General features: G+C 42.3%; 1 long non-coding RNA gene across 1 annotated transcript; it reads left to right on the top strand.

The window, feature by feature from the left end:
* Positions 1-30,210: 30,210 nt before the first annotated feature.
* Positions 30,211-89,412, top strand: LOC115647182. Its single transcript, XR_003999227.1, has 3 exons — positions 30,211-30,470; positions 88,111-88,229; positions 89,353-89,412. It is a non-coding gene; the product is annotated as an uncharacterized LOC115647182 (long non-coding RNA).
* Positions 89,413-144,179: the final 54,767 nt, after the last annotated feature.

Raw genomic sequence — 144,179 nt, 5'->3', positions numbered from 1 at the left:
TTCTCTGGATTTACACCAGAGCAGAATTTGGCCTTCTGTATTTTGCTGTATCATTGAATGACCATCTTAACCTGTTGAACAACTAATGATGGAAAATGTGCCTCATAAAAATATATATATATTGCAGCTGTGTAAATATATATAAAAAAATCTGTAAGCAAACATGTGAGTGCTTCAATAAGTTCTCTGGATTCCACCAGCTTTACTTTTATTTTCCACACACATAAAATTTTATAGCATTGGAAGAGTAGAAGGTCTCAGGAAAGCTATTTCTGACAAATCTGTTCACGAAATCAAGATGAACAGTATCCCCTTGACTGAGTGCATGTTACAGGACATGTTGAATATGAAACATTTTATAAGCTTTACTTGCTGCTTGCACTGTTGGTGCCAAATTGTCGCTGATTGTGAAATTCAAGAGTCAGTCTGAAAAAGAACCTTGGGACAGAAACGGCAGAGGGGAGAAAATATGCTCACTAACATAGGGGTAAATCAAGAGAAATGCCAATGAAGGCAATAGTTACACTAGTGTCAAACTGTGTGGGAAGAGAATCAGGCCTCAGGAGAGCCGGCTTGCTTTCTCTTGGGACTTGAGTGTGACTTGAACAGCATGCCTGCACAAAGAACAAATGCTGAGTAAGAACATGATTGGCCTAGCTTGTATGTAGTAAATAGGTGCTGTATGCCTGCTTATCCTTCCTCCAGAGCAGGTCAATGAGGAGTGCTCAGGGTGGAGGAGTGAATAGGCTTTGTCTCCATCCCCCAAGACATCAGCAAGAGCACCTGAACTTGGGCTGTAGTTGTCATTTCTTGAGTTTATAGGTCAGTGGCAAATTATTATCTACTTGGATCAAGGGGGGAGCTAGGAAGACATTGCTCAGGACCAATACCTCCTGTGGCCATGCTGCATATACACCACCCTTGCTCAAGGCTGTGCCTAAAAGTCACAGATCTACCTTTCAATTTTTATGAGTGGTGTTTAGTCAGCAAAGTAGCCCTTGACCTACAACCCGACCAACTGATAAGTTATCTGTCAACCTATATCAAGGGGGGAAACAAGGGTGGGGCAGGGTTTGACATGTCTGATATTTTTAAGAGCTAATAAACTGATTAATCTGTACAACAGAGGAGTGGTGTTTTTGTCAAAGCTGTTGAGGCCTATTTACAGCATGCAGTCAGAAAATAAAGTTGTTCAAAATAAGCTATTCTCAGTGACAAAGAGAATATTGGATGTGTGCAAAATGAAAGCATTAACCAATGGATGCATTTCCTGAGGATTTGAGCCTTAGAAAAAGCCAGACAAAATATGTCTAGTGGCATTCCAGCACTCTGTGTTGGAGAGCCATGTATAACAGAGCTCATTATGGGTTATTCCTCTCTGTAACAGGAAGTACCAAAAATAAATAGACAATCCTCCAAAAAAGACTAGAGAAACAGATGCTGGAACCAGGAGTACTGTGGGTGCAGCAGCTTGAAGTGGTTTCCATCATATATAGGATTTACAGTTGAGTTCAATGGCTTTCAGCCCCCCCATTATAAAAATTGTTCCAGCCCCCCCCCCCGTAAAGAAATATTTATCCCATGAGAAAGACTCTCAGTACCTGGTTTTATTTGACAGGGATCACATATGCAAAGACTCCAGGCAAATTTCTCTTCTTCAATCTGTCATATGGGCTGAAGAGAAGAATTTTGCTTTAATGTAATGTCTCCAAATCCTCAACCTCCCCTCCCCTCCTTAAGAGTGTTATACATCTTCAACCATTCTACACTCCAGTAGCTTGAAAAGTCTGCAGAGAGGCCTCTGCAGAACTACTGTAGGACACAGAGGATAGTAAACAGAAGGGCTGAACCCATGCGATTTAATTTCCTAATTTTCCCCTACGGGGCAATTGCTCTGAACCTTAGAGCACATACAACATATATTTCAACAATGAGCTACTGCATTGGGCAATAAATGAGCTTTTTAAATGTCTCATTCCACTGAAATCCCAGGTACAATTTCTAGAGCCCTGCTTAGCCACTTGTCAAACTGTACAGGCTATATCATAGTGGTTACAGCGTGTGTGTGCATCTGAGCAACAGTGGCTAAAATGCCTTCAGAGAGGCTAGGGGAAGTGTGCTCAGATGCAGCACTTTCTAGACTTTGAAGAGGTACAGTTGGCACCTTCTGTAATACTGGTCAGAAGTTAGGCATGGATTGCCCAACCTAGCCACTAATAGTTGAAGCAGGAGTCAGGCCCAGCAAGATTTAGTAGCCAGGAATCAGAGTCAGAGTTGGAGGCCAGATGCCAGAAATGAAGTCAGAAGTAAGGAAATGGAGCAGAGGGTCAAGACCAGGTTACCTGGCATAAGGGAAGGCTGAGGCCAAGGCAGGCAGCATGCCTGGGAACAAGCAGACACAGAAGCTACCACAGCTGTGGGAAAATACTTTGCATAGCTACTGAACTGCTGCTGCTGGTCCTAAGAACCAATTTTCTGATTCTTCCAACCAATCAGGTGGTGTAGCCTGTCAGACAGCCTACTACAGATCAGATGTGCTCATTAGGTTAACCACAGACTGGCTCTGCTGAAAACCCTGATTCCGGACACCAGTTATCCTTACTTGCAATGAATGCTGCCTTTGCTTATTGTAGCTGCCTTCTTTGCAGGTGCATTGCACCCTTTCCTTGTCATAATGCCCCTTTTCTGGCATATGGTGGTGATTATTTGGCTTTAAACACAGTCTATACAGGTTATATCATGCCACTGTCTAACAGCCTCCAAAGCAGAAATTAAAGATAGAAAAGACCTCTTGGATCAACTTGTTTATCCTCTGGATTATACAGCATTGCTACCTACAGTGCATTAAGTGCTTTGTCTAGTCCAATGTCAGGTATTGTAACTATTTTAACAGGACTACCATGTGTTCTCTGGTTCTACTGGATATGTGTTTTGCAGGCAACTGTTCATTGAGATCTTGATCCTGCTCACGTTAAAGAAATTATGGAAAAATCTCTCATTGACTTCAGTGGGACCTGGATCATGCTCTAAATTTGTAAAAGTGAGCAATAGCCCATAATTCTAAGTATATGCTCCAGTGAAAAAAAAATTACATATCAGGGCCAAATTCTCCTCATTTATGCCAGTGGAACCCCATTCTAGCTGAGAGAAATGTTGGTCCTAGTTCTTTAAGGCAGAAAGGGGAATAGCTATAATGGGTATAGGTGATTACTACAAGCTTGTTGGTTCCCTCTCTCCCCATTGCCTGGCACTGTAAATGTTTGCATAGCAGTTGCCTTGACCTAGGAAATTTTGTTAAATTTTTGAGTCACTGGAACAATCCCTTAATTATAAGTTACTTAGTTCCTTATGGACATTTCTGAATTATTTCCTCATTCCAAAGGTAACCTTAGAGGATCCATAACTTACTACAAGCAGGTATATTTGATAATGGTTGCATATTTTCCCTTAGAGTAAACATATTGTATTTTAACACAAAGACATTGATGTTAATTGCAGTATATTTTACATTAGAGATCGGAGGCTAAATTCTACTTTGTTACACAAGCATAAATCCAGAGTAGCTCCACTGGGCCAGATTCACCCATGGTAGCATAGGGTGTGATCCAACTCCCATCAGAAAAAAAAGGCAAAAAAACCAAACAAACCCCCATCACAAACAAACCAGCTGTTTTCTATAGAGAAATTTTCAGGCACAAACAGGCAGCTCAGTCCTGCACATCTCATTCATTCATTCCTTACTCAGGTATATCTCCCATAGGAGTCAACAAGTGGTATGCCCGAGAAAGGTGTGAGTACTGGAGCATTGGACTGGGCTCAGAGCACCAGCTGTTCAAAACAGAATGCATAATCAATAGTCTTATCCCCATGGGCCCCACCACCTTCTCATGTGTATTGCACTGCACTTATTACAAAGTGCTAGGGTACTTTTTGGAAATATAGGCATGGTGGCTCTCATGTCAAGCTCCCTATATTTTCATTCAGATAGCCGTAATCTAGCCCTATACTTAAACACTCGGCAATATTTGAATGAAAGCAGCTATTCCAGGACCTAATCACTTTTCCCACAGCTGTCACTATGACCATTGAAATGCCAACTGTTCATTGTGCTTAACTTTAAACATGAGTAGTCCCAATAAAGCCAACAGGAGTCATCACATGCTTAGAGGCTTTCAAAGGAACCCAGGACTTACCTGTACACTAGGTTCCAGCCTAAGGATCTTACAATTAGCAGCTAAGTTCCATATGGTTTCACCCTTGCTATTGTTTTCCCTAGGCTTCTTACTACTCCTTTCTCTCAACCCTAGGAGTGACTACTGATCCCTTCTCGGTCATACTGTACTGTACTGTACTCTGCTCCCTGACTTTATATTAGCCCTTTCCTGCCCAGCTGGGCTTCAGGTTCAATTAGGGTTGTACAGCCAGCCTGCATCTCAATCAGGTGCAGCCCATCCTGTCTAGTGGCCCCTTCTGATCCATTTTAACCCATTCAAGGACAGTGTTGGGGAGAACACCCCATCACACTAGAAAAAATAATATATTTTCACCATGAAAAAACCCATTAAGCATCATACTATGTCCTTATCCATATTAATCTGTCTCTAGAAAAACTTTGTTACATCTAATAAGTGAAGTTCAATATATTGTGCTATTTATAGTCTAAAAACTGTCAGTATCTTCCCACAGGATTAAAAATCTGAAACAGCTGTTAATGGAATAAAATCTAATAGAAGGAATCAAAGAAGCTTCTATTAAATTTGACTCCATATAACAGATGTTTTAGTTTATTTAACTCCATGGAAGGTTGTAATATGATCCAAAGTGAGTTTTTTTCCTGTAGTTGTTTGGTTATCCCAATAAATGTTAATTTGACTTAGTGCTGTACTGTGCTGTCATTTGTATAAATTATCTTCAGATTGCATAACTTTAAAACATGCCATTGCTCTTTACCTGACTCTGAGCTTGGCCTTTTCAAAGCACAGTACCATGTTGATTTCAGTTGGAGGAGGAAGAGATATTTCATTCTTCCTTCTTGAAACATATCAGTCCAAATTTTATGCTGCTTTACTCCCTGTGTTAATCCAGGTAAAGCTAATGGGACTATATGGGATGCAACACACCACAAAATTTGACCTGTAATTGTAGATAGCTTGAGGCAATTCAAATCTGAAGGGAAAGTCTAAGAAAATATTGTTTGCTTGTAATAGTTAATGCAGACAAGCTAAATAGCATTTCATTTAAAGCACTTATCTGGTAATCCTAAATAAAAAGTTATAAAAAGCAACAGAAATAATGACTCTTTCCTCCTTTTTACTTTGCATGAGTCTATAGTTTTGCACTAGCCTATAAACTAGATTCAGGGTCCCTTATGATTCTGGGTGATTGATTTAAGATGACAATTTGTGTGAAGGCCAGTTTAATAGAGTTTGCATTTTACTGGGTCTTAGTGTGACCATTAAATGTTGGGAAAAATTATTCAGGAATATTTTCACAAATTCTGAATCATTTTTTAATTCATCTATGTTTACACCCCTTTTGTTTGCTCTTCTCTGGAGACTAAGGTATTGTTTGCATGAATGACAGGGATGGTTAGTCTTCATGCAATTACTCATATTCCCATACAGCTTTACCCTACAGGTGGCAATATGGGTACGTATTATCAAAGGCAAATATGTGCAATTGTAATTCACCATTTGCTCCAAAACTTCTTGCCCTTGTTTATAGAGTTTCATTCATCCAATCAGGCAGCAGAAACAGTACTATAGTATTTAGATAACCAATGACACACTAAGAATAATGAATACTTAAAGACATCATTGAATAATTCACGAGAAACCTGTAGCCTGAAATATGTGCACATAAGACGTTGGTTGAACCATTGCGAATTATGCCTAAGACAATCAAGGCACAACTGGACTTTGACGTTAAGATATTCTAGATCTGGATGTTTTTTGTTTGGTGCTTCCCTGTAACCTATGTGTACAGGTTACTTTGTAGTGAGAGGAGGTTAGGATCTAAAAATGTAATTCATGTGTGGGTCTTCTGGAAATCACAATATGGTGCCTGCCTCAATACTGAACTATTCTTCTAGGAATTGCCATGATTTGCAATTGAAGGAATTTGAGAGAATATTGTCAAAAACATTGGGGGGGGAGGGGGCAAAAGAAGTCATCAGTGTCAGAACACCTGTCCTAGGTTACCCCAGGGTTTTTCAAATCCATATTTCCCTGAACATTTCTGGACCATAACTAGTTAGAAGCACTCACATTTATTGATTGACATCTGTATTTATAAAACATGTGCCCATCGCTCAAGCATCTGGCTGATTTACATCCACAAAAAGCAGGATAAATAATTCAGAGCATATTAGCCACAACTGGCGGTAAAGAGACAATCCCCAGACTGCTACCCCTGAGCACAACCCCTCCTATAAGTACCATGCCTAATAAGTTTCCCTATCAGTCCTTTAAGACAAGAGGCTCTACCCTTTTCCATCCAAAATCTGCTCAGGAAAAGGTCTAAGGTAAACATATAAACTTTGCACTGTGCTCTGAAGATCAAAGGTATTTGGCAGTCTAACAAGGGGAATGACCTCTAGAGCCAAGAACCCTCCAGGAAAATGTTGCTTTTTCAGCATCTGAAACCTGAAATGATAACAGAAGCGCCTTAAGTGAACTCAATGGCTGGGCGGGTACCTACAGCAAAAGAGAGTGCCCAAGCCAGTCAGGGCTTTGTACATCACAAAAAAACTCTTTTAATACTGTTTTTCCACAAACATAACTTTATATTGCACCTTCCTCCAAAACACACTGGGAACTAAGAGTAAAACGTCCAGGATGTTCATTTACGATGCAATAAAAGTAAATTAGTCATGGAACCATATGTGAAAGAAATACCAATCCAGATGTGTTTATCTGAACACTTTACAACCTGGAAAATAAAAGAATGATTTGGAAATTTTTTATATCTAGGCAATAAACCCTTGAAGTAGTCATTTATGCTATGTATCACTTAAGACATTTGCAAGCTCTTTGGAATATAGTAAACTTGGTGCACTCATTGACATACACAATATGTAGAGTATATGAATGAACCCTGAAGAGTTCACTTCACATAGGTTGGATGAACCTGACCTTGCAGAGTCAACTCACAGGAGCTGGCACTGGGCAAATTCCTGGAGGTTTGCATTTCCCAGTTGTTGAGGTTCCCTAGCTTAGGCTCCAAGTCCTATTGGTCACTACTGTCCCAGCAGCTGCTGTGCTCATTGACTGCAGTAGGAGGGGGAGTTTCTCCTTTTATAAGAGGTGCAGTCATACCCAATGTGTTCTCATTTCCTCCCCCAAGAGCATTATTGGTTGCAGGAGCAGTGGCATTACTTGATGGGAAATGGGTTAAGTAGCAATATCAGCTGGAGATGGGTGAGTTTAAGCCTTAGGCCTTCTCCCAAGAAACTTAAGGAAAAGTTAGAGGAGATCTCTGGAAAGGAGAATGGTGGGACCATTAGGGGAAGTGGGGACAGCACTGTGGCAGGTAGGGGGAAGAGAATGGCAGAGTGGGTGACTGTCTAAGTCTGAGAACAATCATGGAGCATTTACAAAATGAATCTGTATGCACAGTTCTACTTCTAAGCCACAAGGGACCCTTTAAATTTTACCTGCTTTACAGCTCATTTGATGAAATCTCCAGAACACTTGTTTTCTGATACAGCATGTAAGTGCCCACGAAACAGCTACACTTGAAGAAACCCTGAAAAAGTGATTTTCATCTTCAAACATTAACTACTCACTGTACTAAGTTAAGGGCAAATTCTGACCTTCACAGGTGTGTAGTGACCAAAAGTTAGCAACACTGATGCAGTTCCATAATGCAGGTTGTGGGGAACCTGCTGAGGGAGATCTGCACTGAAATCCAGCTTACCTCACTGTGTGTCTCTGACCCTATCTCTGATAGGCCTGGACTTAGAAAGCAATTGACTCCAAAGGGAATATTCAGGTGTTTAAAGCTAGCCATGTGCTGAACTAAATTGCTGAACCAGGGTCATAGCTTACAAATGGTAGAAGTGGTTTCTCTGAGGAATGGTGAAGTAAGTTCAGAGCCCCACTGAAATCACACACAGTAGTGAGCTGACACAAAATAACCTCAGCTAATGGGAAAGAACACCATCTATTTGATGTTGACATAGCTGGAAACAATGGTTACTATCACATAACCTTTGTTAGCTCTACCACATTAATTCCTGATTACAATGCAAATAAAGAGTATTACCACAGATGAATTTTGTTTTGCAGCCAAGTTATCATTCCCAAACACGTGACACTTCCTCCACTGTGCCCTTCTTGGTGTGAATAGGATGGCTTTCTCCCCGCACTTTATAACGAGGGTTAGCTACTAGATGTGGCAAAATGCTCATACCATGTCCAGAATGACAGCAGAGTGTCATCTGCTGAATTACTATTTGTGATGCCTGTAAATCCTGCAGGAGGAAGGTGTACATAAGAAGAGAGAGAATCTCTTAAGATCCTCCTTCAGAATTCCTCCCTGCTTGTTCCAGTGTGTCACCTCCTATGGAACAGGCCATGGAGCCAGCACACCCCAAACTCATCAGATCCAGATGGATCCAAGGGATTTAGCAAAAGCAGTCATTCCTCCATGTAGAGACTGTGACCCTGGTAGCCCTCCATCCCCTTTCACTTACTTTCCAGTGGAGCCAAGCTTCTGGAGACAACATCTGACTCAAGCAGCCCCATGGACCCTTCTTACAGGAGAATCCCCATCATGAAGCCAGCTCTGCAGCAGTGTCTTAGGCCTTAGGCTGATAAATTCAATAGGGCTGAAGACGGGATGATATGCATCTCAATGACCCCTGGCCCATCACACGCAGGGACACCTGCGCCTGGTCTCCAGTCTGCACATTCCGTGTTATTTCCCTTTGCATGGATCTGGTCAGGCACATACAACTTTGCTAGAACTCTTCCTATCTGGACACTAACCAGGCTGTTGAGTTTGGCCCTGAAACTAGTGCCAGCTCCTTCAGTTCCCCCAGTAGCTTAGGCACTCCATTTCCCAGAACTCCAACCATACAGGACATCTGGGTTTACCTCCTCAGGGGCACATGATAGTGAAGAAAACAGGAAAAAAGACTTTTGCTTAGGATTTAAACACATTTACTCGTTACTTAGACAGCATGAGAAATACAAGGATTCAGACCAAGTAAAAAACACATCTATATTTCCTACTTCAGTTTCCACAGTACTTTAGAGAGTTCTTTGGCCTTAGTGCAGAGTTACCTAGGGAGTCCAGGATCCTCACCCATGAACAGGGCTTCTTCTCTGAACCATGGAGTCTCTCCCTGACTTGGACTTCTGAAGTCAATGCCCTTCTGCTGTCCTGCCCCAAGCTTCCTCTGCTTCTAGTCTCTTCTCCAAGTGACTTGTCAGAGACCTTATCTTTTAAGCTCTCCCATCCCGTGTCAGGTGACCTTGTGTTCAGCCTCACCAGAAGAGCTGTTGCATAGTTACCAGCCCACCTTGGCAGCCTAGTCTCTGGACAGTAGCCAACTCTTTATCTAAGGGTGTTTCTATCTGAACAGAAGATCATGAAGGTTTAACGACCCTTTATTGTCAGCCCTGTGCCACTATCTTTTGGAATTTTGGACCAGCATGGAGATAAAAAGAGAACAGAGAAGACAACCAAGCCCCACATTCAAAATAGTTTTCGGTCTGACACAGACACCTGCAGAGTGCATAATCTTAAACAGAATTCATGAACTGTATGTCGATTTCCCAAATCATCACAGATCCAGACTCCGCAGGTCATCATCTGAGAGGTCTGGATTAAAGGTGGTGTTGCTGTCGTGGAGATGTCCTTCTCCTTTTTGCAGGACATACAGATTCCCTGATTCATTAGATCTTGGGGGTGCAATCTGGCCCTCAGTTCAGACCCTGTATAGCAGTGGTTCTCAAAGTTGGGCTGCCGCTTGTTCATGGAAAGCCGCTGGTGAGCCGGGCTGGTATGTTTACCTGCCATGTCTGTAGGTTCGGCCGATTGTGGCTCCCTGGAAGGGCAGCCAGCTTGTCCCTCGGCCTGCGCGATGTGGGAGCCGCGATGGGCCAAACCTGCCGACATAGCAGGTAAACCTGGGACCTCCATCTCTTTAAATCAGGGGTGGCCTACCTGAGCCTGAGAAGGAGCCAGAATTTACCAATGTACATTGCCAAAGAGCCACAGTAATACATCAGCAGCCCCCCTTCAGCTCCCCGCTCCTCTGCTCCCAGTGCCTTCCACCCACCAGCAGCCCCACCCATCAGCGCACCTCCCCCTCTCTCCCCGCACCTCTCAATCAGCTGTTTTGTGGCTTGCAGGAGATTCTGGGGGGTAGGGGGGCAGGAGCGAGGGCGTGACAGGCTCGAGGAGGGGGCGGGAAGGGGTGGAGTGGGGGCAGGGCCTGTGGCAGAGCCAGGGGTTGAGCAGTGAGCACCCCCCAGAACATTGAAAAGTTGGCGCCTGTAGCTCCAGCCCCAGAGTTGGTGCCTATACAAGGAGCCACATATTAACTTCTGAAGATCCACATGTGTTTCCGGAGCCACAGGTTGGCCACCCCTGCTTTAAATTGTAGCATAAATGTAAATGATTTGCTGAGTCTGGAGACTTCTAAAATAATGATCCAGAGATTTACTATGTTACAAATAGCTGCTACATAAATGGTGACCAATAGACAAATAACTCATATGCCTATAAAAACTGTGCATTGTCCTTTCATTTGTGACTTAGCAAGATGTTATGCGTCTGCTGTGATGATCACAGAACCTTCATGGGAAGCTTACAGAATCAAGCCTTCTGAATTTTTAGCTTCTCATGGGCTTAGCTCTTTATGATGTGGCTTGCAAACTTCTAGCAATAAAAATAGATATGTATTTTCTTCGTTAGTACTCTGGGACAAATTCAAGCCTGATGTAAATGTGCACAACTCAGGGAAGCTGTTACACTCATAAGTAAGTGCAATAAAGAATGCAATCCCCATCTAAAACTGTTAAAAATATCTCAGCTATTTTCTTTAACATCAGACCCACTACCTTTCAACAATATATTATGAGCAAAGCTGTGTAAATGAAAAGCTTAGCTGTTATCAAACATTCACTAAGGTTCATGAAACTTTGGTCCTGAATTTATGATGTTATTTTGAAAACCACGGAAATCTTACCATTTCCCTAGGTTTTGACCTAAAAACAGGCTTCAGCTGAGTTTTGCATGAGCTTTGGGGTTCATTCATTTGTCTAAACCCATATGAATAGATACTAAATTGAAACCATCGAATACCACTCAAATAAGCAGGGTAAGTCTTACTCTCATTTGAAGCCAAACTCAGCGGAAGCAGATCAGGCTGCAATTTATTCACTTATGAGTCTACAAAGATTTATAACTGGAGGGATTAAAGTAACTTTGTGACTAAGTATATGGGCCTGATCCTCAGTTACCGAGCACTCAAAATTCCAGTTGAAATTATGGGCTCTATGCGTTCTCAGCACTACTGGGAGGAGGAGTAGGGGGACAGGGAACAAACCTGAAGTGCATATGGAAAATGAAAGAACAACTGCATTTGAAGAATGCAGCTCATCAAGTATGAAAAAACAACCACAACAGTGCAAATGTCTTCAGCTGGTTTTGATTTTAGTGAGTTGTTTGCTGAGATCAAATAAAATGCAAAACTTTTACACAAAGAGTCTCTATTTGCAGTAGGCTGGTTTTCCCCCTGCCTCCCTTCCCAAACTTTATTTTGATGGATCCATCTATGTCACCTTGATTGCTTGGCCCATTGGCCACAGAGAGAGCGCCAATCACAACATATCGTTCATGTTGTTCTAGACATTTTTTCAGTCAGCCACTGGCCAGGCTGTCAGTGGCACCGGATGCCCAACTAGCATAGTGCACCACAGCTTAGAACTCGAGCGATCCGCCAACCTAAGCCTCTCAAGTAGCTGAGATTCCAGGTGCACACTACCGCATCCAGTTCAATCCATGTGCATCAGTGTAATATCTCATCCAATAAAGAAGGATTGGATGTTAGTAATTTAGTTCTTACCACAGTATTTCTTTAATCAGATTCTCTGCCATTGGAAACGGAGTCCAATGTTAACTCTCATGAGCCAATGCAAAAAAGGGTTATGGTTGTTGACCCAAATCCCCGACGACTTCTTTGTTAGTGAGGAATGTGGTTCAAAGCTTGTAAACAACCTACATATTTGTAAGATTAGGTAACGAGTTAGAAAAAAAACAGCTCATGAATATTTTATACTCTCTCGCATCATATGTCTGTACGGTTTCCTTTTGTTCCATTGTAGATTAGTGATATACTGTAGTTACAGAGTCAGATGGAACATCACAAATACATGTGCACAAATGCATATATTGTTACAAACCAATGCTGTGCAAGCCAGAATACTTGTTGTAAGTGAAAGCAACTAATCCAATGCATCATACAGATGACTTAAAATGTGTCTGCTTCTGTATTATGTAAAGTGGAGGGCTGGGACAAAGACTAAGTGACTGTTCAGTTTTTTGGCATAAAGACCTGCTGATGATCACTTTTCCTGCTCCAGCCCTTTGGCATCAGGGTGTATATCTCATATGAGAGGTGTTTTTATGTGTAGCAGGGTGAAAACTATTTTAGTTTGCCTCTCTGCATTGTAGCAGACAAAGCTGCATATGAAACTTCCAGCAGACTTCCTGAGAACTATGGTTCTATTTCAATAAAGCATGCTGTGTGTTTTGTCGTGTTCAGAAACAAGTACAAACTTAAGAGAAGCCCTTAGAATAAACAAAAGTTGCCATTTGAAGCTCTCCACATTTTCAGTGGCTACCATCGTAAAGTCAGCACTAGTTACGACACAGTATCCTCTGGACTAATGCAGTATTTCCCTATCTGCAGAATGGAAAATACTGTGGTATCTCAGATACCATGGAGTATACTGTACTGTACTGTGTAAAATGCATCTGCACTGTTGGTAAAACGTGAAGTTTCAATGGTGACAACTGTATGTAATTTATTGTCAGCTTTCTCCTGTTGTATATTCTATCTGTCTGCAGTAGCAGTTAGCCATTTACCTCCATTCATCACTGTTGGCACAGAGAAATAATCAAGGTACAACCTTAGGGATGTGGGCCTATATCCATTTGGAGTGCTATAAGAGTTTATATAAACTGGGGAATTGTCAACGCTGAATCCCCACTCTGGCACTTTGAGTGCAAAAGGTGGGGTCCTGCAAGGATTTTAAAAATGAATACTGGCCACTTCAGTAAACTCCCAAGGTTACAGCTTTTCTCTGACCTTGGCTTGGTAAATGATGCCACCACCCAAATGCAAAAAAAACCCCTTGGACCTAGAAAGAAACATTTGGGAATTCCTCCTTGTGGGATACCCTCAATCCCTTTCATCCCCCTCCACCCCCCCAGGGAAGTGTTGAGAAGAAAACAAAGGATATTAGCTGTTGCCACCAGCTACTCAAACAGCATAGGCACAAACCTCTTAGGACACAACAATCCAAATCCTGTTCTTAAAAAAAGTAAATTTTATTAAAAACAAAAAAAGAGAAAATACATCTGGAATTTAGACTTTTGCTAGTTTTCTAAGAGCAATTCCAAAAATTGAGCACCCAAAATAGCTTTCTTGGGGCTTCAACTTAAAGGTTACAAACAAACAAAAGCATCCGGGGCTAGCACAGAGGAGATCCACAAGCTAAAATAAAGAAATAAACCTTATCATGCTTATCTAAACATTCCCTATCCAAATGATTTCTTCTAGGTATGGAAGATAATTTTTCATACCGGTTCAAACCTTACACAGCATTCCTGCTTATAGCATTGCTGCTCCATGTCCCTGCAGCCCAGAGAAAACAATAGACAAAGGGAAACTTTCTTTCCCAATTTTAAAAAGTTCTAGCCTTCCTATTGGCTCTTTTGGTCAGGTGCCCACTTTTTTTCTTTACCTGGTAGATTTTTTAACCCTTTTCAGGTAAGGCAAGAAGAGAACAGCTATCCAGAGGGATTTTACAGCTAACTGGCTGGCTGGGTGTCCATAAAAAGGAGCTACTCCCCTTCATTTATCACAGGAATATATCTAGTTTTTTAGCTCAATGTGACTTGTGAATTTAAATAAAAATAACCTCTAGCAATATTTAGGAGTCAACAGCAAAGAGGAGTTTTTTTCATTGGTATTTTCATAGGATTGGTATTACCATAGTGCCTAGAAGCCCTACTCATAGACCAGGGCCCCATTGTGCTAGGTGCTGTACAAATACAGAGCAAAAGATGGTCTCTCCCCCAAAGAGCTTACAATCGAAATATAAGACAAGAGACAACAGAGAGATACAGACAGACGGGGGGGTACAAGTAATGAGACAACACTGGTCAGCATGAGAGGCAACGGTCTTAGCACACCAGCACATAATAGTTGTGAAGTTTTTTGCAGACATCATGGGAAAGGAGAGTTTTAAGGACTTTTCTGAAGAAAGATCATTCATTAGAATGGTGGATGTATACAGGGAGGTCCTCCCAGTGGGACATGAGGGGCGGGGGTATAGCATGGTACAAAGGGGCTTGTTGGAAAGTTTAACAAGCAAACAATGGAGGCTGACATCATGGTCTGATCAAGGGCAGGAGTCAATCTCCAGCTACTGATTGAGAGAAGTGCCAGGTAGGATAGGGACAGTGAAGTGAAAGTGAAGCTACATAGTTTATGTTTGATGTGATAGACAAGGGGTTCTAACAGAGAGATGAAAAGAGGGCAGTGGGGGTGGGAGGATAAACCCTGTCAAAAGCCAGGAAAATGATCTTCGCAGCAGCATTCTGTATGGATATGAGTGTGGCAGGATTACCGTTGTCAAGGCCAGAGAGAAGGATGTTGCAGTATCTGAGATACAAGGTGATGAGAGCATGGACAAGAGAGAGTTTTAGATGCATGGATGGGTAGGAAAGGCTACATCTTAAAGATGTCATGTAGGAAGAATCAGCAAGATTTTGACATAATCCTGGTTTGTGATATGAAAAAAGGGGTAAAATTTTCAGCGTCATTTTCAAAGGTAACTAGAGCACTTGGAAGCCTAAGTCTCATTAAAAGTCAATTGGATTTAGGCTCCTAAGTGTCTAAAGTTGAAACTGGAACTTAGGTTCCTACATAAATTACATGCTTTTGAAATGTTTTGTATTGTGCTCCGTTTGTGGAAATAGGGCAGATTTTCACAATGAAGACTTTAAATAGACGTCCCTTAGAATCCTTTATACTATTAAGATACTGCACACACTTGCACAAAAAAGTCAAGGAAATGTTCATAATACATCTCAGAGAACCAAAAACTTTAGAGAGGAAGGAAGCCTATGTCTCCCCTACAGACTGTGTCTTTGTGATTTACTGCAGAGGTTCAAAATATATTAAAATGGTTTCTTTATTGTCTTCTACTTTGCATGTCAAAGTTCCACAATCTGTCCCATTTCACCAGCTGAAGTTCCGAAAGCTTCCACTACCTTTCCACTTCCATCTATGCATGAAGCTTTCAGTCCTTAGGAAACTCCAACTAGTATGGAACACTGCAGTGCATCTTCCCAGGAACACAGGCCACTGCAAGCATATCAAACCTGTCCACTGTGCTCTATATTGGCTTCCTGTTGAATATTGAATTAAGTTCAAGGCCTTGGTCCTTTCTCAAAGTGCTCCATGGTGGGGGCCCAGTACATCTGAAAGATGGACTAAAGCTGCAGGATGAAAACCATGGTCAAAAACTTCAATTCTCTGGCCCAGTGGAACTCTCTACTTTAAGGGTGAAGCTAGTCTATGAGGGAGACAGAACTTTATCAGGGACTGGTCCAAGATTGTGGAATTAACTTCCCCAGGAACTAAGGACCTTCACTAACCTCACCACTTTCTGCTCCTAGTACAAGGCACATTTCTTTGGCCTTGCTTTCTGTAACATAAACAGCCACAGGCATATTAAAAAAAAACAGAAAACTACCAAAACAAGACTCCAGTGTACACTCTTCTCCCTCAAGGGACAGGATAAGAGAAGAAACAACACATGATAGATGTTTAATCACATAGCTTAATGCACTACTGGAAGGCCCTCAGATACTTTGGTGATCAGCATGGTATAAGAACGTAGATAGAATAGAATACAAAACATACATCATAGGGCTTGTCTACATCAGAAAGTTGCAGCGCTGGTGAGGTAGTTACAGCGCTGCAACTTTGAAGGTGTACACATCTGCAGGGCATCACCAGCGCTGCAACTCCCTGTTTGCAGCGCTGGCCGTACTCCTGTTTTGTCTCGGGTGTAGAGGATCCAGCGCTGGTGATCCAGTGCTGGTAATCCAATGTAGACACTTACCAGCGCTTTTCTTGACCTCCGTGGAAGGAGGAAGCCTCTGGTAATCAAGCTGGTCTCACTTTCCCGGTTTGCTCTCTCGTTCCCGGAACCCCGAGCAAGCAGGTCTCCTTCCCTGCGGTTTGCAGGGTGGCTCCGGGAACGCGAGAGCAAACCGCGGCGAAGCGGGTCTCCTTTGCCGGTTTGCTCTCTCGTTCCCGGAACCCCGAGCAAGCAGGTCTCCTTCCCTGCGGTTTGCAGGGTGGCTCCGGGAACGCGAGAGCAAACCGCGGCGAAGCTGGTCTCCTTCCCCGGCTTGCTCTCTCGTTCCCGGAACCCCGAGCAAGCAGGTCTCCTTCCCTGCGGTTTGCAGGGTGGCTCCGGGAACGCGAGAGCAAACCGCGGCGAAGCTGGTCTCCTTTCCCGGTTTGCTCTCGCGTTCCCGGAACCCCCCTTGAAGCCGCCCAACAGCGCTGCAGTGTGGCCACATCTAACACCACTTGCAGCGCTGGTTGCTGTAAGTGTGGCCACTCTGCAGCGCTGGCCCTATACAGCTGTACTAATACAGCTGTAACAACCAGCGCTGCCAAATTTTAGATGTAGACATGGCCATAGTTTGTTGTTGAGTAAATCCTTTTCTCCAGGTCTGACCATTTATGTTTTGTTTTCCTTTTAGCTGTGATATTATCCGCATCATTGTCCCCACCGGTCCTCATCTCTTCCTTCTCTAGCACTTTACATCTGGTAAGTAGTATATGTTTTGCATTCATTTTTGGAGCACATGTCACAGTTGACAAGTAGGGGCATTACATAGGCCTCTGTTTTTGGAGAACGGCCAGGTGAGCTGTTGACACAGTAGACTTCATTCTCCACAGCCTTACACATTGTGTGCTCATTTATACCTGTGTTAAGTGGATGTAAAATGCTACCATTCTCATTAGGTGGCATTTTACATCCTCTTTGTATCCTCTTTTAACAGGTGGAAATGGCTGTACAGTGTGCAAGGCAGTGGTGAATCAGGGCTGTTCACTATTTGTGTATGATCCGGAATCTAGGTATATGCTCATTCATATTAGGTCTCCCGATTTGCTTTCTATGGACTACATGACAGACTTTAAACAGTAGCTCCAATGCCCTACCACTGAGCCATGCCTATTAAGGATGATATCATTGCCTCTACAATGAGTATCTCCATTTATTGGTGAATGGAACATATTTTTCTTCATTCTACCATTAAGGGAGACTACCGGGAGGCCTAAAATTAGACCCATCAGCTGTGTTTTTTGTTTGCGAACGTGGAAGTGCTTGTCACACAGTCCCTTCTTTCTGCCTGTCTGCTCAGTTCTCTAAGCAGGCAGGTACTGAACTACACAGCATAAGAATCGTGCTCTCGGAGTGCTCCAGAGAGCAACATTCTTGCATATTTCAATACCTTGCCAGCTCACGAGAGCACAGTCAACAGCAGTGTGGCAGGATGGTGTGACCTGCATACAAGCACCCAGAGACATGAACCAATTTAGTGCTCTTGGTTTGTTGATGCAGTCATCAGCAGGAAGGCTGGTTTTAACAGTGCTGCTCTTTGTCACTCCAGGATCTTGATAGCTTGTTGTGGCTCTTTACAATTGATAAAAACAGCCTTTACAAAAGCACTCAAGGCTAAATTTGGGGCCTGACAATCTTAACAATGTCACTTAATTTAAACTTGAATGCACAGTTTCTTCCAAATATCCATAATTACGAAAGACACTCAGACTTACAGTTATCTGGTAACTGGGTTCTCCAAGCTCATACAATAAAGAGCACAACTACAGTTCACAATGCAGTGTGGATTTTAACAGTGCTGCTTCTTTTCATACCCATGTCACGATATAAATGAACTGCAAAAGATTCTACAAAACCAGATCTAACAAGGCGCTCATCTTACAGTTTTTGTGCAACATTTTAAGGCCAGAAGAACAAGAGTACTTGTGGCACCTTAGAGACTAACAAATTTATTTCAGTATGAGCTACAGCTCACTTCTTCAGATGCACAGAATGGAACACACAGACAGGAGATATTTATACATACAGAGAACATGAAAAGATGGAAGTATGCATACCAACAGCAAGAGTCTAACACGGCTGCTACTCTGAAACCTGTCATTTTAAGGCCAGTGTAACTTTAACTTTTTGCCAAACTGCTTCACAATGGTGCCTCTTGCTAACAAAACCACCAATCGTAAGCACATTTATCTTTTTCCTCCCTCCATTTTGTAACTATGTTGGACTGACTAAGATTCAGAGCCATCAACATTTTGCCCTCTCCCAAAGTTTAGGTGCCCAGACACAGAACCTTCCATCCATCTGCAGTCCCTGGTTTGTCCATCTAGTGTCACAGAACATTACTCTCATGGAATCTGGGCTTTTTTTTGATTTCACATCAGCAGTGCTCTTGCTGCTCTGTGAACTGTGTGGCCTCTGGTTCATGCTTCCTTAATACTTGTGTCCGTAGGCAATCTGGTAATATGATAAAGACAATTCTTATGAAACAGCTTGCAGAGCCTGACTGAGCACAGCAGGAAGTTATGAACCTCTTGTTCCTCCATCCTCGGTTGTCTGGAGCACGTCAAAATTTGATCTGATACAAATGGTAAGAAGGCACACATCTCCTCCCCCCATAATCTTCAGATTAGTTGTCTCTTTTAGCAGCAGTGATCAGTTATGAGATGCAATACCTGCTGGGGTTTTCTCCTGCACTGCTCTGCAGCCCAGTCCCAGATTCTGCCTCTTTATAGACTCATAGACTTCAAGGTCAGAAGGGACAATTATGATCTTCTAGTCTGACCTCCTGCACAATGCAGGCCACAGAATCTCACCCACCCACTCCTGTAACAAACCCTGACCTATGTCTGAGCTATTGAAGTCCTCAAATTGTGGTTTAAAGACTTCAAGATGCAGAGAATCCTCCAGCAAGTGACCCATGCCCCATGCTGCAGAGGAAGGCGAAAATCCCCCAGGGCCTCTTGTCATAGCGTAAATCCCCACTCTGAACCTTAGCGTCCAAAAGATGGGGTACCAGCATGAATCCCCCTAAGCTTAATTACCAGCTTAGATTTTGTAGTGCTGCCACCAACCAGGACTTGCAGTGCCTGATAAACTCTGGTCCCCCCAAAACCTTCTCAGAGGACCCCCAAGACCCAGACCTCCTGAATCTTACACAAGGAAAATAAACCCTTTCCCCCACCATTGCCTCTCCCAGGCTTTCCCTCCCTGGGTTACCCTGGAAGATCACTGTGATTCAAACTCCTTGAATCTTAAAACAGAGAGGAATGCATCTTTCCCCCTCCTCTTTTCCCCTCCACAAGAGGTAATACAGATTCAAGCTCCGTGAATCTAAAACAGAGGGATTCCACCTTCCCCCCTTCCCTTCTCTCTCCCTGTCTCCCACCAATTCGCTGGTGAGGACAGACTCAATTCCCTTGAGCCTCAACAAGGGGAAAAAATCAATCAGGTCTTAAAAAGAAAAACTTTTAATGAAAGAAAGAAAAAAAGTAAAAGTTGTCACTGTAATTTAGATGGTAAATGTTACAGGGTCTTTCAGCTTATAGACACTAGAGAGAAGCCTTCCCCCCAGCACAAATACACATTAAAATCATTCCAGCAAAATACACATTTGCAAATAAAGAAAACAATCAAAAAGACTAAACCGCCTTCTACTGGTACTTACTATTTTAATAGAAAATTAGAGAGCCTGTAGGTACGTCTGGTTACTCTCAAAATCCAGAGAGAACAACAGACAAACAAACACCACAAAACAAAGACTTCCCTCCACCGAGATTTAAAAGTATCTTGTCTTCTGATTGGTCCTCTGGTCAGGTGGTCCAGGTTCACTGCTTGTAACCCTTTACAGGTAAAAGAGACATTTTAACCTTAACTATCTGTTTATGACACCTTTGCCAATATGCCCTGGAGGAAAATTGCTTCCCGACCATAAATATGGTGATCAACTAGATCCTGAGCATTTGGGCAAGACTCACCAGCCAGACACCCAGGAAAGAATTCTCTGTAGTAACTCAGACCCCACCCCGTCTAACCCCACCCCATCACAGGCCACTGGGCATATTTACCGCTAAAAGTCAAAGATCAATTATTTGCCAGAATTAGGCTATTCTATCATACCATTCCCTCCATAAACTTACCGAGCTTAGTCTTGAAGCCAGTTATGTCTTTTTACTTCACTGCTCTCCTTGGAAGTCTGTTTCAGGACTTCACTCCTCCGATGGTTAGAAACCTTTGTCTAATTTCAAGTCTAAACTTCCTGGTGGCCAGTTTATATCCATTTGTTCTTGTGTCCACATTGGTACTGAGCTTAAATAATTCATCTCTCTCTCTGGTATTTATCCCTCTGATATATTTATAGAGAGCAATCATATCTCCTCTCAGCCTTCTTTGGTTAGGCTAAACAAGCCAAGCTCTTTGAGTCTCTTTTCATGATACAGGTTTTCCATTCCTCGAATCATCCTAGTAGCCCTTCTCTGTACCTGTTCCAGTTTGAATTTATCCTTCTTAAATTCGGGAGACCAGAACTACACACAATATTCCAGATGAGGTCTCATCAGTTCCTTGTATAATGGTACTAACACCTCCTTATCTCTACTGGAAATACCTTGCCTGATGCATCCCAAGACCGCATTAACTTTTTTCAAGGCCATATCACATTGGTGGCTCATAGTCATCCTGCGATCAACCAATACTCCAAAGTCCTTCTCCTCCTCTGTTACATCCAAGTGATGCGTCCCCAGTTTATAACAAAAATTCTTGTTATTAATCCCTAAATGCATGACCTTGCACTTTGCACTATTAAATTTCATCCTGTTACTATTACTCCAGTTTACAAGGTCATCCAGATCTTCCTGTATGATATCCCAGTCCTTCTCTGTATTAGCAATACCTCCCAGCTTTGTGTCATCCGCAAACTTTATTAGCACATTCCCACTTTTTGTGCAAGGACAGTAATAAAAAGATTAAACAAGATTGGTCCCAAAACCAATCCCTGAGGAACTCCACTAGTAACCTCCTTCCAGCCTGACAGTTCACCTTTCAGTATGACCTGTTGTAGTCTCCCCTTTAACTAGTTTTTTATCCACCTTTCAATTTTCATATCGATCCCAATCTTTTCCAGTTTAGCTAATAATTTCTCATGTAGAACCATATCAAATGCCTTACTGAAACTGAGGTAAATTAGATCCATTGCGTTTTCTTTGTCTAAAAAATCTGTTACTTTCTCAAAGAAGGAGATCAGGTTGGTTTGGCCTGATCTACCTTTTGTAAAACCATATTGTATTTTGTCCCAATTACCATTGACCTCAATGTCCTTAACTATTTTTGCCTTCAATTTTTTTTCCAAGACCTTGCACACTACAGATGTCAAACTAACAGGACTATAGTTACCTGGATCAATTTTTTTCTCTTTCTTAAAAATAAGAATTATGTTAGCAATTCTCCGGTCATACATGCAACCCCTGAGTTTACAGATTCATTAAAAATTCTTGCTAATGGGCTTTCAATTTCATGTGCCACTTCCTTTAATATTCTAGGATGAAGATTATCTGGGCCCCCGATTTAGCACCATTAAGCTGTTCGAGTTTGGCTTCTACCTCGGATGTGGTAATATCTACCTCCATATCCTCATTCCCATTTGTCATCCTACCATTATTGCTAAGCTCCTCATTAGCCTCGTTAAAGACTGAGGCAAAGTGTTTGTTTAGATATTGGGCCATGCCTAGATTATCCTTAACCTCCACTCCATCCTCAGTGTTTAGTGGTCCTACTTCTTTTTTCTTTGTTTTCTTCTTATTTATATGGCTATAGAACCTTTTACTATTGGTTTGAATTCCCTTTGCAAAGCTCTAGTATCTTTCTTCCTCAATAATAACAAGGAGTCCTGTGTCATCTTAAAGAGTAACAGATTTATTTGGGGATAAGCTTTTGTGGGTAAAAAACTTCACTGCTTCAGATGCATGGAAGTTACAGATGTAGGCATGATATAATGACACATGAAGAGAAGGGAGTTACCTCACAAGTGGACAACCAGTGTTGACAGGGCCAATTCGATCAAGGTGGATGTAGTCAATCCCAATAATAGATGAGGAGGTGTCAGTTTCAGAAGAGGCAAAGCTGCTTCTGTAATGAGCCAGCCACTCTCAGTCCCAGTGAAGTTTTTTTACCCACGAAAGCTTATGCCCAAATAAATCTGCTAATCTTTAAGATGCCACCGGACTTCTTGTTGTTTTTATGGTGTTGTTAACTCCATTGACTCTTCCCCTCTTCCTATAGGACTCACTGCTCTTCTCTTCTTCCTGGCCCTCTCACCTTCAGCAACCACTTGCCAGGGGCGGCTCCAGGCCCCAGCGTGCCAAGCGCATGCTTGGGGCGGCGTGCCATGGGGGGTGCTCTGCTGGTTGCTAGGAGGGCAGTAGGTGGCTCCGGTGGACCTCCCTCAGGTGTGCCTGTGGAGGATCCACTGGTCCCACGGGATGGGCGAGCGGCAGAGTGTCCCCTGAGGTGTGCCCCTGTGCTTGGGGCAGCAAAATGGGTAGAGTTGACCCTGGCACTTGCTGTGCCCCTTCTTCATTTTCCATTTCTGCAAACCTGTTCCTGAGCCCCATTTCTCGTTCACTAGCCCATCTTTTCCTCTGCCTGGTTCTCTTAGTCACATGCTTCCACTGTCCACTTTCCTTACCCAGCAGTCTCCTCTCAGAGTTCTTTGGTCCTGCTTCCATCTGTAAGTCTGAGCTTTTCCCTTCACCCTCCTCATGTCTTTGCTCCATCATCCGCTTGAAACCCCTTCTAAACTCAACCAGAGTTTCCACCTGCATCTCCAATCCTCAGATCTTTTCTTCCATCAGCTCTATCAGGCAGCACTTCATGCAGAAGAAACTCTTTTCAGGTACACCACCCAGGATCATGTACATGCCACAGCTTCCACATCCAGTCATCTTCATTGTGTCTTCCACTGCTTGATTCACTACGACTGTTGCCTCTGTATCTGTCATAGCCTGCTCACCTAAGTCCTGTTCGTCTGGGAAACACAAACCAAACCAAAACACCACCACCCACAGCAACACAAACCCCCAGTGAGCACCAAAACTTTGAGGTGGGCTCTTCTGAATGTTGGGCACAGATCCTAAATATCCAAGGATCCATATATAGGAAGAATACTTTAATGGGGGAGGAGGCTAGTCTTACAGTCTTCTGCCGCTTTTTTTCATGTTTATATATTTTAAAATACAGATTTCATGCCACCCACTAAAAGAATAGGCTGCAAAAACACTTATCCTTTTTTCAAAAGAGCATTTGAAATGCAAACATTTTCTTTAAACCATTGGTGACACACTAAAACAAACAAAATCTCTTGAGTGCCTGCTAAGCTATTATGTCCAGTAGAACCAACCTACAACAGGCCAGAGGGAAATGACATTTAATTACAGTTAGAAAGTTGATATGAGCTTAGCATCTGAGAATAAGAAAGACGGCAACATTCTGAAAGTGAGACTGTTTCAATGGGAAATAAAACTACTGAAAAAGGGAACCAGAAGGAAGAGCTTTCAAGCTTTGTGTTCTCAGTTGTGGGCAGGGGAACAAGGAGTGCTGGTGGGAACTAATGGCCCAAGAGAATCAGTCAGAAGAGCTACAACATTCGTTCAGTCTTAGCTAATGAAAAGCAAACTTGACATATACCAACTCATCAGGATCAGGGAAGTGAGTTAAAATGGGTCCACCCAGTCAAGATGTTTGCCTGATTACATTTCTTGATATTTTTCTTTATGAAAGTCTGGGCAAATTAGGTTCAAGTGGTGAAATGGTAGATGAGAAAAATATCTGTCTGAATACAGCATCTTATATGTATTTGTTTTGTGATTATGTACTGATTTTCAACGTCACAGATTGTACTTCATGGCACATTGCTTATTGATCATAAAATTGTTATGTTTGTTCACTCTGTAATGTGAGCGTATATGCCAGGTACTTCATAAGTAGTTAAACAAAATTAATTGCTGCCCCTGTTACCTTTCAATAAACAAAACACTCTGGAATACATCCTGCTTTTTTCTGTGCTGCAGAGAACGTTGTACACAGCCACAAAGCTAAGTATAAGCAGCTCGGTATGCAGTTTGGGATGCCAGCTGGAATTTCTACATAGCGTACAAATGTTCACTGGAAAATGTTAACATGCTGGGACATTCACCACAGCCAGATGTGGTATACTTTAAATTTGGACTCTAGCCTCCAAATTAGTGTGTTCATTTATTGTCCTGAGTAATAAACACAGGCCACCCCCATGAGTAATAGGCAACTGGCACCTGCTGAAAGCCACAGCAAAGAGCACACACAGTGCGTTGAGCTGCCCTGCACTGGAAAGATTCCTTGTGACATGCACATGGGCATATTGACAAATGTCTCTGTTCCCCCTTGCTGCATAGACTTTACAGAAGATAGGTAGGATTTGGCCTTGTATAGACATTAAATTGCATTAAAGAAACACTCAGAAAATGCTGTATCATTCCCCACGCTCAAGCATGACTTTCTAAAAGCACTCCACAAAAAGCTGTAAAGCCTTAGAAGAACTAGCACTGTGTTTCTGGCACTTAAAAAGCATTCTAAACCATGGGCATAATTTTAAAACAACAGATAAACACCTCCTTTGTAGGGGATGCTGTGGAGAATCAACCAAGACAGAGTGAAGGAGCAGCATGTCTACAACTCTGAAGATTTCTCTCCAAAGATCTGTTAAAAAACCACAGCTGTTATAGGGACAAAAGAAAATGAAAGAAATAAAAGAAAGTTGAGATGTAGGTCTTTTCAGCACTGGACAGCACAGTGACTGATTAAAGTTCTTTCATCAAACTAAAAGTGTTGGGCCTTAATGCAGAAATATTTTTCTTAAAACAGAACCTTTCTTATAGTAGAATGAGAATAGTTTATAACAACGTCCATACATTGTCAGTTACCCACTCTTTGGTAACACCATCAGGCAAAGCAGCATACAAGAATGGCCTCATCTTCATCATGAGACAGTCACAGTATGTGCCACAAGTGCAATGAATTTGTAACCAGGTGGTCATTGTGTGTTGTGTTTCCTGACATGGATCCCAAGTTCGGTCACTGATGTTGGCAAGATTGTAGCTGTGACAAATGTAGTCCTGCTCCATTTTTCTTAAAAGACCACTTCTGTGAAGCAGCTGATTATTGTCAGTGGTTTCTCAAGAAAGGTTCCATTCTAGGAGAACTAACTAGAGAGAATCAGTGAATCTTACAGTAACAATGACATTCATTTCAGCAGTGTCATTAGAGACAAAATCAAGCCTGGCATAAGCAGGTACAGCTTCCATTGACCTCACTGGGAATTGCACTCACTTTTATAGGGCTGAAATGGTCCAAAGGCTAAGGAAAAAATAAGTGTGAGGGCTGCTATCTTGGCCAGCACCAGACGACCCCCAGAGGTGAAATCATGAGTCTCTACAGCTTGAGCTACGGAGACAAATTCTGTAGCTGTGGTTGTAGTAGAGTAACTTCCTCTGTGGGTTGGGCCGCGGGGTGTGTGTGTGACATAACACACACTGGCCAGTGGATTATATGAGATTTTAAGAAAGGTGGCTATAAGCGTTAAAGATGGAAGAAGGGAGTACAGAATAAAGGCCCAGAGTAATCTTATGCAAAGAGTACTACTAGCTACTGAGAAAGAAATTCAGGTACCCTCCTGATTAGGTGGAAATAAACCATTTGTATATTTGAATGCCACGCAAACCAAGGCCTACAGTACAATGACTTTGACATTGCAGCAAGATGATGATAGTGGAAGCAACAGCCTGTATCTGCCACTTGAGCAGTGCAATCTTATGGAAAGCCTCTATTGCCGCCTGGCATAATTTCAGATGACACTATGCTGTTCTCAGCCAGATCATCTTTTCCATTTGCCTGGGGGAGGGAAACATATGCCTCACTTTGAAGTGAAAGCTGGTTTTGCTGTAGTGCAGCTAGGTGCTAACGTGTTATCCTCGATGAATGAGGACTCCCTATTAAGCACATTAAATTATCAGAGGAATGCACGTTCTGTACATTTGTAGATTCCCGATTCAGAGACGACATGCCCAGTGTCCTTCCACAGGGTGAAGCCAGCCTAGAGTTCTATAAGCAAACATTCACATGAAAGGTCGCTGGTTGCATATCAGGAGTGATCTGAGATAGACAACCCCCTGCGCCGTCACCACAACTCAGGTGGAGGTGAGCACAAAAATAGCAGACTGAATCTGAGAGTGAGTGAGCACTAATAGTTAGCTGGGAAGCTGAAGCTTGATGTTCATCATGATGTTATTATAAAATGTTTGCAAAAACACCAGCGGAAGGAGGATGCTTCTGCTGGGCAATTGACAAAAACATGGGGGGGGAAGGATAGCTCAGTGGTTTGAGCATTGGCCTGCTAAACCCACAGTTGTGAGCTCAATCCTTGAGAGAGCCACTTAGGGATCTGGGGCAAAAATCAGTACTTGGTCCTGCTAGTGGAGGCAGGGGGCTGGACTTGATGACCTTTCAAGGTCCCTTCCAGTTCTAGGAGATAGGATATCCCCATTCATTAAATTTTAAAAATATAATTCAGGTTTCTGGGTTGTCACCTCATCCTAGTCTCTCGGAGGTACCTCTGTGTATTAGTGGGAAGTCTTAAGAAGCTGCAGTGTGAGACTAGCTTCCCTTTGTCAAGACCCATTACAGGGAAGGATAAGGATAAGGAGAGGGACAAAGTCACTCCTGGTACCCCCTGTGGGAAAAGGTTTCCCAAATGGGAGTCACAGTGAGAGGTTACTGATGGGGAATGTGGGTAAAGAAGCTGCACAGTGCCTGGACCAGCATGACGGGGTCTCGCTTAATCCTGATCTGACTGCTGACACTGCCATGCCATGACACAATCCTGCTGGGCTGTAGGCACTCCACCAGCCAGTAGAAGGAGCATGACCCCACCACTCATCACATGGGCCATGGGCTTGGAGTGGTAATTTACACAGCACCTGTGAAACATTGTCCAACTCTCATCTCCATTGTCATTAGTGAATGATATCGCTCTGCAATCCTGACTAAATTCAAATGCTAAATAAGAGCTAGACTGAGCCTTTGTTCAGAGAGTTATAGTCCCTCCTCTGTTTCCACTGTGCCCCTGGAAGGTGGGGAGGGGAGTACTTTGCCATTCCTCCCTCATACTGGCTTGCCTCTGCTGGCAGGCATGTAGTGGGTGAAGCCAAGACTCTGGCCACGGCCCACCACTCTCTGCCTAGCTGCTTAGGGGTGGGAAGAATATTGGGTATGCAGCATCTGCTCTTCCATCCATATCTGGACTTAAAGTCCAAAAAGCCAAAAAGTGAACATATAGGCTGCATGGAGAAGGTTACTGCTTTGCATAGCCAGGTTAGAGCCGGTGATAATCTGGCCCAAAAGAGCACTTTATACTTAAACAAATAGAGAGTGTTAATATGCATGGCTGGGATTTTCAAAAGCGCTTAAGGGAGGTAAGCACCCAACTCCTATAGAGTGTGAATGGAAGTTGGGTACTTAAGTCCCTAGGTATCCTCTGAAAATCCAAGCCTACATGGTTAACCCTAGCAAAATCACAACCCATTGATCTCACATTTAACCCATGTCTACACTACCACTTATGTCAACAAAATTTATGTTGCTCAGGTGTGTGAATATTCCACCCCCTCCCCCCGAGCAACATAAATTACGCCGGCATAAGCATTAGTGTTCACTGCGCTGTCGGCAGGAGATCTTCTCCTGCCAACACAGCTAGTACCATGGCTTGTTGGGGGTGGATTAATTATATCAACAGGAGAGCCCTCTCCCATCTGCTTAGAGCAGCTACACAAGAGCTCTTACACTTGGTACAGTTATATGAGCATGGTGAAACCTACATTTTTTATGTCTTTCCTTCAAACACAGGCCTCTGAAAATGGTGGCAATCCTTTAAATTTTCTTTGAGGAACCACTTCAGGGCTTTCAGTCCTCTCTTACATAGTTGTTGTATTAATTAATGTTTTGGTTGGTTAAAGAGTTTGAAAAGGTAACGACTGTCTTTAATTCAGACCTTATTCAAAATCAACAGCAAGAACAAAGAAGCTGCAGTGTGTGGCACAGAATTAACTTCATTAACATTAATTGTGTGGCTCTGATGAGATCATCAAACAAGAGAGTGACTTCCTTGCATCTCATTGCTGTCTATCCATTACGCTTGCTCCATGGGATAAATCCTGCAGTCCTTACTCAGAACAAAACTCCCATTAAAAGCAGCGAGAGTGAGTTCTGAGCCCAAACTACAGAATTTGATGCTATTTTCCCTTCCACTGCTGCTCCCTTTTGTCTGCCTTAGTGACACTGCTTGATGAAAGGTATTAGCTCTGAGTCTGAGAAAGTAAAGGTCATGATACCCAGCCCAAATCACCATCTCTCCACTCTGCTGTTGGTACAATGGGATACCGTCATGCTCTGCCTTTACCTCTTCCTTTTAAAAGGATGGGGATGGGGGGAGAGGGGAGTTTTCTTGCCAGCAATATTGTACATTTTCTCCCTACCTTTGGATAATATCATCCCTTCTTAACAATGCTCCCTTTGTCATTTCTCATTTGATGGCATTTGCCTCCACCTAAGATGACACTTGAAGCCAGTTCCTCTCTGGCCTCTCTGATTCCCGCCTCAAAAAGTTTGTGCAGCAGAATAGCTCACTTTAACCTCTGACTTGATCCTCGACTGCTGTGACAGAGCCGGGCAATCTTTGTTGATGTTGAAATGTCAGAAACAGCACTCAGCAAAACATGATTCCCCCCCTCCCCCCGCCTCCTCCAAACTGATGACCAGGCAAAAATTGCCTGACATTGTGCAAATCTTTCCATACAGATCTACTTCTCCCTTTCTTCTGCAATGCTGCTTTGTCAGCACCTTGTTGCTCCCTGGCCTTACCAGTATCCTCCTGCCTTATCTTATCAATCCAGTCGGAGTTAAAACATTTCTTTTCTACTGGGGATCAGATTTCAGCTCAAAATGACCCTTTGTGTGTATGAGGAAAAAGTAAAAACCTAGCTCGCTCTGAGAGCTGTCAATGTTTCTCCACTCAGAGCCAGAAGTGCCAACAAACACAGAGCAGGTGGCCCTTCTGCTTTCTAGCTCACTGTGAGCTAAATGTTAGTGGGCTGATAAACTGCTTTTTGCTTGCACATGAGCAGCTCACGATAAGGGAAGTGATTCAATGTGCCCAAACATCCTACTATCACGAGCACACTATGTGTGAATTAAGTGCCTCTCCCTGGATGGAGATAGTTAAGCTGTCTTTAAAAAAAAAAATAGGAGGAGAGCATATTGCAATTCATGACATATAAGATAATGGAGCTCCTACTCATTCTTTGGTCTGTCAGTATTAGGGCAGAGGCTATCTTCCATTCTATTACATTATTTTATAAGTCACTTTTATCTGCTTAAAAATACCCATTAAGAAAAAGCTGCAAGAGAATGTTTTTTTGGATGGATGAGGGTCAAAACAAATACACTATGAAGTATGACCTTTCAAAAAGGGGATTACCTATAAATAGCTCTGGCTATCCCTCACAGCATTCTGGCATATGCCTGCCTGCCAGTCATCTGAAGAGGAGAAACTCTCCGTCAGTTCTTTCAGCATGATTTCAGAATGGCACATGTCACTCATTGGCCATGAATAGCAGAAAAGAATTTGCAAGGGATCATGCAAAAAGCTTTTGCAGCTGGCTCTATATCAATCCCCACCCCCAGTGTGAAAATTAGCACAGAGCTTCCTCCTCTCTCCAGTGAACAATGGCATATAGTGAACTAGCAAGGAATATTAAGTTTTCATGTCTGAAATATGTCACTGTGGGAGCTCATTTATTTAAAAAATTAATCAGAGCAATTTTTTAAATTAGCCAAGCACTGTCAGCACAGTTAGTTCAAATCCCAGATGGTTTGATATCAGGCTGCAGTTCTCAATTGCTATTTTGACTTATGTTCTGTGCCATGGATTTATCAAATCCTTTATTCTGAATCAAGAAGAATGGCTAATCCTGGTCATTTACTGCCATTAACGTGAAAGAGGTGAGTGAACCAGTGGGGTAACAGATAAGATCTGTTTTATTTGCCATGCATTTTCTTTGCCTACCTTATCCTGAGAGATTACCACAAAATATAACTGGAATTCATAGTCTAGTGGGCATAAGAACATAAATTCCCAGGTCAAATCAAAACAAATACATACACTTTTTTAATGTAAGTGAATGTTATGAATGATCTATGTATTAAATGTTTTGTAATATAATCCAAAATATACACAAGGGAGGTGATTTTCAAATATGTCTCATCTGCAAACACAAGTAATCATCACCACTTTGTAGAAGGCAAAGCTGTTACACGTCTGAGACTCCATGAGGTTTGGGGCCCTCTGTGTATTTAGAATAATACTTCTGAAGTAACAATAGTACTTAAAAAACAAAGAGGTTTGATCAATTTTGCTTTTATGAACTTAAATACACATTTATTATTACAGTAGCACTCAGAGGCCTGAACCAAGATTGGGGTTCACTGTGCAAGGCGCTGGACATATACAAAAGAAACAGTCCCTGCCGCAAGGAGCTTACGATCTAAATAGACAAGAAATATTACCATCTTTATTTAATAGATGGCAACTTGCCTTGGGTCACATGCATAGTTTATGGGGGAAGCTAGCCACTGAACTGAGATCTCCCCAGTGCCTTAACTGCAGACTATGTTTCCTCTTAATTCACCACATACCCTCAGAGTTGTCGAAAACTGACAACTAGATTTTTCTAAAAGCGAAGAACCCCTTAAAAAAGTCATCAAGGGCAACTTTCATTGTATACTAACCTTGCTGCCCCTGTTTTCATATTTACAGCTGATTTCTGTCAAATGTATGAAACAAATCCAAATTCCTGTTAACCCAGGAAGCATTTGTTACTAAACAAATCTTTGGAGAAGACTGCTACATTCTGTTTTGCAGATGTTGCTTTAATGCATAGTTGACAGTTGTCTCTCTGCTTTAATACCATGATTTGGAAGCTGTAAACTTTGGAAATTTACAGCTGCTGTTGGTTTAACAGTAGTGCTTCATTCAAGCCTTTCTGCAGTTCAGAATTACTCCTTGAGTTTACTGCTGGGAGTATTACTTTTTGTTAATAAAAGTCCATCAAGATGAAATAATGAAGCAGCCATTACAACAAAACTGATCACCAATTCATCTGCTAATTAATTTACTCTCATAAAAATCTCATCAATGGTGACATGCAATAGGTTTATTTATGATTATTTATTTATTAGTAACACCTAGGAACCCTAATAATGGACCAGGACCCCACCGTGCAAGGCATTTACAAACAAAACAAAAACTCAGTCCCTGCCCCAAACTAGCACATGTGAAGGGACAATAGAAAATGTCAACAGATCGTAATTTACAATTTAGGTACTCTGATTTTCTTTTCCTTAGAGAATGTTTTGTCATTCTGCACTAACTGCCAGATTATTTTATAAATGTGATTTCTAAGATGGATCTTGCTTCCCTATACAAGTGCTTCTGGATTACAGCTTGATATTTGTAGGTGTCTAAATAAAGGAAATACAGTGGTGGTGGTGTTTGGGCAGCGAGGATTATATTAAAGCTTTCAGGACCCTCCAAGCAATGCTACAGTAGCTAAGGGATTTTCATGGACACAGAGGCACTAAGTAACCCCTCTAATCTCTTTCTCACTGGCTTACAGCCTCCGAAGAGGCTTAATAATTAAAGAGGAATACAGTCAAAGTGTTTTTAAGGACATATGTACAGCATCTTATTTTAGTCATTTCCTAAGAGCAAATGCATTGAAGGATTCTCAAGGAGAAAAATAGAGGATGACTTTTCCCTTCCCTCCACCCTGGCAAAAGGACGATGTTTATTTTTTAACTAAAAAAATAAAAATGTTATCAAATAAAGTACCGGTGGCTATTTCCTGTCTGGTAGGAACCCGATTAACCAAAACTTCCGCTATTCAAACCTCCCTTTCTAATGAACTGCAGTGTGTTCCCTCAATCTATTGACTCCCTGTGTATTGACTTTTCCAAATGCACCCCATCTGCATAGCTGTGAATTTCATCATATCTGAAAATATTTGGTGTTGCCCAAGTGGTTCAGATAATTGGCATTCTATTGAATATGCATGTATAAACATAACTTCATGTGCTGTCTATGTATATGCAATGTGCTGGAAGGAATGCTTTTTCCTTGCTGAATTTTCAGTTTCAGAGTTAAGCCATTTTGGAATAATCTGGCCCTGGAAGGGAAAAAGAGTGGCAGTAAACGTTCTTCATGAGGAATTTTTTAAAAATCTTGAATAACTCAAACATTATGAAATGATTTTCCTTGATTCTTCCAAAAATTTTACCTTCCAGCCACGATGAATGATGGAACATTTCAGCAACCATGAAGGATTTTTCAGACTATTAACAGCAGATGAGAACAGGGGTTGTCATGGTATAATTCCCCACTCTGAACCTTAGTGTCCAAAAGATGGGGTACCAGCATGAATTCCTCTAAGCTCAATTACCAGCTTAGTACTTGTAGTGCTGCCAGCAACCAGCAATTCCAGTGCCTGGTACACTCTGGTCCCCCCAAAACCTTGCCCGGGGACCCCCAAGACCCAGTCCCTCTGGATCTTAACACAAGGAAAGTAAACCCTTTCCCTCACTGTTGCCTCTCCCAGGCTTCCCCTCCCTGGGTTACCCTGGAAGATCACTGTGATTCAAACTCCTTGAATCTTAAAACAGAGAGGAAAATTCACCTTCCCCCCTCCTTCTCTCTCCCCTCCCAGACTCTTCCTGAGAGAGAAAGTAACCCTAACACAGAGAGAAATTAACCTCTCTCTCCCCCTTCCCTCCTTTCTCCCCACCAATTCCCTGGTGAATCCAGACCCAGTCCCCTGGGGTCTCACACCAGAATAAAAAAACAATCAGGTTCTTAAACAAGAAACTTTTAATTAAAGAGAGAAAAACAGTAAAAATTATCTTTGTAAATTTAAAATGGAATAGGTACAGGGTCTTTCAGCTATAGACACTGGGAATACCCTCCCAGCCTAAGTATTCAAGTACAAATTAAAATCCTTTCAGCAAAATATAAATTTGAACTCCTTCCAGCCAAATACACATTTGAACTCCTTCCAACCAAATACACATTTGCAAATAAAGAAAACAACCATAAGCCTAACTCGTTTTATCTACCTAGTACTCACTATTCTGAACTTATAAGAGCCTGTATTGGAGAGATTGGAGAGAAACCTGGTTGCACGTCTGGTTCCTCTGAGCCCCCATAGTGAACAACAACCAAAAACTAACAGCACACACACAAACTTCCCTCTCTCAAGATTTGAAAGTATTCTGTCCCCTGATTGGTGTTCTGGTCAGGTGACAGCCAGGATCGCTGAGCTTAACCCTGTACAGGCAAAAGAGACATGAAGTACTTCTGTTCTATTAACTCCTACTATCTGTTTATGACAGGGGTTTTGAACTATAGTTGTTCTGAAACTTTACACAGAAGATGTGTTAGTAAAGTACCAGTGTATTCACTTTGTATTTGCTTCTGGATCATTGGCATAGAAGGTGTTATATTGCATTATTACTACGAAACTAAAAGTGGCCCAGGTTTCACATAACTGGTTTGATCAAGTTGGCAGTAGATGGATCTGAGAAAGAGAATTTAACTTTTAATTTATATATGATAAAATTCACCCTTTTCCAACTGCCACCTCCTGCTTTCCTGATCAAAAAAACCTAAGGGAGACCCAGACCACTTTCTACTTGGGAACAAATACTTCAGTAAAGATTGCAAAACCATTTTGAGTTAGAATCTCCTGTTTATATTCACTATGTCCCAGGCAGCTTGTTGTTTGTCTTTAAGATGAAATGTTGCAAACTGAGATCCTGTCTGCCGTGCCGGGATATTAAAGATTCCATGGCATTTTTTGCAAAAGTAAAGATTTGCACCCAGTTTTTTAGACCTACATTTCCCTTCCTATTACCCCAATCTGTTGTTCAGTAGGCTGACTCTCCCTCTAGCTGCCATTTTCCCACCAAAGAGGTGGCTGCATGATTCCCGCCTTTCCTATGCACAGGTTCTCTGTGATTGAAGTACAGGATGATTGGGCATGTGAAATCCATGCCAACCCAGGGTCAAGACACCGGGCTGGAGTAGCAGCTACAAGGCTTTCATGGTGTTTTCATGGACTGGTCTGTATAAACCCCGATCCCTTGGTACCTCCCTTCCCCTTGCTCATCTACAAGCCATTCCCATTACATTCTTCTGCACTGGTCTATGCACGGCGAGTATGGAGACCCTAGGTATAGCATGCGGGGAATGTGGTGGTACCGTACCTTCTGTGATGACTTCTGACTTATCCCCCAAACTGAGCTTTTAAGCATAGATAGGAATTCTGCTGGCCCTCTGCACCAGGAGTGTATTTCTCTGATGGGTTGTAAAGTATTCTGAGGTCCTTTGGAATGAACAGCTGTATATAAATGTAAGATATTTATTATTATTATTATTAATTTCATTATGTAGTCCAGAGTTATTTTTCCAGAAATGGCAGCACAGTATCCTACGAATTCTGTGCCTGATTCATCCACATTTACTCCCATTGAAAAATATCTTCTCATCCAACTAGTCCATTGGTTTTGGTGAAGTTACATGCTCTTCAATGTGCACAAAGGTGGCCTTCTGCGTTTGTAACTAGAATTGTCAGTTCAAAGAGAAGTCCTGGGTTTGCTCCTTAGGTGGAGTTAATTCATGAGGTTGGCTGTGAACAAGTCCTCATGTCCTTGGGCAGTGCCAGGAAATGATACTTTCTGAGCAGAAGAGACATAAAAGATCAGGAAACTCACTAATAACATGGAAATCATAATTGTTGTTGACAGGCACAAGTTAGACCATTGCTGACTACAGCATGAGTAACAAAATAAATTGCTTAATACTGTGGCTGCAAGCTATTGTTTCTCACACAGCTGACTGAGACTTGACTAAAACCGGTCTGTAATCAGAGGAGTGCAAAAATGGGAAAGTGATTTATAGAAAACAGTAATTAAATGCCACATTCAACCTTCATATAGAACTGGGTTTAAACCCAGAAATAAACAATGGGTCTGATTCATCCCTTGTGTACACCTACTGAAACCAGTGGATTTACTCAGGGCAAGTTTGATCCAATGAGTGAATGAAAAGAAAGTGCTCTTCGGAAATAATTATCTGATTATCTTTTGCTGTTGGCATAAATGCAAACAAACAAACAAAGTGTTTTAAGGGTGAGGATGGGATAGAGGTTGCATTTCCTGGAAAGATGAGTATGAGCATTTTCAGCAGAAGCTCTCTTGTTGATGACAAGTTCTCATATTCAAAACAAACAAAAATCACAATCAATAAATGCATCCATTTCCCTGGTGCCTATCTGCCTCAACATTCCATGGGCCTCACAGAATAAAAAGAAAACCATTAAAGGCATCACATTAAAATATTAATGGATTGATGTTAGTAGGAATGGGAATGCATATTTAATACGGCACCTAGCTGCTTTTCATGTACCATCATATCTCCCAAGCTAAGCAGGGTTATGGTGGGTCAGTCCTTCGATGCAAGTATTCCAAGGAATGAACACTTAGATGCTACAGTAAGTAGTAGCTGATGCATTGGCGGTTCTCTTCCCCAGCAAGCCCTTGGCAGTGGGGACAGATTGTGGCATAGATCTAACCCCTGCCCCACATTATGGAGATTGTGGAGCTGGACCATCCCAACATGCCTCTGGAGTCCCAGTTCCTGCCTGGCACAAGAGGAACATACATACTGCACAATGCTGCGAGATAGTGCAGCAGGAACCACTCTTAGGCCTTGCAAGTTCCATGGGGCAACTTGGGGGCTGGGAGGCATAACTTTGGCTTGGATTGTGCTCCAGGGGGAGCTAGGGGTTGTCAGTCCTTGTGCTCCCCAGGTGCAGAGAGGTTGTAGCCAGTGCACAGGAAGAACAGAAGGAGGATCCTTGTGCCCTACTTCCCACCTTACAAAATCAGGCACCAATCAGGAACAATATTGTCCATGGTATTAGGGAACAATGAGGTGTCTTTAGATGGGATATATAAAACCATGGTCTTGACTGCTATGGTCATTAAGATCCCAATTTTCAGCCTGGCCAGGCCTGGCCTCTATTCGTGGGACTGCAAAATCTAATTAAAATCGATATGCACAAATGTACATCTGGGCATTGCAGGGGTGAACTGCAAACAGCTGCTAAACATTCAAACATTTGACACACTCTTCAAAGAGTCACTTGTACATGCACAAATGTTAGCCTTTCAACTGTCAAATTCATTGGCCCTGTTGGTGTTAGACTACATCAAGAGTACACACAAGTGTTAATATATCTGTTTGCACCTGTGGGTTTGCATTTGCACAATTTTGCCCATGAACAAATGGAGGCAGAGGACTGAAAATCTGGCCTTTAGTATTTAATTATAGCTACGTGAGGGAACTAAGTTTATAAATGTTTTTGGCTAGTGACCCATTGCTCTGTGTACACTTTTATTTGCTTAGTAGCCAGTTCTTTGGCAGCTCACATACTTTATACTGTATGTGAGTAATAAAACTATCTTATCTTCTCCAATAAAGGCAATTTCATATGTTTGCCCTTTGAAATTGCACATGTCAATGGAAACAGAAGATTTTCCATTATATAATCATACATTTTTATACATTTAGAATCCAATTAACAACTTAATAGGAAACTACTTTGAAACAATGGTAAACATTACACTGAACTTCATTTACGGGTGTCTGGAGTAAGATGAAGATGTGATAGATCACCTTTTTATCTTAACAGCAGCCTCAGCATTTTCATCATGAATGCGTGTAGTTTCTCTAAATTGGTTAGGCAGTTAGCTTCCACGTTGCAAGGAAAATAAATGATCATTTTTCACAGTGACCAAAAAAAACCCAAACCAAAACCACTCCAGACTTTAATATGTTAAAAGAAGTACAAGCCTTTCACAGCTTACCCAACTGTTGACATAAATATAATGAGAAACAATTATCTGTAGTCTATTAAATTCCAGGCAGTGCACACTTGCAAAGCATTAATAGTTTTGTACTTTAAGACAGGATGATGCTTTCATCATTAACGTACTCAGTGTTCTGGCCCATCAATATAACCATAAATCTCTGAGGATCGTTATGACATACTCTGTTATCAAAAAGTTCCCTAAGATGTATTAAATTATAAAGTCTGTTGGAAAGAACTTTAGAAAGATAGTGCAAAATGTTCCTGTTAGGCAGCCATTAGCATATTGCTAATTTACCTTTTATAGATTAAACTTGGGTTTGATTCCTTTTACAGCTGTTCATTGGTTTGTAAGATATTCATAGAAGGCAACAGAATTTCTTTGTCATAGAAATGCTTTAAACCAGCCTTAAAAACCTAAAGTGAAATAAAAAAATCCTGGAGCATAGTTTTAAAGACTGGCAAATTTTATATCTAAATCTTTTGTCATGATATGTAGAAAGAGCTGAGTCAAATCCATAGAAGGAAGTGAAAGTGCACTTATTTTTAAGGAGGAATCTAATGGTTCAGACAAGCATCCCTGATTTATATCCTGCATCAGGGAATTCCTAGAACGCAGACAGATTCACAATCCCCTGTGAGCACAGGCAAGCAGCTAAAATAAGAGGGCAGAGCCCCTCCTCTCCCTCGAGTTGTGTTGGGAACTGTTCCTTTAAGGTCTGAGTGGTGCACTCTGAAACTTGTTATGCCTAGGCAGTTGGAACCAGGCACTGAATAATGCAGATCTCTTTCATGCTCCTTAAGCATTGAGTGATCACTGAACACACACATACCTGTACCATAACTGCAGAGGAGTGAGAGTAGCTCCACAAAATGCTCCAGTACAAACTGGAGCAATAATAATATCTGTACCCCTGTAGTCTAGAGTGTTGTCATTTAGTACTAAGAACTATACAGTAATGCTGTGAGAATTACACAGTAACTAAAGAATGCATTTTAAAAACTACAGCTTGCATCTTCCCCTCCCATAGAAATATCAACAAGAAGGGGTTCAGGGGAGGAAAACTGATTGGGGCTCCCTTACTGTGTTTTCTCTATCTCATACTTCTGTCAGGGAGGCATTTGCCTCCAGGCTTCATGGAACCTTGGGGTTCTTGTGGGAGCCACAGGAGGCCAAGACAACTCACATAGGAGTCCTGTGCCCCCATGATTGGCTCTGTGGGCTACAGTCATCCTTCCTGTTCTGGAAAGCAATGGAACCACACTGCCAGGGACTCACAAACCAGCAGCTGTCCTTAGAATTAACTCTAAAAGGATGTTCCCAGGAATGGAACTGGCTGTATTACCTTTTATGTGGATTTCCTTTGAAGGGGTTTGGAGATTATATGGGAACAAGAGGATGGGGCTAGTACTCCTCTCCTTTTTTCTGTAAATAAGAAAAAGAGGCTAGATTCACAGAAGGCACCTATCTGCCACTGAGATCCTTAGAGCCCTTGCTCAGCTGCAATCTGACTTTGTTAGACATCAAAAGCTCTCTAGTTGCTGCCAGTGAGCACGCACGTGGCAGCCTCAGTCTGGCACCCAGCTGCCTAAACCCAAATTAGGCATTCCTACATCTATTTTGCCTGCACGGCCTGCTTCAGAAGGCATGCTCAGAGCATGCTTAATCCTGGATAAAATTGCTGTGGGTGGTGTTCCTTATAATTTTTAGTCAGCTGTTTAGTGCACTCACCCAGGATGCAGAAGACACAGCTTCAATTCTCCCCTGTGCCTGATGTGGCACAGAGATTTGAACTTGGAGCTCCCCAGCTCACGAGAGTACCCTTCTGACTCAGCTACATGGGGCAATGCGGCCTCACTCTCTCCTGTTGAAGCTGTTCCACTTTGTATAAATAATTAAACATGCATTGGAACAGGGGGAAGTAGAGCTTTGGTCTCCCTTTCCCAGGTGAGTGATCTAACCATTGGGCCATGGAGTCATTCTCACACAGGCTGTGGCCCAGTGACTAAATTGGGGCTGTGGATTCCTCATGGTGGCAAGGTGCCTAAAAGTCAGGTGCTGCAACACTTAGCATCACAATGCCTAAGTCCTTTTATGGGGCTAGCCCCAAATCCATAGGCTGACGATCCCCTTCCACCTATGGACTGGAAGAAGAAGATAGGGCCAATGGAGAATCCAGCACCACTATACAGACTGGCTCTCTGGATCTTGATGAAGCATTGCACACTGAAGAAGGTTCTATTTAAACACTCATGGTGTGCATTTTGGCCACTGCAGTTCCAGATCTGAAAAGTTTGTGAATTCAGATGGATTCTCTGCTACACGACACATTCCTCGGAATAGTTTTAAAACACTCATCAGTTTAATTACTATTAATAACAAAAACAGTTTTCTTCTGAAGGGTCTGCATTCACTATTAGTGAGGTTTACACCTGTGAAGTCTGGATGATATCATAAAAATTGAGCAGCCGGAATATGGCATTGTTGGAATGTAAGCCACTGTATGCATCAGACAGTAAAAAGTGCTTCGTTTGCCACTTTTCAAAGCAGTTGTACCAATAGGTCTTCATCATGGACCCATTGAGATTCAAACTGCTCTTGGTGGCTGAAATATCCAGTTCAGCAAATGGATATTTCAACTGTAAATATTTATATGGATGGGAGGGCTCTTTGTTGCGCTGTTCTTTTGACATTTTCAAATCCCTCAGCTTTACTTTTGTTACAAAGACGGTATATTTGCTGAGGAGAAGAACAAAGGTCAGTGGCTAGTTATGCAGACATGCTTTCATCATAGAAAAATACCAGTTCTCCCAACCTACAAACCTTTAATTCCACATGCTTCTACATTATAACCTGCACACTGGCTGAAATAATTCTTCTCCTTTGCTTCTTATGAGGAAATGTAACACTGAAAGAAGAAATTTGAGATCCTGAGTGAGCAGAATTAATGGTTCATCAGCAAGAAATATTAAGAGCATTTCCCTTTAATTTAAAGAACATCTCTCAGTTGCTGTTAACCAAGTACTACTTGTTACAAAACCAACTATCCTCTTAAATTTAGTAGATATTGTAATTGTTCCTTTGTTTAAGGGAGCGCTCAGTGTTTGGGCTCTATTTGAGTTTTGAGGGAAGATTTGTAACTGAAACTTCTGTTCATCCCCAGTAATTTTCAGCATGTTTAAAAATCAGTTTCCCCCTTATTGTCATCTCATTGTCAGCCTCTTAGAAAGTTGAAATAGAAATTGCATGTTTACCATACCACTCCCTGGCAGATGCACGCATTTACTGTAGAATTGCTGGACCGCTGATATGTATTTGTGTGAAGTAGAATACAGGTTCTTTCCTTTGAAGAAAATAGTCATGTAAAGAACTAGATGGAGTTTGCTAAACAAGAAGCAGGAATAAATAAGATACAAGGCATAAGATTTTGGGCTTCCCCGTCTTGATAGTATAGGTCAAATTGTGATTATATGATCCTAATTAAGTGTCTATGCCTTTAATGTTACTGGCTCTTGGGCCTGGCTTTGTATGAGAGATGGCTTGAAGTGTCAGCATTCACGCCTAGAACTGTTCACTGACAAAATCAGGACTTTGGTTTTAATCTGAACCTCACCAGTGATTCCAGTCGGAATTTGAATCTGACTTGCAAACAGAAGTGCTGGAAATGCTGAGACAACAACTGTTCTTATGAGATATCTGCCTCTGCCACAAACCGTGGCTGCTTTCCTGGCTCACTCATGATTAGGAGCATTTGAGGAAGGCAGGACATCAGGCCTTCTCTTCTTGATTTTTATGAACTGTCTTGGTGGTGAACTCCCAGGCCTACTGTGTGATATACACTTTCCAGCCGATCCTCTTAATGAAGAAGGCTGCAACATTCCTTTTCAAAAGGAAAGTTGAAATTTAGCCTTGATATTAAATCAAATGGGGGGAGGAGGTCTCAAAGCTAGCTCTGGAGACTTTCATCAAGTGTGCCAGCTACTGCCACAGAGGAAGGCAGCCTTGCAACTGGAAAACTTGTGCACTAGGAGCTGGAGTGACAGGGTTGCTCCTGGACTTCCACCAAGCCATTGGTGGGGCCCAGCCAAATACAAAAGACAAAAGGGTTTTTATGTGGCTGTCACCCTCTTGAGGTGAAGCCCCACCTGCTGCAGCCTTACTCAGTAACAACAGGCAAGTCAATGGTAGCACATCAAAACAATAGTCCCACATCAGGCCTACTTTCCCTCAGGGACACCGTGACAGACTGCAGCCTCTGCTCAGTTCCTGACACTAGCCAGGCTTCTCTTATTGAGAGAGAACTAACGGTTTACTCTAGGGCCAGGTCTACACTACCACTTACTTCAGTATAATTTATGTTGCTCAGGGATGTGAATAAGCCATGCCCATGAGTAATGTAAGTTACACCAATCAACCACCTGCATGGATAGTGCTATGTCGGCAGGAGAGCTTCTCCTGTCAACATAGCTACCGCCTCTCTGGGAGGTGGATTTATTATGCTGGTGCGAGAGCTTTCTTCCATTGGCATAGTGCGTCTTTACCAGACATGCTACAGCAGTGCAGCTCATGCCGATGAAGCACTTCTAGTGTACACTAGCCCTAGCTCCCAATTCTTCCTATACTTTATGGTGAAGCAGACTTATCTGCTGAATTTATAACACCACCTAGTATATTCCTGGTACATTCATGCCACTACACTTTGTTACCCTGCTCTGTCGCCTTATAAAATGTAGTAGAACTTTTGTAATGTTACCCCACTTTCCCAGTACTCTCACTCAACCCCTCATAGAATAGTCTGTCACTGGAGAGCATCTGAATTCTTCATAAAGAGCCTGCCTTTCCTGGGAACAATCCTTGCATTCCCGTAGGAAGAGATCAATTGTTTCTTTAGCCTTATATGCATGACATTAACCTTTTTTGTTTCTCTTTAAGAAATATAAATTATTATTCAAACGACAGTGACCAGATAAGGATCTAAATATGAGAACTTCCCTGATCCTTTCACAACTTTGAAGTAGTTCATTCTCCTCTGTTCCGGGGCACACTTGATAGAACAGGGGTCGGCAACCTTTCAGAAGTGGTGTGCCAAGTTTTCATTTATTCACTCTAATTTAAGGTTCTGCGTGTCAGTAATACATTTTAACATGTTTAGATGGTCTCTTTCTATAAGTCTATAATATATAACTAAACTATTGTTGTATGTAAAGTAAATAAGATTTTTAAAATGTTTAAGAAGCTTCATTTAAAATTAAACTAAAACGCAGAGCCCCCTGGACTGGTGGTCAGGACCTGGGCAGTGTGAGTGCCACTGAAAATCAGCTCATCTGCCGCCTTCGGCACCCGTGCCATAGGTTGCCTACCCCTGTCATAGAATATTCTTTTTCATTTCTCCTTGGTCCACAATGCTGAGCCATTCCTTTTAAAATCCTTTTTAAACTAAATTTTTAAATTCCTGCTTACTCAAACGAATCTGCATCTCAATTTCTCCATTTTTAAAGAATTTTTTTGCTTCCTTATCCACCATTCCATTGCCAGGTATCCCAGCATGAGCTGGAATCCATGCTAGTACCATGTTCATACCAGAGCATACTAATTCTGCTGTCAAAAACAATATTTCATTGATTAGATCACTCCTGCTTCTGAGATACCACTTTTAATAGCCAGTATATTTGATAATGAATCTGAAAAGATAACAGCTGAGGTAGGCCATGCATCCTTTATCTAGTTTACTGATAATATTATTCCCACCAATTCAGCTCAGCTATAAAATTAGATATTCTTTTAATTTTCTTAACTCCAATCTCAAGGATGCAAAAGGCTGCTCCCACCTTTCCTATTTTTTAATCTTGAGCTCCATCAGTGTATATTCAGCAGAGGTGACTCCATTACCATACATATACTCATAAATTTTAACTGTCATATAGGACACCTCTTTCTTTCCCTTCATTATATAAAGCTAAATCCACACCCAGAGATACTATTTTCCAGGTATAATTTACTGCCCCATAACTATAGCTTTTAATCTCTTCTTATTGTATCCGGCTACATTTCATCCACTTAATTCCCCAACACTCCTCAAATATTTGTCCAGTATTTTTATTGCTGTGATTTCCCTTGACTTTAGCCCAAACCATCAGATCTAACATTTTCATTATTAAATTGACAGGCATTTCTCCGGCAGATGCTTGTATTACCCACGGCAATGTCGGGAAAAAATGCACCAAGTTCAATTCATAGCGCTTGAACTTGAATTGACTCTAACTTTTGCAATCTGGATGCAGAACTAAAGGCTTGACACCCACACTCTATGACTGATCTTATTAAGGCTCTGAAAAGCATCCTCAGCACTTTCTTATCTGCTCCCCCATGAATCCCAGCAATACTTTTAGCTCCCAGCTGATCTGGTTTCTTTCCTTTTAACCCCTCCTGTTGCATGCAGCAGGGTGTGGCCAACTGAGCTTGCAGCAGCTCGTTAACCCTTTCTTGCCTAGTCTGGGGTTTGCATATCCCATCAGACCAGTAAGTGATTTCCATCTATATATCAAGGTTAATATGGAGCAGAACACCATTGGATCTGCGTGGCTCAGTTATAACAACTAATGGCCCCTACTGACCTGGGCTGGGTAGCATCTGAAGTGATGACTTAGAGAGTACATTTGTGAGAACACCTTGTTTACCATGGAGACACATCAGATCCAAGTATTGTTTTCAGAGTTGGATGAATCTCTCTCAGATACTGTGGCTTGCCACAACAGAGCTAAATGTTGACATTGCTGCTCTTGCCAAGCAGAACATTAGAGTGTTCTCAGTAGGTCACTGAGAAGACTGTGTTGTGAGTTGCTTCATTTCAATTTATTTTCAATGTCTTCCCACATATTCAAGGGCCTCTATATGCATATGCACACGTCAGTTTTGGCCTGCAGATAGAGTGCCAATTTCTTGTCTAGCGTTATCTGGTTTGATGTTGGACAGCCCTGATGCAGAAGTGAAAGACTCCATATGTACTGGTTCCCTGAGTCCTGTATCAGTAGTTCTATACTTTTTGCCACTTCTCCCGAGGTCTGAGGTCAAAGATCTTGTAGCCATGGCTTGTGCAGATGGAATCTACCTGGTTGTATTAGGATTAATTGTGCTGGAGCAGTTTTGCGGCTAGTTTGTCTTGTGCAGAGGGCTGCTATTAGATATTTTTTAGTTTTTTCTGACCTCCAAACATCTGGTTCCTTGGTGGCTCCCTTTAAATCAGTGGACTGACTCTGAAATCCTGCCTTACAGATTTAACAGATCTAAAATAGTCTACACTATGCATGACCTTACGGTCTGCTTTCTCTAACCATGTAAGGTAAAAAGTCTCTCTATGCATCCACTGCTGGAGCTCACATCCATGTGATCAGGAACAAATCTTTCTTTTTTTACAGGTCACAACTTGAGAACAGTTTGCCTAGTGATCTTCCTTCTTTTAATCTGCTTATGCAATCAAATAAAAGTCAAATTATTTTCAATCAAGCTTTTGGTATTCTCTCAGGCAATATGTATCTCATTATTCTGGAACAATTTGCTCAGTGCAGTTCTCTCTGCTTTGTTTGTCCCATATTCTCTTATTTTTTTCTGTGATGTCTGAAACAAGGCTGTAAGATGTGTGGTGCATGAACAGGGGTATAAATAATGATCATTGATTGTCAGGGCACATCAGAGCCTTTTTCACCAAGGACTCTGTGGTCACATGGAAGTTTCCAAAAAACCCCTTTCTCTTTGAACATTTAGATGGAATACAATTAGAAAACAAAGCTTCATTATCAGTGCAAGGTACACGGTCACTAGAACCATTAATCAGTGTATCTTCATAATATTACTTCTGTACAAGGGTCCTGAGCTCATGATCTCAACTGCTGCTGTGAGAAAGGGAGCACATTAGACATGTTTGTTATTTGTACACAATGTTCAGCTTGTGCTGTTTAAGTGGCTCATTAGACTAGCTAATATACTTTAAAAAAATGGCCTTACTGACTTTAAAAAGATACAAAATGTACACAGGACTAACATAAACTCTGGGCAAGTACCTGCTTCCCACAGACAAAGTATGAAATCCTAGCTCCACTAAAGTTAATGGCAAAACTCCAGTTGCCAGGGGTCAGGATTTCACCCAGAGTATTGGGCATCTACCCCACTTCCCCTCTCCTCTCCACCCCACCACCTCCCTTCTCTGCCAATCTCATGTGCCGCTCAGTTGCAGTTCCCTTTCCATCCTAGAGAAATCATTCTTGTAGCACATGAAACTTTTCAATATTGTAATTCATTTATCACTAGATGTTCTTATGAAGTAATTTCTACCCTGTCGTCATGCCAATCATTTAAAAATGAAACTTGAGCTTTGAAACAGATAGTACAATAAAGAGACCTCCAGAACTCCTAAGGATACCTCTCCTTCTGGACAACCATTGGTAGGTTGAATACCTCTGTTGTCCTTTTCTACAAACATTTCTTACAAAGCTAGGCTTAGTAATTTTCCTTCCAACAAGCTGACAACTGAGCAAAAAGTAGAAGGGAAAGTGGCACTTCTAAGCCATGGCAGCTGATAATTACTTTGCTGTACATGGGGCTCTATATAACCCAGGCATTGTAAGAACTGTGCTTGATTACAGTGCTTCAGGACTAACTCAGTGGAAGAGTTCTGCTTCATTAGGGAAATAGAACTGCAGTACTTTAACAGAGCTCATTTCCATCTCCAATTTTGCTCTTGCATGGAGAGCTAAGCTACCTTTGTGCCCAAACAGCTGACATCCTTTTTCTTTGGAGAGAACTACAGATAAATACATGGTGGTAGAACAAACAGCAAATATTAACAGGAGACATAGTGTGAGGTTGAGTTGAACAGGAGGACCACCTGGTGCTCCTCATGAAAGACAGAGAATGGCTGTTTGGAAAATATTACCTGTCATTTGAATGAGTTTATTTCTTTAATCCCTGAAGGAAACCCACGTCCCACAATGAAAGCATAAAGCCTTCTTCTCCTGTGTAATAGGCCGAGATGATGACGATTGTTAAAGTGTTAGGGCCTTTTTAATTTGGAAACTTGGGTGTAGTGAGCCCTGTGCTTCTCCAGACAGGCTCCGGCTAGGTGCTTGGGGAGGCATTAGAAATTCCAGCACAGTCCACTAAAATAAATAGGGGCTCGGGGAATGGTAGAGCTTATCTTCAGTGGTTGTTTTTGTCACTTACTGATTTCCGCCTGTGTGAGTGTTTTGCCCATTAGCAAATATTTAAATTATAATTACATGGAGTGCTGATGGGCGAGCATTTCAAGCCCTCTACAGCTTGCCTTTCAAAAGTCTCTCCCTACTCAATCCAGCCAGGATGTTCTTTATTGGAGTCTAGTTCTGCTTTCATTGAGGTCACTGGAAGCAGGAGCGGGCCCTGTGTTTCTGTAAGAAAACCCATCTTGGCATTATAAGCCCTAATTGCTGGCTTTAATTTGTTTTATGTGCTTAGGACTAGATTGTGCAGCCCTTACTCATGGAGATGAGCACTGTCTCACTTGCATCACCCCACTGGCTTTAGTGGGACCTAACTGCATGGGTCAGTGCTTACCAACATGCAAAAGGGGTGCTCAGTCCAGCAAGCCTAACCACCAGGTCACCCAAACCAGAAAACAGGCTACTCAGGCCAATTTTCCAATTAATTAAGTGCTCTGAGTTGATATTCCACATGCCAAATTTCAGCTCACACTGGATTTTCTGGAAGCCTTTTAAAACCCTTATGACAAGGGGTTTGTTTCTAAACACCATTAGCCTGATTCTCCTCTCACTTACACCAGAGTAACTCCATTCATTTCAAAGGAATGATTTCCAAATTATACTGGTGCTAAGGGAGAGAAAACTCAAGTCCAGCTCCTCAAAAGTACTTAGGCACCAAACTCCCAACAATTTCAATGGAAATTGGATGCCTAAGTACCTTTGAGAATTGGCCTCAGACCCTAGAATCTGAAAATGTAGGGCCTCATTTACACTAAGGCCCCTTTATAGTGCTATTTCAATTCACTTTAAGGCCCACTAATGTAGTGTATGTAAGAACCAGGCCCTCTATGATGAAGCTTTTCACAGAAGCTGCCTTAACTAAATGACACTGCTTTTAAACAGCTACAGCTAATTCATCTTGTCTAGGCAGAGGGCTCAATGCCGGGATAGCACTAAGAAGCTCTGTAGTACTGGGAATCAGGTGAGACAGAAACCTCCTCAGGGCAAACAGACCCCTAACCTACTTTTTAACATTCCTTCAAACAAGAGTGAGTTTCACTCCCAGCAGCGGCTGAGGTTGAAAATATGATCTTTCCTATTACACTGCTCATGACCTCCTTAGATCTTGTCTCGACTACAGTGTGTGGATTGAAATAGAATAGCACAGTGCTGGCTCCCAAGAGGAGTTTTTGTCTTGGTTACCTTTTGAATTAACTAAGTCTTTTGGGGAGATTCATCCTTTTCCACGCTATTGTATTTCATCTACTTATTTTGTTTTTAGTTTGCATTGTACATTTGCAAATATTGTAGAGTCTCTTGTTGGAAGCACAGCTTTCCTGGCCAAATTCTGCTGTGCTCCTACGTACTCCTGCACAACCTCTGCTGATAACACCTACAGACCTATACATTGCAAACTGTAAAGGTGCACGGCCAGGGCTCGACCCTCCCTGAGGAGGAGGGGAGCCACACCAGCCTCGATACACGTCGTCTATGTCAGCCCCCTTCCTCAGGGCTGAGCGACGCTGCACAGTCGCTCGGAGCCCCGGCCTTCTGCTATAGGGCGGGGCAACAAACACAAAGTTATAGAGGCTCAGACCCTCTTGGCTCAGGGCTGAGCAATAATAGTTCAGGTAGCTTGAGCCCTGTTTCTAAGTGCTAATAGTGTCATTGGCTTAAAGTAATGAAGCTCCACACACTTGTAGTTCTCTTGAGCTTGGGTCAGGAATGTGTTGGGAAGACTAGATTAGATGCTCTTGGGTCTTGTGATGCAGTGTTTCTATCTCCATCTGTCTAATGCCATGTTTCTTGCTCCATGACAAGTCTGTTTCCATGACAGCGACATCTCTCTCAATGATTTTCTTATATGTCATCTGTTGTCTTCCTCTCTTCTCTCTTTCACCAAGTGGTATCTGGTCAAGGGCTTGTGTAGGAATATGTTTTTTTGACATCCATACAACATGCCCAAGTCACTTCAAATCATAGTCACTATGGTCTGTTAACCAGTCCTTTGTAACGTCACCATTAGTTACTTTTCCCCACCAGTGGTCACCAAGTATTCTTTGCAAATCTCTCTGATGGAGTTTGTTAAGTTTCCTCTTACTGGCTTCTATCACTTGCCAAGTTTCAGAGAGCCGAGTGAGCAAGGCAAAGGTGATATTTAAGCCACTTTTGTGCTCTCCCTATTCAGGGACCATTCAGGGGCCTGCCTGGTTCCCCAGTGTAAGTTCAGAGCAGCCTCACAGATGCTCTAATTTATGCTTTGCTTCCAATGCCCATTGTGGGCCACGGGAGGTAAGGGGTAGCTGAATACAGTGTACGCCAACTACACTCCCTCCCTAATACTTGCCTGCCTCCTCCCTCCCACTCCCAGCTCCAACAGGGCCTCTGTGCTGCGAGGGCTGGGAAGTAGCCAGTGTAGAGTCTTTAAACCAGCTCTTAGGTGGCTGGAAAGTCCCCCTACACTAATCTCAGGGGCCTATTTTTGCCTCCCAATTAAAGGTTCTTTTTGGTGCCAGAGTGCAGTAACAGGACCTTAGTGTAATCAGCCCTGCCCTGTTTCTTCCTACCATGGTTCAGTGGATAGTATAGAAATGCTGTGATATAAAATTCTCCAAAATCTAGGATTTTGTTACACTTTTCAGCTGACACCACTTTTGTAGGTAAATCCTAGCACAGAGGTGGGCAAACTATGGCCCGTGGGCCACATCTGGCCCATAGGAGCATCCTGCCCAGACCGTGAGCTCTCAGCCAGGGAGGCTAGCCCCAAGCCCCTCCCCTGCTGTCCCCTTGCCCCACAGAGCCATGCTGCCATGCAGGCAGCGCTCTGGGCGGCGGAGCTGCCCGCTCCTGCTGAGCAGTGGCAGCGTGTCTGGCGCCAGCTGGTGCAGCAGCCAGACATGCTGCTCTGCATGCTCTACTCGGCATGGTAAGTGGGCAGGGGGTTGTATAAGTGGTGGGAGGCCCCAGGGGGCAGTCAGGGGACAGGCAGCAGGGGATGGTTAAATGGGGCGGAGGTTCGGGGGGGTGTCAAGGGATGGAGAATGGGGAAGGTGTATAGGTGTGGGGTCCCAGGGGGCCTTTCGGGGGTGTGGGTGTGGATGGGGTCGGGAGTGCTTAGGGACAGAGGTCCCAGGAGGGCATAGTTAGGAAACAAGGAGTGGGGGGGTTGGATGAGTTGGGGATTCTGAGGGGAACAGTCAGGGGGTGGGAAGTGAGAGGCTGCGGATAGGGGGTGGGGGCCAGGCTGTTTGGGGAGGCACAGCCTTTCCTACCTGACCCTCCATCCAGTTTTGCAACCCCTAAGTGGCCCTTGGGCCAAAAAGTTTGCCCACCCCTGTCCTAGCACCTTAAAAGCACCTTTAAGAAAAAAAAGGAAATGACCCTTGGATAGGTAAATAAATCAGTGGTGAACACTTTATAGTGATAATTAAAAATTCTCAGCAAGGTGATTGTGTTGGGACCCCGTAGCTATCAGATGATGTGTTTAAAGGTGACTGTCTCCCACACACAGTTACAAAGTGGATTTTGGGACAAGAGGGCTGATTCATCACCATGTGTTATTCCAGTTTTATGGAGGTGACAATTCACTGGTGTAAAACTGGAGTAACAGAGCACTGAATCAGGCTTTTTTATTTTTAACCATGGGAGACAGACACTGACATTTTATCTATGGGAAATGGAATAAAATGTGCTGTAGCCCAGCAGCCTGCCAAAACCAGGCCTTTGCATTTAGCATAGATAGTTAAGGTAGGAGAATTAATAGCATTAGCAGCCTCCGAGGAGATATGCTGCTTTCAGATTTTCCAAGTAGGCGGGTGTTAAAGCAAGGTGGATAGTGGCAGGATTAATTTTTTTATTAAATGAAGCATCCAACATTCCAGCAAACAGCTTGCTACAAAGCTGAACAGTAACTCTAGGGCTTGTCGGGTGGCTGTGGTCGTGGGGAGCCTTTGAAGCACAGTCATTCTCTGGCTGAGTTTACTGAAATGCGAAAGGATGACTCTTCGATTCAGCTTTCACCCGCTGGGAGCCACGTCCCCCACCCCCACTCACATCTGATATCAACTCTGCATTAAAGAATGTGTGTCAGTCGCAGGCGTGAGAGAGGCAGTTTGAATATTCTGGGCAGAGACTACTTTGTGAAGCATGTTGGACATTTTGAAACCAAATCAAGGTCCCTGGAAATACTGTGTGGTTTTGATATCTCTTCAAGCCCGAATCATGTTCAGATTTTTAAAAAATTTATAATCCAAACTCAGGTCAGTTTCACTTAATTCATGAAATATTTTACCCTGCTTTCTGCTCATCTCTGATTGGTATTAGACGGATAAACTAATTCACTTTCCTAAACAAATATATTTATACAGGTCATTTGGCAGTTATCACTTCTTTTTCCCTGCTCAGCACTGAAACCTTTTAATCAAAAACCATCTTACCACATGTTTGGTGAACTGTTGTATTGTTTATTAGATTGTGAACAATAAGAATACATAGCATTTATTTATAGTCTTTCATCCCAAAATACTTTACATACCGATACACAGACTATACTTGATCACTTCATCCAGTAATGATGGGGAATGTCCTGTGGGGAATGAGTTGTGACAACTGTTTAACAATATACACGAGCACTCTAGAACAGGAAGTGAAAAAATACTTTAGCCAGCTGGAGGGAATGTAGGTAGGTAGAATATAGTTTTCCAACCTGGCGTTTAGCTAGGAGAAGCATTGCAATCAGCCATATTCCTACCTTTGTTAATAGCACAAACAGGGTATTCAATGAGAAGAAGCGGCCCAGACCTGTTTCACAACTCATCCAAAGGACAGAACCTTGAGCGGCTCAGTGCCCCTGGGCACTCTGCTCAGGTAATGGATAAGTTCTGATTCAGAGGATAAGTTCTGATTCTGCCACTTATTGGATTGCCAACCTTATTTCTTGCAGAAATGTTCCTTATAAGAAGGTGGCCAGTAGGAATGGCTGATTGTTGATTTACATTTAATTATATATTCACTCAGCCAGTTGTGCACATAGCTAATCTACATAATCACATGCACGCCTTCGAGTGATCGTCCATATTCACAATTCGCTAATGGGAGCATGTGTCCCATGAACTAGAGTTCAGAAACTTTGACCAGCAGTGGCCATGCGGTGCACGTGCACCTGGTGAGTCCTCGTGCTCCATGTTGAAGACATGAAAAGGCAGGGTGCACCAACTGCCACTCAGTTCCTCTCACTGCCTCCTGGGTTTGAGATGGAGTGGCTCACTGTTTGTAGCTGCAATAGCCTCTGTTTTCTCTGGTTTTGTATTGTATAGCTAGTTCTAGTATTATTAGGTAGTTTACAGTTGCCCATTGGCAATTTCTTAAGTTTTCTTCTAGATTTACCATGATTAGACTTTTGGTACTAGGATGTTGCCAAGTCTCCTGGATTCAAATACTGCCCCTCACATGAGGGTACCATCTCTGTGAACAACATGCGCCTAAAACGCCTGTACTGCTTCAGGAGTTGTGTAGCTTGGTAAAATGTGCATAGCCCTTTTACCTCAGGGCTTGCAATGACAGGGAGACTCAACTTCAGATATATATCATGGGCAAATCTATAAGGCTGGAGTCAAAACTCCAGATCATGGGTCCCCCCATACATCACTAGCTCACTGACTCACAGGGCTTCACTTTCAGCCCTGGCTCCTAGACTGGCCAAACCCAACACAAGGCCATTATTAGAGAAGATACTGGGTGTGGCCAGCTCCATACGTAGATCTCAAATGAAGACCTCATCAAAAGGCAGACCTCCATCCTTGTCATGCTTTTCCTTCGAGCCTTCGCAGTCCCATGCAGTTCCTGCGAAATTTGCTTTCACTGTGGTGCTGAAGGCTCAGCACTGAAGTGACAGGCAGAAGATCCATTGAAAGTAGCACCAAGAAAAGCTTCCTCTTTAGTTAGGAGGTTGGCCTCTTCAACCTTCCACTCTTCAACACTGGCACCATTGATTAGGCTATTCTGGCATCACAACCACAGCCTCAGGCATTGCAGACCGTGGAACTGCCATATTCTCAGCATTTGAGTTAGCACTGTTACCCAGGGATGCCACAGCATTGTCTTGGCAGTTCTTCCCTCAACACCAGATCATTTTTTGTTTAAGGTGCTGATGGCTCTTGTGGTACTGCAGGAGCCAGAATCACCACTGCTCTCCATTTCCATTTCTCTAGTAGTGCTGGAATTTCTTTGATTATGGCACCGAGTACCTTCAGAACCCCACTAATTAAACCTAAGTTTACTGCACCACGCATGGTCAAGTTCTTTCTTGTCAGCTTCCTCAGTCATATTGGACAATGGTCATGGCTTGGAATATTCCCATATATATTCTTCCACGATGTCTCCTCTACCTTTGTTAGTCTTACAGAGGTGATCTAGAGCCTCTTCTCAAGACATGCTGGGACACCCACCAACCAGATCATGAATCTTGGCCACTGGGGCCATACCAGTCAATGTATATGTTCCCATACTGATAACATTGATCTGCTCAGGAGAGAACTGATTACCAAGGCAGGCCCCCCAGCAGCTTACCAAGACAAGGCCCTCCATATATAGCCACAGCCACACAGGCTGTCCCTGAGCCTCCACGTGCTTCACCACTGAGCTCCCACCTCCACTGTATTGATCTACTGCTTGGGAGTCAGTTAGTGATACGTGCACAGGGAAAATCACTTGGAGGAAAACAGAGTGTTCCTGACCTGTACAGTAACTGGAGTTCTTTGACGTGTGTTGCCCATATATACATTTCATGACTTACCCTCCATCACCTCTACCTCAAAGTTCTTTCGTTCCAGAATTCTGTGGTTGAAAGGAAACTGAGTGGGCTGCTGGTGCGCTCCACCCTCATATGCCCTCAGCACAGAGCACAGAGCATCTCAGGACACATGCAAGCCATATAGACACTGCTGGCCAAAAGACACGGAACTTGTGTGTGATGCATTTGTGCCCCATTAGTGTAATGTGCGTCTGACCAATATATTTTGAACTTCTGCTACTGTACAGGTAAGTAATTTCGCATTCCTATTACTGTTAATCTGTTACAAGTATTTGTTGTGTCTTGTCTTAAATGCAATTTTAAACTCTGGGGTAGGGACTGTCTCTTCCTCTGTATTTGTGCAGTTCCCAGCACAATGAGGCATTGATCCTGACTGGGACTGCTGGCTGCTACTGTAATCCCAGAAAAAATAATGTGGGTCTTCCAGCATCCAGCTTTTGCCGGGCCATTCTGCCTTGAATGTTTGAAAGCTGCATTTTTGCTGGTACTCTTCCCTAATTATCCTGACTTTCAAATATTTTAGCCATCTATTTATGCAGTCATTTTTCTGAGAAGCCCCTTCTGGGGATCTTTCTTGTGGAGAGTGCAGGAACAGAACATGCCATACAAACACATGCAAATGCCTTATGGCCAAATCTTTTGCCCCTAGTGGCTGGCAAATGCCAACTGACAGGTCTTCACAAATACGCAAAACCAATGTGGATTCAAAATGACTGGAGTAATTGTCAGCTGAGATTGTGCTATGCAATATTTCAGTAGGAAATACAACTCTTGTCAAGCACATTCAGTTGAGTAATGCTTCACACACAGGGTGTCCCTTTACACTTTCTAGCTTGCTCCCCGAAAGGTAAAAGGGTCGGACAGGGGTTGGTCCATTCCCATGTGCATGGGGTTGGAGGCAAGAAGCCTATGGCATTCATTGCCCATGTAAGAGCCAGTCAGAATTAATATCTCTGCGCTAGGGATCACTGTCTCCATGCAACCTCTGGGGACAAGAAATTCCAAAGGGGGTTGGAATGGAAGCAAGGGTCACAACCTTCCCCACCAAGTCCCCTTCCTAACTTGCCTGTGGAATAGACACTGTGCACTGGATAATTCAAATTCCATCATGTTAATAGTGCAGCCTGTACCTGCTGGAGTCTTAAGTGCGCACTAGGAAGCTAAGAGGTTGCCCAGTGCTCCTCATGGAGCTGTGGGGCTCTGCATTGACCTTATTCAGGCCACTGCCAAGCTGGCTCAAAGGGAACAGACATGTTTGAAACCCAGGGGCTTGTTTCCTGGCCCCAGTATATAAATAACTCCTATTGAAGTAGCCTGTGTCATCATAACACCAGGAGAGCATAATCTGAATGAAAAACTATGGCAACTCCCTCAGTAGCAGTCCTCCAGTACAGAGCTGTCTCTCAGATGCGCCTTTTCTCTTAGTTGGTTCTGTTTGATCAGTTGCTAGGCAAAGGCAGGTGTGTCAGCTGAAGTAGTGGAAATTTCTATTCATCTTATAAATAGTTGAACAGTCCAACTTGGCGAAATGTGAAACGAGCAAATATTCCATCTTCTTCTTGTAGGGCAGATCAGGATTCAGTCCATAGTGCTGTCATGTCAACAGTGTCACCACTGCTGTTCATGATGCCATGGCGCTATAAATTATTCGTGTGAACATAGCAAACAAAGGTTTATCCTAACCAAGTGATGAACAGTTCTGTACCGCAGCATTCTCCCCCGTTCGAAGCAAAAGGCTCAGAGGTCACTTAATCTATGACAGAAATAGATTGCACAATCTTCAGGGTCAGTACTCTTTGCAAATAAAGCAATGGTGTCTCTTACCAGTGCTAAGTGCTTCAAGCACAGAGCTCCTTGGTAATAGAGGAAAATATCTTAAACATCCTGATGCAATGTGACTGGTTTGTTTGAAATTTACGAGGGAAAATTGTAAATTTCCCTTATGATCATGTTTATACACTTGCCTATTAACAGGCTTTTTCTTCTGCTAATCCTAATGCTTCTTGCCTCAGTACATTGACTCTGGTTCTCTGGTGTCTTAAGACAGATCCCCATTAGAGGGTTTACTCACTGTGAGACTGTGATGAGCTTTTCATCTCTTTCTCACGGACATAAAAGATTCTGTTCTTAAAAGGAAATGACTTAATATGCTGACTGTATCTCTGTATATCAATCTAAAGACATGTTAAATGCAGTTTATTCTAGTTCCTCAGTTCTAATTGGTTTAAAGTGTTTGTCTAACCCTGTGCTACTGCCTGGAAAAGTATGTCACTGGATGACATTTCAGGTACCTCAGAGAAGCATCATCATCTAGTGGTTAGAGCAGGGGACTGTGAATGGGTCTATTCTTAATTCTGTCACTAATCCTCTAGCTGCTGTGATAGAATCTTAATGTTTCTGTGTCTCAGGTTCCCATGTGATATGGGGACAATAATAAAATGGTAAAGCACTTTGCAGTCACGCTAGGTGAAAGATGCTTTATAAGTACAAGTTATTATTTCCCTTATGTTATTTATTATCAGGCAATCTCCTGATCCGAGAATAGTTGTACCACATTCAATTGAAAGGAGAGGTATTACAACAATGTGTGGGGTATGCCTAGCTAGATGCTACCACCAGTGATCAAAACAACAAGGATTTAGCAATATCAACTAAAAACTGCCAACCATCATAACAGTTTGGAGTGAAACAGGAAAAGTGATCCAGTTGTTTAATTTTAATTAACTGTTTTATTAGTGAATTACAAGCACTTCTGCAGCAATAGTGAAAATGTAACATCCCATCCCAGAGCAGCAATGCATTGTTACAGAAGTGAGCTGCTGTAAGAATACATGGAGGATGGGCTAGGGAGTCTACTGTGATGAGGAAGTAAGAGATATCTGTGGATGAAAAGCATGCAGTGTAACAGATTTTTATTTCTCCAGTACACTCTCCTGTTCTTTGTCTCAATCTTTTGAGTCCACAGCCAAAACTAACTCCATCCTTTGCACATCGATTATTACACTCGACGCCAGCTCTCTAATGATCTGCTGGAGGTTGCCGAACTATCTGAATTAATATAAACAACTCCACCACTCTGCTTGGATGTAGTGCTTTACACCTTCAAAGAGAGATGTTAGCATTAATTAAGCCTCACAGCACCCCTGCAAGACAGGTAATTCTGTAGAGCAGCCAAGTGTGGTAGATGTTGGAACATGAAAACTGACAGTATGCGAGGGAAGAATAAACCATTTATAAGCACATGTAGGTGATGAATCATGATGGTGCATCTCTAACTTGCAGCTCTCGTTTACTGCTCCCCCTCCCTTTGAAAGTTGTAGCAAAATCTTGTCTCACCTATTGTACTATTTCATCTGTGCACCTAAGGCTAGATTTTGTAAACCTCATTCATTTTGCAAGAATAGCCCCATTGAACTTAATGAGACTACTTGCATAAATGCTCACCCACATGAGCAGGGGTTACATACACTAGTCCTTAGAAAGTGTGCCAATTAGCCACAAAGCCTTGGTAAGGCATAACAATGAAATCACACTTTTATACAAAGCTCCTGTAGCCCATTGCCCTTGGAAATCCTTGTTTATAACATGCCAAATGGTTAGCTCCTCAGGGCAGCCAGGACTGCTGTGGAATGGTAATCTGGTATAAAATAGTAAACAAGGGCTCGCTCAACGTACAGTTCCTGTACTCGTGATTTGAATGTTATGTTCTCTACTAGCCTAGAAACCAAGAACTGTGCTCTTCATTGCACAAAATTAATGACTGATGCGATATTTTTATGTGAGTGTTAATGTGCCATTGTGTTACGTTGTCTCATTTAGCCATACAGAAGAAGAGTTAGTTGAAAAGTTTGCCTCATCACCTGAAATATTCCTTTGAGGAATGGTGTGTAGATTAGAGATGCTGCTTGAAATGGACCTAAATCTTGGTGAGGCTTGGAAAAAGAATTGTTACAAGGGATCCATTTTAACTATTAGTCAATACATATCTTGCATCAGGAAAAAGGAAATTGTAATTTCCTTAAAACTTCAAAGGAAGGAAGCTTTTTAATAAAAAGCTAATATATACCTTTGCACAACACTACGGATTTCATGTCTTTTGCCATTCTGTTACCTCAGATCAAAGGAGATATGAGCTATTACTGAGGGAAGCCCTCTGCAAGGGACACATTTCTCCCAGGTGAATGTCACAGGTACTCTGGCTCTAACAGACATGGATACAAATATCAGGAAGCCTCCTCTCCAAGATCTGATAAGGTAACTGTGTTTCCCCAAGTTTAGCCCTTATAAATGAAGATAAAGTTATAGATCTCTTTGTAGATGTCCTCTCAGGCAGATATTCTTTGACAGAGCTGGGCCAATGCTGTAAAAAATTGTTTGTGACCACTCATCTCAATTTTAAAAATAAATTCTTTAACAAATTTGCATATCTTTTGTATTTGTTTCCAATTAATATTCAGGAAAGCTGGCAGAATCAGCTCATTTTAAACAGACTTTGAATGTGAGTATTTGCTCCAGAAATCTGCTCCTAAGAATTATGCTCATCCACTCATCAGGTATCATGGGGATTTATGTGGCATAAGATCATCCTAAATAGACAGAAACAACTAACTACATGACCCGTTTGTCTCACCAAGCTAATGAATACATGACCCATTTGTCTCACCAAGCTACTGAACACAGCTCAACTTTCAAAGATTGTTGTGCATTGTCAAACTACCACAGACCAAGGATTAATATATTTTTTAAAAAGATATTAACTGAATAACTTTTAATAATGAATGAAGACTGCAATCTGCTCATGGACAAATTGAGAACCAAAAGAGAGGCAATAAGCATTTAAGAAATCATTTGCTAAGAATCATTTGCAGAGTTCAAATGTCTTACATCTTTTATATGCAGTATCTTATATTAGGTTTGTATTTTGTTGTATGCCATCTGAAATCTGATCATAAATGTAGCTATGCAGAGACCTTCAGAGACCTACTTTGCTAAGGGGCTGCTTAAAACCATGAAAAACCCATAGACACATCACACATCTGTATGTTTGCCTGCTTAATCAAAACTGAGCAATCATACAAATCTCAGGTAGGGCTGGGACACGAAACTATTTCTTCCTCATAGGGTCTCCCTGCATACCAAGCTCTAGGCTTCCCTCTTCCTTTTAGTTGATGTCAGGGTAGCTGGCGACCTTCCACTACTCACGGCTTCCTAATGTATTTAGAGGGTGCTGGGCTGGAATCTGGACACCCATATAAGTAACAGCAAAAACAACCAAAGAAAAATCACTTATACTTCTGAAAATATGTAACTGGAGTCTTCATAGATTCATTAAAGAGGTCAAGCCTCAAAGAATTCAGTGACTGCTTGTCTCAAGATCTGGAACTAGCTTCTTGAAGATCCTACACATGCTCAGATAGAGCACAATGGCTAATGCAGGGCATATGGTTCATTTCAGAGACTGTCAGATAAGAGATGCCCTCACCCTCTCTTTTTTTTCTTTAAAGAACAATAGAAAAGCATTGGGCAGAGAGCACTAAGGTCCAGCCCCACTGAAGTCAATTAAAAGACTCTCTTAACGGCTTCATCATGTAGGTCTCACTATACTTGGAAGTAGTGCTCACTGTGGCCTTGTCTACACTACAAAACTTAAGTTAAGTTGAGATTCAGTCACAGCAGTAATTAAAGCAGTGGCTCAGGTGCACACTATGCTCCTTCTGCTGGTGATGCGCATCCTCACTAGGAAGGCTTGCACCTACTGAAGTGGGCCATTATGAGGTACTGACTGCTGGAGCCCACCCCCACCCCTGGGGTGGACAGCCTGAGCTGTCAGACCGGCATGGGGCTCACAGCTGGAGCCCCCACCATGGGGCTGACAGACTAGGCCATGAGCCCTGCGCTGCTGGGCTGACAGCCAACAGGTGATGTAAGCAATGGGTGTATGGAGAGGCTGTATTGCCCTAACTACATCAACCTAAATGCTACACCTTCTATGAAGATAGAGTTATTAAGTTGATGTAGTGGGCGACTTACATTGGTGGTAGCACCATTGTAGTGTAGACACTTACAGAGTTAGGTCGAGGTAAATGCCTTATATTGACCTAACTCTGGGGTGTACAAAGCCTGTCTGTGTCAGTTTCAGGTTTCACTGGCCTGGTCTACACTACGCATATAAACCGAATTTAGCAAAGTTAAACCGATTTAACCCTGCACCCCTACACACAACGAAGCCCTTAATATCGATATAAAGGGCTCTTAAAACTGGTTTCTGTACTCCTCCCCTACGAGAGGAGTAGCGCTGAAATTGGTATTGCCATGTTGGATTAGGGTTAGTGTGGCCGCAAATTGACGGTATTGGCCTCCGGGTGGTATCCCACAGTGCACCATTGTGACCGCTCTGGAAAGCAATCTGAACATGGATGCACTGGCCAGATAGACAGGAAAAGCCCCGCGAACTTTTGAATTGCATTTCCTGTTTGCCTAGCGTGGAGCTCTGATCAGCACGGGTGGCGATGCAGTCCCAAATCCAAAAAGAGCTCCAGCATGGACCATATGGGAGATATTGGATCTGATCGCTGTATGGGGAAACAAATCTGTTCTATCAGAGCTCTGTTACAGAAGATGAAATGCCAAAGCATTTGAAAAAAATCTCCAGGCTATGATACAGAGTCCACAGCACAGTGCTGTGTGACAAGCATAACGGAAAGACAAAGAATCAAATGGATGCTCATGGAGGAAGGGAGGGGGGCTGAGGACTCCAGCTATCCTACTGTCCCTGCAGTCTCCGAAAAGCATTTGCATTCTTGGCTGAGCTCCCAGTGCCTGTAGGGTCAAACACATTGTCTGGGGTGGTTCAGGGTTTATCTCGTCAATTTATCCCACCTTCCCCCCCATGAAAGAGAAGGGAAAAAATCGTTTCTTGACTTTTTTTCAGTGTCACCGTATGTCTACTGCATGCTGCTGGTAGATGGGGTGCTGCGGCACTGAACAGCAGCATCCACTCCCTTCCCCTCCCTAGTGGCAGACGGTACTGTATAAAAGAACTGATAGCTGTCCTTGTCATCATCCCATGAGTGCTCCTGGCTGGCCTCAGGTGAGGTTGGCTGGGGGCACCTGGGTAAAAATAGGAATGACTCCCGGTTATTCCTGGCAGATGCTACAGAACGGCTGGTAACCGTCCTCATCATAGCAACTGGGGGCTGAGTTCCATCAGTCGCCCCCCTTTCATGTTTAAAGAAAAGATTCTGTACTGCCTGGACTATCATAGCAGCTGGAGGCTGCCTCCCCCTCATTTTATCTCACTAAAAACTCAGTGTTTCTTATTCCTGCATTCTTTATTACTTCATCACATAAATGGGGGGACACTGCCACGGTAGGGTTGGGGGAGAAGGGAAGCAACGGATGGGGTTGTTGAAGGGGCACCCCCTAGAATGGCATACAGCTCATCATTTCTGCGGGATCTGACACGGAGTGGCTGTGCTCTCTGGTTCTCTGATGCACTGGTTCTCTAGTACACTTGCCCCATATTCTAGGCAGGACTGACTCTATTTTTAGATAAAACATAAAGGAGGGAATGACCCGGGGAGTCATTCCCATTTTTGTCTTTGCTCCCCTGGCCAACCTCAGCGAAGGCCTGCCAGGAGCACCCATGACAGCAGCAGACGGTACAGAGCAACTGATAACCGTCATCTCATCGCCAATTTACAATAGCACAGCAGACAGTACAGAATGACTGGTAACCATCTCTGCTACCTTGCAAAGGCAAATGAATGCTGCTGTGTAGCACTGCAGTACCGCCTCTGTCTGCTGCATCCAGTACACATACAGTGACAATGACAAAAGGTAAAATGGGCTCCATGGTTGCCATGCTATGGCATCTGCCAGGGCAATCCAGGGAAAAAGGGCGTGAAATGATTGTCTGCCGTTGCTTTCACGGAGGAAGGAATGAGTGACGACATTTACCCAGAATCACTCGCGACACTGTTTTTGCACCATCATGCATTGGGATCTCAACCCAGAATTCCAATGGGCGAGGGAGACTGTGGGAACTATGGGATAGCTACGGGATAGCTATCCATACTGCAACGGTCCAGAAATCGACGCTAGCCTCAGTAAATGGATGCACACCACCGAATTAATGTGCTTAGTGTGGCCGCGTGCACTCGACTTTATACAATCTGTTTTACAAAACCAGTTTATGTAAAATCGGAATAATCCTGTAGTGTAGACATACCCACTGTAAGACAGGCTTCTATTGTAACCATATGTACCTCTCCATGCTCCTAGTTTTTGCCTGGGTCACAACATGATAAGTGTAAGAAACAGACTGCAACTGTTTTTATCAGCGACAGATATACACAGAACTGTCTTGGCACAGAGTAGCAACTCAGACTTCCTCATGTTCAAACCATGCAAAATACACTTACGTGTATTACAGTAGCACCTGGCGGAAACTTCCAGGGTCACACAGGAAGTCCGTGGCAATGCCAGGAATTGAACCCAGATCCCAGTCCAATGTCTTAACCACATGATCATCCTTCTTCTTGTTTCCTTGTTCATTAAATAATTTCCAGGTCCAAACTCTCAGTGGCCTTTTTGTGCCTCCTCAGGCAATAGCTCAGAGGATAACTGATCACCATATTTGGGATTGGGAAGGAATTTCCTCCCAGGTCAGATTGTCAGTGACTATGAGGGGGTTTTGCGTGTAGCATGGCGGTGCAGGTCACTTGTCAGAATTATCTGGGTGTCTCTCATGCTAATCAAATCCCTGCCTTTGCAGGAGGCCTATTATATACAAGAGATCAGACTAGATGATCTGGTGGTCCCTCCTAGACTCAGAATTAATCTATATTTATAATATAGCCACACGTACCGTGGAACAATTCTGTTGTGATGCTGGCATGTACAGAGAGTAACTCAGTTATTTCAAAGGAGTTACTTTGGATTCACTGCTGTAAATAAGAGCAGAATTCGATCTTGTGTATATCATCCAAAGACATGATTTTCTCACCTATTACAAACCTGATTTCAGAAAATCAATTTATGTATAAGGAACACATTTGTATTACTTACAAATACTTCCTAGATGAGTCCATGTGGCCTGGTAGAGAAAAAAAGTGCAGGAAATAGATTTTCTTCTTGCCTTAGAGAAAATCAATCAGAGTAATAGGAAAATAAGGCTGGAAAGGACCTTGAGACGTCACAGTCTAGCCCCCTGTGCTCAAGCAGGTCCAAGTAAACCTAGACTATCCCTGACAGATATTTGTCCAACTTGTTCTTTAAAACCTCCAGTGATGGGGATTCCACAAGCTCCCTTGGAAATCTATTCCACAGTTTAACTACACTTATATATAAAAAGTTTGTTCTCATATCTAACCTAAATCTCCCTTGCTGCAGATTAAGCCTATTATTTCTTCTCCTGCCTTCAGTGGACATGGGGAACAATTGATCACAGTCCTCTTTATAACAGCCCTTAACATATTTGAAGACTTGTCAGGTCCACCCTCCATCTTCTTTTTCTCAAGACTACATATACACTGTTTTGTGAATCTTTTCTCATAGGTCAGGTTTTCTGAACTTATTATTTTTGATGCTCTTCTCTGAACTCTCTCCAATTTGTACACTTTTTTGCTAGTGTGGTGCCCAGAACTCAACATAGTCCTCCAGCTGAGGCTTCATCAGTGCCAAATAGAGTAGGTCAGGACAATTATCTCATGTCTTAAATACAATACTCCAGAATGATTAGCCTTTTTCATAGCTGCGTCACATTATTGATTCATTTAATTTGTGATCCAATATAACCCCAGATCCTTTTCAGCAGCGCTACCACCTAGCCAGTTATTCCCAGTTTTGTAGCTACGAACTTGACTTTTTCTTCCTAAAGATAAGTGCAAAGTACTTCACTTATTGAATTTCATCTTGTTCATTTCAGACTAATACTCGAATTTGTCAAGGTCATTCTGAATTCTAATTCAGTCCTCCAAAGTGGTTGCAATTCCTCCCATCTTGGTGTCATCTGCAAATTCAACAAGCACTATTTCTACTCCATTATCAAAGTCATTAATGAAAATACTGACTATTACTAGACCCAGGATTTGCCCCAGTGGGACCCCACTAGACACACTCTCCCAGTTGGACAGCAAACCATTGATAACTACTCTGTGTATGGTCTTTCAACCAATTATGTGAACACTTTATAATGAATTCATCTAGACCACATTTCCCTAGTTTGAGAACATGTGGGATTGTGTCAAAATATATCACATCTACTGGTCCCCCTCATCTATTAGGACAGTAACCCTGACAAAGAAGGAAATTAGATGCAAAATCAATGTAATGATAATACAGAGAAGAAAGAATATACATCCAGATTAAATGAGAGTTAGTTAACCTTTTTGCCGTATTCACAAACATTGGAGGGAAATATGTGTGTTTCATTTTCAGTCCCTTATCTTCCATCATCATAAGTATGATATTATGCACACCACATCTTCTCGGGGTGCAATGAATAATAGGAATAAGTAATTTGACCAATTTGAGGGCTAATAACCTTGACAAGGTCCCTTTAAAGCACTTCTTTTATAGTAGCATGATGAGTTACTGTGCAGTCTGTGTATGCAATTCAGCCAGTTGGCTGCAAAGAGAACTCACTGGTTCATGAAGGAAGATTTTACTATTTAAAGGCTTCTTTTCCTCTCCAGTTCTCTTTGTGTTGTGTTACACAATAAGCCAATTTGGCCTCAGGTCATAGAACAGTGGAATAAAAGGAACTCCATTTGACGTATGCAGCAAATGGTGTATCAGTGAGACTCTGGTGTTATAATGTCTACTGGGTAGTAAGTAGTGTATAGTCAATTCACTATCTGCAAATCTCTATTTTAAAATATACCGACTCTAGCACTACAAAGTTTTATATTGCATCAGATGCCAGGTAGTTAGATTCTACCTCAGCTCCACTGGAATCAGCATTAAACTTCTCTTTTGTACAGCACTGGGATAACTTGCCACCCAGTGATCCATATAGAACTCCAACTGCTCACACAGAAGGCAGTGATGCCTCTGCAGCACCATTTCTTTCTCCTCTCTGGAATGCCCTGGATACCATTCTGTTTGGGATCAGCAAAGTCAGAGCCCTGTGGAGATTTGAAGCCTGGCTTGGGGGGAGGTGGGAATAGAGATTATGTCTGTGCTCCACAGCTCTCTGCTCTTCAGGCTGGCTGGATTTCACATGGGCATCCATCCAGCAGTGCATACAGCACAGATCTCTATTACTGTCCTGTTGACCATCTCCGATACTGCAACTGAACAGTTATGAGGCAGCCCACTCCAATGGCAGCATATCTCTTGCAGGAGCCATCCTGTCAGGAGTTATGGGTAACAGGCAAAGCATCACTGAGAGGCAGCCATCCATGCAGGATGACTCCGACCTCCATCTCTCTAGGAGAACCTTTTCCCATGGATTCTCTGGACTCAAATCTTGAGCGGATGCTTTGCATGAAAAGTTGGGGGATCCTCACATTGTGTATTTTTTCTCAGAAGAAAGGCCAAATTTGGCTCTCTGTTCCCAAGACTATTAAATCTTCAGTGCTCTGTGACAACAATGAAGAATCACAGAAAGAGCTGCTTTTTTCCTAACACTGAACAAAGAACTGTATTAAAATAAGGAAAACAGTTATCCCTAAATTTTCTTTTTCTGCTTGGACATACAGCTTCTGTCTATAAACTTTTCTAGCCCCGCTCTTATGTGGCTTCCTGCTACAAATTAAAAAAACAAACAAAAAACAAACAGTACATGTAGCCTCGCAAGGCCCTAATTCTGCCACTCTTGGTTATCTATGGATTAAGGGGGCTGTATCAGATGTTAAGTGAAGTGAATTTGCTGATTTCAGCAAATATTTGTGCACATCACAAAGCCAACTCACACCAGGCATAACTCACATCCCACACTGTTTGGCATAACTTGCACTCTAGTTCAGGAGCAGTCCTGGATAAATAGAGCATGTAAGAGATGCACTATACGTGAAACGCAATACTTTAATTGACAGTCGTATTTGAGATACACCTTTGTGTTGTTAGCATTCATAATACCTGCTATCTCCTTATCTTTGTGTCTCTTACAAACATGACCCTGGGTAGACAGTCTCCGATAATGCAGAGACAGCATTTACAAACAACCAAATGGGGTCAATGAGTATACTTACAAGTCTGGCACCCATTCAGATGAGAATTATTTCAGCTAGCTTTATTTGATCTTGTACATTGAGTCATTAAAAAAAAGTGACACAAGGTCAATTCCTGCTATAATTATTTAACAATATGTCATCTCAGAAGTTCTATTTTCCATTGTATCAGCTTTTTTTTAAAGGGATACACCCTGACTGCTCAAACACTTGGTGAACTCTATGCCTCATCTATCTTCCTGGCAAGCACCCAAAGTGTAAGAATTCATCAGCTAATGAAATGAATGCTGATACTTTAAATTTTGGTTGTTTTTTTGACCTGTCACGTCACAAATCATTTTATATCAGGCTGCAAACAAAGAAGTTTTTTAAAAATCTTGGTAAGTACAAGAAGTACTTTATTTCACAAGCAGAAACTGAGCCATAGCAGTGCTGTGTGTTCACCCAGTGCTTCCAAGGGTAGAATAAAACCCAACAGAAAACCATGGCTAAAGACCTATTAATCGTATTATAAAACTGGATTACTCTCATTAGCAGTAATATATATTTTTGGTCTTTGAGGGAATCGACACAATTTGACGTGATTGGATAAAACCCTTTGATCTGTAAACGGCATGCCCATGCACTAAGGAAAACCTCTAAATAATAACTAGATGAGTGGCAGAGGCATTTTCTTCATTTCCGGTTTGTGCATTTCAGCATGTGACGTTAATGGGCTCTAGCTCTTATGCTGATGACATTAAAGCAATGCGGTAACAGAATCAAATCAAATGAGAATATTTGCCAGACTTAGATTTACTGTTTTCCTGAATGTTTTTCTTTCCCTCCTTTCTAAAAAGGCACAATGGACCTTTAAAAATGTGGAGCTGCTTTCAGACTTGCTATCGTCATCCAGGTCAATTTGGAACCAAGTCCTACCTCCCAATCTATTCTAATTTCAGCATACACTCTCCACTGGCTCACTGCCAGAATGGAGCTCAGGAAATGATAAATACCCATTTATTTGCAGTTACACAGATTTGCCTGGGACGGGAGGATCAGGGCTTCATCCCCAAAACTTACAGTACATTTACACCTTCATTAACAGTCAGAGCCAATATTTGTGTGCAGTGTGCTGACATGACACCGGGGACAAAGGACATAACTTAGACGTGCTCTTGAAGCAGACTGAAGCTCTGAGTCTTGTCTGCCTGCCCCATGTTTATCCTTTCCCACCCCTACTAACTATACACAATAGGAATACAAAATTAGGTTGTATTAATCTGATTTGAAACAAACGGGCCACAGCCAGATACCACATATCTCAAAAACATGTCTTAGCAGTTGGTTATGATAAATATTAGGCATGCCTATAGGGTACTAATTATCTTGCTCTGCTGTTATAAATGGCAGCAAAATACAAAAGGAAAATAAACTATCTACATTTGCTTGTTTGGCTGGGATTTGTAGCTAGCTGTGGGGAACTGTTTTTGCTCAGCTTATCCCAGGATATGTCCAATGGATGGGTGAATTAATAAGCATAGAGGATCTTGGCATATAATTAAAATATAATATCCCTCTCGGTGGTTATTTGAAGACTGGGTGTTTTGTAAAGGGTGAATCTGTAGTGTGGATAAATATTTCACAATGTGGATTGATTTTACTTCCTTTTTTATTTTTGGTGCTTCTGGAGTTCTGAGGTTGGTGTGTAAGATATTAGCCTGCTGCTAACAAAGCAGCATTATCAAGATGTTGAGTAAAGAGTGTCAGCTCTGAGAAAAATGCTGCCAACCAGAGCTTGATGCAGTGCAGAGAGCCCTAATAGCTGACATGAGGCTGATAACAGAGAGGCTCAAATTTTTCATTGAAATGTGTTGATACTTAAAAGTTAATTAAAGAGCAATTGTTTGTTTAAAGACTAATTACTGAACTCTAATAAACACTGTATGCAAGAGAGAAAATGAGAGGCTTTGTAATTAACTCAAAACCTTGTGAAGTATCTGATGCATGAGAATATTAAACATTGTCTCATTTTCAACAGCATTAAATAAAAGTGTTACATACATTTGGGTAATATATAGGCTAGATTCTTTGCTGTGCTCAGTTTCTGCTCAGCAAATCTGGTTGTGGGGCTGCCAGAGAGCTTATGATAATGCCTTGATTCTCTGTCCTGATCCCAACACAGGCTAGAGCAGCCTGGGGACTGCTCTAGCTTATGCCAGATAGCTAGAGTCCTTATAGGGCCACCTATAAAGTGGAGATAGCTGAAGCCCATCATGCTCTGGCAACTGCTCCCCTACTCCTCACCACTCTTATCCTCTGTATTGAAGGCTAGCCGGGGGCTAACTATGCTGCATCTATGCCTGTTGGGGGCTCCCCCAGACAGAGAGATTCCTCTGTAGGGGAGTTATGGGTAATCTCTGCTCTGTTTGCCACATGAGTGTCTCCCAGGGAGTACAGTGGACCAGACATCTGGAGTCTTATGAGTTTAATGTTTTATGAGTTTAATGTTATATACATTGGATGGATCAGAGACCCCATACTGCAGACCATACACATATGTAAAATTTAAAAATACCTACACAGTATCTATATGAAACTAGAGCTGCATGAAACATTTCATGTTTCATGTAAGTTCATGACAAAAGAACATTTTTTCAGGGCACCAAAACAATGGCTCTGATCAGCTGCAATGTATAGTCTACGTGCCACAGTGAAAAGCAGGCCTCAGCAGTTCTCTGCTGCTAGAACTTTTCGCTGCGGCGAGAAGATCTGTTGAGGGGAGGCAGTGGGGAAAAGCTGTGCCTTTCCCCATTGCCTCTCCTATGCCAGAGCCCTTCCCCACTGCCAGAATCTTTTCCTGCAGCAGGGAAGGGCTTCAGTAGCAGGGAGGCAACAGGATACTACACTGCTAAAAATAGCAGCATAGATGGGTATCAACATCTTGGGGGAGTAGAGAGCTATGTAGGGAAAATACTTCTACATACCCACACCTGCAGGTGTGTCTTTATTCACCTGCTATGCCTCAGATCTACACTGCTATTTATACCCGTGTTATAAGGGTTATGCGCATACATACACTGTGCATTGCTGGCAGAACTGTGCAGTGTAGATGTACCATATTTGCAACTTTGGGTTGAATGTGGCAAATAGTTTCAACCAAATAAACTGAAACAAAATTCAGAGAGGTCAAAATATTTTGTTCCTCCCAAACAAAATTTTTCCCCCCAGATGTTCATTTTGGTGAGAAAAAAAAATCAGTTTAGTATTTTTCTGTTTGGACTCTGACTCAAAATCAATTATTTGCTCAGCTTTATATGAAAAACACATGCATCCTTTCCTGCCTCCTTTACTTTTAATAAGCTTTCAAATTATGACTTAAAAAAAAGGTGCCATGTGATGTCTTCTCATAGCAAACCCTCCCCAGCTACCACCACTCAACCAGAACAAAGCTACCAAAATAGTGCAATGTCTACACTGCCTTGTGCACCTACCTCCTTGAAAAAGTGGTAAGGAGGATTCAGCCACAGCACCCAACATGCACAAAGGCCAGGTGTCACTTGGCTTGAGGAGTGGCCTGTCTGCAACAGGGGACACCAGGCACCCAGACATCACCTGATGGCTCCATATGCATCAACCCGAAGGGGTGTGGCTTGTTCTGTCAAATTTCAGGGGCCTCATAATCATCTGACACAGAGAAAAAAATGAGCAAACTTTTATTTATATATTTTCATTTCTGAACAGCTCTAATATCTGTGTATACGTCTCTGCTTAATGGATCAAAATATAAGAAAATGGCTTGCCTTCCAGGTAACTGGGACACAAGTTTACACACCTCCTAAGTGTCGGTATTTTAACAATGAATTGATCTCTGAGTTATTTGCTTTAAGCTTTTCTCTTTTAATGGGATGCCACAGGGTTTTTTTTTTTTGTCTTCTCATAATTAATAATCACAAGGGCTCAGAGTAAACACAATCATTATCATTACTAAATAAGAGGAAAGCAGACTCCTTATCTTAGGGAAAGAGAAATCTATTTCTGGAAAAAAGTGGTTAAGATACAGTAAATTTAGTTTAACACTTACTTGTATCTTATACAGAGCTGTTTATGCTTTTGTAGCATTAGTATATGAGTCATGTCATCCTTTATCTAGCAATATTGTTGAATTCCAGGGTCATTTTGTTTTTTCCTGTTTGTAGAGACATTAAGATTTCCTTGAACGCTGTTCCCCAAGGCCAGGAATATGATGTTTTTTTCCAATGGTCTGGAAAGGAAAGACATTATTGGCCTTTTAAATTTGTGTTGTTTACTACTGATGTTTCTGCCAAAGAAGCCCAGTGAAATCAGTGTGAATTAGAGACACTCATTTGCAACGATCTTTCAAATACCATAATATAAAATGGAATCATTATTGAAAATGAATTAATTTTAGGAGTACAGGTACAAACGTGACATACAAATCATCATTACTTATAAGCACTTCCAGAAAGGATGTGTTCCTTCGATTTACACACTGATCACCAATTGAGTTTATGTACTGAAACACTTGTAGGTGCAACATCCTTCTGTGCACATACCTAAACCTAAAAGGATATAAAACATGATGTGTTTTGCTGGTTGCTATTCAAGAACTCAGAGTTAGATCACTGAAAATTGCTGAGTGAAAATTAAAATAAAATAACAGATTCAGGTATTTTCTCCAATTTAAAAATGAATTGACATCACCTGTCCTCATGTCTTTTTGCATTCACTTTCTATGATTGTTTCAGAAGCTAGAGGTTAACCTGCAAGAATCATGGAACTGGAAGGGACCTCGAGAGGTCATCTAGTCCAGTCCCCTGCACTCAAGGCAGGACTAAGTATTATCTAGCCCATCCCTGACAGGTGTTTGTCCAACCTCCTCTTAAAAATCCCCAAATAATGGAGATTCCACAACTCCCTGGGCAATTTATTCCAGTGCTTAACCACTCTGACAGTTAGGAATTGTTTCCTAATGTCCAACCTAAACCTCCCTTGCTGCAATTTAAACCCATTGCTTCTTGTCCTATCCTCAGAGGTTAAGAAGAACAATTTTTCTCCCTACTCCTTGTAACAACCTTTTATGTACTTGAAAACTGTTATCATGTCCCCCCCCTCGGGCTTCTCTTCTTTAGACTAAACAAACCCAAATATTTTTTAATCTTCCATCATAGGTCATGTTTTCTAGACCTTTAATCATTTTTGTTGCTCTTCTCTGGACTTTCTCCAACTTGTCCACATCTTTCCTGAAATGTGGCACCCAGAACTGGACACAATACTCCAGTCGAGACCTAATCAGTGTGGAGTAGAGCAGAATTACTTCTCATGTCTGGCTTACAATACTCCTGCTAATACATCCCAGAATGATGTTTGCTTTTTTGCAACAGTGTTACACTGTTGACTTATATTTAGTTTGTGATCCACTATGACCCCCAGATCCCTTTCCACAGTACTCCTTCCTAGGCAGTCATTTCCCATTTTGTATGTGTGCAACTGATTGTTCCTTCCTAAGTGGAGCACTTTTGCATTTGTCCTTATTTAATTTCATCCTATTTACTTCACACCTTTTCTCCACAAGAATGCTCACAGAAAGCATATTCTAAGCTTGCATGCTAATGTACCCAATGAATAGTCCATTTTAACTCATGTCATGTCATGTCATGTTAATTCATTACAATGTGGTGATGTGAACAAACCAGAACTAAGAATTAGCATCACAATCAATTATTTTGTTGAACTGTCCTGATCTTTTCCCAGATCTGAATTAAATAAATGAAGTCTAACATTTCCCCCAGTTTGAATTTATAGTTGGATGCATATGAAGAAAACTGCACAAAAGACAGTGGTGAAAATGCACAAAGTACATCGTACTTGGTACTGTTTCAAAAACAAAAACTTGTCTTTAAAAGATAGGGCCAAGATATTGCAAACAAGGGGTTAACACATTTTCTGCACGGACACATTGGTGTGTGACATCACCCGGTGTCACAGAATGTGACTACACAGCCTCAGTGTGACTCATGGGCATACTGAAAAAAATACAGGATTGTCAAGGCTAAAGAAAACGTGTGAAGGGGAAAATGATCCACAGCTTTATCTTATTAACCCCTTTTAAATTACTTGCACAAAAAGAAATGAATCATATAATACATTTCACTTCCTGAGTTGTTCTCAGAGTACTAGGGAACCAAGGCAAAAATATCCTGGGATCCAAAACTCACAGTTCTGACCTGCTGTTCAGAAGGATTCTAAATGATGCTTTTAAAGCATTTAGGTTAATTACCAATTCTTTTTAAATTTGAAGAAAAAGAAGGTGTCAGCCATATGCGAGCTTCAATTCTTTTGAAAAGAAAAAAATGATAGAGTAGTAATTGTAGTTTTACTTGAACAAAAGATAAAAAAAACCCAATGACATCGTTCTGATTTTTTTTAAAGTAAGCATGGGAAACTACTTCCTGCCTACATAAATGTCCCTTGCAGATCCAACTAGTCACAGTAGTTTTCTTCAGTTCCCTCTGCAGAACTGTTATGTAATGTTTCTGTGTACTGTTAAGCAGCTGCCAGGTTTCACCACAGAGGAGGTTGCATTTCTATGCTGGATGAAGTGACTTGTGCTGTAGTGGGAATTATAGTGACATCATTTTACATGCTAACATCATGTTTTCAGTGGCTAATAACTTTTAGAAACTTTTCAGGTCAGCTTTGCCTCTGGGAAGCCCTTTGGCACCATTTCTTGCTCTGCTATTTTGGATACCTTCCTGTCAACTTGTGGTGAGTGGCTTCTTCTGCTGGTGCTTCTCCAGTGACTGCAGTGGCCTTACATAGTCATGTGTCTTGGTGGACTGAATAATCCATCAGTGATCTTTGAGTGTCCTCATTAATATTGTGGGACACCTGTTTGCTGCCATAACTGCTGTGATGCTATTTTGGAATGTGTGAATCTGATAACATTTTCATTGCAGTGCAGGCAGATAAGTATGAGTGATGGTGGGCAATCATACGCAAGCAGTAGAGAGTCTTTGGAGAAACAGTGGGTACCAAACAGGCGCATATTATATGCATCATGTGCTTAGGCCAGTTCATTTAGAAGAGTTTTCTCTGAATTAACATTTCACCCTTTACAGCAGCATGGCTGATTTCATTCCTGGCATTGCCCTTATGCTGTTGATCTAGGTTCATTTATCTCAAGCTGTATAGATCCAACAAGTCCTTTTCAAACATCTGCCCACCATTTGAATGCATGGATTCTCCACTGTGTATGGATGCAATTTGCCACTGCCCAGACCCCCTTGACTACAAGTTTCCCTCCCACCCCCATCAGATGCCTGCAGCCAGCTTCAGCTGTGCCCACTTTCATGGCTGCTGGCAACCTGTACCAGCTTAGACTTATCCATGCAATGTGCAACTCTTGCAATGCACAGTAGTAACGTCACATTGGGAAACAGAAGCATGAGTAATGCTTTTACCTGGGCTGGGAATCATGAAGACCAGCATGTGACTTCCCAGGTTTCCCCTGAGACTACTTGTGCTATTGATTTTGCAGCACTTGGGAAAACAACAGTATGCTTATGTAGGCTGAACTTGTTGATCCCTCTCTATTGCTCATAGCAATATTTTGCACCACTTTAAGGCAGCCTTGGATCCATGATGCATATTACTAATCATTTTGTGGTTCACATATTTGCTTTGAATGTTGTTTGGTGCTCATTGGGTGGATATGGCATTTGGTATAGCATATATGTATATTTTGGGGTTCTTCACTTATTTTCTTTGGATGAAAAAAATATTCTGTGCCAATTTTTTTTAAAGCTTGAATCTTCAGACAAGAACTTCCCAAGTTAAATTAATATGGATGGTGTGCACCTCGTCTTTTCTTTGTGATCTTTGCACGGATAAATTAAATGACATTTGGAAAACATCTAGGGTACCACAGCTTTGCATGTTATGTGGCTCACTGATCTCATTTTGATAGTTTTTATAGAAGAATCAAATTCTGCTCTCATCTGGTGTAAATCCAGAGAAACTCTATTAACTGTGATGGAGATTGTAGCACACGGGCCACTGACTGCCTCCAAGCACCCCCTTGTGGTCAGATATCACTCTGCAGTGCCGTACTACCAATTTCTCCCCTCTCAGGTAAGGACTGAGTCCTTACCTAACAAGCCCCAATGCCAGTTCAGTCACTTCTTCCCTCAACGCAGGGAAGCCCTAGCCCTTCTTCCTGGAGCTGAGTCCCAATACAAACTCTCTCAAAGCTTTACCTGGCTGGAGCTCAGGCTTCTTCAATCCTCTGGTTTCCAGGTTGCCATACCCTTCTCTGAGTCTTAGGGAGCTCAGGGTCTCCAGTAGGAGCTAGGCTCATTACTCCTAGGGTTAAGCTCAACCTTTCTCAGCTCTCTGGCTCCCAAGGACAAACCCAGCTGTCATTCAGGATCTCTAACAGGAGCCTCCAGCTCATTGCAAGTCCTCTGTCACAACTCCCTTAATCGCAGGGTGGTCTCTGATGGAGCCTTTCATCCTCTCCACAGTTCTTCTACCATTTCCTGAGTTTCAGCCAATTTACTGCGCACCTACAGCAATCTCAGCTACTCTCTCAGTCACGCACTCCCTGCTGCCTTTTATGTTGGAATCACCTGGTTCCCCTCAGGTGGAGTTCACATTGTAACCAGGGCTGGTTTAGGCTCAGGCTTTCCAGCTCCCAGGCAAGCCACCCAGTTAGAGAGACCATTCTGGGGTCTTTTCTGGATTTATACCAAAGTAAGTGAGAACAGGATTTGTTCCTAAATGTTTTTCATGCTATGAATGGCACAGGCATAAGATCCACAAAAGAACAGATGAGTGATTCTGGCAGTTAGGACTCAGTCGTAGGCACTTTTAAGACACTAAGTTTTCTGTTTTTGTGGGTGCAAGAGTGGAAAAAGGAAAAGTGCTCTGTGCTAGGACAACACTGCAAGGCATGTGGCAAGTTGAACCACTTTAGCACTGTGTGCAGGAGCAGAGGAAGGTCCCAGAAAGATTCCATCAGACTTGTACAAGAGGGGGCTGATGCATCAAAGAGTGGCGATGAAATCATGACTCTCTCCTTGAGTCAGAAAGCATAACTGATTCATGTTATTGGGACAGGAAAGAAATAAAGGACAATAACCTCTGTGCATGTAACAATGTTAATGGGGAAATGCCCTGTGTGATTTTAGCTCGATAGCAGGGCCTCCTGCAATGTGATTCCTTGGGGGTAAATAGGATTAGGAAAAAAAAAACCCCATTGCAAAAAGCAGGCAGACTCTAATCATGTACAATCAGACCATAATACAGCCTGTAGGAAAATATAACCTCATAGTAACTAACCATGGGAGCCCCATGGATAAAGAAGACAACGGGGGATGATTTCAAAGGGGAAAACTCCCTTGAAAGGAAAACTGTGCCTGGAAATAGACTCCACAGTGGAACATGTGCTTACCCTGAAGGAAAATCCCAGTGGCACTGTGTAATCCAATACTTAAGAAGTTCAAAAGTCTTCAGAGCAGGGGTATCATAGCACTTGTAGAGGCCAATACAGCCAGGGGTGGCAGGTTTGTAGAAATTTTGGTGGTGCCCAAACTCCGTCCCCCCCAACTCTGCCCCTACCTGCCTAAGGCTCTGGAAGGGAGTTTGGGTGAGGGAGGGGTGCAGGGGGATGGGGTGCAGGGGTGAGGGCTGTGGGGTGTGGCTGTAGATGAAGGGTTTTGAGTGTGGGAGAGGCTCAGGGCGAGAGCAGGGCTGTAGTGGGTGAGGGCTCTGTCTGGGGCTGGCAGTGGGGGGGCTTGGGGTGTCTGAGGGGCACAGGGTGAGAGTAGGAGGTGAGGGCTCTGGCTGGGACTGGGGATAAGGTTTTGGGGTGCTGAAGGGGCTCAGGGCTTGGACAGATGGTTGAGGATGAGGTGGGAGGTGAATGCTCTGGCTGGGTTGTGGGATCTGGGGTGGGGCAGAGCTGGGGATGAGTTTGGGGTGCAGGCAGACTGCTCCAGACAGGGGTCAGAGAGGAGGACTCCACCCAGCCCTTCCCTGCTGGCAGCAGCAAGCTCTGGGGGATGAGCCCTACTTTCCTGCCCCCCACCCCAGCAGCACACTCACCCCCACCACTGTCACTGCATGTACTCCTAGGACCTCTCTCAGGTCCAGGAATCTTCCCCACCTCCCCGGTGGTGGGTGCCAGGGGGTGTTGCGTGCACTTCCTCTCCTGCTGTTGCCCCTGACTGTAGCCTCACTGTGGCTGAGGGAGGGGGCTGCCTCCTTGCCCAGCATGGTGCAGGAGCAGTGACTGTGGGCTGGGGGAGGGCTGTGCTGCTGGAGGGTCCTGCCAGAAAAGGGAAGGGTTTGAGGGAGAAGGGCAGCCTCAGAGTCAGTCTGCCCTGGCAGTGAGATGGGGGGCACTAGGACCCTGCAGCAGCAGTTGCTTCAGGGAGGCAACATGGAGCTGCCCTGAAAAGACAATGTGTCAGTGCCTCTCTGCTCTGGAGCCCGGAAAGGCGAGCAGGGGGTGGGGGCAGCAAGTCGGGGCCTGGGAACACTCGGGGAAGGTGTGTGGCAGGGGCCACAGAGGGGGCTGGGTCTCCCCCCCGGCCCTAAATATTCGTGGAGCTGGGCTCCTAGGCTCTGAATATTGCTGGTGCCCAAGCACCACATGGGTATGGAACTCGCCGCCTACGAATACAGCCTGGGTAAGCAGCATGGCGATAGTATTGCAGTCATCAGGCAAATTACTCATCTGCATAGACCCAAAGCCACTGACCTGGGCATTGAAAAGATGCCACTATCCACTGATGACAGTTGATGAAATCTTGAGAGAAATTTCCAAAGCTAGGATCTTTCCAGTTTGTGATGTGAAAAACAGGTTTTGGCACATAAGCCTGGATAAAGAGTCCAGCACGCTGACAACCTTTGCAATGCCATTTGGTCACTACAGATGGCCGCACATGTTGATGGACATAAGCCCAGCACCAGAGATGTTCCAAAAAAGGCTTGCTCAAGGACTGCCTTGGGTGACAGTAATTGCAGATGGTATCCTAATTGTAGAGGAAGGGAGCAATGATACAGAAGCTGAATGAGACCATGACAGAAAACTACAAATGTTTCTACAGCAATGCAAGGACAAGAACATAAAACTCAACCCAGAAAAAATGTGACTCAGATAGCAGGAGGTAACATACGTTTAGTCACAGCAGAGGGGCTGAAAGCAGATCCCAGAAAGAGAGTCAGAGAGAAGCCAGCTCCAGTGGACTTGAAAGGGGTACAATCTCCATTGGAATGATACTTTTTCTGTCCAAATTCTGTTCACACCTGGCTGCAGTAGTGGAACTTTTAACTCAGCTCACGAGGCAGGATGTTGAATGGAACTGGGCAGGCTTCCAACATCAAGCAGTTGACATGTTGAAACCAGTGATAAATAGATGAGCCTGTCCTGAAGTACTACCAGCCAAGAGAGCCACAGACACTCCAGTGTGATGCATTGCTGAAGGGATTGGATGTATCTCCTTTGCAGAACCAGCTGGTTGCTTACACCAGCAAATCCTGTCTGAAATTGAGCAGGGGTACCCCTAAATAGAGAGAACATGTGGCTATGTTATCTGGAGTGGACAATTCCACCAATAAATCTATGGCCAAAATAGTCCAGCACAGGCACTCTGTTGCCAGTGAGGGAAGACCTGTTACAGCCTACTGTAAAACTAGCCTGCTGTCAGAGGTAACCTAGAGAGTACATATTACTTCCGAAGTCTTCATTTGTAATTTTATCCAGGGAACTTTTTTTTTTAAAGTTTTTAGTTGAAGTCTTATGTTTTAGTAAGTATGGAAGAAAGAAACTGCACCTATTGGACATACCCTAGGAAGCCAGGCAACATCTTCTCCCAGACAGGGGTCCTATCTTTGAGGACATCTTGGGTTTTTCAGGCCTGTGTTGTTCTGACTCAAGTCTGTGCACTATGGGGATTCAGAACGGACTTAAAATGTATTCCCTTCCCTAATGGCTACTGGGATATGGGAATTTATGGGGTCAAATCCCAATCAAAATCTCTCAGGAAAAGGTTCTTGTGTAGATACATTTTATGACAAATACAGTTTTAGCCCATAACCTACGACCCAGAGAATCGTAACAGTTCTCATGAGTCAGGGCTGTGCATCTGGGTTTGGACCTGAGCTAACTTCCACTTCAGTCAATGGTAATCTTTGTATTGACTTTACTCTGCCAGCTGCTGTCCAGCTCAAGGGTTGACAAAACACCATTATTTGTAAAAGCAACAGCAGCTGAAAACTGGGAAATCAACAATTTTCAAGGACTCATGGTCACCCTACCCTAAGAAAGCTCCAAGCCTTGCAAATTTACAGACAGCAGCTGGCCCAGCACAGGCTTTCATGCCTATTAATGAGTTTCTGAGATGGATGTCAGCAAAGACTGAAGACCTGCTGGAGATTAAGGACAGTGAAAGGGATATAGGACTTCTCAAACTACTAGGTATTTTAAAGATGGTTTGTTTAATTTCAAGATTTGGGCTCAGATATGGGCTAGATTCCTCCACTCAGCAGGCTGAGACAAAGTTATGTTTTTTGAAGCCAGTGGTGGACAAGCTGCAGCCCATCAGGGTAATTTGATTGTAGGCCATGAGACGTTTTGCTGATGTTGACTGTCCGTGGTGAACCGCAGCCACTGGGATAGTCAATGTCAGCAAAATGTCTCACAGTCCACAATCAGATTACCCTGATGGCCACACGTGGCCCACCATGGCTTTAAGCACTTGATAATATTTAATATTAAAGTGAGACTTAATTTTCCCCCACTGAGTTATTTCTTTTGCTATCTGTTTGAGGGAAAAACAGGAACAATGACTCAGGCCCTAGCATCTTACATGTGTCTTAGTCATTGGCAATCAGAAGAAAGTTGCAATCTGGTTTCACGTTGAAAACAAACACTTCCTGAGAGCATGGGTACAATTGATGCAATGCTGAGTCACTCTCAGCTGTTCACCATTATTAGCTATTCAGCATTGTTAAACTGATAGAATTAATTTCCATCAAGTCCTGTAAAAGCTGCTTTTCCTTCTGACCATAGTATTATCATAGCATTCTGTGTGCCACCGAAACAAAAAGACTTCAGCTTTTTTTTTCTTGCTTTTGTGTTTGTCTTTCAAGGAACAACTTCTGGTTTTCCAAACCCTGTTTTTGTGCTTATTTGTGATCATTGCATCCTTCAGAACATGAAACTACAAAAAGTGAACTATTATGTACGGAATGAGAGGGCCCTTTTGCAGAGAGCAGAAAACAGCTAGATCCCACGAAAATCAAATGAAAACCAAAATGATGAAGATGAGCATTGAGCCACAAATCATACAGTATCCCTAAAGACAATGGAGTAGGAATATGAGTAGCATATTTACATTTACAGACTTGACTTTTATTGGTACTAGAGCATATAGCAAGAGGAGCATCATCTCACATAAATGAGATTTGAAAGTTACGGCATGCTTTCCCCAGTTAAACACAATTAGTATATATTTTTACATTAATGTACCCATTGTAATTGTCTGGGCACATGTTAAGTGACTTAAAGAAACAATTATAAGATAACAGTTTCACAAAAGTAAAATCTGAAAGTAACTTCCAAGCCCCACCCTTAGCATAATTGCAAATCAGATATTTGCCCAGCTATTCCTTCAAGCCTGGGGAAATGGATGATATGCACTTGACATTAAATATACTGGGGCTTTGTTAGGCCAAAATGGGAAGCAAGTTCCTGAGTTGAGGAAACTCTGATGCTTGCCTGTTATCAGAACTACCCCAGCAAATCTCAGTGGTCAGGTTTCCCTAGAGAGAGATGAATTCTCCAAGGAAGTCAGGACCCGATGGAAGACTTTATAGATCAAATTCATCACTGCAAATTAACTCTAGAGGAAACTGGTAGCTAGTGCAATCTATGGAATTGAGCTGTAAAAAGGTCCGCATGAGAAAATCCACTATACAAAGTTTTGGCAACGACATGTGAATCGGAACTCCTGATTTTCTAGTTTGTAGAATCTTGAGAGGGGAAACTGCCAGTTGCACCTAAAACGTGCAGTGGTTTTGTGATATTGACACATGTTCATTAGTGATTAAGGCCGTGTCTACACTGGAGAGCTTACAATGACACATCTGTACTGATGGAGCTGTGCCACTGAAAGATCACTTGTGTAGCCGCTCTGTGCTGATGGGACAGAGCTCTCCCATCGATATAATCAAACCACCTCAATGAGCAGCGATAGCTATGTCAATGGGAGAAGTGTTTTTTTTTCACACCCATGAGCGACATACGTTTTGCCAACATACATGGTGTAAGTGCATGGCGTAAGGCAAAAATCATAAAAATCCTGTTTGTGATTTAAGATAGGATTAGCTAGAGCTGAAATGCTCCTACATCATAGTGCTATGTTGATTTCTATATCCAGTGCAGCGGAAATAGATTTGCACATGGAAAGATACCTGGTCCAAACAAAAAACAGACAAAACATTATTGTTCAGAATTCCTTTAGGGCCAGCTCTTCAGCTAATGTAAATCAGCACAACCCAGTTTATACTAGCTGAAAATCTTGCCCTTAATGTGTTTCATTGTTTGAGTCATTAAAGCAATTGTGATCTAAGCCAGTACTTTCCAGTGCCTTATTTTGTTACATTAAATAACAACTGGAAGTTCAAATTTGTCAACATTACTCGTCTGCAACCAGTTGGGTACCATCATGCACAAGGCATTTTCTCCCGTTTCCCTGCTAGTCATGTTGTATGCATTGAAAATAGAGTTGCACAAATATCTAAACTCAGAACAAAGCTGGAGAAACCTGCATCTTTTTTGACAATTCTTGTTTGGAGAGGAAACTGCTGGCATGTTGCCCCAAAAAGTCATAGTGAAAATTGATTTTTGCTACACATAACTGAAGGCTTTCAGGAATTGCTGAAGGAGTATTTTCTATATGTGCGCTGTAGCCTTTAGGATAGCCAGAGGCTTTGTCTTTAAATTCCAAATGAATTTAAATACTGCTACAAAGGTTCATTTTGTCAGAACCAAGAGAAAAAAAGAAATCAGATGTGAGAAACCAAAAATCCTGGTTGTGGAGCAGGGCTATATTCCTAGTTGGTTATTTATTTATTTATTTATTTTTGGGGTGGGGCAGGGGGGAACCAAATATTGGTTCACCCTGGGAAATCTGCCATCTTTATTCTATGAACAGGCAAAGGAAGGATGTGTTCCACTATTTAGCTTCTAGCCTGAGATTCTGGAGATCTGGATTCAATTCCCTGCTCTCCTGAAGACCCTGCACTTTCTCCAGGGGTGCTTCAAACTGTGGGATGAATTCCCCCAGGAACGAAGGACCTTCACAAACCTCACCACTTTCTGCTCCAAGTGCAAGGCCTGTTTCTCTAACAGAAATACATAACAATATGTATGTTAAAACAAAAGCCACCTACTAAAACCACATACTCAAATACAGTGCTTCTCAAAGCCAGTCTGCTGCTTGTTCAGGGAAAGCCCCTTGCGATCCAGGCCAGTTCATTTACCTGCTGCATCTGCAGGTTTGGCTGATCGCAGCTCCCACTGGCCACAGTTCACTGCTCCAGACCAATGGGGGCTGTGGGAAGTGGCGCGGGCTAAGGGATGTGCTGGGCACCCTTCCTGCAGCCCCCATTGGCCTGGGATGGCGAACCGCGGCCAGTGGGAGTAGCGATTGGCGGAACCTGTGGACGTGACAGGTAAACAAACCAGCTCGGACCACCAAGGCCTTTCCCTGAACAAGCGGCGGACTAGCTTTGAGAAGTGCAGCTCTAATGCACCTCTTTCTCTCCCTGGGGAGAAACTAAGAACATGAGACAGACGTGCAGTCATGTTCCTTCATGCTCTATTGGAGGGCGCTCAGATACTATCGTGATGAGCACATTGCAACAATCCACATAGCACAGACTAGACTTCCTGCCTGACTTTGGGCAAGTCAGTTAGGGCCAGAGCCACAAAATGATTTACGTGCCTAACTGCCACTCTAGATGTGAATCCAACATTTAGGTGCCATTGAGATCCTCAAAATCCCTGCTTGACTGCTAACTAACTCTGTAGCAGATTAAAGTCCCAAAGATCCTACATTTCCACCCTCAAAGTCACCTAGGTGCTTACATTTCTGCCAGTGAGCATGTGCTCAGCCATCTCTGGCTAGGGAATGGGCACCTCTTGTACTTAAGCCCCACAAGGATTGCGAGAGATGCGAGGGATGTGCTGGATGTGGGGATTGTGAGGGATGTGCTGGATGTACTTAAGCTCTGCAAGGACTGTGGGCTGGACCAGTTTGTTTACCTGCTTTATCCTTAGGTTTGGTTGATCACAGCTCCCACTGGCCACGGTGTGCCATTCCAGGCCAATGGGAGCTGTGGGAATCAGCGCGGGTTGAGGGATGTGCTGGGATGTATTTAAACCCCACAAGGATTGCCAAACTTGGCTTTTTTCCACTCATTCAGCCTGTGGGGCCCAGCTTGGGAGGCATGCTCAGAGCATGCCTATCTCCACACAAAACTGCCCAAGGAGAAGGTGTCGCTCCTTTAATAATTTTTAGCTGAGTGGTTAGGGCACTCACCCAGAATGTGGGAGCCCCAAATCCAAATCCCTTCTCTGTGTGAGGTGGTGAGGGTGGGGGATTAAATCCTTTTCCTATGGAGATTTGGGACTCTTTTGCTTTTTTTTTTGTTTGTTTACCACTGTGAGAGCAGTATCTTCCTGTGATAACACTGCCACTCTATGCTGGTGAGCAGCCAAGAATCTTGGAGTGAACTGGTTAGAAAAGCAGAACAAGTGAAACAATTTTTTTACAGTTGGAAACATGTCTCAGCCTCTGCATCTGTTTGAATGTACCACACAGTTCATAGTGTGCTGCTCTACCTGTCCTCTTGCCTCTGTGCTGGCAACAGCACCAGTTTGATTGGTTTTGCTTTGTATTAAGTAAAACACAGTGAACAGGAATTAAACAACAATGTTAAAAAAAAACCCATCAAAAGCCACTTTTAAAATAAAATGTTACTGTCTCTCATCATGTCTGTGGATGTTTTAGTAAAACAATGTCTTTTTAACATTAGTCAAGCAATCATGGCCTTGCTACATCACTGAAATGATATATAATTTACTGGATCAGACATATCAGGTTGCTCATAGTTTAAATACCCAGGTTTTTCTTTGAAGCTTGTTGCTTAGATACCAGAGTGATAAGCACCTTTAAAATACTTGAGACAGAAACTAGAAAACAATTTAGGCTTGTTTGAGCCCTGAAACATTTTAAGAGACTAGAGCCCAAGTGCAAAAAACTCCTTCGATGAGTCGGTGGGCTGATATTGTTGCTGGATGTTCCTGTATGATTGTGTGTATCTAATTCCATCTCTGCAGAGGCAGTAAAGCACTCTCTAGCCTGCCATTTGGCAAGAGTCAAAGTTCATTCTTAAGATGTCTGCTCAGACCTGGTTTTAATCCATCCTTCGTTCATCGGTATTTGTCAGTATCTCAGAAACTTAATTGAAAACCAGTTCTATGTTGGAGTATGTTTGCACCATTGACTTGGAGATCTGTAACATGTGATTTACTACATCTATCTGAATAGCCACTTAATATTGTGTCCTCAGATGTGCTCCTTAGTGTCCAACTTTTAAAAATTGTGTTTAAACTAAATAAAAATTCCGCAAGAAAAACAGGCACAAAAATCAAATGCCAGCAGCCTGTATTTTAAAATACGTTTTCTTCATTGCAAAAATGGTATAGTCTACAACAGGGATCCGCAACCTTTGGCAACAATACATCAGGGTAAGCCCCTGGCAGGTTGGGCTGGTTTGTTTACCTGCAGCGTCCGCAGGTTTGGCTGATTGCAGCTCCCACTGGCCACGGTTTGCTGTTCCAGGTGAATGGGGGCTGTGGGAAGCGATGTGGGCCGAGAAATTGGCCTGGAATGGCGAACCGCAGCCAATGGGAACTGCGATTAGCTGAAGCTGCCAGCGGATTTCCCTGATGGGATGCGTGCCAAAGGTTGCTGATACCTGGTCTACAAAAATGGGATGGTCTACACTACCCACAGGAGACTAGGGAAAATAAGCATTCTATATCATAGTAAATACACTGTTCATGGATTTTATATTGAACACTATTGACTGAACTTTATAGTGATGTTTAATTTTTTTTGGCTGTTGCTCACAATTGCCAGGGTGATCGAGTATGCAATAAATTCTTTGAAAAAGAGAAAATAAAAACACAAATGAGATCCTACCATACAACCGGAATGGTAGATTTTAAAAAAAATACACACATTTCCAGTGGAATTAATTCTTGCCAAATATTTTGGATTGATGGCTTTTGAAGACCACAAACTCCTCTTCATAGAGCAAGCATATCAGAGGAAATGGCAGACAGTGCAAGCTCCTCCAATGGACCAGTGTGCCTCACTCTGAACCTGGAAGGATTATGGTAAGGTAGTTCAAACTCTTAATTGATTCAATCCTTGCCTTTTTTTTGCTGATATCATTAGGAACATTTGTGATGATGGTTTTGCAATGTGCAATGTATATTATGAGAACTGAATGGAGATGACCAATTTAGTTCACTCATAGGTCTCCAAACTGCCCTCAAAAGAGAGTGACTTATAGTCACTATTGACTTACTTGGATTCACACCAATGTTCTGGAGACAAAAGGCTCTATAGGTCATTGCCAATACTTTGAGCCACCCAGTCCTGCATGAGACTGGGTTCAAAAAGTGAGGAAACATGAATCCATCAGCAATTATACCTGCAGCAGCATCTGACACTTTCATGAGAGCCTGAAAAAGGGAGAGCCCTGAGCCAAAGTCACACAGAAGGAGTTTTTGTCAGTAGCAAAATCTATTAGTGTAAAGAATGTTGCTTTGCTGAGCTGCTGTTATTTGGGACAGATGAACTTCATGAAGATCAATGTTTTGCAAACCTTGAGTCATAATTTCTGGCTTCACAGGGTTTGCAAAACAAGTTTGAGGTTGTGATCTCTTCCCCCTGTAATTTAAACCCAGATTTTTTGGATCAATTGGGGTGGGGAAGGAAGAGTCTCTAACTAAAGTGCAATCTGTTTTAGATGTTAGAACAAGGTGAATCCTCCAACAGCTATGTCGCCAAGTGTCAGTTATCTATCTTTTACTGTAAATATTATATTTATTTCATGTTACAATTTCTTTCCTCTCTGCTTCCTCTATTCACAATCTTGTTTATTTTTCAATGTGTCAACATTTGAACATTTTCACCCTTATTTTTGCTTGGATTTTTCCTCTTTGCCTGTTCTCTGATCACATTATCAGAGACTCTTTAACAGAACATGAACTCTAAAATGAAACATTTCAGCTTTTGAGTTCAAAATTAGACCAAATTTGCCCATGTGCTTATTTCAATGGGGAGTTCTTAAAAACTAAATGCACAAAGTGACCCTGGGTTATTAAATATGTCTCATTGCCTAGAAATAAAGTAATAAAGCAATTGTATGAAATCTTACCTTTTTTTTTTTAAAGGTGATATCTAGCACAGGATTTATTTCAGGAAAAATCCACATATTCAATAACATATAGTTGCTTTCTCATTTCGGTCAATAAGTAATTCTTATTCTTTTTAAGAAAAGCCATTGGCATATTAAAATTTTAATATTAATCTAATGGGAAGCATGTATACAACGATCTGCTTTAAAAAAATTGTAAAAGTAGACCAAAAAAAAAAAAAGGAAGCAATGATAATTAATAAGGATAACAGTATTTTACTAAAAAGCAGCAAAGAGTCCTGTGGCACCTTATAGACTAACAGGCGTATTAGAACATGGGCTTTCTGGGTGAATACCCACTTCATCAGATGCATCCAATATTTTATTTTATGACATCCCTCATGCTAAAGGATCCCAAATCACAAACTATATAACAATACAGCTAGAGCCACTGCTTTCCAGTCATCTCCGGGGTGCAGGGTGACATTGAACTGACACACAGCCTGTTGTAGAACTTTGAAGTGAAAATCCAGACAAGGATACCAGGGTATACCGTATAAAAAGTACCATGAGATAGTCGATATCCATGCACAGCACACAGGGGCATGAGTTTTAAGGTCTAATTTGAAATATGCTGTATTCTTGTTCATGGCAAGCTGCACGTAGTGGGATAATAATCAGCTTAGAATTAGAAACAGGTATGTTACAAATGCAAAGCCAGGGTGTCCCTGTCCCTTAAGGTTGTGTGTGTTGGGTGGATAATCACAAGGATCCTTCCCTGCCACTCTCTTGCTCACACAGTGCAAGGACCAAGGACTGCTCCCTCTGTTCATTCATATTACCTCAAAGTGCACAGGGAGGGGGCAAGGCCCTGGTTTCAACCTCCACTCTGAATCATTCTGCAAACCAGGTTGGCTGCAGCACATTACACCATTCTAAAGGATGGCCCCCAGTGCCACACACCCACCAGGAAGGGATGGCAGCTCACTGAAGTCCCTGAGCTGCTCCTGAGGCCGTGCAATTCTGCCTTTCCCATGACTCAAAGTTGTACGGAACTGATATGATCTAACCCAGAATGTATTAGTCAGGATTTACAAAGGGTCAGTCCTAGAATTGCTGGAAATGCTGATTTTAAAGTAACTTTCTGTGGCCTGTAATCTGATGTACCAACTCCATCACAGTGAGTGTTTACCATGCTGGACAGTAATTAGGGTTTGAATTTAATACAATTCCCCATTATCTTAGAATGGAATTTTGCTTCTAGCCTCTAATTGACCTGCTTTGTTAACATATTTTTGACTGTTCAATGTAACTAGTGATTCAGCTGAGCTGCTGAGAGGAGATCTTATGAAATTACTGAATAATTGATGGTGAAATGTTGCTAACATTGTAAGTTTTTTAATTACACACTCTTACCATAAAGAGACCTTTTCTCTTTTCCTGATTGGAGAGAGAATACAGTTTTATTGAACTGTGATGGTTTCATTTTATGGGTCTCCCCCTGCTAATATGGAAAACAATTATTGGATGACATAATAGGTGTCTGTTAATTTGTATGGAGCACGATACAGTGTGTTTGATTTGAAGCAAAAGATGCCCAATTGATGTCAGTTGCAGAGTCACTCAGTTTGTTGCTATTTATATGCAATCACCTGCAGCATCATCTTGGATGAAGGCCAGTGAATGAGACAATGTTGGAACAGTTTCTGTAAGCACTTATATTATCAGGGACATAGTGTATCTCCCTTTTGCACTTGGAAGTTGCACATCCCCTGTCCTCAGAGCAAGGGAAGTCCCTCAGCACTCATTCTTTACCAAGCAGAAAAAAACAAGCAAAAATATGAAGGGGGAGAAAATGTTCCTGAGGTAAACTTTTACAATGCCTGCAAGTTACTGAAAATGACAAAGACTGCAAATAAAATGTAAGCTTTGCAATGTATTTTTGCAGGGCCAGAGGATAAAAAAGAAAAACAATTCTGCCTTTTCACTTTTCCTATCCAAAATTTGCCTAGCATATCATCAGGAGGAGCCAAAGAAAGAAAAATCTCTCATAAATCAGTGGAATTAGTCTAGCATTTGACTCATGTTTTCTCTGAACAATTATGTCTATGACTTACTTTCTACATTGTTTAACAAAAACAAAGCTACCACTTCCTTTCTCTCACCTAATTTTCAGCAGACAGGATGAGACAGAGTTTGCCATCTTCTTCTATTCATGACTATCACATTAGTAAGAAAGAAAAGAAATATGATATATTAATATATTATCTCAAGAAATTAGATCAGTACTATTATTCAGGGATATATTGTAATATTAACGATAATGGACCAGATTCTGCTCTCCTTTAAAGCTAGTGTAAATCCAGCATACTACCACCAACTTCAGTGGTATTACTCCAGATTTACATTAGTATAAATGAAAAAAGAATTTGGTCCAATGTGCTTTCTATATAATGTACATATTCTCTCTTTGTACTACACATTGCTTGACCTTAAAAGACAGAAGTTGCTTTGCACCACAGACAAGTTCCACATTTACAGCACATGAATCAGCTAAGCATTGCCATACTAAAGCTGCTAGCATCAGAAGTCCTGTCAGCTGTGTTAGAGAAAAGTAAAAGTAGCTTCAACGGGAAGTATATATATCAGCTATGAATAGGATGCTTTGGAAAAATCCAACTGTGGCCTTGTACAAAAGAGAACTGGTCTGATGCTGCAAACATGACTGCTCCTATTTTCACCATTTACGTAGTTCATGAGGGACCATTGTGTGTGGACCTCTTTGCTGATGCTGGGGGTGGCAGAGGGGAGAAGTATCTGGCTGGTCACTGATTCACTGTTGATGTCCACCTCACGACTTGGAGCAAGACATTCCTATTGTCAGGATGGAGGTGAGCTGTTGTGATTTAATCCTGATTAAACGGTTTCTCTCCCAGAGCTACTGGTCATGTAAAGAGTTGCCTACAGCCAGAAAGTGTAGTGGTACACTCGGATGAAGTGGTACACTTGGACTGCACCATTGATCAAGTACGGAAATTCCAAACCATTGGTCCAGGTAGGCAAACCCTGCAATAGACAGTTATGGAATTACCTGCCCACAGGGGAAATTTTCCTTCTTACATTACCCAGAGGTTGACTTATTCCCAGAAGCACAAGAGGTTATACCCCTTCCAAAACTCTGTTTTTTAAATACCCTACTACTGTATTGTAACTTGCGTGGTTGTTCTTATCCATGTAAATGTTCAACCCTTGTAAATACGTTTTGGAAGTGTCCTTCTCCTCTAGGACATACCATCATGTCAAATAATTAATAAGGTATAACAACTACTTCAGTGTATGGCTTTGTCTTAAAATGTTCTAAATCAACAGCTCTGAGAACACACATCCTTTATTGATCCACTGAATAAGCATAGCATGTGCAATAATGGTGTAGTCTGCCCCATGAAAATGCATCAACCCAGCAATGTCAGACTAACCATAGCGGCAAGGCTATAGCTCATTTTCTCTCACCATTCATACAACCTTTGGCACAACAACTGGGATTCCAAATGATGGTTTAATGATGTGGACACCTGTTCAGTAGGAGTTAGTCTAACACCACCCACTCATTTCATATAATGGGCCATCAAGCAACTTCCGGTCATTATCAACAAGGTTTGAACTGGCAACCTAGAGTTGAAGGTTCCATAACCTTACCAAAACCTCTAAGCTATTCTGGTCCCCCCCGCACCAAATACTTTCAGTTCTCCTTGATTGTTAGAGCAGAGTTAAGTCTCAGACATTTATCTGTATTATATTGCCATACAAGAGCGGGCACGATTACTACTATGGAAGCACTATAAAACAATTACCTCAAAGTTTTCTCAAGCTTCTTTAGAGAGTTTATTTCCTTTTATTAGCATTTTTCAAGGTGTTATTGACATGAAGCAATAAAATTATAAGCCCTCCTTAAAACACAGAAAAGACACCTAGGACTTTAAGATCGCCACTTAAATATTGGTATGACACAGGGTATCAGTGCTAAGTGCTTGTTTTTCTGCTAGTAAGATATTAAAATATGCCTACTGCAAACTCTTCATAAATGAGGCTGACCACTAAAAACTGTTGCCACTGACCTTTCTTTTCAGATCCCTCTCTCTCTATTATGGAACTCTATGTTGCCTTCATTTTTTTGCCAGGTTTAATCTTGCTGCCCTTAAGACCCAGCTGTGCAGCCATTATCTTTTTGGCTTTGAAGGACCACGTGAAGTTTGCTGTGGCACACTTCCTTACTGGAAGACTCGCAGTCTGCTATGTGTCTGTGCACTGAGTGTGTCTATCTTTTAGGGATTCTATCATCTCACCTTTGGTTGGCTGGTGACTTTGGTATGATGGTCCCTGGGATGGAGACCATCCTAAAGGATAGGGGCAACCCGCCTCAATAGCAACATTGGCCCCTCATTTTTAAATTCCATTTTCAGAAGTTGTTTCTTGCACAACCACTGCTGTGTATTTTATGATCTTCTTCGCATTTTGATTGTAACTGTTTGTGCAGCATCCAAGTATCTTGGTCACTGGATGGGGTGCTTAATAAATAGGTTATCACTAGACTGTAAGACTGGTCTCCATTTGAAATGTTGAATTGTACAAAGGTGCCTAACAGCTTTGATGTTCATATGCAGTGGTCAAGAATATAGTCTTATTTACACCAGCATAAGGCTAGAGTTATGCCACTGATTTTAGTGAAGTTACACTGATTTGTACCGGTATAATGGAGATTAGAATCTGGCTCAAAATTGCTAACTGAAACAACCTCTCTTTTTAAAGATATACTTCAACCCTTTATATAAATAGAGTGTTTTTATCTGCTAGTGATTGGCCAGACAATGGACCCAATGAATCTCATTAGCGGAATATTCCTCTCCCCCATCCAGTGTCTGCAGTGGCCATGTTTGTACTTCTGCACCTTACCACAGATGATTCTTGAACCCTTGAATAGGCAGTAGCTCTACATTCTCAAATAGTGGAGGCCCCAATGTAGGAGAAAGACCCATTATGCAGAAAATACTGCAAAAAAATTGAACACAACAGGGGTGGGGGGTGTAATTTATTGAGAATAACAATGTCTAAAAAAGCCTCAGTCTCATGAGTCAACATTATTAATGTGGAAAATTTACAGGGAAAAAAGTGAGATGGTGTAAGATCATTTTCACTAGGTTTCCTGGTTGCAAAATGAGGTCTGTCCCTTCTGATGAGGGACAGCTGAAAGGTACGTTCTTCTGGCTGAGCCTCAGCTGGAAGATACCCTTCTTTGTATTATACATTGTTCCCCAAGCCTCAATTATTTTGAGAGATGTGAATCTTTCATTTATGAATATTCTTTGATCAGAGTGACACAGAAAAGTTGTTGCGTATTTATATCCACTTTTGAAAAGAAAGCATTATAGATTAAAAACCCAACACTAGGCTAACAAACAAACCAACCCAAACCAGCCTATTTTAATGTGTTTTGCATTTAAAGTTTAGTGTTCTCTGCAAAGACCTGCATTTCAATCAACATCTTTTTGGTGCATTGAACACAGAGGTGAGATTATACCTTGCAGACCCACAGGGAAGTGAGCAGAAGGAGACAAGGGCTCCACTCTAGGCGTTGAACACTCTGCTATAGAGCTGGGTGGGAAATGGGTTTCTAGTCTCGTGAATATTTGAAAGTGCCAAGTTTTTTCCTGTCCTGAGTTGGGCCCAAAAATTTGAAATCTCAACCATATCAGCCAACCAAAAAGCCATTTCCATGCCCCACCCACATTTTGGGTCAATTGAAACATTTTAATTTTGTCTGTCTAATTAGCTTTGATTCTGAAATGCAAACCAGAAAAACAACATTGTATAAAACCCCCAAAATAATTTCAAAGCTATTTGTTGGGTGTGTGCAAACAGTACTGGGGTTGATGAACTAGCATTTTTTGACAAAAATGATTTGTCAGAAAGATTTCCAACCAGCTTCACCCTGGTCCCAATCCAGCAAAATACTCAGGCTTGTCCATAACTAAGCTTGAGAGTAAACTTAGCAAAGCCAGTAGAATCACTCATGTTCTTAAAATGCTTTTACTACATACCAGCCATAACATCTTCCAGGATCAAGCCTTAAATCCTGATGCAGTCAAGATTTATAAGAATGAAATGAGCAGTTGTAGGGCTGGATCTACCTTAGAATGCTTATATAGCAATGTCACAGGTGTGATTTTTTCTTTAATGACAATTCTATACCAGCAGAAGCCCTAGATGGATCCAGTTATACTGGCATAAAAGTGCTTCTCCTGATATTGCTTATTTGCCCAGTGTAATGGGGTAAGGATTTTTTTTTTGTTTATTTTTTGGCAGATGTAAGCCATCTCTACGTTAGGAAGGTTTGTGGGATAGCAAATTTGCAAGCTTTTTCTAATATAGGCTAAGCCTAGATCAGGAGTCAAATAAAGGGCTTTATTTGGGTGTTTTAGTGGAGTAAAGTAAAGTAACTCCAACAGATAACTTTTGTTTTGAATGAGGATAAAGCTATCTTCTATACCTTTAATTTTTTACACATGCTAGGCCATAAATCTTAGCTCTGGCTTGCAAATAAAATAAACCCAACTTAAAAATGTAGGATCAACTGATCAGATGGACTCTAGTGTACTACAGATGCTTTTATAGCTATCCCCAGCTACTGATGTAGCAACCAAGGGAAGCTTCCCAGTTTTGCAAGTTGATTCGGTTTTGGCAGAAGTTTTTGCTTACAAAAATCATTAATGATTCTTTGTTTGGGAAGACATCGTTTTCTGTATAGCCCAGGTTAAGAGAGGACTGACTTACTTTCCTGCCAGAACTGCAAACAAACAGTTGATCCCATGACATTTCCTTACCCTAAGCAAGTACTGTAAGGTGATATATGAGGCCTAATGGCTAAAGGAAACATGATTATTTAGCAGCGTTACAATCGGAAGTGGTGAATTCCCCCTGGAATGTAGGGAAAGCTTCCTGTTCTTTGTAGATCAGCCTATTATTAGAAAACACTTGCCTGCCATTAGTCCTCAAAGTAATTAAATGGAAAGGAAGTGATTAAATCACTGAAAAGGAATGGCTGCTGATTCAGAAGGAAAAACCCCGGCCAAGTAAGTATTTCATTGTTAGCTAGGCCCACTCATTAGTATAAGCAGGAATCTTCCTGTTTACACAGGTAATTAATGTAGTAATATGTTATGGTAATTAAATGAAGATGAAATGCAGAAGGCATCATTATTATGGTCTGCTAAGACCTAGACACACAAAGGCTGGCAGAATCTTTTTCTTCATAAAGGGATAAGATTGAGAACAAGGGACCATCTCCACAGCTGGTGCAAATGGGCAGAGCTCCATTGGTGCTATCCTTATTTATAGCTATTGAGGATCTGGTCCAACATTTTTAATACATCTCAAAAATAGGATGTATGAAAAAATGAAAGGGGGGAATATAATTATTCATATAGTTCTCAAAAGAAAAAAGATTAGCCATGTCCCAAAGGTGCTTAGAGCAGGTCTCTGAATGTAAATGTTATTCAAAGCAAGATAATATGTCTTAAAGAATGACAACAACATTTTAAAAGAAGCTTGAATAGATTTAGAAAGCCCGGATTGCCTTCAGAGGAAGTGTCTAATAGTAGTGAGCTAAATTTACAAATCGTTCCAAGATAACACCAATATTACTTTTTGCAATGTTATTGTGCATCTTTTGTTCAGCCTCTGAGAGCGAAGCTTATAAATTTATTTAGTGAACATGATTGTCACTGGCTAAGTGTCAATAGGAAATAAATAGACACGGATACCACAAGCCTCTAGATAATCACTGTCTTATGTGTAATGCTAATAATGGAAAATATAAATAAAAATCCAATGATGTTTTTATGTCCTGTTCATTCTTACTGTTTTCCCTTTATTTTTCTTGCTTCCCCTCCCCCATCTTATCCAGGACAATTACTAGGTGGCAATTTTATACAAAAAGGATGACTAATAGAATGCTTAATGTCATTATTTGGACCCAGATTTTTAAAAGTGACTAATATTGGGTTGCCAATGAAACAGCTTTAAGGGGCCTGATTTTTAGAGGGTAAATGGGCATCCAGATATTGAGGCAACCAGAGCAGGCCATTTTAAAAAAAAGTTACCATATAATTTATGTATAAAAATATCCATAATTATTTCAGTATTTCATAAGTAGGAAAGAATATGGATTTGTATAGTAAATGTATCAAATGCTGTCTTTGAATGCACACCCAGAACTCCCACAGGCTTTAACCCATGGCAAAAAGAGAACTTGTTTTACACAGGCCTGGAACCAATCAGATTTCTTTCAGCCTCTACCTTGCCTCAGCTAGTTCCCTGCTATTTTATAACCCCTGCTCCCAGAGAAATCAAGTACAAGCTGTCAATTAATCTTGTTAACATTTCCTCCAGGAGCTCCTGCTGATCCATGCATCCTCATTATACTATAGGCAACTCTCACTATATAATATTGGCTGTGTAAGAATTATTTGGATTTTTTTAATACTCCTCCCTATCAGACAGGGTTATAAGGTCTTTTCCACTAGGACAGATGAGTTTTGACATGTGATTCTGAAGGTATAACATTCTGTTGCTTTATTCTAGATGGACCTGTAGCACCACTTATTAAGGTGGCCCAACACTTCCCATTTTAATAACCTATTTTCAGTTTATTATAACCTTACTAAACCTTAGTCATTTGGGCTGAAGTTTTCCATGCTAGATGTCTGCCTCAGGGAGAATTTTTGTTCTTTTGGAAAGTTTCAGCCAAGATAGTTCTTTTGTTTCTGAGAACAAGGTTGTTCTGCCCATGTTAAAAAAATTCTTGCAACTGTTTCGTTGAGAACCTCTAGCACTTCCCTGCTTTGAAGGAACTTGAAATTTGGTGGTGATGGGCAGCTGTTTGTATCAGAGATGTCATGCCTTGCCATTCCCATGAATCTTTGCTCAAGTTGTAAAGCTCAGAAAAATCTCAGTTCACACATGCTCAGTAGAACTTCGCAGCTAAACACTGAAGATTCCATCCCTATCACACCTCCTGTGGGCTTACTAGACTGCAAATGCACCATGCCTACAGTCTGACTGAACATGTTACAGCCTGGGAGTGCAGAGGCTGAGCAGGACTTTCCCTGTCATTACTTCTTTCACTCCCAGCAGGTTGGGGCTGCTCTGGTGCTGAACACAGGCACCAAAATCAGGGGAAAGAGTTTGCAGGAGCCAGAAGTTGGGGAGTAGAGCAGGAAAGGAGATAGGAGTTTTGGCATGGGGAGTGGGAGGAGTTGGACTTGGAGAAGAAGTAGAAGAGGGCAGGAGCCAGGGCATATCAGAATATATACGCATAATTGGGCTGAATTAAGGTTATGCAGCCAACCTTAATTATAGCATTTCCTAACTTTTGAGTACTTGACTTTACAACCTTAATGATCTTTTAACATATATCCAAAAAAGCTAACACACATATAGGGATATATTTGCAGCCCATTGAGTCCTTTTTGTGTCACTTGGGAGACACAGGATAACTAAGGCAACTTTAAGTGGGCATGTGAGGATATCATGGGGGAATTTTCAACTGCCACTGCCACTCTAGTCATCTATTCCTAGACTGCCCTGGCATGATGGTATGTTGAGGATTGGATGACGGATACCAAGATCCCATAACTCTTGCTGCCATAGTAATTTCTAGGAATCTGCTTCAAGCCAGCACAGTTTAGAGCAACATGGAATTTGCTCAAGCTTATGCTGGGACTGAAGTGTTGATGCAAGATAAAACCAGCTTCTTCAATTTTGCTACAGCTCATATGTCCCTCATATATTCAATGGTTAGAAATTGGCCATCAAAATCTTGATTGTAGATTGAGCCCTGTAAGTCTCAGTGAGGCATCTCTCATTTCCAAGCTGCTTTATTGAATCCAGCATCTTATTGTTTTTCAGTTATTTTCATATGCAGTGTTTTCCTCCTTTCCAGCATTCCCAGACATATGGATTACTTTGTCTATACATTCCCTCAACTAATCTAGTTGGACTGTTTGAATTAAATGCCATGAAGCCATCTTTGGTGTATGTATCCAGTTAGCATGATAGCAGCAAAATAAATCTAGCCTCAGGAACCCAAAAACAAGGGTTTTATTTGAAACCATAAAAGGACAGTGACACTGTTCGTTCTGGGAGAGAATGCAGTGAACTCAGAAGATTTAGGCCAATCCTTTCTCAATTCAGTCATACTGGCCCTTTGGTTGCAAGTAACAGCAAGCAGCTGTCATAGCTATTACTAACAATACACTGCAATTAATTTGTAACAGTAGACTCATTTCTTTTTAAATTGTTGGCCATTTCTAACTTATTATCCCTGCACTGCTACTTTCTAAAGGTAGCTACATTGCTTGTACAGGTGCTATTATAGCTTAAGCAAAGGGAGAGCACAATATGGCAAAGCTTTTAGCTGGCTCACTGCAATTTTAACAATTATAGAGTAGTGTTTGTTCTCACTCTAAACTATACTGTAGGAGAGTGTAGATGCATTTGTCATGATGGCCACACAATTTATGTTAGGTCAGCACTTTGAAGAAAGGCAAAAGTGAAAGATAAGCCTTGCTTGTTTGGTTCAGTGACAAAAGAGGATGTAAAACAGCCCTCAAAATAATCTGAGTACCCAAGTAATACCATTTTACGAAAGAGAAGGGTGAGACTGCATGCAGCTCCCTCACTCGCTCTATACTTCTTCCCAATGCCTTCCTCTCCATCTCCTAAGGTTGGTGGGCTCTTCCATTTACAGAGTGCAGAGCTCAAGACACAAACTTTGCTCTCCCATGTGTGTTGTGTACAATATTATAGCTCAGGTCACTGTTGATGTGCTGCCAGTGTTAGGGTAGCCTCTGAGACCTTATCCACTTGTTTCCCCAAGAACTCAGTTTGACTCCAATCAGCACACCAACAACACTGGAACTGTTGACGCTTAAGCATAGGGGATTACACAAAAAGCCTCTTCCTTTATGTACATTTAGACATACATTGCGTGCATCACACATTTTGGGATTGGGTTAGTCATTTTTGGCCTCTTTTACTTTATACAGCACGTATCCTACATGTTATTAGTACATCTTGCTTTTAAGGAAGTAAGTCAATTATATACAGTTAAAACTTCTTTAATGAGTCCTTGGTTTAGCTCATTCAATTGATACTCTTGCTGATATCTTCTGTTGAAATGCGTAGTCATGTTCCCACAGCATCTCTGCGTCATCTTGGTTTCAAAGTACCATACCAATTTCAAACAGTTCAGTTCCCATGCCACTCCTGTGATGTTTCTTTAGGTGTCATTACCTCCCACCCTGGCAGTTGTATGCATTCTAACGTACATCCTTTTGTCCAGGAAGTCCTGTCAACAGTCCTGAACCATCACCCATCAAATTTTAGGTAACTGCAGATTAATAACATTTAGTAAGACTGACACAAATGAGCTGAACATCTTTGTACAAGATTACTCGAAACAATTTGGATCAGTTTCTAGCCGAGGTCATTTTAGCCTTATTTACAAAACATCACCAGGCCATAGATACTAGGTCTAGCTATTCCCTAGTGAATGTATTATTTCCATTCCAGAAATTCATGGAATTAGTGCATCACTAAATCAGACTATCTGGCAGTCTTGCCTTAGCTTCTGTAGAGGATATAAAGTGTATTAATGAACAGGTTACATTGAGAGGCTGTGAAATGCCTTAGTATGTTCTTCTACACTTTATCATCCCCATTTTTAAAAAAAAGTTTCCAGAAGTACATACACCAAGAGCAACCTTCCATGTTTAGTAGTCAAAATATAACCTGTCTTATGGAGAGAACCTCCATGCAGGAGCCTGTCATCACTTACTTCCCAAAACACTGTATCTGCTCATGGACTTATGGAAACTGGATATAGCCATGTGTTCCTATGGTTAGGAATGAGGCCTTACAACTCTGCCTGCTCAGTCTTCAAGCAGCCTATGAGAACAGCTTTGCAACAGCTTTGCCTGATTTACCAGTCCATCTGATCTTGCCTTGCTCCTGTCCTGCCCAGTCTACTCCAGTCCTGATTGGTTCCTGACTCTGGCTCTATCCTTTGGTCCCATTCTTTTGATCTGACTCCTACTCCAATCAGCAGGCATGGATGCTCCTGGTCTGGCCACTAGGCCTGGCTGCTCACACCCCAGTTCAGGACATGTCTGCATTACACCAGCAACTGTGCCTATTTCCCCCTGCCTCCATGACCCCCATTCCTCTCCACATGAAGGCTAACTCAACCGTCCAACATGCTGATGTATGACACCTAAGACACGTATTACCAGCTTGGCCAAAATTAGGGATTGAATTGATGATCTCCAGAGCTAAAAGCAGAGTCTTTATAACTGATGCTAAAATGACATGGTCTCAAACTGACAGTTGTCAGACTCCCATGCCTTGGACTGGGTACAGAGTGGGATGCATGACCCACAGTGGCCAGTGGGTTATAAAGGCAAAATGTGTGATGAATGACTGAATTGTGAAATATTCTTTGACTGACCATACAATAATTTAAGCTCAATTTTATACTGAAAAAATGATAGATTTAAAGAAGCCTTCACATCATGGAACTCACCATCCCATCCCCACATAGATCATCAACAGGCTTTGAACAAGGGCTGTCCAGAGAATAGAATTTAGGTCCCACTACAGATATAAATTTGGGGGAGGGGAGTGGCAAGGGGAACCCATCTTGAATTGGGAGGAGGAGTCAAATATTTAGAGTCAACCTACTGCTGGTGGCATCTGACTCAGATGATGAAAATGAATGTGTGTCAGTCCACACTGCTTTGGATTGTTATTATTGAGCAGAATCTGTTGTCAGCATGGAAGCATGTCCTCTGGAATGGTGGCTGAAGGGGCAAACAAATCTTTAGTGCATCTGGCACATAAACATCTTGTGATGCCAGCCACAATAGTGCCATACAAAGGCCTATTCTCCTTTTCAGGTGACATAGTGGGCAGCATTATCTTCTGTAAATGTAGTGTCTTAGTGACTGGCTGAAAAAGAAGTAGGACTGAGCATACATGCAGACTCTAAAATTTTAGATTTGTTACACAACTGCACTCAAAAACATTTCACAACAGATTGCATTACAGTACTTGCATGAGATAATTGAAAAATATAAACAAAATAAATAATATTTTTGCTTTCAATATTTGCACTGTAAAAAGAGACTGAGCACTGTACACTTCAATTTTAATTAAAACACAGAATACAATATATTTGAAAATGTAGAAAAACATCCAAAAATGTATAACAATAGAATATCAATTGAAATGTAATAGTATGATTAAAACTGATTAATTTCAGTTAATCATGATTAATTTTAGTTAACAGCAATTAATTGACAGCCCTAATTTGGAGTCACTGGGTTTGACTTGGTAATTTTTTTCCATTATAGCCAAAGTCATAAAATGCTCTACAGGCAATACTACTGATGCAGAACTGATATTCTAGGAATCAGCACATAAGGAGCAATAATGCAGCCAAAGGACAGGTCCCAGAATGTTTTAGATTTCTTGCAAAAGTAGTACAAAGAAAAGTAAGACAATCCAGTTAAAAAAAGTTACCCAATGGGGTGACTGATACAGATGAATTACCTGTCAGAATTCTATTTTTCATCAATTTGCCATGGAAAATTCAAACAGTGCTCAATGTTGGTATTCTGTCTTTGGCATTCAAGGAGGTGATTAAAAAACCAAAAACACAATACCACAAAATAAAGGTTTAAAACGTCTATAAAAATTGACCTCTAAGGCTACCACTGCACCATAAATTTATGAACTAGAGGATGGCAACTCTTTGGAACAAACTCAATCAAACGTGGGTCATGAATGGATATTATATTCATCATTGTGCTAATTAGCAGTACTTGGCTCTGCTCCATTGAATTGATGAGCCTAGGTATAACATTTAAATATGATTGGATGACAGGTTCTTGGCACTAGCTAGCATGTCACTAGCCTGCCATTTCTAACTGGAATATTTTAAGCACACTTCCTGTTCTGACATGTCTGAAGCATTGTATATTCTTGCTAGACATCTTTCCCCCAGAATGAACATGCCTAGTTCCCTTAACTTTATTTTCCAAACATTTATATTAGCTTTGGTGATTTTCAACTTGAATTTCTCTTTTTAAACCAAGAGTGCTGCCCAGAACTCTACAGAATATTCTAATTGAGCTGTAACCAGTACCAGTTGAAGAGAATGATTACCCTGCTACTCCTGTTAATACAATCCTATGTAGCATTTCAAAAAAAAAAGCATGCTTCACATTGATTACTTATTCACTTCGTTGTTGTGGTTTCCAGATCCTAGTGATACTTCTGCAGAGAGGACTTGTAACCTTTTCAGAGGATTGTATACAGCTGATGTCTTACAGGAGAAAGGTAGACAGCTATTATAACACTTTTAGTGTTTAGGGGGAAAAAATCCTTTCCATATATTTTATGTTTACTGCTTTAGATTTCATTACACTTATTTTTCAAGTGGAAGAAAAACTAAAAAGAAAATCCCTGCACCTATGAGAAACTGTTCAACATTGTAGAAATAAGAGAAAAGAATTCTGGTACTCTAAACTTTTATACAACTTGAAAAAAATTGTCCAAATGTTTATTTTTTGTTTTACTTTTAAATTAAATGAAAATTTTTGGTAGTTTAATGTGCAGCCCTTATCAAAATGTTTCTGAATCAGTGAGAAGGCTGCAGTAAACTCTGACTGAGATTTGAACTTTGATGAACCAGCTCTCTAAGTTGCTAAGCTTTAGCTTGCTAACTTAGTGATACATGCTTGCTAGGCTTTGGAGGAATGTGTCAGGCACAGAATTTAGAAGGTCATGAAGGGTTAGCCGAAGACTTGAGGGACTAGGTTTAGTGCGCATGTGTTAGTGGCCTGTGATATACAGGTCAGACTGGATGTGCTGGTGGCCTCTTCTGGCCTTAAACTCTATGACTGACTCTGTTAACGCTATGAGGTCACATGACTGAGGCCAGGACCCTAGCAAGCACCAGGAGGTGGAAGAGGTGTGTGGCCAAACCAGAGGTATAAATTTAGAGACCTCCTGAGAGAGCTCCATTGAGCAAAAAGATCCCATGACAGAATGAGGAAGCACAGCAACTGAGTGAGTTGTCAAGGTAAGGAGAGTTTGGTTGCAGTGGGAAGAGTCCAAGGGATTATAACACTTTTCATGAGGATTTGGTACCTTTCCAATTAATTGCCAAATTTAGGATTTGTGGCATAAAATAAAGAAACATTAAACTCCCATGAGTAAAAATGCAAGCAGAAGACTAGCAGCAGGGCCACCAAGTTTGTTGCATTGAGTGCACCATGTAGGATTACCTTCCTTGAGGGCAAGCAGCATAGCTTTGCATGCAGTGCAATCAACTCACAGGTCTCAGAAACTTAGTATGGGCTGCTGAGGCCAGAGTGGCTGAACTGGAAGAGCTAAGACAGAAGTACACAGATGATACATTTAAAGACATTGTCGAGCAGTCCCATCTCTTGTCTGATAACACCAGTGCTGTTAAAGAGGAGGGAAGTCTCAGAGCAGGAGGGTATCAAATTGGAGCAGAGGGAAATGATCCAATAATTGGGACCCACCTCCGAGATGATATCAGATATCCTCTTGCACTGATGCTATCCCTCCCTGTGTTAAGAGTCAGGCAATAGAAGTATGGGATTCAGTTATTAGAAATCTAGATTGTCATCACAAACTGAACTATGTGAATTGCCTGATGGGTGCAAAGGTCGGAGATCTCATGAGATATTTAGATTAGCACTATATATAGTGCTAGGGAGGAACCACTGGTCATGGTACATGTAGGTACCAATGACATAGGGAAAGGCCAAATTTAGGCTGCTAGGTAAGAGATTAAAGTTTGGGACCTTCATGGTAACATTATCTTAAAAGTTTCCAGTTCCACACATGGGGCCACAAGGGAGGAGAGGTTTAAGTTTATTAGGAATTGGGGAACCTTTTGCAGAAGGAATGGCCTATACAGGAGGGAAAGGATCCACCTAAACCAAAATGGAACCAGATTGATGGCACATAAAATTAAAAAAGTAGTTTATTTTTTTTTTTTAAACAAAAGGGCTGGGAGAATGCTGACAGGTGCAGAGGATCATATGTTTCAGAAGGAGACATCCCTTAGGATGAATTTAATTAAGAAGGACCACTGTATCCTAGATGAGATAAAAGGACAGATGTCAGTAAGATACTGGTAAGAGCTTGTGAGAAAGTCAAATGAGAGAGTCCGATTTAAATATAAACACATGAAGGCAAGCAACTGACTACTGACAATATGTTCAAGTGCTTCTATACACATGCTAGAAGTCTAAATACGAAGAGACTGAACTAGAGTGCCTGACACTGAGGATATAATAGGCATAATGGAAGCTTGGTAGAATTAGGATAATCAATGGCACATGGCAATACCAGGGTATAAAATATATAGGAATGACAGTGTAGGTCACACAGGTGGAGCAGCATATGCTAGAGTAAATATGGAGTCAAATAAGGAAAATTGTTACATTAAACAGACTCCCTATAGAATTTCTATGGATAGGAGTTCCATGCTTGAATAAAAGAGTATAGCAGTGGGAATATACTACCAACCACTTGACCAGGTGGATGACCTGATTGTCAAAATGTAAAGGGAGGTTAAAGAGGCTACAAAGACAGAAAGTGCCATAAATGGATGACTTAAACTGTCCTTAGATTGACTGGGTAAGCGTCAGCTCAGTGTGTGCTGTAGAGATAAAATTTCTAGACATCATATAATGACTGGTTCTTGGAGCAGCTAGTCCTGGAATCCACAAGGAGAGAGTCAATTCTTGATTTAGTCCTAAGTGAAGCACGGGATCTGGTCCAAGGGGTAACTGTGGCTGAATTACTTAGTAATAGCTACCAGAATACAATTAAGTTTAACATCCTTGTAAAAGAGATAATACCAAAAAACCCACCACAGTATCATGCCACTTCAAAAAAGGAACTACACAAAAGCGAGGATGCTTGTTAGATGGAAATTAAAAGGAATTTACAAGGGCTAAATGCCTGTAAGCAGCATGGAGACCATTAAAAACACCATAGAAGAGGCTCAAACTAAATGAATACCCCAAATCAAAAAAACTCCCTAAATAATAAAAGAAGACCCAAAGAATGCCATCATGGCTAAACATCAGAGTAATGGAGACAAAAGGGGGAAAGGGGTATCCTTTAAAATAAGGAAGTCTAGTCCTAGTGAGGATAATAGGAAGGTGCCCAGACTCTGGTAGGTTGTATGTTAAAGCATAAAGTAGGAAACTAAGAAAGCATTTGAAGAGCAACTAGAAAGACACAAAAACAGTAATTTTTTTGAAGTACATTAGGAGCAAGAAGCCTGCTAAACAGGCAGTGAGCTACTATATGATCAAGAGGTGAAAAGAGCACTCAAGGAAGACAAGGCAGAGAAGCTAAATAAATTCTTTGCCTTAGTCTTCACTGCTGAGGATGTGAGGGAGATTTTCACACCTGAGCTATTCTTTTTAGGTGACATATCTAGGAACTGTTGCAGATTGAGGTGTCAATAGAGGTGATTTTGGAACAAATAGATTAGAGAGCAATAAGTCACCAGGACCAGACAGTATTCACTTAAGAGTTTTGAAGGAACTCAAATATGAAGCTGGAGAACTACTAACTGTCATATGTAAACTATTGCTCCAATCAGCCTCTGTACCGGATGCCTGGAGGGTAAATTTTTAGAAATGGCCCCTGAAGCAGTCCTAACAGTTACAGACCAGTAAGTCTAACTTCGGTACTGGACAAATTGGTAGAAACTATCACAAAAACCGGCTTATTAGACACACAGATAACCACAATTTGTTGGAGAAGAATCAACATGGATTTTGTAAAGGGAAGTCATGCCCCACCAGTCTATTAGAATTCTTTGAGGGTATCAACAATCATGTGGACAAGGGTGATCCAGTCAATGTAGTGTACTTGAATTTTCATCAAGCCTTTGACAATGTCCCTCACCGAAGCCTTAAGCAAACTGAGCAGTCATTGGATAACAGGGAAGGTCCTCATCCATCTGTAACTAGTTAAAAGATAGGAAACAATGGGTAGGAATTGATGGTCAGTTTTCACAACAGAGAGGAAACCAGTGGGGACTAACTCCCAACTCCCCACAAGGATCTATATTGGGACCTGTGCCATTTAACATAATCATTAATGATCTGGAAAAGGGAGTGAACAGTGAAGTGGCAAAGTTTGCAGATGATACAAAATTACTCAAGATAGTTCAAAGCTGACTGCAAAGAATTACCAAAAGGATCTCACAAATCTGGGTAAGAAAATAGCAGATGAAATTAAACATTGCACTTAGTAATGCACATTGGAGAAAATAATACCAACTACTCATATATAACCATAGGTTCTAAAATTAGTTGTTACCACTCCAGAAAGATCTTGGATCATTGATAGTTCTCAAGCTTCAGTTCAATGCACGGCAATGGTCAAAAAGGCTAACAGAATGAAAAATACAACAGAAAATATAATGCTACTATATAAATCTGAACTCAGCACAAAATGGCCAGTTAGAAGGAGGAGGAAGCTTTCTTATCATCTTCAGCCCAGTGTTTAGGACACTTACTCAGGATATAGCAACCCTGAGTCAGTTCCCTTCTCTGCCTGATGAGGAGAAAGAATTTGAAGAGGGAGGCTCCATAACTATTGGACTGTAGAGTGATCCTTATTCTCTTTGGCTCAATAGAAATTTAAAGTAGAATGGCTTCAGCAGGAGAATTTGAGAGACCACTTCAAAATATCCTGTAATTCAATAGTGAGGGCACTCACCTGAGAGACGGGCATCCCCATTCTATTTCCCTTCTCTTCATAGCGGGGAATTGAATTGTGAGTTCCCTAACCACTGGGCTAAAAGTTATAAAAGGAGGCTGCTACTGCCTCCTCCCTCCTCATGTGATACTTACCTGAATAGAGGCATGAGTCAGCAATCAGATCTGCCCAGATGCAAGGCACCATTTGAAGGGATCCAATTGCAGGATCAGGACCATAGTTGGAAAAAGCATTTGGGAATTATTGGAGATAATACATTTTTGTAGATCCTGTTGCACAATTTTTTTTTAAAAGTAGTATTTATTGTGTTGACATATTTAGTATATTTATCATATTGAAGATCAGCTACTAAGATTTAAAAAACAAAAACAGATATTTCACACCTGTAACTCAAACTGGGGAGTGAATCATAAGTGACAAAAAGAAAAATGACTATCTGAACCAGGAGTCTACTATAGACAAATGGAAAAAGTCTAGGGAACGGTATTAGAAATCCGGGACAGCCTCAGGAGATTCAACAGGGAAATCATCACAGAATTATTGCATTCCTAGAATGCAAGATGGGAGAGACAGGCAGCAGAGATTTGCAATCATATTTTGGAAGATAATTTTAAGAGTGAAAGTTTCATTGTATTAATCAGTTGTGGGCTCTAAACCATCATGTGAAACTGGCAGTATGATTATTTTTCATTATCTATAGCCCTAAGTCATCAATGCCCTGAAGAATTTACACTCTGATGGGGAGTGAGAGAAAATGATTTTTTTTTAAAGTGAAAGAATGAATGTAGGGAATAGTCAGTGCCTTTCTGGAATCTCATAAGACTCCATAACTAGTATTCCCAAGGATTCAGCAAGGAGACAGCTGCAGCAGCACAGGAGCCAGCAAACAGAGCTGTAAACAGGGGAGTTTCCATGGGAGTTGTTTGCAGGGAAGACTAAGAGAGCTAGGCAGAGAAATAGACAGGCTAGTGAAGGGAGCTTGTGGTGTTCTGGCAGTGTTCTGGTGCTCACTGGGGATTTGTTTTGCAGTTGGTGGTGGTGTTTTGGTTTGGTTTGTGATTCCCAGACTATCAGGTTTTAGGTTGGAGGGCTATGACAGATACAGAGGCAGCAGTGGAAGACACAATGAAGATGACTGGATGTGGAAGCTGCGGCATGTACATGATCCTGGGTGGTGTACCTGAAAAGAGTTTCGTCTGCATGAAGTGCCGCCTGATAGAGCTGATGGAAGAAAAGATCAGAGGAGTGGAGGTACTGGTGGAAACTCTGATTGAGTTTAGAAGGGAGTTCGAGCAGATGATGGTGCAAAGACATGAGGAGGCTGAAGCGAAAAGCTCAGACTTGAAGATAGAAGCAGGACCAAAGAACTCCAAGGGGAGACTGCTGGGTGAGGAAAGTGGACAGTGGAAGCATGTGACTAAGAGAATCAGGCAGAGGAAAAGATGGGCTAGTGAAGGAGAAATGGGGCTCAGGAACAGGTTTGTGGAGTTGGAAAAAGAAGAAGGGGCACAGCAGGTGGTCACTGAAGGTGGGAGGGCAAGGAAGAAGAGAAAAGCAGCTAGTTCTATAGGAAGAGGGGAAGAGTCAATGGAGATAAAAACATCATATATGAGCCTCTGGAGGATATGGGATGGGTTGCAGAAGATTGCAAAGGACAATAGGAATCAAGAGGACTTGCAGCCAGAGGGAACAGGGGACAGACTGGAGAATTGCACCATCACCAGGAAAAGGCAGGTCTATGTGATTGGGGACTCCTTACTGAGAAGGATAGACAGGCCAGTAGCTAGAGCTGATCCAGTGAACAGAATGGTGTGCTGTCTGCCAGGTGCTAAGATAGGGGATGTGGACCTGAGGCTGAAGAGGATCCTAACGGCAGTGGGGAAAAATCCACTGATTGTCCTTCATGTGGGAACAAATGATACGGCTAGATTCTTGCTGAAACGTATCAAGGGAGACTATGCCAGGCTGGGAAGATGCCTAAGGAAATGGAGGTTCAGGTGATCTTCAGTGGCATTCTGCCTGTTCCTAGAGAATGGCAACAAAGGTGTGACAAGATTATGGTGATCAACAGATGGCTCAGGCAGTGGTGCTATAAAGAGGGCTTTGGGATGCATGGCCACTGGGAAGTATTCATGGACAGAGGACTGTTCTGTCAGGATGGACTTCACCTGAGTAAGGAGGAAAATAGACTTCTAGGATGGAGGCTGGCACAACTGATTAAGAAAGCTTTAAACTAGAAATCTGGGGGAGATGGATGGGAGATGTCCAGGTAATCTCCATGCTGGAATTTAACTTTGAGAGGGAAGAAAATGAAGTAAGAAAGGATATAACCGTGGGTATGAGAATGGACATAAGTAGGAAGGGTAGTGTAGATTCCAGTCTAATAGGTGATACTGGTGGTAGAATGTCTGGGCCTAATCAGGTAAAGAATGTCAGTGAAACCAAACGGCAAGAATTAAAATGTTTGTACACTAATGCGAGGAGCCTAGGTAACAAAATGGAGGAACTAGAGTTATTGCTGCAGGAAGTGAAACCAGATATTATAGGGATAACAGAAACATGATGGAATAGTAGTCATGACTGGAGTACAGGTATTGAAGGGTATGTGCTGTTTAGGAAAGACAGAAATAAAGGCAAAGGTGGTGAAGTAGCATTGTATATCAATGATGAGGTAGACTGTAAAGAAATAAGAAGTGATGGAATGGATAAGACAGAGTCTGTCTGGGCAAAAATCACATTGGGAAAGAAAGCTACTAAAGCCTTCCCTGAGATAGTGCTTGGGGTGTGCTACAGACCACCAGAATCCAATTTGGATATGGATAGAGACCTCTTTAATGTTTTTAATGAAGTAAACACTAATGGGAATTGTGTGATCATGGGAGACTTTAACTTCCCAGATATAGACTGGAGGACAAGTGCTAGTAATAATAATAATAGGCCTCAGATTTTTCTGGATGCGATAGCTAATGGATTCCTTCACCAAGTAGTTGCTAAACCAACAAGAGGGGATGCCGTTTTAGATTTGGCTTTAGTGAGTAGTGAGGACATCATAGAAGAAATGGTTGTAGGGGACAACCTTGATTTGAGTGATCATGAGCTAATTCAGTTCAAACTAGATGGAAGGATAAACAAAAATAGATCTGTGACTAGGGTTTTTGAATTAAAAAAGGTCTAACTTTAAAGAATTAAAGAAATTAGGGCAATGGATTGCACTGAAGAACTCATGGATCTAAAGGCAGAGGAGGCCTGGAATTACTTCAAGTCAAAGCTGCAGAAACTATCAGAAGCCTGCATCCCAAGAAAGGGGAAAAATACATAGGCAGGAGTTGTAGACCAAGCTGGATGAGCAAGCATCTCAGAGAGGTGATTAAGAAAAAGCAGAAAGCCTATAAGGAGTGGAACAAGGGTGGGATTAGCAAAGAAAGCTACCTTATTGAGGTCAGAACATGTAGGGATAAAGTTAGAAAGGCCAAAAGCCATGTAGAGTTGGACCTTGCAAAGGGAATTAAAAGCAATAGTAAAAGGTTCTATAGCCATATAAATAAGAAGAAAACAAAGAAAGAAGAAGTGGAACCGCTAAACTCTGAGGATGGAGTGGAGGTTAAGGATAATCTAGGCATGGCCCAATATCTAAACAAATACTTTGCTTCAGTCTTTAATGAGGCTAATGAGGAGCTTAGGGATAATGGCAGGATGACAAATGGGAATGAGGATATGGAGGTAGATATTATCACATCCGAGGTAGAAGCCAAACTCGAACAGCTTAATGGGACTAAATTGGGGGGCCCAGATAATCTTCATCCAAGAATATTAAAGGAACTGGCACATGAAATTGAAAGCCCATTAGCAAGAATTTTTAATCAATTTGTAAACTCAGGGGTTGTACCATATGACTGGAAAATTGCTAACATAGTTCCTATTTTTAAGAATGGGGAAAAAAAAAGATCTATAGGCCTTAGTTATAGGTTATATAAGTGATCTGGGTAACTATAGGCATTAGTTATAGGTTAGTTTGAAATCTGTAGTATGCAAGGTCTTGGAAAAAATTTTGAAGGAGAAAGTAGGCAAGGACATTGAAGTCAATGATAATTGGGACAAAATACAACATGGTTTTACAAAAGGTAGAACAGGCCAAACCCACCTGATCTCCTTCTTTGAGAAGGTAACAGATTTTTTAGACAAAGGAAATGCAGTGGATCTAATTTACCTTGATTTCAGTAAGGCATTTGATACAGTTCCACATGGGGAATTATTAGCTAAATTGGAAAAGATTGGGATCAATATTAAAACTGAAAGGTGAATAAGGAACTGGTTAAAGGGGAGACTACAGTGGGTCATACTGAAAGGTGAACTGTCAGGTTGGAAGGAGGTTACTAGTGGAGTTCCTCAGGGATCGGTTTTGGGACCAATCTTGTTTAATCTTTTTATTACTGACCTTGGCACAAAAAGTGGAAATGTGCTAATAAAGTTTGCAGATGACACAAAGCTGGGAGGCATTGCTAATACAGAGAAGGACCGGGATATCATACAGGAAGAGCTGGATGACCTTGTAAACTGGAGTAATAGTAATAGGATGTAATTTAATAGTGAAAAGTGCAAGGTCATGCATTTAGGGATTAATAACAAGAATTTTTGTTATAAACTGGAGACGCATCACTTGGAAGTAACAGAGGAGGAGAAGGACCTTGGAGTATTGGTTGATCACAGGATGACTATGAGCCACCGATGTGATATGGCCGTGAAAAAAGCTAATGTAGTCTTGGGATGCATCAGGCAAGGTATTTCCAGTAGAGATAAGGAGGTGTTAGTACCATTATACAAGGTACCGGTGAGACCTCTTCTGGAATATTGAGTGCAGTTCTGGTTTCCCATGTTTAAGAAGGATGAATTGAAATTGGAACAGGTACAGAGAAGGGCTACTAAGATGATCCGAGGAATGGAAAGCCTGTCTTATGAAAGAAGACTCAAAGAGCTTGGCTTATTTAGCCTAACCAAAAGAAGGCTGAGGGGAGATATGATTGCTCTCTAGAAATATATCAGAGGGATAAATATCAGGGAGGGAGAGGAATTATTTAAACTCAGTACCAATGTAGACACAAGAACAAATGAATATAAACTGGACATTAGGAAGTTTAGACTTGAAATTAGATGAAGGTTTCTAACCATTAGAGGAGTAAAGTTCCGGAACAGCCTTCCAAGGGAAGTAGTGGGGGCAAAAGACATATCTGGCTTCAAGACTAAGCTTGATAAGTTTATGGAAGGGATGATATGATGGGATAGGCTAATTTTGGCAATTAATTGATCTTTGATTATTAGCGGTAAATATGCCCAGTGGCCTGTGATGGGATGTTAGATGGGGTGGGATCTGAGTTTCTACAGAGAATTCTTTCCTGGGAGCTGGCTGGTGAGTCTTGCCCACATGCTCAGGGTTTAGCTGATCGCCATATTTGGGGTCGGGAAGGAATTTTCCTCCAGGGAAGATTGACAGAGACCCTGGAGGTTTTTTGCCTTCCTCTGCAGTGTGGGGCATGGGTCACTTGCTGGAGGATTGTCTGCACCTTGAGGTCTTTAAACCATCATCTTAGGACTTCAATAGCTCAGACATAGGTCAGGGGTTTGTTACAGGAGTGGCTGGGTGAGATTCTGTAGCCTGCATTGTGCAGAAAGTCAGATTAGATTATCATAATGATCTCTTCTGACCTTAAGGTCTATGAGACCAAGCCACATAGTCCATGTTGGTGAGGATGATAGGAGAGCTTGTAAGATGTACAAGATATCTGAAGAAAGAAACTTGGAAACCTATAAGCACACTTTTGGAAACAAACCAAAGCCCAGTGCAATGTGAATTTACTCTTGCAGATAAAATCTTATGGAATTAAATAGAAAATTACAAACCTATTTTCATTTGTTTCACAGGGTTTGGGGGGTGGGGATGGACATTGAGGGTATGCTCTTACAAGAGGGGGAAAGATGCTTTTCTATATTGGCTTAGTTAATGTGTTCCTGTTTATAAATTGTTTAACGTTACTGGTTGATTGAGTGTGATCTGTATAAGCTCTTTTTATAATGCAGGTGTCATGTCATTGTTGTGTTATAATGACAATTGTCAGGGTCCCTAGAGGTTAACAAAATGTATAGCTAAAGAAATGAATAAAGCATTTTTTTAAAGAAACCCTCTTTAAAACATGAAAACTGTATCTCTGCTGTTGAATATTTTTTTCACAAAAAGTTCTAGAAAGCCTCATTCTCTATTATATTCAACAGATTTTTAGATGTGGTATTGTAGCCATGTTGGCCCCACCTTGTCTCTCTCATGTTTTTAAGAGTAATTTTCATGAAACTAACATTTCTATAGAAACTAGTGTTTGTCTATCGCCAGATACATATAGATTCCCTATATCAACACTTACCTGGACTGGCCACCTTTAGGAGCGCGGGGCTATTTTTGTCTCTCTGTCTATTAGACTCCTAGCCACAAATTCCAGTCGGGCTGCCAGTAGTACTGCTTATATTTTCAAACATTTTGCAAAATAATTGACAACTCCCCAATTGCTCTGTCAATTGTGGTAGGGATCAAATTGCATGAGCACAGCATAAGGATTGAACATACAAATGTGGGGAGGAAAGTAGAGAAGTGAACAGTTGCTGAATTGCCTGGGCCAAGGTCCACCCGGTTGAAAAGAATCTGAGCCCTGGTCAAGCAATGACCCCTCTTTCAGATTTATTTTAAAAACAGGATTTTGTTTTGGCACAAAGAACAGCAGAGCTTCTGTCCTAGTCTTTGGCCATACGTACTTCATGCCTCTTAAACTCAACCAAACAAAACCATCTTGTAAATATAAACTAATAAAACAAACAATAGCTTTTTGCTTACTAAGGCTATCATCAAACCTGGCTTCCAACCAGCAAATCTACTGTCTTCTTAGTAGCTACCCCAGCCTCTATTTAAGGTTTTGAGGATAAGTAGGCTCAGCTGTGCCTAATTACCTCTCATCTGAGACTGCCTCCATGAGCTGACTCTAAAAACCCTTGTTAGGATTAAATTTAAAAATACTAACACTACTGTTTGCTTGGCAAAGCTTCCCACCAGGGCTCCCACTAAAATGCTACATATCATGGCTGTGGGCTCCTAATCCCTTTCTCATTATTTTAGGCAAAGCTGAGAGCAAGTAAAGGCTAACATCAGTGATCTAAGGCTACCAGATTCTGAGGAGTGTTTTTAATGTATAAAGAAAAGAGTTTAAATAAATGGTTTATGGGATTTTTTTTGGGGGGGAGGAGAAAGGTACTTATTAATCTAGCATGATTCTTCTATTTGTGTAAGAAAATCAAGGCGTCTATGAACTGATTAATTAAAATACTCCTTAATACTAATTTTTGAGTCAACAAACTGTTTTTTAAATGGCAACTCCCCTCCCCCTTCTCCCACTGCCTGGAAAGCCTTAAAACTTCTTCAGCGGTCTGCAGTCTGAATAATCCTGCTCCTATTTTTAGGGACTTAAACCCTGGCTTCAGCTGTGCTCTGGCAGTCAGAATAAGAAGATTTTGCAAGTGTGGAGGATTAGCCTCGGAGACAGTTGTATGACAAAGCACTATACTCAGCACTGATCACACGGAAGGAGGAAGGAATGTATAATTTATTACATCTTCAGGTCTGCCTTTTTTAAACTCATCAACTGCCAAAGACTATCCAGAATAACTCCTTTTTGGATTAACACCGACCTTGTACCCCCCATATCCCTGCAAAATGCAATTGAAAAGCATTGGAATGCCAACCCTCTCATGGAAATAAGAATGCTAAGCATGTCAGTTTGGGTTCAGTCTCATCCTCTGGCATGGAGTTAACCTGCTGAGACCTAAAATCTCCTCTCTTCCTGGGTACTGATCTTTACAATCAGGCCAAATGCAGCTAATTGCATACAATGATGATGGGACTTTTGATTATTCGTCTGTTACATGTTTAAACTTGTTTTACCACCACTTCCCCTAAAAATCCCTATTCTGACTGGGCAAGTGAAATAGTGCCCTTACATTTTATTACATCAAAACCTCATTGGGGAAATTGCAACCTGATATAGAGCACAGTGAGTCCATGGGAGACATCAGTGAAAGTGGAGAAGTAAAAATATAGTCATTGAGGGGGAAAAAAAAATCCATTACAGTCAGTTGGATTAAATGGAAAAAAAATTAAAATAAATTTAGAGAAAACACTCAGATGTATGTGGCTCAGTCATTACATTGTTTCTAGATAAATATCTTCATTCAGTTAAAAAAAACAGTTTTGAGATCACAATACAAACTTGAGAGTATAATGCAAAAAAGTGTCCATGGATAGTCATTCAGATTTCTATGGGTCTCTGCTCCCCCCCTACACCCCTTTTGTGTTCACTTCCAGCAGATGTTTCAGTGATCTAGTTTCACTGGCACTAATTTTCACAGGCAGTGAATTTCAATGTCACACATGTAAGTGTTCACAGAAACTGTGGGCCAGTTCTCTGTTTTCCTGTCTGATGTTCTATGGTACAAAGAGACCATCAATAGATGCAAACAGCTCCCAAGGGAATATTCCATTCCCCAGCTATTGTAGAGCTGCGGAATTGGAGCCGCCTCCTGCTTTGTCCTGTTTTTTCTCATCTGGCACAGGCCTTAGGGGGTGATTGCAGTCAGATGGCAGTCTTAAGGCTGCTCTAAATTATGCTAGCTTTCAGTGGCCCCAATGGGTCAATACAGCAGCCCAAGATTGCTGCAGAAAATGTCCCAGACAGGCTCTCTTATCCCAGCTATGCTCTTAAGCTAGCCACATTGGCTTTGTGCCACCCACCAGACACTACTCTGTGGTGATCCTTATGTAGCTTTGCTGGCTTAAGGACTGCATCGTGCCTGCAGCTTGTGCAAAGTGGCCCAAACATGGGAGAATCTGGGTCATTTTGATTGGGGCTCAGTCCACCTTAAGCTTTCTGGATGGGTCCTATGATTAAGAAAGTTTACCTAGATAGAACTCATGGCCAGATTTACAAAGATATTTAGATGACTGAAGATGTCGATAGGTTCCCAGTAAGATGTATAAAAGCAGGTAAGTAAGTTAGGTGCCTAATTCCCATTGAAATCAATTTATATCAGGCACCTAACCTACTTAGGTGGTTATGAAAATCCCAGTAAGTGTCCATTTGCATCTTTAGGCACCTAGATACCTTTGAAATACTAGCCCCAAATGCATTCCTCCACTAAGTCGTAAATGCACCTTTAGAAAAATGTCTCTTACTTTTGTCTTGAGAAACTGTTACCCAGGTACTTTGGTATGAAATTGCCCCTTTCTTAAACACCAAGGGCTTGATTCACTGCTGCATTCCTCCAGTGTTACACCCATGTCAGGTCCACTCTAATTTCAATCAGTTTAGTTCTTATACCACTAAAATTAAAGAAAACGTTGCATAGAAGAGTCACCTCATTGTCACAGACCCCATGTCTACTGTAATTCCTTGCCCTCCAGAACATGGAGCAGTTCTTCTATTAACCAATGCCTAAACTCATATGCACTAGAAATTGAAAGCAATCTATGTTTGCCACTTAATCTTCTATCTTAGGTTTTTATTCCACAGGATGCTTTAGTTTAATATTTTTCAAGATAATATAGTTTATTTCTTGGATTCCATTAAAGATTTTTCAATGGAGCAAGTGCACATCGTTCATCATTCTGACCTGAGGTCTCTTCATCTGCAGCTGCCCTCAAAAATGTATTTATTTTTCTTTTAAATCTGTCATAAAGTAGCTAATTTTCAGCTTACTCTCCATGTCAACCTATTTAGTTATCTGTTTAGAGACCCTAAAACCAGTGATCAGCATCTCATTTCTATGACATTTTCATTAGAGAAGGTTTGTTTTATGAACAATAATTTTAATTGGTTTTCAGGAGGGATGAGCAAGTCAGGGTGGATAAATTAAAAACGGAGCTGATTCTTCTTGGATCTAGACTGTTCTTAGTGGTAGCAGATGACAGAACAAGGAGTAATGGTCTCAAGTTGCAGAGGGGGAGGTTTAGGTTGGATATTAGGAAAAGCTTTTTCATTAGGAGCATGGTGAAGCACTGGAATGGGTTACCTAGGGAGGTGGTGGAATCTCTTTCCTTAGAGGTTTTTAAGATCAGGCTTGACAAAGCCCTTGCTGGGATGATTTAGTTGGGAATTTGTCCTGTTTTGAACAGGGGATTGGACTAGATGACCTCCTGAGGTCCCTTCCAACTCTGATATTCTATGATTCTATGATTCAGCCCAAGATTGGAACCAAATTGGCGTCAAAATTAAAAAAAAAATTTTAAAAGACAAAAATGTTACACCTCTGCATTGCTGAAATGCTGCAAAATCTCACCAGATAAACCCAAATGGTGGAGTTCCAAAAGCAAGTGATATGGTCAGCTGCATTGAGAGTCAAAGCTGGATTCTGTTTGTGAGGTTGTCTTATCACTAGTTCTATGGATCCTGGAGTTTGAGGTCTTAAAAATAAAAGTTTCTGTTAACTTTGATATAATGTGACTATTTCTTAAATTATTTCCGGAATGTGAGACACCCCCCCCCCCATCCTAACTAACATGTGTCAAGTGGAGGCTGCTTTTAGGACAAGTTACATGAAAATTATATGCAACCCACATTTCTTAAATAACTTGCATAAAAGGTGACTGATTCTTCTCCCAGTAAAATCAGTGGGAGCAGGCCTGAAATTAGTATTTAGTAATGAGGATTGCTTCCTGTACAAGGATACTCTTACCTGGTACAGGTTGTGCTGGGAGTGAGGACAACTGCTAAATGGGGTAAGGAGCGGCGCCAGAGTTTCTGGCACCCTAGGCAGAATTTGGGGGATGGTATTTTGTGCGCTCCCCATGGGGCACGCGGGAGCTTCCAGTTCCACTGCCATCATGCTGTCAAAGAGGACCCTCTGCCGAAATGCCACAGGCTACAGCGACAGTCATTGAGCTGCTCAATTGCCTGCCGCTGTTTTCTGCCGCACGTCGGCGGAGGGTCCTTCTTTGGCGGCGTGATGGGAGGGGAACTGGAAGCTCCCGTGCTCCCTGTGGGGAGCGCACAAAATGCCCCCAGAATCCTGGTGCCCTAGGTGACCGTCTAAGGTCGCCTAATGGAAGCACCGGCCCTGAGTGGGGTGGAGAAAGCCAAAGCCAAAGTATAATGCTCACAAAGAATGTCAACTCGTGAACTCTGAGGTGAGACAATGGCCCTTGGACTCATCTTATTTACATTGGAGTAAATCAGGAGTAATTCCATAAAAGTCAATAATAGTAGAGCTGATGAAAACATTTCCAAAGGAATATTTTTCCATTGGAAAATTCCCTTTAGTCTAAACTGAAACTTCCCCTGGGAATGTTTCAATTTTGATGGAAGTTTTGGGGAAAAACCAACTTAGAACTAAAGTGGTTCAATAAGATCAAAACAACATTTTGATTTTTTTTTGTTTGAAAATGAGTTCAAAATTTCTTTTATACTCTAAGAAAATATGGTGAGAAATGTAAAAATAAAAACATTTTGATCTGATCCAAAATGATTTTTCCCCTACTTTTTGATTTGCCAAAAAATTTAAATTTTTGGTCCAACCTAAAATGAATTTTTTGACTTCTCAAAATTGCCAATGAGCCAAAAAATCCTTTACTCACATAGCTCTAGTTAACACCTCTAAATATTGTGAATGATTTAATCTGAGCAGACATTGACTTTCCTGGTACATAAAAGTAAGTTTACATTCATGGAAAGAGACCCATCACTAATGTGTTGAGCACAAATAGGCCTGTTATCAGCATGAAATGTGAACTTACCTATTCCAAACAGTGAAGTCATGTAAAGGGATTCACTCACTTCAGGAGCAACTCCTTGTGGCCAGATGGGGCATAGCAGCTATCTCCCCACATGGTCACTCTGTCACTGTGGTAGTCTCTCTTCCCACAACTTGGCCCTCCAGCCAGGTCACACTTTATTCCACCCCTGCCAGGATAACAGAGTCTAACAACGCTATAATCCAGTAACCTTACAGCATGTCTTTTGTCTGTCTCTGGGCACTGTTGTCCTTATACACCTTACCTCAATGGAGTTTCACCCCACCTTCCTTGGTAACTGGTAGCAGAACCCAAGTCCTCTCTCTACTGAGGGTACTAGCCCAGGGACCCTGTAGCTGGCAGCCAAGGTCAGCTCCTTCAAATTCCTTGCTGCCTCCCTGGACCACTTCCTACCTCTTCTGTCTTCCAAAGAGTGACTATAGACAACCTCACACGTCTCTCTCTTTTCAGCTTCTTTCTTCTACAAACTTCCTGGCTTCCTAATCACCACCAACCCTATGTAGCTGGGCTTCTTGATCAGTGAAGCCTGGCCTTCTCTCTCTTGCAGATGCTGCAAGGTATGTTAATTGGCCTCTCTGGCCCACATCAACCCCTGCAGGCCCTGTGAGTGGGTACACATTCCATCACAGGCTACTTGACCATTTATTTGTGTTTTAATCTGCCTATGGATTTCTTGCAGTATTTTATCATATTAATGGCAGTCCAGAATCATATTCCAGGTTCCCATCTATGTGCTCAGGCCCCAGGAACACATTCCCTCTCACATTTTTAAACACTGCCTAGATATCATGTCTGCATCTGCTTATTCTGAATGCAGATAAAACAGTGTTAAAAAAAGTGGTCTGTACTGTGAATATGTCATAACAGCAACAGGACTGGCTGGGGAATAGTTCTGTTAAGAATCAAAATCATCATCCCTCCGGTTCAAGAGTGGGTCGGACACAAACACTGATCTGATCCAGAACATGGCCATCTACTGTCCTGGCTCATCTGTCAGTTAAAATACCACAGTTAGGTTCCTCTCCTCCCCCTGAGTATTTTAAAGAAAATGTAGTGGATATAAACTATTCCTGTTACATTTTTAGGGCCACCCACCTACTGGCTGGCATTAAAAAGAAAGAAGAAGATAGGGAGAACTGGTGGGAAAAAGAGAAAGAAAAAACAAAACAAAACAAAACAAAAAAACAGATGCCAAAGAAGGGAAGAAAATGAAATAAACAAAAGGAATGAACTTAAATGGAGAAAAACAGAAACCAAAAAAGTAGAGTAGAAAAGTAGAGACACAGCAAAATCAACTAAATGGGGGAAGTTAGAAGAAATAAAAAGCAAAGAAAATGGAAAAGAGGAAAACATGACACAATGTTTACAGAAGAAAACAAAATAAGGTATCTAAAAAGATAAGGAGATAGCCCATGAGGAAAGAAATATGAATAGAAATTGAAAAATGTGAGGGGTCAGGAAAGTCTGCAAGGGAAATGGGAAATAATAATAAAAGATTCAGTTAAGTAAAAATAAATAAATAAATAAATACATAATATAAAAATAATTAAATAAAAAGAGTGGCCAAGATTTTTAAAAGAATTCTGAGTGCCTCCATTTTTGGGTGCCCAAGTCAAGACACTTTAAGGATAACTGAATTTCAGAGGGCGAGTGTTCCTAACTTTCTGAAAATCAAATTGCTTTAAGCTGACTCAGGTTGAGCAACCAATGTCACTAGTCACTTTTGCAAGTCTTGACCAGAATTTCTGATGTAAGGGCCCAGATCTCTGGCCCTTGTTTCATCCCCTTTGTTCTGCTAAGGAGGTGAGAAAGGTACTCTAACAGGATGTTTGGGAAATCTCTTTGCATAAGGGGACACCCTGGTGGTGTCTAGCTGGCTCTATGACACCTATTAGTGGCCCCACTGGGGCAGGGGCCTCTTGGGGAGCAAGTCAGGGGCAGGATGTGTAAAGATGGAGATTGTTGTGATACAGCAATGCTGGGCTAACAGAGTTGTAAAGAAACCTAACATCTTGAGAGTTTTTTTTTTTAAATTAAGTTTCCAATTTTCAACATAAATTTTCACTGAAATTCCAACCAGCTCTAGCTGGCGGAATGACTCCTAGGGGACTATTCTAGCTGGTGCAAGGCAGAGCACCTTGAGGTCATTTTTACACAATTGCTTCCAGGCATATCACTCCTTTCTCCAGAAAAATCTGCAGGGCTGGGCTCAGGGGGAAGAAAACACCTCCCTAATACTCTTCTCCGTGGAATCTGTCCTGGAATCCACCTGGAAACCTTGTGGCTTACCTGGTCATGGATGGTCATGGGCCACTCCTCATCTTCCCTTGAAAGAGGATCCCCACCACCAGAGGGGAAGGCAACACAACCACAGGTAACGTCTGCTGCATGCAGGGCAGGGAGACATATGTATGCTCAGCCTCATGACCAGGCCACCCACTCTTTCCTCAGTCTATCCACTTATCCTCACAAGGTTGCCCATTTTCTGTCTCCTTCCCCAATACAGACCACTGGCCATCAGAGTGCATTCTGCAAGGTCCACAGGACATGGACACTATAGCCGAGCCTCATTTCTGTGGAAAAGAGAGAGGGTCTGCAAACAGAGCTCTCACCCCATGTGATTCTGAAGCATTGTTTTTCTCCAAGTAAAGCAAACTCATGATTTATTCATAATTATCCCAATATTTTACATTTTTCTAAAGCCCCAGCTCCTGGGATCATGTGATTTATGCAACACTCTCAGCTTTAGCATTTAAAAAATGAAGTTTCTAGCCTTCAGGTTGCAGAGAAAAGCTAGAAAACATGAAATTTATAAGCTTGAAACCCAGAAAGCAAGCAAAATGAACCTCAAATTCTATTATTTTTAAAGTGGAGTGATTTTAAATGCACAAATCTCAGGTGTTTCGGGGGACCTCACTCATTAATTTAGAATGCTAGCAGTTGGCAAAACAGCCTATGTAAATTTTGTGATATATTGAAATATGAAAATGTATCCATGTTTAAAAGGATACCGTTGTTTGCAACGCTTCTAATTAATACTATATATTTGAATAGTTTGTATTTTACTTATTATAACTTAGTACTAAATATATTATTAAAGAATATGCTATTTCTAGGACTGGCCAAAGTTTCTGAAAACTTTTTTGTTTGAAGAATTGTCTTTTTTTCCCCCTAATTCAGAGATTTCAGGAAATTTTCTGTTTTCATTACAAGATTGGAAGAGGAAATTGTCTTCTTTGACCACATGGTTTTTTGTTTTCAATTTTCTGGTTTATCATTTTTCTGTTCCCTCCATTTCACTTCTTTTTTTCCTATTACCCTAAATATTCTGTTTCAGTGGCACAACTGGGGAAAATATAGGAGAAAGATTAAAAAAGAAAGGGTTTTGTGGTACATGAAAATTGTTTTTCATTTCCAACCAGCTCGCTGTCCCATTTCCTTGCTCAAAAAGTTACAGGGGAGTTACAGGGGTGGAAAAAAACTTGCAGGGAGAATTGGACAGACCAGGGACAGAGGTAGGTAAAGGAATAAAATAATATGATCTGAATTGAGAAATGGAAAGTTAATCTTTTTCCTTTAATTGCATTGTAGAGGAAATGGCAGCTCCACTATAGATAAAGTTCTTCAATGCTTTTCATTCAAAGGATGACTCTCAGTGCTCAGGCACATAATTCCCAGTGGTTATCACCAACTCCAGAGGGGAGGAATGAAAGCTGCATTGGCATATTAACTCTATATTTCCTAGTTTTCAGAAGTGTAATCTTAGCCACGCTCCACATTCTGGAAAAACATGAAGCGCCATGGGCAACTTTACTCTCCCTTAACAAAGTTTTGGGCATGTAATAATATTTGTATATATGTAAATATATATTTGTATTATGTAATATATATATGTGTGTGTGTGTAAATTTCAGGCTCAAAATTATTGAAGGACCAATACAAAAGAAATAACACTTTTCTTGCCCCCACCAAAAATTGTATAAAGCCACAGTATTCTGCTAATTTCATACCAACTAGTGAGCTTTCCGTTTCCTCAATGACTAATTTGTCCTACAAATCACTGGAATAGAACACTTAGTCCACCATTGTAAACTCATTTTAATAAGGTCAAACTACTCTACCAGCTTATGCTCTAAGAAAGACCTCTGTAGAGAACAATACTGGATAGCTCTGACTGTTCTGTCAGATGGAACACTAGTGGGTGGATAAGCCAAATATTTTACTGCCAAATTTGTGAGTGCTGGTCACATTATCCTCTCATTTTGCCAGTATAATAGAGGATCAGTTATAAAATTTGACATGGACTTGGCTACATAATCATTAACTGAATTAACAACGAAGAAAACATAATGGTCTGAATCTACCTAGTTTCAAATGCCAAGCTAAATCTACATGCTGCCTATAAATGAGACTGAAGATTCATTATCATTGGCATGACTACCACTACCTTAACTATCTCCAGTAAGAACAGCATTGCTACATAGGAAATCTAAAACTGGAAACTAGAATATTATTACATTAAATTTGCTGCGTAAAATTGTAGACCAATGTACAATGACTCAGATATTTGGGAAAATGGAGGTTACTTATTTAAACTGGAGTTCTTCAAGTGACTCTGCATAATCACACTCATTGGATTGCACTGACTAGCGCAGCCTAATGGTGGAATGTCTCCAGGAAGTGCTTGTTGTAGTGCTTGTGAGCCCTGTCCTGTCCCTTCCATCAGCGTTCCCAAATGTTGTGTGGGGAAGGCTATTAAAGGGGGTGCCCTCTTCCACTTCCGTTCCTTCCACCGCCATCCCAGATAAACTGCTATAGGACTCTGAGAGAGAGGGGAAGGGGGGCAGGGAATGTGAAAATGCAGATTCATCTTGAAAAACTCTGGTAGCAAGTCATAGCCTTCATTCCTTCGTCAAGTGGCTCTGCATAAGGACACTCATGGGATAATTTGGTAAGCAGTCCTTATTACTCAGGAGTTGGGAAATAGAGTCCTAATTAAATAAAGACTGAAGCATAGCTCTGCAAAACCATGCATCCAGTCTAGATGCCAAATCTAATACATAATGCTTAATAAATGTGTGCATTGATTTCCATATAGCAGCTTTACAGCATTCCCGAAGTGGAACATGCTTAAAGTAAGCAAAGGCTGTTGCTATTGCTCTAATACAGTGGTGCCCAAACTTTTCCTGTCAGGCCCCTCTTTAATGGTAATGGAATCTTTCTGTGTGCCCCTTCCATGACAGTGCAATTGGCTCATCAGAGGAGCTTGGGTTGAAGATGGAACTGGGGGCTGAACTGGGGATGGGGGAGGAGCTGAGGCTAGAGCCAGAGCTGACCTCGGGGCAGAGAGGGAATGAAGCAGCAATAGAACACTTAACTTATCTATGGGCAGAGCAGGAGGTCGAGTCAAACTGTGACTGGGGCCAGAGCTGGACTGGTGCAGAGTAGGGGGCAGAGTAGAGCTGTGACTGGGGTCGGAGCTAGTCTGGGGGCAGAGCGGGGCTGGGTGGCACACCCGCCGAATCCCCTGTGGGGCCTGGCCTGGACCCTGCCACATACCCTCCCGAACATTCAGGCACGCCCCACAGTTTGGGGACCACTGCTCTAATAGAATGCAATTTTACTCCCTTAGCTAAAGGAACTGCAGCTAAATGGAATCACTCGAGGATACACTATTTCACCCAACTAGAAATGGTTTGAGAGGATACATAGTGACTCGTGATGCTTAGCATGGGAAACAAACAACCCCGAAGACTTCCTAAAATCCTTAATTTTATTTAAGTAACATGCTAGAATCCCCTTAGCATCTAAAATTATATGAAGTAGATTCCCCTTTATTGACATGTGCCTTAGAAAAGAATACTGGTAAATGTATGGGCTGAGTGAGATGAAATTTAGACATTATTTTTGGCAAAAACTTGGGAGCAGATCAAAGGACCACTTAGTCTTTATGAAAAATAGTAAATGGCAGCCCTGCCATCAATGCATGCAGTTTACTTACTTGCCGACCTGACATAATAGCAATAATAAATGCAGTCTTAACAGACAAATAAAACAAAGAGCTTTCCACCAATGGCTCAAAAGGAGATTTCATAAACTGATACAAAATCCACTGAAGATCCCATGCTGCAACAGGATTTCGTAGATGAGGATACACGTTAGATAACCCTTTCAAAATTCTTAATCACACTATGCAAAAATAAAGATTTCCGATCCATCAAAACATGATAAGCAGATAAAGCCACCCAATGAATGCTTAAAGAAGAATCTGGTAACCTCTGTAACTGTAAATATATCACATATTCCAAAAAACGAGGAATAGAAACTGTATTCAGTGACTCAGTGATCAGACTTTGTTCTGCAGCCAAGAGACACATCTGGTTCATTTAAAAGGTAACATTTCCTTGTTGATTGTGTTCTAGAATTAAGGAAAACTCTTTGAACCTTTACAGGACAGGATTATTCAATGTTAGTCAAAGTCCAATAGCCCAGGTTGCCAGATGAAGAGGCTGAGGATCTGGATGAAAACTATTGCCATGCTGATGAGTCAATAGGTTCAGAGATAAGGGAAGCAGTTTGAACTGACATAGTGCTGTCCACACTGTTGCTTCAGTCAATGTAACCCATGTCGCTCAGAGGGGTGTTTTTTCACCCCGAGTGACATAAGTTATACCAACAAAAGTGCTAGTGTAGACATAGGTCAGTGAAGCTAGATTGCCTTTTTAGGCTGGCTAGCGTTATTATTCTACAGACTGCGTGGATAGTCATATGATTGCTACTTCAATAAAAATCAGATTTGTTGCCATGTGTACTTATTATTCAAGTGTATACCTATGCCATTGTTTAGATTGCTCAGGATTTTGCACAACGCCTGGATTGTATAATCAGTGTAATATTAAATGTCTTGCAACTGACAGTAGTTTTGTTAAACTGTAGGAAGTCTACATAGAGCTAGGCCCAAATTATGATGTATGGATCTAGAGATGGGTACAAATCCGCACCTTCCCAAAGTACAAGTTGATCTGGATGTGGCACTCTGTCCACTCTGTCAAACTTGGATCTGGATTTCAACATCTCCATATAATTGATGAATGAATGAATGATGATGGGTTGGATCCAGTGGTCCCCAGCTCTATTTACATTATTATACATCAAACAACCATGTTAAAAGTAGATTAATAAAGTTACAAATTTAATCCCTCAGAAATTAGGGAATGCCAGAATTAAGGTTCCCTGTGCAAGCTTAATTCATCCTTTTTGCTCATATGCTATATGATATAGTCTTTGTTCCATGATCACCACAGGACCCCATCTCATTCAATGGACAAGATGGATGGTGCACACATGGGTCATCAGCAGGGTTAGACCCTTTAGTTCCACTGCACAGACCTCTGCTACTTGAGCTAATGAGTAACTGATAGTAATGGTAGGTTGTCTTCCTCTCTGTGGACCAGCACCATCTGCCAGTAGGAGTCATGGATATTCACTGCCAGCAGAGAAATGGTGAGGCTCAGGAACCTTGGGTTCCATTCCAGGCTCTGGAGGGGAATATTCTCTAGTGTTCAAAGATCCTTGTCCTAGTTTCAGTCTTCTTATCCAAGTCCCCTTGCCCAGCCAGTCCGTTTCCTCCCAGTCGCAGTTTTTCTAACCCTCCAGTCACCAGGCTCCTTGTCCAGTCTATTAGTTCTTTTCCCCCACCAGTCTGCCTTTTGTCCCTTCTGAATTTGAGTTAGCTGCCTACCTTCTCTATACTACTTCTGGGGGAATTCTGTGACACTGTGCATGTGCAGAATTCATGGCCACCACATATTTCTTTGCTTCCCCGCAGAAAAATGACTTTCTGACTGGGAAGCAAAGGGAAGCTGCAGAAGAGGTCATGCACCACTTCCCAGCAGTGTGGGGTGTTGTTTCGGGCACCCAGAGCAACCAGCAGAGTGGTAAATCACTGGGGATGGTGGTGGAGCTGTGAATGCCCGAGCCAGTAGCTCCTATCCTGTGCCAGGCTCAGCTACTAGTCTTGGCTGAGAGGAGGGGATCTTGTCTTCCCTTACAAGGAGAAGCCGGGGCTGGGTCAGATCCACCCCCAAGACCTTCTCCTGCTGCAGGGAGTGCCACAAACCCCCACACTTCCTGCTCCCATCGCTCCTCAGCTGTGGGAGGGTGGGGTCACTGTACGGTTAGCTGCTCCCCCATCTGCCCAACCCCAATTCATGTGGACCCACCTCATACCCAGATTTCCCTGCCAAGCCTCACCCCCTGTACCCAGAACCCACTGACCCCACTGAACCCAAACCCACACCCTGAAAAGACTTACCCTCTACATCTGGAGCCCCCCCTGCACCCAGACCTCTCCCGCTGAGCCCCACTTCCCTGCAGCTGGACTCTGCCCCTGCATCCAGACCGCTCCCTGCATGCAAACCCCCACCCTAAAAAGCCCCACCCCACCTGCACTTGGACCACCCTGACTAGCCATCTGCATCCAGACTCCAACGCCACTGAACTCCACCAAGCCAGCACCCAAACACACACCCCACCCAGCCAGCACCTGAATCCCACTTCTGAGCCCTCCACACCCAGACTTCCCCTTGCTGAGCCCTAAACACCTTCACCTGGACCCCTCTGAAGAATCCCATTTTGTCTGCACCCAGGCCCCACAATGAGCCTATGTTCATCCAGATCTCTCTCTCACCTGGATCCCCCACCAAACCACCCACACCCAGATTGTCCCACACAGAACCCTATCAGCCCACATCTAGATCTCCCTACACTAGGCCCCTCCATCCTGCCCATCTACATCTAGTGTGCTTGGCATGGAGGGGCAGGGCCCCAGGGTGTTTCTGGAACAGTTCTGGTCCTTGCACTGTGTCAGTGGCCTGTGCTCCCCACTGCCATGCTGGAGCCTCCACATTTATTTATTGACAAATAAAATTTGCAGAATGTTGCAGAATTTCAAAATATTATTTGCAGAATTTTAAATTTTTTAGTGCAGAATTTTTTTTTTGCACACAATTCCCTCAGAAGTATCTATACTGCCCGGGTGCCAGAAGAGGGGTTACTGAGAGCACAGGAGAGACCGGCTCCCTGCTGTCTGTTCCAGTACCCAGTCCCATTCTGGCCTAGACCCGTCAGGTACAGCAATTGTAGGGAAAGTCTGACTTCAACTCTATATCCCTGGGCTAGAGGGAGCATGCTCACTTGCTCTGTGGGGATGGTATGCATGTGCAGCCTGATCAGGACTAGAAGCTGTAGGCAGCTTGAACTTGCTCAGTGAGCACAGAATCGAAGAGATTTTAACTGTTAAAGAAATCTAAGAAATCTCTACTGAGCATGTGCAAAGTGAAATTTTTAAAGGCTTCTAACCTGGCCAAATTTGGATGGAGTTTCACAGAAGCCACAAAAGGTGCATCTTTCATGCAAAAGCTACCTCTCTGTCAAATTTGACATCCCTGCTCCAAAACATGGGGGAGCTAGAGTTTCTCAAATAGAAGGACGCCATAATTTTAACATTGCAAGACAATGTATTTTTCCCCGATCTTTTTTCCAAAAATGGCTAAACCATTTTGACAATTTTTTTTCCTGAAAAATTCAGCCATTGGTAGACACCAAACATAGAAAATTTCAGTCCAAATTGTTGAAGTTTGGCAAAGTTAGAAGCAACTGAAAATGGGATTTTATAATGAGAACTGTTAGGCAACCTTAATAGTAGGTGATTCAGTCAGCCCCATCTATAATACATTAGTTTCCAAATGGAAAGTTAATCTGTCTGTAGCATGAGATACTCATGTTTGCACTATTTGCCCCATATTAATAATTTTTAATAATCATAGAAATTCCAGCAGGACTATTACCGCTGCATGCTTCTACAGCAGACTTCTATAATACTCATTGTACATACAATGTACACCAGCTTTTAAAGCAAATTGCGATGAAATTTAGGGCTTTAGGGCTTTTCAGCACCCAGTGTAATGCCAGCACTTAGCAAAGATAAAGCATTGATAAAATATATATCACATTTGATACATCACAGGAGATATCAGATGTGATCACTACTACCTTCCCTGTTCTCCAGAGGAGCCTCTTTGCTGGTCCACTTGGAGAAGTCTTTTGGAATTCTAGTTAAGTTCCTCTGGAATGTCAGCAGGTACACAAATTGAAGAACTGCAGTATGAAAAAAAAGCAGCATGCACCAAAGGAGTACTTGATGGATATACACAGCAGGAGCTTTAAAATGCAGAAGTAGCCAAATAATTAACAAAGAAGAGACTAGAGTCAAATGGTTAAATGTAGTGTGGGTGCAAAAGCTTTTCTCTGCTTAGAAAACAACATGGTCTTTTGATTAATACCAGCAAACCTTAGCCTGTGACACAGCTTCAATCAACATTTCGCTGGGAAGTAAGAATACATTAGTTCAGGTCAATATCTGCACTCCCATAGGACAAAATTACATAACTGTCTTTGTTTGGTAATGATAATGACATTGTTAGCCTCCAGGGAACTGACATCACAGAACTAAACAACTCAGGAAGACCTGCGTGTGAGTGAATCAGCAAAGAATTCTGAGTGTATTGACTGATTCAGCTGATGGACTCTACTGTACTAAAATTTGAATGTGCCTGAAGCTGCAGCTGACAAGAAAACCAGCACATAGCACAATAATTTTTTAGGGGGTGTAAACAGTATTAAGCTACTCATCTGAAAGGAAGCAATTGAATTATGGAATCGTGTCTGAATACATTTTACTGTGGGTGGTCCATTCAGATTTTGAGTGTGTGTGCGTGTGCGTGATGCAAATGTGTTTGTATATATGCGCATTGTGGCTAATATTCTTTTCTAGATGTCAAATAGTAAAATTTTGGTCTAACCTCCTCCTTCTGCCTCCTGCTTCCTATTGAGAGACATAAATGTTTGGTTCTTGAAAATACCATTACAGGAAATGTGTGCTCCTAATTATCAAACCATGAATAAGATTAACTGTATTATCAGCATCAGTGTGGTGAGCTAGAATGTGACATGTGGCATCTCCCACCACCAAATATAGAATAAAAGCCAATATTTGTCATGTGCTGGGGTATTCAGTTTATTTTATTAAGGAAAGAGCAGAATGTTTATCAGTTTGATTATGGGGTTGAGGTTTTTTTTTTCATTTAGTGATTTATGGGAAAGTAATTCTCACTGTCTATTGTATTTATTTAATTAAAAAAGCAGTTCAGTCAATAGAGCTGTAGCAAAGCCAAGGCCTGGCTGAACTCATTAAAGGAGAGTTTGCACACTGACATTGATTAAAGCCCCGCTGCGGTGGTTGCTGCATCTCTATTTAGTTTCTATTCGAAACCAGGTTGCCTCGCCGGGGCTGTCAGTTAGATGAAACAGAGCTGGCATGTGAAGCAGCAGCACTGCGATAAGAGAAATATTTCTGACAAGGAGACAGGCATTTCTCAGTACTGATACCTGGAAATTACTTCACTTTGTTTGTGGAGTTGCCTCATTTGTTATAGATTAGGTCTGGATGTCCAGCATTTGGCATCTCCCCTTTCCCCTCTCAGAAAGGCACCTCTCTTTCCTCCGCAAACTCCCTGAAATAGCTACAGATAGGGAGGAAACAGGCACTTTCCATAAAAGTCATCTAAAATTTCTCCTACCCACAATCTGTCTCCCATAAGCTTGAGACATGGGGCCACCTCAGACTCCATCTCTCATTCATAACCCAATATTTTTAAAAGGAAATAGTTCAGCAAAGCTGAGCCTCCTATTGCTGCCATGGCAGACTCTTAGCTCACTGTTGTACTGAGTTCACTCCCATGGACTGATGGTGAAAGCTGTGTCTGGTAGGTGGTGTAAGCCCAACATCACAGCTGGGTGGGTGGGCAGGCTGACACCAATGATACTGCCAAGAATGACCTTGAGAGGTCACTGCGGACTACGTGGCTCTGAGAAGAATAATAAAAGAGTTTGAGGCACAAGTTGTGTTCTCATCCATCCTCCCTGTTGAAGGAAAAGGCTCAGGTAGGGAACATTGGATTGTGGAGGTAAATGTGTGGTTATGCAGATGGTGTCGGAAAGAGGTCTTGGAATTCTTCAACCATGGGTTGTTGTTCCAGGAAGAAGGATTGCTGGGAAGAGATGGGATCCACCTAACAAAAAGAGGGAAGAGCATAGTCAAGGAACTATGATGTGATTGGAATAACAGAGACTTGGTGGGGTAACTCACATGACTGGAGCACTGTCATGGATGGATATAAACTGTTCAGGAAGGACAGGCAGGGAAGAAAAAATGGAGGAGTTGCAGTGTATGTAAGAGAGTGGTATGATTGCTCAGAGCTCCAGTATGAAACTGGAGAAAAGCCTGTTGAGAGTCTTTGGGTTAAGTTTAGAGGTGAGAGCAACAACGGTGATGTCATTGTGGGCATCTACTATAGACCAGTAGACCAGGTGGATGAGGTAGATGAGGCTTTCTTTCGACAACTAATAGAAATTTCCAGATGGCAAATCTCCCTGGTTCTGATGGGGGACTTCAATCACCCTGACATCTGCTGGGACAGCAATACAACAGTACATAGATAATCCAGGAAGTTTTTGGAGAGAGTTGGGGACAACTTCCTGGTGCAACTACTGGAGGAACCAGCTAGAGGCTGTGCTCCTCTTGACCTGCTGCTCGCAATCAGGGAAGAATTGGTAGAGAAGTAGATGTGGGCAGCAGTGACCAGAGATGGTCCAGGTCAGGATCCTGACAAAAGGAAGAAGGAGAGCAGCAGAATACAGTTGCTGGACTTCAGAAAAGCAGACTTTGACTCCCTCAGGGAATTGATGGGCAGGATCCCCTGGGAGGCGAATATGAGGGGGAAAGGAGTCCAGGATTGCTGGCTATATTTTAAAGAAGCCTTATTGGGGGTGAAGGAACAAACCATCCCAATGTTCTGAAAGAATAACAAATATTGCAGGCGACCTTCTTGGCTTAACAGAGAAATCTTTGGTGTGCTTAATCAGAAAAAGGAAGCTTACAAGAAATGGAAACTTGAACAGATGATTAGAATGGTGTATAAAAAATATTGCTTGAGCATGAAGGGGTGTAATCAGGAAGTCTAAAGCATGATTGGAGTTGCAGCTAGCAAGGGATTTGAAGGGCAACAAGAAGGGTTTCTACAGGTATGTTAGCAACAAGAAGAAAGTCAGGGAAAGTGTAGGACACTTACTGAATGGGGGAGACAACTTAGTGACAGATGATGTAGAAAAAGCTAATGTACTCAATGCTTTTTTTGCCTTGGTCTTCACAGACAAGGCCAGTGCTCAGATTGCTGCACTGGGCACCACAGTATAGGGAGGAGGTGAGCAGCTTAGCGAACAGGAGCTGCTAACAGGGAGTTTTGCAAGGGAGTTTGGAAGGGGAGTAGGAAGGGAGGGGGGGTCCCTTGTCGGTCTCATCTGTGACCCGTTGGTGCCCTGAACCTAAGAACCGAGCCACATCCAAAACCTTTCTGTTTACAGCAGAGCAGAGCGGACAGGGAGCTGTAGACAGGAATTTGAGAGTTTAACAGAGGGAGGCTTACAATGGTGAGGAGGACCCGCAACACCTGTGCCAGCACTGCTTCTGTCTCCTCCACCTGCGCCTGTAGCCAGACAGAGCACCAAAGCATGGATGCTTTTACCCAGATTCTGGTGTGGGCTTGCAAAGACTGTAATTTGCAATTTCCACTTACTGATATCCAGGCTGGGGGTGGCATCCAATGTGAAAGGTGCCTACTGGTGGAATCTCTCAGGCAGCAGGTGGGAGAGCTACAGGAGGAGGTGGCTAGGCTGAGGAACATCCGTATCCATGAGCAATTCCTGGACAGTATCCATGTGGAGACAGCTGACGTAGCTGTCCCAGTTGACAGGACTACCGACACACCAGAGGAGGAGGAGATGCCTCAGGGTGTATCTGACACACCAGTGGAGGAGGAGGCTCAGGGTGGACACAGTTAACTGGTTACTTCTAGCAGCAGGCAGTGCTCCACCGCTGCTGCGAAACCTCCTGCTGTGGTAAAAGATAACCGTTTTGCTCTTCTTGATACAGGAGAGAAGGAATCACCCCCAACAGTTAAGGAGGTGAAGCCTCGTACCCCTAAGGCTGGGAGGTCTGCTGCCACCACTGATAAGAAACGTAGGGTAGTGGTGGTTGGAGACTCTCTGCTGAGGGGGACGGAGACACCCATCTGTCGCCCTGACCGTTCATCCTGGGAGGTATGCTGCCTGCCAGGGGCCCGTATCCAAGATGTTACAGAGGCATTGTCGAGGATTATCCGGCCTTCTGACTACTACCCCATGCTACTCATCCATGTGGGCACAAATGATACTGCGAGGTGTGACACTGAGCAGATCAAGAGTGACTACAGGGCTCTGGGAGTACGGGTTAAGGAGTTTGGAGCGCAGGTGGTATTCTCTTTGATTCTTCCTGTTGAAGGTAGGGGTCCGGGCAGAGACAGATGCATCGTGGAGGTGAATGCCTGGCTGCGAAGATGGTGTCGCCAGGAGGGCTTTGGCTTCCTCGACCACGGGATGCTATTCGAGGAAGGACTGCTAGGAACAGATGGCGTTCACCTTTCAAAGAGGGGAAAGGCCTTATTTGCGCACAGACTGGCTAACCTAGTAAGGAGGGCTTTAAACTAGGTTCGACGGGGACAGGTGAGCAAAGCCCACAGGTAAGTGGGGAACAAGACCTGGGAGATGGGTTGGAAACAGGAGGGAGCACGGGCTATAATGGCAGAGAGGAAGGAGGGTCAGGGCGAAGCTGGGAGGCAAGATCAAACCAGTATCTTAGATGCCTATGTACAAATGCAAGAAGTATGGGTAATAAGCAGGAAGAACTGGAAGTGTTAATAAATAAATACAACTATGACATTATTGGCATTACTGAAACTTGGTGGGATAATACACACGACTGGAATGTTGGTGTGGATGGGTATAGTTTGCTCAGGAAGGATAGACAGGGGAAAAAAGGAGGAGGTGTTGCCTTATATATTAAAAATGTACACACTTGGACTGAGGTGGAGATGGACATAGGAGACGGAAGTGTGGAGAGTCTCTGGGTTAGGCTAAAAGGGGTAAAAAACACAGGTGATGTCGTGCTGGGAGTCTACTACAGGCCACCTAATCAGGTGGAAGAGGTGGATGAGGCTTTTTTCAAACAACTAACAAAATCATCCAAAGCCCAAGATTTGGTGGTGATGGGGGACTTCAACTATCCAGATATATGTTGGGAAAATAACACCGCGGGGCACAGACTATCCAATAAGTTCCTGGACTGCATTGCAGACAACTTTTTGTTTCAGAAAGTTGAAAAAGCTACTAGGGGGGAAGCTGTTCTAGACTTGATTTTAACAAATAGGGAGGAACTTGTTGAGAATTTGAAAGTAGAAGGAAGCTTGGGTGAAAGTGATCATGAAATCATAGAATTTGCAATTCTAAGGAAGGGTAGAAGGGAGTACAGCAAAATAGAGACAATGGATTTCAGGAAGGCGGATTTTGGTAAGCTCAGAGAGCTGATAGGTAAGGTCCCATGGGAATTAAGACTGAGGGGAAAAACAACTGAGGAAAGTTGGCAGTTTTTCAAAGGGACGCTATTAAGGGCCCAAAAGCAAGTTATTCCAATGGTTAGGAAAGATAGAAAATGTGGCAAAAGACCACCTTGGCTTACCCTTGAGATCTTGCGTGACCTACAAAATAAAAAGGCGTCATATAAAAAATGGAAACTAGGTCAGATCACGAAGGATGAATATAGGCAAATAACACAGGAATGCAGAGGCAAGATTAGAAAGGCAAAGGCACAAAATGAGCTCAAACTAGCTATGGGAATAAAGGGAAACAAGAAGACTTTTTATCAATATATTAGAAGCAAGAGGAAGACTAAGGACAGGGTAGGCCCACTGCTCAATGAGGAGGGGGAAACAGTAACGGGAGACTTGAAAATGGCAGAGATGCTTAATGACTTCTTTGTTTCAGTCTTCACTGAGAAGTCTGAAGGAATATCTAGTATAGTGAATGCTTACGGGAAGAGGGTAGGTTTAGAAGAGAAAATAAAAAAAGAGCAAGTAAAAAATCACTTAGAAAAGTTAGATGCCTGCAAGTCACCAGGGCCTGATGAAATGCATCCTAGAATACTCAAGGAGTGAATAGAAGAGGTATCTGAGCCTCTAGCTATTATCTTTGGGAAATCATGGGAGACGGGGGAGATTCCAGAAGACTGGAAGGGGGCAAATATAGTGCCCATCTATAAAAAGGGAAATAAAAACAACCCAGGAAACTACAGACCAGTTAGTTTAACTTCTGTGCCAGGGAAGATAATGGAGCAGGTAATCAAAGAAATCATCTGCAAACACTTGGAAGGTGGTAAGGTGATAGGGAATAGCCAGCATGGATTTGTAAAGAACAAATCGTGTCAAACTAATCTGATAGCGTTCTTTGATAGGATAACGAGCCTTGTGGATAAGGGAGAAGCGGTGGATGTGATATACCTAGACTTTAGTAAGGCATTTGATACAGTCTCGCATGATATTCTTATAGATAAACTAGGAAAGTACAATTTAGATGGGGCTACTATAAGGTGGGTGCATAACTGGCTGGATAACCGTACTCAGAGAGTAGTTGTTAATGGCTCTCAATCCTGCTGGAAAGGTATAACAAGTGGGGTTCCGCAGGGGTCTGTTTTTGGACCGGTTCTGTTCAATATCTTCATCAACGATTTAGATGTTGGCATATAAAGTAGGCTTATTAAGTTTGCGGACGATACCAAACTGGGAGGGATTGCAACTGCTTTGGAGGACAGGGTCGAAATTCAGGATGATCTGGACAAATTGGAGAGGTGGTCTGAGGTGAACAGGATGGAGTTCAATAGAGATAAATGCAAAGTGCTCCACCTAGGAAGGAACAATCAGTTTCACACATACAGAATGGGAAGAGATTGTCTAGGAAGGAGTATGGCAGAAAGAGATTTAGGGGTCATAGTAGACCACAAGCTTAATATGAGTCAACAGTGTGATACTGTTGCAAAAAAAGCAAACATGATTCTGGGATGCGTTAACAGGTGTGTTGTAAACAAGACACGAGAAGTCATTCTTCCGCTTTACTCTGCACTGGTTAGGCCTCAACTGGAGTATTGTGTCCAGTTCTGGGCACCGCATTTCAAGAAAGATGTGGAGAAATTGGAGAGGGTCCAGAGAAGAGCAACAAGAATGATTAAAGGTCTTGAGAACATGACCTATGAAGGAAGGCTGAAGGAATTGGGTTTGTTTAGTTTGGAAAAGAGAAGACTGAGAGGGGACCTGATAGCAGTTTTCAGGTATCTAAAAGGGTGTCATCAGGAGGAGGGAGAAAACTTGTTCACCTTAGCCTCCAATGATAGAACAAGAAGCAATGGGCTTAAACTGCAGCAAGGGAGATTTAGGTTGGACATTAGGAAAAAGTTCCTAATTGTCAGGTAGTTAAACACTGGAATAGATTGCCTAGGGAAGTTGTGGAATCTCCATCTCTGGAGATATTTAAGAGTAGGTTAGATAAATGTCTGTTAGGGATGGTCTAGACAGTATTTGGTCCTGCCATGAGGGCAGAGGACTGGACTCGATGACCTCTCGAGGTCCCTTCCAGTCCTAGAGTCTATGAGTCTATGAGCCCTCAGTGGTGAAAGGACAGGTTAAGGACTATTTAGAAAAGCTGGACATGCACAAGTCCGTGGGTTGGATCTTGTGCATCTGAGGATGCTGAGGGAGTTGGCTGATGTGATTGCAGAGCCATTAGCCACTTTCTTTGAAAACTCGTGGTGATTGGGGGAGGTCTCGGCTGATTGGAAAAAGGCAAATATAGTGCCCATCTTTAAAAAAGGGAAGAAGGAGAATCCGGGGACCTACAGACTGGTCAGTCTCACCTCGGTCCCTGGAAAAATCATGGAGCAGGTCCTCAAGGAAACTATTTTGAAGCACTTGGAGGAGAGGATGGTGATCAGGAACAGTCAATATGGATTCACCAACAGCAAGTCATGCCTGACCAACCTGATTGCCTTCTATGACGGCTCTGTGGATATGGGGAAAGCGGTGGACATGATGATATATCTTGACTTTAGCAAAGCTTTTGATATGGTCTCCCACAGTATTCTTGCCAGCAAGTTAAAAAGTATGGATTGGATAAATGGACTATAAAGTGGATAGAAAGCTGGCTAGATTGTCAGGCTCAACGAGTAGTGATCAATGGCTTGATGTCTAGTTGGCAGCTGGTATCAAGTGGAGTGCCCCAGGAGTCTGTCCTGGGACCAGTTTTGTTCAACATCTTCATTAATGATCTGGATGATGGGATGGATTGCACCCTCAGCAAGTTCACGGATGACACTAAGATGCAGGAAGAGATAGAAATGTTGGAGGGTAGGGATAGGGTCCAGAGTGACCTAGATAAATTGGAGGATTAGGCCAAAAGAAATCTGATGAGGTTCAACAAGGACAAGTGCAGAGTCCTGCACTTAGGATGGAAGAATCCCATGCACTGCTATAGGCTGGGGACCAACTACCTAAGTGACAGTTCTGCAGAGAAGGACCTGGGGATTGCAGTGTATGAGAAGCTGGATGTGAGTCAACAATGTGCCCTTGTTGAGAAGAAGACTAACAAGATATTGGGCTGCATTAGTAGGAGCATCGCCAGCAGATCGAGGGAAATGATTATTCCCCTCTATTTGGCACTGGTGAGGCCACATCTGGATTACTGTGTCCAGTTTTAGGCCCACCACTACAGAAAGGATGTGGACAAATTAGAGAGAGTCCAGTGGAGTCCAACAAAAATAATGAGGGGACTGGGGCACATGACTTATGAGGAGATCCTGGGGGAACTGTGCTTATTCAGTCTGAAGAAGAGAAGAGTGAGGGGGGATTTGAGCACAGCCTTCAACTACCTGAAGGGGGGTTCCAAAGAGGATGGAGCTGGGCTGTTCTCAGTGGTGGCAGATGACAGAACAAGGAGCAATGGTCTCAAGTTGGTCTAGGTTTGGATATTAGGAAAAACTATTTCACTAGGCGGCTGGTGAAGCACTGGAGTGGGTTATCTAGGGAGGTGGTGGAATCTCCATCCTTAGAGATTTTTAAGACCTGGCTTGACAAAGTCCTGTCTGGGATGATTTAGTTGGTGTTGGTCCTGTTGGAGCAGTGGGTTGGACTAGATGATCTCCTGATTCTATGATTTAGCTATCTTTTGTCAGAATGACTGCTGTAAGGGAAGTGCTCTTCAGGCAGGTGCATTTTGATGTGGTATGTTGTTTGTTTGTTTTTCTTCCTCTGTTTCTGGACTGCACATGCAGTACTCAGAGTTTTGGAAAGTACATGTTACTGAGCCAGTTCTAATGCAGTTATTTTGAATGGATTTTAAAGTTATTCAAAGAAAGTCTCTTTTTTTATCAGAGGGTCCATAGTACAAACAAAATACTGTGAGCAATTAAACGGGAACACCAATAAATGACCTGAAATAGAGGTAATCTTATCCACAAAGCCAGCCCTAAATTGAATTGCAGAATTCATATGAGAAGGAAGACTTATTGGAATGGTTCTCATCCTTTCCCATATTGGGACCCTTCTTCCATCCAACTTGGGTTCCCCCTCCCATTTACTAATATGGGAAGGACTGAGAGGTCATGGCCCCTTAATACCTGTTTGCCACCTCATAGGGGTCACAACCCTCAGGTTAAGAGCTCATGCTGTAGTGGGTTATGAAGTCCACCTCCTTACATTGTGACAGGATTGATTTAATTTGCCCAATGTTCTTGAAAGCTTCAAAAGTTAACTAACAGTACCTAAAAGTATATGTATATGCTGGAAGAAAGGGAGAGATCACATTCTGTGTTTTATACACGCTTATTTCTCAAATCTGAAAGCTACAAATTGGAGAGATAGTGTGGTACTCTTTAAAGATATTGGCATGGGACTCAGGGGTTCTATTCTTGGCTCTGTCATTAACTTTGGGCAAATAACTTCATTTGTGTTTCCACTCCTATGCTTTGTCTGCCTGGACCTTGTAGAGAGCCCCTACCCCATGCAGCTAACAGTCTCTCAGAATGGGTGAAATCCTAGTGCCACTGATTTCAATGGCAAGATTCCCATTAATTTCAATGAGGCCAGGATTTTACCCTATGTATTCATCATGTCTAGCATGTGTTCTAGCATGTCTAGCATCTCAGTTAGAGGCTCTAGTGGCTATTGTAATAGTCATAATAATAGCAAAAGAGGGGTGCCAAACACTAAGATTTTACTAGATCCAGATTTTCCTGGAGTCTCCAGGAATTAAAGATTAATCTCTAATTAAAGATTATGACATGTGATGAAACCTCCAGGAATATGTCCAACCAAAGTTGCCAATCCTAGGCAGCATCAGATCCTGCCTTTGCTTCAGTTTCCTCTCATTTCTGATGGTTCTCTCATTGTTTAGTGTAGTTTCATTGCTGAGGTGACTCAGCCCTTAGTTTAAGTCACATAAAAGTTCACATCCTTCCTGAGCACAACCAAAAGTCCAAAGCAACACATTCCTCCTAGGGGGGTCTGACCTGTTCACCAACACTATCTTCTGGCCTTCTCCTGGGCCCTGCTCCAGCCTTCCTGAGCTCTACTCAGACCCTTTGTTTTCCCCTTGTTAGCAAGAGTCACTGCACACATATCCTTGTTAGGTGATAACATCAACAGTATCTCCATTCTCCCCTTAATAGCAGGGGTTGCTGTACCTCTTACAGGGTGGCAGCAGAGGCAGAACCCATTCCCACCCTCTACTATGGATCTCCAGACCTGGGAACCCTAAGCAAAACTTCCCTGTCTTCTTCCCATGGCCTCTTCCTGTACTCCCCGTCCTCGTGCCTGCCCTTCCTATGGAGCATCAACTTCCTGGAGTCTTTTTCTGTCCTGTAGCCACAGGCCTGGTCTTAGTCATTTGTCCCTTTGTCACTCATCTGGGGAGGTGAGCTAAATCTGGCACAGGAGTCGCTGAGTTCTAATCCCCTTAAAGAGCCAGCTCACCACGTGACAAACCTCTTCTCAGCGACATTTGTAACTTGCAGAAAAAGACCTGCTAGACAATCTATCTAGTAATTACTAATTACTACTTCAGCATTTGTTGGGCTGTGACATTAAGCTTGTAGAAAATTATCTATGTTATGTAGCTGCTGCTATAAAAAACACAATATCTGCTGGCATCTGCAGACAATAGAGTGCAATTCACCTGTTTGCAGCGTGAGTGTGCCAGGTTCTCTGCACTACAGACCACCAGCCATGCCCTTGCATAAAAGGAGCATGGGCACAGCTGAACACTGGGAGGCGCTATTGCAGGTGAGTCCATTAGACCTGTGTTTCTCAACGACCCGTCTGTGGACCAGCCCCTGTCTCTAAGATCTCCCTGACACAGTTTAGGAAGGCAGCAAGCTGGTCCTTGATATCAAAGAGTTTGAGAAACACTGTGTTAGACCCACACCCTTTCTAAGAGATTATAGAGTTTATAAATATATTTTCCCAGTTAAATAGTATCAACATTATGTAAAGCAGCAAATGTGCTTCGCCAGCCACATATATTTGTGTTTATACGTACAAGTATAAGAATATTTTAATAGATTGCACAAGCAATTGACCTATTGGTAATAAATTAAGAATAATCCAATTTTGATTTCCCTAGCAGTCATGCCTAAGGGGCAATAAAAAGCTTACAATCATATTTCTTTCTAGTTACATTCATACAATAAGTTGTTCTTATTGATGCTGCTTATACATTCCAATGATTTTTGAATGCCAAAACATGCAATTTTTTCAAAATTGATTTCTTAGGATTTAGAACTATTGTTAGTAGGACATTTTTAAAAAAGGCACTCAAAGTCCAACTAAGGTTTCTTTTTTAAGAATTCCGTCATCATTCCTTTGGCAAATACTTGCACAAGCTAATGTAGATGAGCAAAACCCTATTCAACAGAGGCTGGCTAGGAGAAGCAGGTTTGCTGAAGCTCCTGCAGTCAGGTTCTCTGGGCCCTGGTGCACAATGCATCTTTAGGGCTTAACCCTTTCCTGCCCATGCTGTAGCTGGAGGACAGGATGAGGCCTATGTCAGTGGCCAGCAGCAGCCTGGAGGTGTTAACTGCCTTTCAGCATTATGCAGCCAGGAAAGGGCAAGCTGCTTCCAGCCACCAGGGAGTGGGAGGGGAAGAGAAGAGCTCTGCAAAGACATGGGCCAAGTCATGCCTCCCCCCTACTTCTCCCCTGCAGCTGGAAGCAGTTCCTGTCCTTTCCCTCTGGCACAGTGCTGAAAGGCTGCTGCTGGCCACATTCTGGTGTGAACCCTGGCAGAAATCTGGGGGGTTGGCCATGTGACTCTGCATGCCCCCATGTGTTGCCTTGGGAAGACATGGTGCTAGATACCAGGAGAGGTGGGTCTGTCCTGGGGGCCCAGCCAGGAATGGAGGGAGGAGAGTGCCAGGCAGGGATAGCTGGGTTGGTCATTTACTCCTCTCTGTCCCCCGTGTGAGAGTTGTGTATGGGAGTGTGTGTGTATCACCTCTCCCCATGTGTTTGTGGGGTGGGAGGGTAGGGGTATTTGTGTCACCTCTCCCCATGTGAACCCATGAACAGCTGATCACAGTGGGCTGGAGGTGCTGGGAGGAAAGAGGAGGAGCTGATCGGCAGGGCTGCCAGCAGGTGGGAGGAGCTAGGGGACAGGGGAACGGCTGCTGGTGGGTGCTGAACGTCCCGTGGCACTGCAGTCCCAAAGCACCCACAGTGTTGGCACCTATTGGCATGGGGCAGCAGTTTCTCCTCCTCTTCTGCCCCCTGCTGACAGTCACTCCAGCCCTGCGGTGGTATGCTGCTCCTTGCAGCTTGGCCCCTCCCTTCTGGGCTGCACCAATAGTTCAGCAAACAACTTCTCCACTTCACTTTTGGCCTTCAGTCTGACTCTGCATATGCTAGTCCTTGCTGCTGCTATCAGGGGGGTTTGATAGTCCTTACTTTTTGTTTGGAGCTTTCCACTCCACCTCCTCAGTGGGCCAGTAGGAGAACTCAGGCCCTCCCTCTCCACTGGGTTCTGGTCCAGAGATCCTTTAATAAGCAGTCAAGTCCTGGCTACACAGCCCCCTTGCTGCTTCCCTGGACTGCTTCCTTCTTTGGCCTGTCTTAGGCTTTTTCCACAGTCTCTTCCTAGGCTCACAGTATAGCAGTTCCTCTCTTTCTAAGTCTCTTCCACAGGCTTATGGCGTTTTAGCATTTTCTGCCATCCAGCAGTTGCTGCTGTAGAAGAGTTTTCACTACTCCCCTGACAGGGCTGACCCTGACCTAGCAGGAATTTCCCTGTTCTCTGCAGGACCTCTCCATCAGCATGGAGAATCCTAGGCCAACTCATTTCCTCCTGCTTTCCTTCCCAAGTGCCTTGGGCTCCCAGTTGCAGACCTTCCTTCCATCAGGGAGCCTTTGTCTGCCAACAACAAAACTCAGCTCCCTGACACCAACCAGACTTCTCTCACTGATAGTCAGAAATCTGCTCCCTTTCCTGGTCAGCCCCCACCTGAGGTGAGTTCAACCTTTTTAGCTCCTCCCTTTAGGCTTGACATCTAGTGCAGGTATACTGGAGCAGAACTGATTAAGCACACAGGCTTTCATTAACCCCTTGTGACCCAGTGTGGTATGGGCATGTCCCATCATAATGATCAATTAATGATGAGGGCCAAAAGCAGAAATGTTGGGGATGGGAGAACAGGGTATAATATGTTCCCACTGCAAATGTTTGATTTATCTTTTAGAATTAAAATATACAATACTGACCAGGGGCAGCTCTAGGCTTGCCTGCGGAACGTTCCCGGTCCTGCAGATTTGGTGGCATGCCTGTGGGAGGTTCGCTGAAGATGCTGGACCAGCAGATCCTCTGCAGGCATGCAGCCGAAGGCAACCTGCCTGCCACCCTCGCGGCGACCGGCAGAGTGCCCTCAGTGGCTTGCCACCCCAGGCACGTGCTTGGTGTGCTGGTGCCTGGAGCCGCCCCGATACTGACAAATTACATATTGATTCAATAGTCATGCATGCAAATGGCTGAATGATTTTATTTAAAGAAAGGATATATACAAATACATTTGTGTACATCATATACTTAAAACTCAGACAAAATTACAGAAAAATTCTATTCACATTCTTGAATTGTGCCCATTGCCAGGGTGGCTGGATACCTTCATATAGTGCATTATGTGACATAAGGTGGGAAGAACACAAGCCAAAACAGGGAAAGAACATATTAAAGAATATTTAGATAATTTAGATATATTCAAGTGGGCAGACTCTGATGAAATTCATCCTAGGCTACTTAAGGAACTAGCTGAAAGAATATTGGAACCATTACAATTTTCTTTGAGAACTGGAGGACAGGTGAGGTCCCAGAAGGCAAACAGTAAAAATCTTTAATAAGGAAAACAAAGAAGTCCCAGAGATTGTAGACCATTCAGCCTAACCTCAATGCCTGGAAAGATACTTGAACAATCAATTTGTAAGCACCTGGAGGATAATAGGATTATAAAGAATTGCCAAAAACAAATCAAGCCAAACAAATCTAAGTTCCTTCTTTGACAGGTTACTGACCTAGTAGATGGGAGGAAAAGTAGACATGATATATCCTGATCTTAGTAAGGCTTTTGATACAATTGTACAAAGTATTTTATAAGCAAACTAGGTAAATGTGGTCTAGATGAAATTACTGTAAAGTGAGTCACTACTGGTTAAAAGACTGTACCTAAAGAATAAGTTATCAATCATCAGAGGGTAGCCGTGTTAGTCTGGATCTGTAAAAGCAGCAAAGAATCCTGTGGCACCTTATAGACTAACAGACGTTTTGGAGCATGAGCTTTCGTGGGTGAATACCCACTTCCTCAGATGCATGTAATGGAAATATCCAGGGGCAGGTATATATATGTGTGCTAGCAAGCAAGCTAGAGATAACGAGGTCAGTTCAATCAGGGAGGATGAGGCCCTGTTCTAGCAGTTGAGGTGTGAAAACCAAGAGAGGAGAAACTGGTTCTGTAATTGGCAAGCCATTCACAGTCTTTGTTCAATCCTGAGCTGATGGTGTCAAATTTGCAGATGAACTGAAGCTCAGCAGTTTCTCTTTGAAGTCTGGTCCTGAAGTTTTTTTGCTGCAGGATGGCCACCTTAAGGTCTGCTATAGTGTGGCCAGGGAGGTTGAAGTGCTCTCCTACAGGTTTTTGTATATTGCCATTCCTAATGTCTGATTTGTGTCCATTTATCCTTTTCCGTAGAGACTGTCCAGTTTGGCCGATGTACATAGCAGAGGGGCATTGCTGGCATATGATGGCGTATATTGCATTGGTGGATGTGCAGGTGAATGAACCAGTGATGGTGTGGCTGATCTGGTTAGGTCCTGTGATGGTGTCGCTGGTGTAGATATGTGGGCAGAGTTGGCATCGAGGTTTGTTGCATGGATTGGTTCCTGAGCTAGAGTTATTATGGTGTGGTGTGCAGTTACTGGTGAGAATATGTTTCAGGTTGGCAGGTTGTCTGTGGGCAAGGATTGGCCTGCCACCCAAGGCCTGTGAAAGTGTGGGATCATTGTCCAGGATGGGTTGTAGATCCTTGATGATGCGTTGGAGGGGTTTTAGCTGGGGGCTGTATGTGATGGCCAGTGGAGTCCTGTTGGTTTCTCTCTTGGGTTTGTCTTGCAGTAGGAGGCTTCTGGGTACACGTCTGGCTCTGTTGATCTGTTTCCTTATTTCCTCATGCGGGTATTGTAGTTTTGAGAATGCTTGGTGGAGATTTTGTAGGTGTTGGTCTCTGTCTGAGGGGTTAGAGCAGATGCGGTTGTACCTCAGTGCTTGGCTGTAGACAATGGATCGTGTGATGTGCCCGGGATGGAAGCTGGAGGCATGAAGGTAGGCATAGCGGTTGGTGGGTTTTCGATATAGGGTGGTGTTGATGTGACCATCACTTATTTGCACCGTGGTGTCAAGAAAGTGGACCTCCCGTGTAGATTGGTCCAGGCTGAGGTTGATGGTGGGGTGGAAGCTGTTGAAATCATGGTGGAATTTTTCCAGAGTCTCCTTCCCATGGGTCCAGATGATGAAGATGTCATCAATGTAGCGTAGATAGAGAAGGGGTGTGAGTGGATGAGAGCTGAGGAAGCGTTGTTCCAGGTCGGCCATGAAGATATTGGCATATTGTGGGGCCATGCGGGTGCCCATAGCAGTGCCACTGATCTGGAGATATATATTGTCATCAAATTTGAAATAGTTGTGTGTAAGTATAGCCCCCAGCTAAAACCCCTCCAACGCATCATCAAGGATCTACAACCCATCCTGGACAATGATCCCACACTTTCACAGGCCTTGGGTGGCAGGCCAATCCTTGCCCACAGACAACCTGCCAACCTGAAACATATTCTCACCAGTAACTGCACACCACACCATAATAACTCTAGCTCAGGAACCAATCCATGCAACAAACCTCGATGCCAACTCTGCCCACATATCTACACCAGCGACACCATCACAGGACCTAACCAGATCAGCCACACCATCACTGGTTCATTCACCTGCACATCCACCAATGTAATATATGCCATCATATGCCAGCAATGCCCCTCTGCTATGTACATTGGCCAAACTGGACAGTCTCTACGGAAAAGGATAAATGGACACAAATCAGACATTAGGAATGGCAATATACAAAAACCTGTAGGAGAGCACTTCAACCTCCCTGGCCACACTATAGCAGACCTTAAGGTGGCCATCCTGCAGCAAAAAAACTTCAGGACCAGACTTCAAAGAGAAACTGCTGAGCTTCAGTTCATCTGCAAATTTGACACCATCAGCTCAGGATTGAACAAAGACTGTGAATGGCTTGCCAATTACAGAACCAGTTTCTCCTCTCTTGGTTTTCACACCTCAACTGCTAGAACAGGGCCTCATCCTCCCTGATTGAACTGACCTCGTTATCTCTAGCTTGCTTGCTAGCACACATATATATACCTGCCCCTGGATATTTCCATTACATGCATCTGAGGAAGTGGGTATTCACCCACGAAAGCTCATGCTCCAAAACGTCTGTTAGTCTATAAGGTGCCACAGGATTCTTTGCTGCTTTTACAGATCCAGACTAACACGGCTACCCTCTGATACTTGACACCATGCAAGGCACTGCATTTAGCCGTATGGAATGGAAATCCATCAACCTCATGAAGAAACTTGCACAAATACAGACAGACATCATCTTCCTTTCCAAATGCAAACGGATGGACATCATACCAAATGGACTAAAGGTAAAAAATCCACTGCTATCTACATACTACACGGACCACAGTGAGAGATTATGTCATACTCTATCTAAAAAACTGAGGAACCACCTGATCAGCATCCTATACAGCAAACAGGAAAACATCAAAAAAGAGCTCTCCAACCTGGAGACTCTCATTAATAACCAAACTTCTATACAAACGGACTTCACTAGAATAAGACAGGAGATCTACATTACTCACTTCACCTCTCTTCAAAGGAAAAAGGACTGTAAGCTGTCTAAACTCCTACCTGCCACATGGGGCCACAACAGTGGTACCCCTAACCCACCCAGCAATATCGTCAATCTATCCAACTACACACTCAGCCCAGAAGAAAAGTCTGTCCTATCTCGGGGACTCTCTTTCTGCCCTGCCACCCCCACCAACATGATACAGTTCTGTGGTGATCTGGAAGCCTACTTTCGCCGTCTCCGACTCAAAGAATACTTCCAGGACAACACTGAACAGTGCACTGATACACGGGTGCCCTCCCACCAACAGCACAAGAAAAAGAACTCCACATGGACTCCTCCTGAGGGTCGAAATGACAGCCTGGACCTATACATTGAATGCTTCCGCCGGCGTGCACAGGCAGAAATCGTGGAACAACAACATCGCTTGCCTCACAACCTAAGCCGTGCAGAACGCAATGCCATCCACAGCCTCAGAAACCACCCTGACATTATCATCAAAGAGGCTGATAAAGGAGGTGCTGTTGTCATCATGAACAGGTCTGACTATCAAAAGGAGGCAGCCAGACAACTCTCCAATACCAAATTCTACAGGCCACTTCCCTCAGATCCCACTGAGGAATACACTAAGAAACTACAGCATCTACTCAGGACACTCCCTACACTAACACCAGAAGAAATCAACATACCCCTAGAGCCCCGACCAGGGTTATTCTATCTACCACCCAAGATCCACAAACCTGGAAATCCTGGACGCCCCATCATCTCGGGCATTGGCACTCTCACTGAA

This window comes from Gopherus evgoodei, chromosome 1, assembly GCF_007399415.2.
Source record: "Gopherus evgoodei ecotype Sinaloan lineage chromosome 1, rGopEvg1_v1.p, whole genome shotgun sequence".
NCBI classification, from domain to species: domain Eukaryota; kingdom Metazoa; phylum Chordata; order Testudines; family Testudinidae; genus Gopherus; species Gopherus evgoodei.
The sequence above is the reverse complement of the archived record's forward strand: the minus strand, read 5'-3'. Positions and strand labels throughout refer to the sequence as shown.